Source organism: Typopeltis vanoorti, chromosome 11 (genome assembly GCF_054136105.1).
Source record: "Typopeltis vanoorti isolate ZY-2024b chromosome 11, IOZ_Tvanoo_1.0, whole genome shotgun sequence".
Lineage (NCBI taxonomy): Eukaryota > Metazoa > Arthropoda > Arachnida > Uropygi > Thelyphonidae > Typopeltis > Typopeltis vanoorti.
Genome location: NC_143559.1, coordinates 31,010,798 through 31,154,976, shown reverse-complemented (window position 1 = coordinate 31,154,976; position 144,179 = coordinate 31,010,798). Strand labels below are relative to the sequence as shown.

The window sequence follows — 144,179 nt, the reverse complement described above, 5'->3', positions numbered from 1 at the left end:
CTGTTAAGAAGAGGAAGTGTGCGACTCGAGGTTAAATTTGCTCAACCTCTTCCTGAAAACATCACAGTGGTTCTTTATGCAGAATTTGAGTGTACGTTATCCGTAACAAAGGATCGTTCTGTGTTACTGGACTATGAACACTGAACAATTAGTAAGCATACTAGAGTTAGAACCCACGACGAGAAATGTGGGTTTAGGAGTTTGTGCTCGTGATGAATTGCCACAGTATTCGATCAGAAAACAACAGTCGATGTTCGTCGTGAACACAGATCCGACCTGGTTGCCAGGACAACATTGGCAAGCTATCTATATTAAAGACAAACACGGTGATTTTTTCGATAGCTTCGGTCGTCCACCCGAAAACGATATTGTTAACTTTCTGAATATTAATACTAATAAATGGTATTATAATTCTGTAGCTGTACAAGCTAAGGAATCTGTCGCGTGTGGTTTGCATTGTGTGTATTTTTTAATATTGAGATGTCGTGGTCTTTCTATGCAAAATATTATTAGCAAATGTTATTCTAAGGATTTGTGGTTAAATGATATTGTAGTAACTAATGCTGTTACAGATCATTTACTGAAAATAAAAAATAATTAAAAAAAAATTAATAATAATTGTTTTTTTTTCACTTACCATTTTTTCCAAACCAGTTTCTTATTCCCACGCAGCTTTCGGGGAGATAGAGAGATGAATTTGGTACTCCTTCTTCGAGCTCTCTTGCGGGGAGGGATTGGAGTGGAAGCATTTTCTTCACTGGGACTGGCTGACGTTGATGGTTGATGGGAATGGTTCTGGGTATTTGGTTTGTTCAGTAAAGGTTCTGGACGTGGTATTCTATGTTCCTGTTGCTCTCCTTCTGTGAGAGCCAATTGGTTTTTCAACCCTAAATACTTTTGCAGAACATTTAAATATGCTTTTACTTTCTCATCTGCATGTTTATTTCTTATTTTTAAAATAGCACTCATTTCATCATCAAGTGTATACAATTCACGCTCCTCTGGTGATTGGAGAAGCGTAAATTTTTTAAACATATTCATTTTCTAATAAGTGAAGTCAATAAAGGAACAATGATACTGCCTAATAATGGGAACAGTGCTCCTCCGTGCTGTAAAACCAATTTTCTTCTGGTTATGAAGGGAAGCGATTTGTTACTTTGTGCTCTTATAATTCTTTTTTTCCTTCGTAGGCGTGACTTTTGCTTGTTTTTTAGTGGAATATTTCCACATAATACATTTTTGCAAATTTCACAGAGTGTGGTGATTTGGCTGGAGGTGCAATGTTTTAAAGCATCATTTGCTTGTTTGGGAGAGGAATGAGATAAGTACTTGATGAGATATTCATAGCGTTTGAGTCTATCAGCCATTCAGGGATAAATACTGTATTGGGTTCTTCTCCTGGCAAAATCCGTGACCTCAAGCGTAAAATATCAGGTGTTTCCTGTCTAAAGTCTAAAACTAAATATGAGTGGGGTTCCCGTGTTGCATCTTTATAAATCTGAACTAATCGAAAGAGAATAGTCGAAATTATCGATAATAACTTCGGGATGCCCCATAGGAAATACCTGGTATTTCATTACCCATGGATAAAGGCTATTGAAGTCCAAATAGCGAATAACTTCCCCTTCTGACTGAATTTTGTGATACATTTTGTAGCAGTCGGTTCTGCCACCATGTAGAGCACTACGAGGTAATATGGGATCTGGAATATTAAGAGCAGCAATAAAGGTTTTCAAGGCTGTGTTTTCAGAAATTTCTGCATTAAACTGACATTTCCAAATTGAGATAACGTCGAATCCTTGGCTACGAAAGTAGTTTTCGCGATCCTTTGTTTGCTCAAAAAGGGAAATCATGTCAGTGTTTCTGTATGGTTGGAATGTACTTGGTCTATAACAAAATTGACAACCATGGAAGAAGCACCCGTAATATTCAAAAATTAAGCCTCCACATTTCCCATCGACAAAATAAGGTCCGATGCGGACTTCCCCCCCACAGAACGTGCATGTTGTATGGTTATGTTGTTCTGTTGTTCTTGCCATTTGAGCCAAGCCAAACCCTTTCGACTTTGCACGTTTGCCCCTATGTAACCCCGAGCAGGAAGTATGGCCAATGTGTTAGGTTTCAAAAAGTTTTGGAGAAATACTCTCAAACATACTCCTGCAATTGTAATGTCATGGAGAAAGGGATCAATCTGGGTGAGCTGTATGAAGAGAGTGCGAAAAGTGTTGCAACTGTCTCGCAAAACACGCACGTCATCTTTCGTATAAGCTAAAAGTTCCGCTTTCAGACAGTATTCAGTGTCTAGCCGATTTTCGTACCAAGTCTCGAACTCTGTACGAGTTTCTTTATTCATAAATTCCGGCTGGAAATATGATTTTTCGGGGATGACTCCACGATAATCCAGAGAATCGGATGTGTGAAACTTATGAGGAAAGAAACCCTTACGAACTTCTGGGAGATCGAACATGGCTGGCAGTTTCCTAAGAGCAACACTAATGTAGGAAAAACTGTCAAGAAATATGATGTTTAAAGGGTCATAATAGATAGCAAGTATCTTCGATCCGTCAAACACTACACGGGGTTGGAAATTTTTTGAAAAAAGATATTCCAAAATAAAATACCCGTCAAAACCACGAAAATTGTGTGCAATTACACGAATATTTTCGTATTTTGGTTTGACAGTCCGAAGGATTTTACCATCTCGATCTCTTTTCATAATATTCTTGACAGAAAACAGCTCATCTAGGAATTGACCCACACAGTTTTCACCCCAAAACTCGCGTTCGTGACTACTGAAATCAGCTATACATAATACTGGTACATGACGATGATTTTTAGCTATAGTTTCTGTGTCAAAAAACCATAGAAACTTGTTTATTTGAGACCTCAGATTTTTGCACAAAGCATTTCTGTTTTGGGTGAACTGATTTGCAGTAGTTGCAGAAATTTTCAGGTGGACAGACGTGACTTTTATCTGTAGAGAAAGTAGTCAAACACTGTCCGCAACGATGGAGTTTTGAACAAATATTATTTTTTATGTGCAAATTCAGACATTCGTTGCCGTAGAAAAATCTATTGCACGACTTGCACAAAAGTAGGTCCTGCACACTATGACTGGCGTTTGTGCGGCAGCGGATGCATATATTTTTGCATCTATGCATTTGCAATTTGATAGAAGTGCTCTATATCCGAAAGCAACTGGGGCAATAATAGCTATTCCCAAACAGAGCTGACACACTATGCACAAAATCATAATGAGAGTTGCGGTATAAAAGACAGATCTGTTTATTTGCATTTGGTCCCCGAAATACCACAGAAAAATCAGCATCTGCTGAAAAAATTACGATTTGGTATTCCGGAGTCAAATGCTTTTGAAAGAGATCTGCTTCTGGAATACCGCAAGAAATGAGCGGAACCCCAGCAATTTTGTGGAGAGTTAAAGCCCTCTTTGTTTGTAACTTTTTACAATCTAAACGCACTTGTCTGTATGTTGCAACATCATCAGTGTGTGCAGAAACACCCAGAACAAGTGCTCGGGCCATGCAAAGATTGTCTTTGTTGTTAATTTCCACAATAGCTTTTTTTATTTTCACAAATTCATCCAGGCTAAGCAGCGTTCTTCTTTTAACATTGGTTCTGCCACTCCCATTGTTATTGATATTGATAAGAATGACGTCGATAATCAGATCATTTGCCAAAAGAAACTCACGTTTCGATTGGGCGACAGCATAAAAAGCATCAACTATTCTTTTGATAGTTAGTTCAGAAAGCAACATGAACGGTAAGTTTATGTTGCTTTCTAAACTGGATGCACTAACGCCCAACCGAACGTGAGAAAAAGTTCCAGAACCCGATAAACGCTGAATGATCTCATTAAGCATATCTCGAAAAATATCAAAAAACACTCTGGTGAAAAGAGTTCCAGATCACGAAATCGAACTTGATACTCTAATTGTCGAGTTTGATACTTGATAGATTTACGTGATCGGGCCACCGAAACAGTATAAAAGTCCCTGTAGAGTGAGGGTTCGATAGTAGTAGAAGTAGAGAGTTTAGTTTCACATCCAGTAACTGAATGTGAATCATATAAATTTTGGGGAGGGTCGCGACTTCCTCCAGCCACACCAGCGATTGTTATATTAGAATTAATACCACGTCCTGTGATTTCTTCATTTTCACCAGTCAAATCTACCTCTACAATGGTGGGTTGATGATTGGATATATTCCCATTACCATCAATAAACCGAATAACAGATGATCGCTATTAAAAAAAAAATTAATAAATAAATTACTTTCTAGATTTCAGAAATATCGTTTAGAAATAAAAACTCAAGGTGATTTTAGCAATTTCAATACTACATAAGAGTTTCACTAACACACTTTTACTAAACATCACCACTCAAATATTTTACCCAAAAAAATCCTAATAACCAAAAAATAAATTAAATGTTACTCATCATAATTTATTAGCAATTTCGACACTATGCGATGGTTTCACTAATACAATATTACTAAACAACCACACTCAATATCTTTTCCCAATCAAAAAAAAAAAAAAAATATATATATATATATATATATATATGACTTATGGGATTTCACTTAACACAAAACAGAATGAATATCATGAACATGATTTTTATTTTCCATTGCAAAAACCACCTTATAACTTTATAGACAAAATCGCTAATGTAGTCACTAAAATTCATATGACATTGCTATAAAATGACAAAATTAACTTACCTTTTCTCCAGGAAAACTCATTTTGAAACTATAATAATCTTCTGAATGCATACAACTATTACAAATACTACTAGAAAGTAACTACTAGAAACTCAAATTGGAACCAAAGAGCGACCCTTTAGTCTATTTATAAAAAAAATTAGAACCAATGGAAAACCAAAAATCACATCATGTGACAATGAATAACTTAGTTCTCATCGATCACACAAGGTCAAATTACGAACCTTTGCTACCCATCAGAAAGTTGACTAATACACATCCCTGAGAAAAATTTTACCTTTGAAGTAACCGCTAAGAAAAGAATGATGACCGACTGATCGGAAATGAGTCACTCAGTTATCTACAAACAAACTTAATGAAAATTAACACTGTGGGAAAATAATTCACAAATAAATTCTACTTACAGAAATAGGTTAAGAGCACAAGGAATCGAAGGTAAAATTAATAGTTATATTGGTAATTTCCCAACGGAAACCAAGAGTTCGAAACAAAACACACGATTTCTCACCTACGTGCAACAAAAGGCGACCGGATACCTTAAAGATAACCTTAATGAGAAATATTCAGTGTTGGAAAATAAATTCTCATATACTTTATATATTTATTAATTCTGCTCAGTTATTCTGTTAGAATATAACCTGTAAAAGTAAAATACAGAAAATAACCAATCAATTTGAAAAAAAAAATAAATAAATAAAAATTTCACTTGTCTGAATTCCATACTCTAACAGCAATCGGAATTCGAAACCGGAAATAACACTTACCCTAAACAAAACAGCGCATAGACTTTCCCACTAAGGGCACCCGTGGGAAAGATTAATACAGAGAACCAAACGGATACTAAAGTAAATTAAGTAGTCCACTAGCTTTTCTGGTTATTTACAGAAATATCTATCAACTCCTATGTTTTGTGTGTTTTGTGGTGTGAATATATGTTAGCCACAGTAACCTATAATGAAAAGTCTTTTCAGATTTGTGTTTGTGTTCTGTGAATATATGTTAATCAACAATTTGGAATATTCAGAAAACCTAGATAGTACCACGATGTTCCCATTCAGGAAAGAAATGTAAGTTTTTTTTGTTTTTTTTTCAAAGAAATGTTACGCCAAGAAAAACACCATTTGCATTGGTGATATATGTAAATTCAATTCCTATTTCTTGCATATTGCAATGTAAATAATATCTGTGAAATAAATATGTAAACTTAAAAGAACAAACAGTGTCTTTGATGTGTTATGTATGTTTAAGTAAGAACACTTTTGAAATAACTGTGAATACACACACGATTTGTTTATTTATTTATTTATTGAACTTTAAGATCTTACTTTTAGACAAATCAAAGTATCCGGATGAATTATGAATAAAATATGAACTTGATTAGAATATGAATATAGAAGAAAATACAGATGAGGTATGGAAAAAAAAAAAAAGTATGTGTGTTGAGTGACATCAGTATATAATTAATTATTCAGAAAAGCTCGAAAGACTGCCGCGATCACGACTTACTCTAAGAATTCCCACCCTTTAACAGGAAACAAATACCCCAAATGTATTGGAAAATTAGTACAAACATCTATATAAAAAAAAAAAAAAAAACCCGTATGTTTGAGTGACACTAGTATATAATTAATTATTCAGAAAAATCTAATCACACCCGCCATCACGACATACTTTAAGAATTCCCATAGACGACAATGACGGATGTGTGCCACCCTGGGAAAATTCAAAGATATCTTATCATCACACCATGTGATATTTCTGACAGACAAGGGCCCCAGCGAAATTCCAAACTCAATAACAACAACAAACATTCGCATCATGATTCCTTATCTTATCTTGATCTTGATCTGGTCAGAAGTGTTCCACCAATCACGACACGATTTCTTATCCACTAATATCATCCTTTCCATTCAAAACAACAACGTCACTTATTTACAAATAACAAATGACGACATTTATTTACAAATAACAAATGACGTCACTTATCTACATCTGAAAACAACACACACCCACAACACGAATCCTTATCTCTACCATCACCCATAATTCCATACGCGAACCAAACCACAAGAACTGAAGCCAGTGACCACATATGCTCCCAGGGAAATTCCTGACTCATGGAAGCCACACACACCGGAAGCATTTGGTTTAAACTATCCCACCAATCACAACACGAATCCTTATCTCTAATATATCTCCCTTTTCCATTCAAAACAACAACGTCACTTATTTACAAATGACGACATTTATTTACAAACAAACCAAAACACAAGAACTGAAGCCATTCACACAGTTGCCCACATGGAAATTCCAAACTCATGACGTCACTCACAATGACGTCAGGAAGCCACGCCCACTTTCCTTATCTTATCTTGATCTTGATCTGGTCAGAAGTGACCCCCATACTACTCACGGCATAGTTGCAATTTAATTTTAATGGATCAAAACTTCACCCGCATTCTCCTTTTTATCATGCAATTATCCCCCTCTGCCGTTAATCCATGAACGGCGATTTTAGAGCCGTTAACGGATTAACGTACTGTGTTACTTGGAATTTCCTTTACTGGCCTACGATATTTGATCTTTTTTTTCCTGAACAATTATTGTCTTTTCCCAAAAATAAAAACGAATTTCACAGGTGCGAAAATAATCAGTCCTGAAATGATCACAGATCAGCCTTTGCAATGAATCTATTTAGTAAGAGTAAATTTGCTGTATTTTATTTTTCAAATCAGTGTAACGGAACAAGACAACTTTATGTTCTTTTACTTTACTGATAATATATAGAAAAAAATTTTTTTTTTTTTGCGAATTTTCAAATGTTTGTTTCATTTAAAATATTATGTCAAATATTTACATTTTTTAAATAACATTTATTGAAATAAATATGACATTTTGCTTTCTTTCCTTGCAAAATACCGTTATATGGATCATAACATTTCAATTTTAGGAACGTTTTTTTTTTTTTTTTTTTTTTTTTGTGAACAACAAATTACGTTGAATTGCATTACTCGGGGTTTCCGATTGTGAGTCTTTTTTTTTTTTTAATATCAAAAATTTATATCCAATGATATTATTTTAGCAGGGACTCTTCGCCTTTGTCTTTTGCTTGAAATTAAAATGCATACTACACAAAAGAATATTCAGTGGTGTATTTTTTTTTTTTTTAATTCTAAATATTACTACGTCTTAGAAATACGTGATAATAATCCTCTTGGCTGGAGGAAAAGCTAAACCCTTAGATCTCACTGCTATTGGGAAAGACAAGAGAGACCGTTTCCCCAGAAATCACACTAAATTGTTTCAAGCTGTAGTGCAGAATACATCAAGAATGTCTTGTTTTGATTTCAATTGTTGATTGGCAGACATGCAAACAGAAAAAATTGACTTAAAATAAAATGATAAAAAAAGAAACCTGTGGAGAATTCATGACTAAATAAACACATACTGTGGTTTTACGTGTGTTTATTTAGTCAGAAAAATTGACATTTCTTTTACAGGTTGATACAGTATTTAGCAATGGCGGCCGGTGAAATTTTAAATGGGAGTGCTGCCCATGGGCGCGCCAAGGATATTTGCCGCTAGGGGGCAAACTTTTATCGGCTGCCCCTTAAAAAAATAACTAAAAGAAATTGCATGTAGCATTTATTACAATAAATAAAATAACAATATATGCAAACCAAAAGTTAATGTCTTATTTATTAAAAACACAGAATACATAGTTTCGTATAGTTATTTTTAACATTGTTTCAAAAACAAACAAAAAAAGAACAACAATTATTTCTTAATATAAACAAAGATTAATTGCACATGCCTTTATGTAAAATTTACTTGACGTGATTTTTTTGTAGCAAAATCATTATATCCTCCATATAAAATTAGTTGCAATTTGATGTTCTATGTTAATAAGACTTAAATTGTTGAGTCTATCCTGTTTCATCGTACTGTGGAGATGATTTTTTTTATAATTTTCAGCTTTGAAAAAGATCTTTCGCCAGTTGCAACAGTCACAGGTATTGTTAAATAAATTCTTAGTGCTATTAACAAATTGGGGAAACACTAAGAAGATCATTCGATAATATATACTACCGAAAATGCGTTCATATTCGGATTAAGATAGATTAAAATATTTTCTATTTCCTTGCATAATTCCAAGGAGTTTATATCAGAATCTTTACGATCTGTCAATTTTATCTCCAAATCTTTACAATATTTAAAATTTTAATTTCAAAGTCAATCTTTCATCAAGTTTTGAAATAGCTATATCAATTATAACTAAATGAAAATTGACTTTGAAATTTTGTTCTTGCGATTCAATAACTTCATCTTCCCTTTCATACGAGAATAATATTTTTGTTTTCCGAGGTCTGACTATTGGCATACAAGGAAAAATTGGATCACAATCTACTGTATTTGCAATTTCCGCTGCTTCCCCCTAACATATTTTTAAATGCCTCATCTGTTCTACAATCCTTTAATTTAAGTCTATCAACATTTTCATTATTGTAGACATAATTACGTCCGGTTTTTGCATCAAATTACTTATGACATTAATTTTCGATAAGATTTGGTGCCATATAACAAGAGAACATATGAATTTGAAAGATTTAATTTTTAATAATAATGATTCAGCTTCGTTCCTTGTGTCGCTGATTTTAACAATTTTCTGATATAAAATGTATAAAGCATCGTATATTTTTTCTAAATTATACCTTAAAGCTTTTACAGCGTCTATGCGGCTTGACCATCTCGTATCACAAACTTTTTTAACAGTAAAACTTTGGCATTCCTCTTTTAAAATTTTCCAACGATAGGCTGATTTAGGGGAAAAAAAATTATACTGTATTTCCTAAATTAATGAAAAAAAAAAAAAAAACTGCTATTTCACGCGGAACACTTGCAACATCATTTACAACTAGATTAAGTGTATGAGCGGCACATGGTACGTAAAACGCTCTCGGGTTCATATCTAATATTCTCTTTTGTAGACCTTGATTTTTGTCCTTCATGTTTGCCCCGTTATATGCTTGAGCACGTAAATCGTAAAGATTTATATTTTCTGATTGCAAAAAATCTACAACAAAATTTGTTAAACCTTCGCCTGTTGAGTTAGTAATTGAATAAAATCCTAAAACGTGTTCTCTGATTTCTATTTTCTTGTTGTCATTATCGAGGTAAACAAATCTTACAACAATACTTAATTGATTTTCGTGAGATGCGTCTGCAGTGGTGTCTAAAATGATAGCATAAGATTTATTTAATTTTATGCATTTTAACAATATTAGATTTTATTTTTTCTCCTATTATTGAAATTATTTCATTTTGAATTTTTTTCGCCTAAATAATGTGGCATTTTGATCTTATCGGTTTGTGTTCGACTTATATGATCTGTCATTACATTATCGAATTTTGCTACAATTTCTATTAATTATAAAAAATTACCGTTGCTATCTTCAAAAAGTTTATTACTGTTACCTCTAAAAGCTAAATTTTGTCCTGCTAAAAATTTGAACTGTATAAATAATCCTTTCTATTACCGATTTCCAACGATTTTTTCTAGTTTTATTAATTGTTCATTTACCGCATCTATTGTATTATTATTTATAAATGACATTTTTTAATCGATCCATGACTCGTAACATTTGATATGTGCTTCAATTTTTTCATGGCGCTCTAATGTTCTCGATAAATGTTGCCAATCGCAATAACCAATTGCATCATTGAACGCATTAATTTTATCGTTAAAAAGTTTATAAGGAAAACAATATACCGAATTTTTGCATTTAGAATACAATAACCAATTTCTGCGTATCTTTTCGTTATTACTTAATCGTTTATAGTAATAATCTGCTGAAAATGATCTGTTTTTTTAATCTTTTGGAAAATCACTATCATATTTTTCTTTTGGTCCAACATCTATTAGAATCATTTTGAGATTATCTGTTATTTTTAAAGGCAACTTTCCTGGATCATCAAAATCATGCTAAGGATAGAATTCATAAGAGAGTTTTCGGTTGTTATACTTGTATCGCACACGCTTTTGTCACCTGTATATTCCGGTGAACCGAGAGTTTCAGAAGTGAAAGATAAATTTTCTAAGCATCGTTTTTTAGCAGCTATAGAATCTTCAGTTAAATGTATGGCAGAATAAGAAGAATCTTGAAAATGTTCTCGAGCAACTGAAGATTTGTCAGTACATGAAGATGTAGATGCAAAATAATTGGAAATAGGAGTCATAAATATTTTTACATTTTCTTCTTTCTGTGCTCTTCGTTTTCCATATTCTGCTTCAGAAAATCTTTTTCTTCCGTCTGACATCTAAAAGTAAGGGTTATTAATATTATATTAGTTAAATTTTACAATGTAGGATATACCAAAAATGGATATTATTACTATTAATGATTATACTGCATTGTATAATCCAAATTAGATATTAGCTCCATAAAATAAATATTTGATATTTGTTTCTTGTCGCCCGGGTGCAGGCACCCTCGAGTTGGCGCGGCCCTGGTGCTGTCTATACAAAAAAAAAAAAAAAAAAAAAAAAAAAATCCTAATCAGTAGCCAATTTATTAATAAATAAATCTGTAGATTTATTTATTAATAAATTGGCTACTGATTAGGAAAAAAATATTTTTTTTATTTTTTTTTTTGTATAGGCAGCACCCCCATTTAAAATTTCACCATCCGCCACTGGTATTTAGGCTAAAATGATTTCTTAATTTATAGTGATCAATTTTATAGTGATAAATTTCTTAATTTATAGAATCTTGAAAAAAAGAATTTGAATTATTTAAAAGAAAAGGCACATATGTGTTACATAATCATTTTTTTTTTTTTGGGGGTAGGGTATAGACTAATTCCTTTCTGTTCGCGTAACAGTCTGTAAGCTAACAAAAATTATTGAGAAAGTGAGGAAGGAACAAGTCCAATAGACACACTAAAAAGTGCCTAACAGTAGCCAAATACCCACAGAATTTTTTTTTTGTTCACCTTTCTGACTGATTTAGGGATGTTCGAAACATTTTATTCTGATATTGCTTTTGTAGGATGAAACTCTTTTTTAAACATCAGTTTCCTCAATATCACATAATTTAATGATTTATGATTATCAGGAAATCATATAAATGAGAAAATATACAAAATTTGCTAATTTATAAAATAATCACAATTTAATTTCGTATCAGAATATTAAACATTCTCTGGTGCAATCACTTTGGAAAAATAACGAATTGAAACAAAAAGAAGGCCCTGCTAACCCACTCATTCAATCCGCCCGATAGAACCACTTGTTTTCACATGGTTCATGTTTTCACAATAATACAAGAGTTAGCATAAAATGTTACACGAAGTTTATTAAAAATATGTAAGAGGCAGGGGAGGATTAAGCCAGCTGAGGACCCCTGGCGGTGAAATTTACGGAGCCCTGAAAATTTCTACATTTGGAAAAGTTCACATTTCTCTTGCAGTCTGTATTCTTTTTTTTTTTTTTTTGCTTTCAAACCGATTTTTTTTTATTAACAATTGTCGCAGTTATTTACATCGTAATGAATTATATATTCATCTGTTATATTACAATTATACCTTACTGTTCACTTACGGTATTTTGACTTCTTTTTTTTTTTAAACAGGGAGTCTCATAAATGACAGTTATATATACATTACTTTCTATTACATTAAGTTATGGTATCTTTCAGCTTTGTTAACCCCCCCCCCCCCTTGTTGGATGTAAAACCCTCTGTTCTTTATTTAAGGAATGCATAGTAAATTATATTTACATACTACATATCTCATACTTATTATATATATTTAACAAACTATATACGCTACAGAATAAATTATATATACCTCTGTACAGCGAAATAACATTCGTATACAATAATATGTCCGCTCGGTTAGCCTAGTGGCTGTGCGCTTCGCAACCATATGCCTGGGGAAGGAGTGTCCTAGGTTCGATTCCCGTCTGAGACGTGAGGAGCTTAAGGATCTTCCTGAGCCTTAGCAAAGCTAGCCGGTCTTGGGCGTGGACAGCAGGGTTTTTCCCACCAGTTTATCTGGGGTTTTTCATCCCGCAAGCAGGTAAACCGGACCCTTGAACACACTGGATATAGTACGGCAAGGAAGGCAACGGTAAATCACCTTGCTTATAGTCATTTTCCTAAATGGTGGCTTGTATATAGTGCCCCTAAACCGCCGAAAGGCTTTAACCACCACCACAACAACATACAATAATATATACAGAATTTCTTCTATCCTATTACAGAGTAGCTGTTATATTATAATCATATACATAACATTCATGTATATTACATAAAATTATAGTGTCTTAGTTTTTCTGAAATATTTTTTCTTTTGTTTCAGTTAAATATGAAACAGTGAGTTCGCTGTTTCCGTTGAGGTAGGGGATCACTCTTCTTCCTGGGGGAGGCGATCTGCTTTACATGATTCAGGTGTAGTGCAGTCACTGTTTCCTTCTGATGGAAGTGGAGAGTGAGCGGTTTATTTTTTTATTGTACTTCAGATTTGCCTTATTTCCACTGGCGAGTGATGATGGTGTCGTTCTGTTGTTGGTTGGAGGGTTTGTCTGATGTAAGGTTAGAGGATAAGTGGATTCATTCCTCTATAGTCATTCTTCTAGTTTGGATGACTGAATTAGTCACTTCTTGAATGTAGTGAGGAAGTTTCGATATGGTGCCTACACTGTCTTCTCTTCCATACGCTTGGTCGCACCTGTGAGTCCAAATTTCGTACATCATTAGTATCAGAACGATTGTTTGCATCCCGTTTATATGTTTTCCTTTTAACCAGAAAAATATTACCTCGTTGATTAGCTGGATTTCAGGAAGCCATCTTTTAACGGCTTTCCAAGTTTATTCTGCTTGTTTACAATATATCATTAGGTGGTATAAGGTTTCCGGTTCCAGGCAAAACTGACATGTTGCCCCTTCGAGAGGTATACCTTTAGCTACTATCCGCATCTTTGTTGGTAGGCAGGTACGGTGGACTTTATAGAAGAAGGCTTTATATGTCGGATTTGTTGATAGCTTCAAGACATTGTTTAATACAGGACTGAGTGTGATTTGGCCTCTTCTTAATTCCCTATGTTGTGGTATGGGAAAGGTTGTTCTATTTAGTTTGTAGTATGTTGCTTCTGTTTTTTGACTTATTACGGTTTCGGTGGTGATGTGCTCTGTCACAAATACATATCCCTTCGCCATCTCTGTAAACATCCTGGGAACTCTTCTATGAATCTCTAGCATTGTGTTGATTATTCTGTGCGGGAACATTTCTGTAAGAACGCTATTGAATATCCGAGGCAAGACTTAGTGTTTGCTGTTTCTGCAGTTTTCGCTCTGTTGATAATTGTTTTCAAATGGATATTTGAGTAGACCTAAGCCTCCGGCTTCTAATCTGAGTGTTGTTCTCCTCATCGGTTCGTACTTAGAGCCCCAGATGTAGAAGGGCCTGTGGACCTTGTCTGCTCACTGCCGATGGTACAGAATGTTGCTTACTTTGTACCAGAGGAAAGGGATAATAATGTGTTGCATATTCTTGCTTTTCTTCTTACAGATAGTTGTCTTGGGCGCATGGTATTTATTCTCCTCGCAACAGCTCCGTGGAGTTCTTTCTACTGACCTCATAAGTTTCTGGACCACCTATTTTAACTCCCAGCACCGGTAAGTATCTCTGTATTCTAATGACTTGAGGAATATCGGTGTTCTTTTACCATTTCTCCATTAGCATGCAGTGAGATTTATTCAGGTTTATTTTCAGGGCAGAGCAAAAGCCTCTAGTAATTTTATTGATTCTACTATTGATCATTCCGTCTCTGTCGAAAGCATATGCCAGGATTTTAAAACAAACTGGCACTGTAACGTTTCCCCATTCATCTGGTATTTGTTTTTCTAAAAAACAAATACCAGATGTTATATATTATTTTATTTCTCTTTTGCCGTATTTAACAACTCATTCTGCGTTTAGTTTATTTCGATTGTTTTTGTACTTCTAAGTTTCTTAAAATGTTTTCTGCTCGTTATTTCTAAATCTTCATCATGTTCCAACATTTCACGTAAAGTTATGTTTACTTAATTCTCATGCAATTTAGTAAAACGTTATTCCTTTATTAGCAGAAGTTTTTGATAAATCAAGAGTATGTTTATATACTCATAATTCAACACTTTTCGTTCTATTTCAAACATTTTGCTATTAGTTTCATTACCTAAACTTTTATATCAGTCGTACGTTTCTTCATTAGATTTATCTTGAAGACAGGGCCATCGCCAGATTAGATCGCGCCCCGAGGCAAACAATTAAATATCGCCCGTGATGGATTATAAGACAAAAATATAAAAAAATCTCCAATTGTTATTTTGTTTTTATTGCAAGAGAAACATTAATACAAAACGATTACACAATAATATTAATTAAATGTTTGCTCTACGGGGATATCGCGCAGTAAAACTGTTTATAAGCTCTTCTAAATTTACATTATAAGCTATGTCCGCCTCTATCGATATAGTTGCCAGACCAATCAATCTTTCTTGGGTCATTGCTGCTAGCAAATAATTTTTAATCAGTTTGAGCTTGGAAAAACTTCTTTCCGCACTTGCTACACTAACAGGAATTGCTATCGTAGCGACGGCGCCTACTGCAACATGGCTGAATGAGCGCCCTTATTAAGCAGCGCCGTGAGGCAGGCTGCCTCTGTGCTACACCCTGTCGACGGTACTGCTTGAAGATATGCTAAAAAGAAATTTCATTCTTATTTTGTGCCAATCGTTTACTTTCCTCTGATTAGGAAATACTTCTCTTCATTTTGCTTTCAGCTGTTCTCTCTCTGACTTCATATCCTGCTTGAAAAATATAATTTTTAAAGCAAGTAATGTTTCGATTTCATTCCCAGATTTTATTAAAACTGTTCTCATTAAACCGCTCTTGAGGCCTGTGTGGCTCAGTGGAAGTGGCGCTTGCGTCCTCTGTGCTTGGTCACTCGAAGTTAGACTTAAGTTCAAGTCTAGTCACTGACAGGAGGAACTTTTTCTAAGCCTGTCTTCGACCGGTTCCCGAGATAGTCGATCTCTGGCAAGGGCAAGCGGGTTTTTCCTCCCCGGAAACTCGGGTTTTTAGTCCCGTAAACTCAAGAAAATCGACCGTAGTACACACATTATTTCAGACAAGTAACATATCTTGCTAGGGTTAGGTAGCAAGAGATGGCAGCACTTGTTTGCCAGCATCTTCATCAGTGGCTGTTATAATTAGAGATAGACATGGGCCAGCTACTCCCTATAAGGGAATAAAGGTTTTACACACATGGGTAACAGATGGCAATGCTGTAGCCAATGAAGGTTTTACACACATGGGTAACAGATGGCAATGCTGTAGCCAATGAAGGTTTTAATTGAGGTTCAGCTATTGCCGTTACGCCGCCATGACCAGAACTTATATAACTCAATAATACCCCCATTCGTAGATTTTCTTAATCAAGGACTCAATCCATCTACAGGAAAAAATAATTTAAAAAAAAATAAGGGAATAAAAGGCGTTAGCTCATTTTTTTTTTAAACCGATCTTTTATTCCATGTCGATTTAATGTTTTAATACTTTGCTTTCTTTCTTAATAGTTCAACCCTAAAGTTTTCTGTCTTTAATCTTATTAATCTGTATGTTACATATATTTAAAAATTTCCCCTCAAAATTGCATCTTTTATTAGGTAATGCATAGTCGATTTGAATATCAGTTGATGCTAAAACTAAGATAGTGATTATTTCTTCTGGCACAATATTTACATTTGTTATGCAATTTTGTAGTCTATGGTGTATAAGTTCCTTACAATTTCTTCAACGTATTTTATGATTTACTTTATGTTGGCAGAATACAAGAACATATACAACAGAATATTAAATTCTTGAACCTTTTCAACCAAGTGCCTTAGATTAGAAATTTGATCTCTGTTCTACGTCCTCTTCTAAAATCTGCCTGTTCTACAAGAAGTTGTTGCTCGACATATTGTTTAAATCTTTCTTTAATAATATAGAGAAGAATTTTTCTTGCATACGAGATCAAGGCTATAGTTCTATAATTATTGCACTCAATTGCCATTCCTTTTTTTGTGTGTATTGGGATAAAAATTGATTTTACCCAATCATCAAAATTTATTACAAACTTTCTGACGATTTCAATTTCTACGGGTCCTAGACATGCGAGAAATCCGCTTGGTATTTGGTCGTGGCCCGGGATTTTCTCTTTTCCGAGTTTTTTTTTTTTTATAGTTTCTTCATCCTCTTCTTTCAAAATGCAAGGTTTCTTATGGAAGTCTCCGGTGTTTTCTTTATTGAATGAGACTGTATCTTTGTATAGATTTAAGCAATAGTCATTCCATTTGTTAAGGATGTCCGTTGGATCAGTAAAAATGCGATTGTTGACATGGGCTATACTTGAATACTTTGGTTTAAATTTTATATTCAACAGGCTTTGCTAAATAGGTCTTCGATTTGAGCGATGTTCAATTTCTCTGTTGATAAACTTTTTTTTTTATCTTTAATGGGAAGTTTTTTTTCTCTCTATAACTCGCTATAGATTTGCCTATAATCTCCGTTGAAAGTCCTTTTTACTTCATTTCTCTTCTTTTCTCGACGTGTTTCATTTGATATTCATGTTTGTTGATTCTGGATTTTTTGGACAACGTTGACTTTGCAGTTTCCATTAATATTATTTTGATTTTATTCCAAATCTCTTCTGGGGTCGTTTCGTCAGTGTGATATATAAACCTAAGTTGCAGAAAAAATATATCCACAAACAACAGTGCAAAATGTTTATTTTATTTATGGAATTCGTAATTTTAATATATAAATGGATTTCTAGATCTGGTAAGGACAGTTGCAAAGCTCCGTTCCCTGCTGTACTATGCGGCAGTCTTTCAGAGAACTGCAGTGACCTTGAATGTAGTATTGAGTCAGACATGTGCGTCATGGGATGCGCAAAGAGGAATGACGTAGTTGATAAACTAGACCGTATCATTGCGAACGCTTCACAACAGCTAAGGCTCTAGAGCAGTGTTTCCCAACCTTTTTTGGACCATGCCCAACTTCAACGTCTCAAAGATTTTGATTCCCCCCCCCTCTAGCATAATAGTCAGCCAAATTTTGAAAAAGTATAATATAAATATGTACATGTACATTTTCTAATTACCTCCCTGTGGAGCGTACGCTCCAAGTTGAGAAACACTGCTCTAGAGCCCTTAACAACAGCTATTCAAAACGTTCCGGAAGTAAACGGTCGAAGAAAATATGAAACTTGATTTTTTGAAAATAATAATAATAATAAATAGAATCTGAATGTGTGTGGGTATAAACACATGCAGACATTTAGAGAAGGACTGGTATTACCTTTTCTTGGGGTGGGGAGGGGTGATATTCATGTTTATTAATACTTGTATATTCTGGGGGTAAAGGAATGCTAGATAGAAGAATTTTGATGAGTATGGTAGTATTATAACATGCCAATCAGTAGTCTATCAGTTAGTGATATTTAGAAGGTTACACCATTCAAAATCAACTGTAGGCAACATTGTTACACATCAACCATGGCTGATGTGTATGATGAGCTGTGTAATATTATCATGATGTGCAGTGGCGCACCCAGAGGAGGGGGACTAAGGGGCCCTTCCCCCTACCCCAAAGAAAAAGGAAAAAACACTAGAAAATTTTCCAAAAATCTTTTCCTAATTAATAAAATTAATTTTTTTATTTATGTTGTATCGGGTCTTCTATTTCTATATTATTTGTGAATTAGCGATCCTTGCAGATGCTCAGTCATAGGTCGTATGCGATGCGTAGTGTGTATTTTCAAATCGTCTATTCCAGTGCTTCCCAAACTGGAGGCCGTAAGTTTTGTTGAGAGAGCCGTGAAATAATGAAAACAAATTTAAAATATTTTAAGACTAAGTAGTTATTTTTTTAATCTTAAAAGAGACGTATTTATTTTTTATTATTTCTTTTTTGTTATTTTTTATATTTTAATGGAAAAAATCACACATTGGTGTTGTTTCACAAATTTTGCTTCCTGTGTATTTCGGCGCTTAATGAATATTATTAAATATATGGAAGCTCAAAAAAGCTTACAAACGCAAAATCTTTAATATAAATTGTATTGAATATAAATACAATAAATATTATAATAATATATGTCTGTATTACGATTTTTTTTCGATGGGGGGCGAGAAATATTTTAATTTTTCCAAAGGGGGCTATAAGTTTGGGAAGCACTGGTCTACTCAACTCGCCCCCCCCCCCTCAAACCCTGAGTGCGTTACTGATGATGTGTAACACGGCGAGACGACATTACATGACTAATCAACAGCTGAAAGGCTGAGGGAAGACATTGCCCGCAAAGCAAAGCATATTATATGCATGGACACTGCAGTGACTTGGATCGTTTTGTCTTTAAGCGGTACGTGATTTCATTACCCAGTGTCAGAGACCAACAAATGCATATCTTGGAAGTAGGAGAGACTTAACATACAATTTTATTAATACTGACCATTTTAAAACAAACTTATATTAAAGCCTACCAGTTTCGCCAGCAGACTATCTGGCTTTTTTTAAGGCGTTTACAGAAAGACATAAAAACTAGTCAATGCAAATTGAAAGGAACATAAAAAACGTTGTAAACCAACTAGTAGCTAAGGTTACACGTTCGCGTGACAGAGAGGACTTATTCATCATCATCATCATCATACGTATCAAGGATTTAGGCCTAGTATGGCCTGTTCCGGCCTTAGAAGTCATCGTTTAAGAGGACGTCCTGGTTTTCTTTTTCCTAATGGCTTGTACTTTAAGGCTTGTTTTGGTAATCTTTCTGTTTTCATTCTTTGAACGTGTTCCATCCATTTATGTTTATATTTTTTCAATTACTGGTTCTTGGTTTAATTCTTTCATAATATCTTCGTTTCTTTTCTGGTCAAATAGGGTATACTTTGCAGTTTTTCTCAAAAACTTCATTTCTGCTGTTGTTAATCTTTGTTTGTCTTTTTGTTTTATTGTCCAGATTTCGCTTCCATACATTAAGACCGGTAGGGCTAATGTATTGTATACTTTTAGTCTGGTTTGTTTTTGAACTAGGTTTGGTTTAAATATAGAGTTAATTACTCCTGTTATTTTTAAATATTTTGCAATTTTTATGTTTATATCTTTTTCATTTTCATAAGTGATCATACATCCTAGGTAGTTAAAAGAATTCACCTGTTCTAAGATCTTGTTATCTAATACTATTTTAGTTCTTGCTGGATCTTGTCCTTTAAAGGCCATAGTTTTTGATTTTTCCGTTGATATTATCATACCATAATCTTTGGATATCTCATTTAGATTTAAAATAACTTTCTGTAAGTTATCTTCAGAATTTGTAATTATTATTTGGTCGTCTGCAAAGAGGAGAGTGTTTAAGTTAACTGTAGGTGAAAGTTTAATTCCTTGATGTAAATTTTTATTCCATTGTATTATTATTCCATTTAAGTAGATATTAAAAACGAGTTGCTGAGAGGAGGGCATCCATGTCGGACCCCTTGGTTTATCTCTCTCGTATATGATAGCTCGTGATTTAATCTTATTTGTATTTGATTATTTTCATATATACTTGTGACAGCTTTTAGGATATTATTTGGTATTTGTCTTTCTTTTAATATGTTAAATAATATGTCTTTTAACTTTGTGAAATGCTTTTTCAAAGTCAATAAATGCAATATGTGTTTCTAAATTATATTCTCTTCTTTTCTCTATTATTAATTTTAGGCAGAAGGCTGGGTCTATACATGATCGTCCTTTTCTAAATCCATTTTGTACCTCTAGAATAAAGTTTTCGGAATATTTCATTAGTTTGTTATTTAAGATTCTGCTATACATTTTGTAACATGAATTTAGTATACTGATACCTCTATAGTTTTTAGGGTCATCTCTATTACCTTTCTTAAAGAAAGGAATCACAATTGCTTTTTTCCATTCTATTGGGGGGATACCAGTTGAGTAAATTTTATTTAAAAATAATAAGAGTCTTCCTTTGAATCTTGTTCCTGCGTATTTATATAGTTCTGAACCTAGCTTATCTTCTCCAGGTGATTTTCCGTTTCTTGTTTCTTTGAGGCTGATTTCTAATTCTTCTTCAGTTATTTCCTTTTCATTTTCGTTAATTGTTTGCCAGTTGTCTTTTTTAAAATATTTGTCTGTCCACAGTTCTGTTTAGTAATTTAGAAATTCTTCTAATTTCAATTCAGTGTTTAATTTTATGTTTTCTTTGGTATCTGCATTTAGGTGTTTCAAAATCTTATATACATTGGGTCTTATTTTATATAAATCATGTTCTAAATTAGAAACAAATTTATTCCATGATTTTCTATGTCTTTTTCTGACTTCTCTTTTAGCTATGGCTCTTATTCTTTTATATTCTATTTCATCTTCTAATCTTTTACTGCTTAACCATTTGTGATAGGCTTCTTTTTTCTTTTTGATTATTTCTTTGATTGTATCATCCCAGATCTTCAGTTTTTTTCTTTTATTGAATTTTTTGGTCTTTCCTAAGCTTTCATTTGCTGCTGCATTTAGTATCGTTTTTATATTAAGCCATTCTATTTCTATTTCTTCATTTTGTTTTATTTTATCTAGATACTGGTAAATTCTTTGTTCATATAGCCATTGTACATTTGTGTCTTTCAATAGTCTAGTTTTATAAACAAATGTTTAAATTTTTCTTTCTGTTCTTGTTACTTGTAGCCATTTAGGTGGTAATCTTAATTTTATTTTAACAAGGAAGTGGTCACTGCTTATTTCATATCCTCTGTGAACTCTAACATCTAGTGAAAATTTTGATGTCTTTTCATTTAATATGAAGTAATCTAATATTGATTTCCATCCTCTTGCTGCCCAAGTATATTTATGTATGTCTTTATGTTTATAGAAGGAATTCATTATTTTTAGGTTATTATAAACTACAAAGTCAATCAATTTTTTACCATTTCTGTTTAGAGTGTGTTCTCCATGTATTCCTATATTATTATTAATTTTCGGGTTTCCAATTCTTGCATTTAAGTCTCCAGCTAAAATTATGTAATCATTTTTATTTATTTTATTATATATGTTTTGTAGCTGATTATAATAATCAATATTATCCTGTTCTCTTCCCTCTTCTGGGGCATATAAACCAATTATTGTTAAATAGCCTCTATCTATTTTTATTCCAGCTTCTATTATTCTTTCATTCCATAATTTATAATGTTTTAACTGTGTCGAAAGGGAGTTATGAATCAAAATCATGACTCCTGCTTGTGCTCTTTGGTCTCTGTCGACTCCACTGTATCTCACATTAAAATTTTCAGTTCTCATAGTTCCTTTTAATTTCTTTTTTGTTTCAGTGATTACTGCTATTTTAAAATTTCTTTCATTTAATAACTGGTCTAATTCTATTTCTTCATATGCTATTCCTCTTACATTCCAGTTTGCTATGTGTATTATATTTTGTCGTTTCCATTTTCGTTTTCCCTTTTCCATTCCAGGGTCGTTTCCTATAGATTCAATCCGATTATCATTTTTTCTGTCAGCTTACAAGTATGGTTATTTATTGTTCTTATTTATTATCACGCATGCGTGTTTGTTGTAAACGTGTAATGTGATTACTGGCTAGCTGTAGTTCAGATTGATTAAGAGAGAGGATCAGGTTTTTCCAAGAACTGTTTAGAATTACACCCTGATATCTGTTGAGGTTTCCGCCGGTTATTGACACTATTGTGGCTTCCTTGAATAAACGATATCTGTAGTCGTCATCGAGATATGGCATGGAGCTGTTCTGCCAATCTATCGTGTGGTTAGACGTACAGAAATGATGTGCTAAGCCGGAAGAGATACTTCGGTTGCGGTTTACATTACCAACATGTTCTTTTTGTCTGATTTCTAAACTTCGTGAAGTTTGTCCGATGTAGGCAAGACCACAGGAGCAGAGAATGTAATATACTCCTGGATATTTGTAGAAAGGCACCTTATCTTTTGGGGATCCTAAAACTTGTCTGATGCTGGTGGTTGGTTTGAAGACCACTCTGATGTTGTAGGCTCCTAGTATTCTTGCTATTTGATAAGAAATTGACTCGATGAAAAGGATCACTACAGTAGAAATGTGCTGGGAGTGTGATTCTTCTTGTCTGGGGGGTATCATGGTATAGATATTTTTTGATGATGTTTTGAGGATATCCATTTTGTGATAATGTGTTGGCTATTAGTGAGAGTTCAGTCTGTGTATCCTCCTCTTCTGATATAAACTTTCTGGCTCTATATTTCAACATGTGGATAATGCTCAGTTTGTGTCTTGTGATGGTTTGAAGCATAATGAAGCTATCTTCCAGTATCTGTGGGCTTTCTGTAAATAGATAATTTGACACTGTTTGATTGTTTCTTTATCAAGATGTCTAAAAAATGCAGTTGGTTGTTGTTTTTCACTTCCAGAGTGAATTTTATCTTGTTATGTATTGAGTTGATTTTATCCACAAACGGTTTTAGGTTTTCTAAGCTGTCTTGCCATATAATGAAGATATCGAAAGCATATATCCAACATGTAAATAGTCTGGGGAAGATTGTGGAGAGAATTTTTTTCAAGTTTTTCCATGAAAAGGTCTGCACAAGATGGTGATAGTGGGCTTCCCATTGCTAGGCCTTCTAATTGTTGGTATATGGTGTGACTTCATATAATAGACCGTAACGAAAACAAACAAACAAAAAACTCGCTATTGTGCTTATCTTTCCTGTTTTTTCCCCTTGTTACGTAACTGTGTGGGTGAGTCTCACCATTAGTTATTACAGTTGTCTTAGTACAAGTAACATCACAATTTTAGTATTTGCGGATTCAGCTCGAAAGGAGGAAAAATCAATGTTAAACTTGTAAATTCGGTATGTTCAAAGCATAAACATTTATAATCAGCCGCAGCTCCCGCCCCCTTTTTATATTATTATTATTATCACCATCATCATCAGACCTCCATGGAATCAAGAGACTCATCGTGGGAGGTCCCCACTATCACACACACAGTTCATCATACTATACCTTAAATACATTCACTGTATTTAAGGTATGGTATTCACAAAACTCTCAGGCAAAGCATTCCAACCAATCACCACTTTTCATGAGAAAAATCTGCTCCTGACACCCTCCTTATACGACCCTCCTCGTACAGCTTCAAGGGATGAGCTATTATTTTCTTCCCATTCTATATAAGCCCTCATCCACATTAATCTGGTAATAATCTCTTAATAACTTATATGTCTCAATCATATATCCTCCTCTTCTTCACTAATATCTGCAATTTACCTCTCTTCGGTTTTTCTTTCTACTGAATATTTCAGAGACCAGAAACCACTTTAATCAATCTTTTCTGGACCTTTGAAAACCAGGTGACCAAATTCTCTGAAAAATAATCAATATGTGGCCTAATCAAAGCCTTACAGTGGAACCATAACCTCCTTACTTCTACATGTCAATGTCTACCGTATCATTGCTATAATTCGTTGTGCTGTCTTCACGATTTTAGCAATGCGACCACGAAATTTTAGGTCCTTATGCACAAGCACTTCCAGATCAGCATTTTCAATATGGACCATGAGGAGTAACATGGATTGATATCTTTTATGAAACCACATAAAAGAAAGATTACATAAAATATTCTTTCAAGATACTCCGACCAATTGTATATTCTGCACTCCATATTTGCTTCCCATATTTTACAACTTTACACTTTGCCACATTAAACTGACAATCCTAATAACTTTTCTCATTTAGCCAGCGCATTCAGGTCCTCGTGCAAAGCACGATATTTCCTTCATTCCTCTAGTTCTCCCCAACTTGCATCATCTGCATATCATAATTCAAATCCCTCTCGATATCATTAATATGCAAGTTAAACAGCAACAGTCCGAAAACAGACCATCGGGATACACCACTAATAACATTACTCTTCTGAGATATCGCTCCTGCATACACAACTTCTGTCATAAGATGCTGACTGTCCTAGCAGACAGTCAATCTCTTATCTAAAGTACTAATCTACCATTCAAGCCAATCCTTTCCAGTTTAATCACTATCTTTTTCAAAATCCAAACATACCACTGTGTTATGCATCACCTTTACCAATCTATTGGTCACCTTGTTGTTATAAGTAAGAAGATTAATAAAACACGATCTTTCTTTATTAAACCCAATCTAACCATTGCCAAAACTTTATCATCTTCCTATGAAGTTTATAAAGATGCCTCCATGATGTAATAAAAAGAATTACGCACAATGAATGCTTAAAAACACTTGAGTCGGAATCCATTGGACGATGAAGCTGTATGCAGGGCCGCATTTAACATAAGGTGCAAGCTCGGGCCTCACTCTCTATGGGGGCCACATTTTAAAACCGTACTCCCCACAAACAACAATATAAAAAACAGCCTAGTTACAGTTGCAAAATCAAACACTTATTCTTAAATATTAAATTCGTAATATAAAAATTAGAGGCCGCCGAAATATTTGTGCAGCAAAAACGGGTCAAATATCATAGGACAGTGAAGAAAATTTCAAGTAACATAGTACACCTAAAGACAAGTGACCCATAAGTCGCTCCCTCCACAATTAATCCGTTAGAATAACGGATTAACTGTGGGGGGAGCTCTAAAATAGGCTCTAAAAGAAAGGCTCTAAAATCGCCGTTCAGAGATTAATGGCGGAGGTGGGTAATTGCATGATAAAAGGTAGAATGCCGATGAAGTTTTGATAAATGAAAAAACTGGGGTGGTCTGGCTATTTCATCCACCTCGGCTGGTAGAGTGATTAAGTGTCGTTCGTACCACGCATAACAACTGATAGTTTACTAAAAATAAAAAGCCAAAAGACACCAGTTCGGGGATACAGAATTATATGAGTCAAGTGGATATTAAATCCAGCATTATTTCAAAGCCGAATGTAGAAGCCATGAAAGTTTCGTACGAAATTTGACCAGAGAGCTTAAGGGAATACACTGGCCGGCATTTACGAGTTGCCCTAGCGTGGACTACATATCGGTATTTACGAGTTGCCCAAGTCCGCGCTAGGGAACTCATAAATGCCGGCAAGTGTATTCCCTTGAGCTCTCTGGTAAAATTTCGTACGAATCTTTCATAGTTTCTACATTCGGTTTTGAAATAATGCTGGATTTAATATCCATTTGACTTATATAATTTTGCATCCCAGAACTGAAGTCTTTTGGTTCTTTATTTTTAGTAAACACTTTGCGCACTAACCGAGAGTTCGCTTAAGAAAAATACTCCGACACTTCGAGTTCCTTGGTACTGAATGAGAGTTTTTGCTCTCTTAGGTTTCTTCCGAATCTAGTTCCTGGTGAGGAGTTAGATTTAGGGGAGTTTCCTTGAGAGAGCATTTTAAGTATCTGGGGAGAGTGTTTTCCGGCGTGGCCCCTGAGGGGCTTTGTCGGTGACGCTTTTTTCCTGGAATATGAGCGGTTCTGCTAGTGGTAGGGTGAGTCTGTAATTGAGTGGAACAAATGACAGGCTCGATCTAGTTGGACTCACGTGAGTTGGACGATCTTTCGGTCACTCGTAGGGAGGGGAGTGGTCCAGGTGATTGCCTAATCTTTAGAGAGGTTCTTTACACTAGGATTAGATTCCAGGGGGGGGGTTGCCTTGAGAGAGCACTTTGAGTCTTTGGGGGGGGGGGAAGTGTTTTCCGGCGTGGCCCGTGAGGGGATTTGTCGGTGGATGCTTTTTCCTGGAATATGAGCAGTTCTGCTCAGTGGTAGGGTGAGCCAGTCACTGAGTGGAACCTACGTTGAGTTGGACGATCTTTTGGTCACTAGTAGGAAGGGATCTGGGTGATCGCCTAATTTTTAGAGAGGCCTTTACTTATGTAATGTCTTGTCCTGCTGAGGGGCTTAAGATTTCGGAGGATTTTGCCTTAAGAGAACATTTTGAGTCTCTGGGGAAAGTGCTTTCCGATGTGGTCGTCTGTGAGGGGGCCATTTGGGTGGGTGCTTTTCCCTGGAATATGAGCGTTTCTGCTCAGTGGTGGGATGAGCTCCTTGGATACTCCTTTCACTGAGTACAACCACGCTGAGTTGAGCAATCTTTCGGTCACTCGTAGGGAGTGGTCTGAGGGATCGTCCTAATTTTTAGAGAGGGTTTTACTTAAAAATTGTTCCCGCTGAGGGAATTAAGATTTCAGGGCAGTTTTGCCTTGAGAGAGCAATTTGAGTCTTTGGGGAAAGTGTTTTCCCGTGTGGGGCCTTGTCAGTAGATGCTTTTCCCTGGAATATGAGCGGTTCTGTTCAGTGGTAGGGTGAACCTCTCACTGAGTGGAATCAACGCTGAGTTGGACGATCTTTCGGTCACTCTTAGGGAGTGCTCCGGGGATCGCCTAATTTTTAGAAAAGCCTTTATTTATACAGGTCTTATCCTGTTGAGGGGGGGGGGGGCTTAAGATTTTGGAAAAGTTTTGCCTTGAGAGAGCAATTTGAGTCTCTGAGGACTAGCGTTTTCCGCAGGGTCTCTATCGGGACTGTGTCGGTGGGTGCTTTTTCCTGGAATATGAGCGGTTCTGTTCAGTGGTAGGGTGAACCTGTCACTGAGTGGAACCAACACTAAGCTGGACGATCTTTCGGTCACTCGTAGGGGGTAGTCTAGGGGATCGCCTAATATTCTTAAATAGTTGCCTTGTCGTGACGTCGTTTTCTGCATGTTGTGTTCGAATCCGCCATCTTGTTACAAGTCACTTTCATAAAATAAAACACAACTAATTGTAAATTGATCACTAATCCAAGGGTAGAGAAATTTCTATTATACTGCGCCACTCTATCCTTAGATAAGTCTATATGAAATAGTGGGATCAACTCAAAGTTAGTTAGCAGTCTTTTCATTCATTCAGGCAGAAGTATTTATTTTCTTTCTGGGATTCCCGCTAGATTCGAACTTTTGTGAACGGTGCAGTAAAAAGAAATTCAGGCAAATACAATAGTTAGATTAACAAATGAAGCATTTAATATAGGTCATATAACACATACATAAATTTTACTTCTAATTTTTAATAGTAGAAACAAGTCAAACATTAAGTCAAGTTAATCACATTAGCACAATCTTCCAAGTCTTCACATGCACTTTCTCAGCTTCTGGGTTACAAAATTTCTACACTTAAATAAATATAATAGAACATCCAATCTAATCAGTTTTCACACATTTCTCTGTCATGCTATAAGTTCAAAATATCACAGGCACTAATAGCTGAAAATATCTTACAAACAATTCTTATCTTCAACACTCAATCACGAAGAGTTTCCACAGTTAAAGTTAGGTTAAGCATAGCGTAATTAACACACAATTCTTCAAGCAATGAAATAATACACTATGATAGACCTTACCGGAAATAGTTCTTAGTACATCAATTATGTTGTGAGCAAACTTTTGGAATTTATTTATCTTACTTAAAAAATAAGACATCTACAAGACTTATCCACAGTTATACTTAAAGCAATATCAATCGCTCTTCAGAATTCTAGACATCAATTACAGGGTACTTAAACTATCCTTGTTACCACTCATAAACTAATTAAAACACTGTGAGGTTCTTTTTAGAGCAAATCGGAAATAAGCCGCAATTCTAGACCAGCTGGGTTTATTCAGAATTTTTCCTTAAACGTCCAGCTTTTTATTTTATCCGATTGTAGCATTAATTTCCCTTCTATTATTACTGCTGATTTCACTTTCAGCTAACTATAAAATTCGTTTCGTCCTTGCTCACTTATAAAAATTATTCACTTAACTCCTACCCTTAAGAACCTTTTATTTACTTCTACTTCTCTAGTTTATCCCCTTGCTTCCTTTCACTTCCAAGTTTCTGTCCTCACTCTTTTTACCTCCTATCTATTTTCTCTTCTTTATTTTACCCACGCTCTGTTCCACTCGCGCTCGTTTATTTCACGCGTCTCCATCACAACAGATAAACGTAAACATTCTCGCCAATGTTACATTAGGCTATACTACTACATTGAGTTATTACATGATATTAAGCTTTCACAAAATAGGAATAATTAGAATATTTGCTTTTCAATAAATGCATAGTTAAATTGCAAATATAAGTTCTTATAATATTGACATAACAATAAATAAAATAGCTTAATAATATTTAATACAGAATCTTATTATCATTAACACATTCCTTTGATTAAATAATTAAATATTTGATATAATTAAGGTAGTTATATGATATCAAATTATAATTTATGTTATTTACATTAAATAATATTTACAAATTTAGCTCTTGTGACGGAAAATCATGTTGGATTCTGAATCAAATAACATTTATTCTAATCTGTACATAATCAGAATCCAACAGGCCGATCTCTGAGGAGAACCAACCAAGCAGCTGTCAGGCCAGCGAAACTTTATCAAAATGGACCAACAGAAGGCGAATATATGGACGCTTGAGAGCAAGCGATCATGTCTTCTATAAAGTCCGTACTAGGACAACTCGTAAATGCTGGCGAGTGAATTTCCGTAAGCTCTCTCTGGTCAAATTTCGTTCGAAATTTTCATAGTTTCTACATTCGGCTTTGAAATAATGCTGGATTTAATATCCACTTGATTTATAAAAACTGATAGTTCAGTTACCGTTATTTGGCTAGTACTTGAAATTATATACAAGTGTTTATACCTGATTATATGGTTAAAGTAGATCGCAGTCGATAAGAATATATTTTTCAATGAATTTATTATTCTTATTTTACTGTTACTCGTTTATTTTAACAAAACCAAGATATTGATGCTTATATTTTTCCATTTTTTCAGCTTTTAATGTAATTATTTATTTATATGTTTATTTTGGATTTAATAAATATTTATTTCGCTTTTGATAGTACAATATAATACACATAGTGATGCCAAGGAACTTTGAATCCGGAGTTAGTAAAAGAGAACGACTTAGAGAAAACGAAAAACAGCTTATCGAGCATATTTTAATAATATGCCTCAGAATGTTGGGAAAATTGAAAGTTAAAAAAAAAAAATAATACACAGAATGCAATAGAATATATGTCAAAAATGTAAATGAATCACATTTTCACTGTAAAAAGGAAAATGGAACAAAGGAGAACCGAGAGTGGCTAATTTTTTCAGAAGCCAGCGAAGCAATTTACTGCTTTGTTTGCAAATTGTTTTCTAAGTCAAATAATAGATTAATGAAATGTTTTAATGACTGAAGAAATATAACACGAACCTTATGGGATCACGAGCGTTCTACTGAGCTTTAGAACGATGTGCACATATCGCAAAAGAAAATCAAATTCGGTAAATAGTCGAATTGATTCTGAATCGACGAAACAAATACAATCTGAAGAAAATTATTGGAGAGAGAGAGAGGGGGGGGTTAAAAAGAATAATAGCTACCATTAAGTTATTGTAAACTAGGCTAGCATTTAGAGGCAATACAAATGATATTTTTTCTGACTCTTGCTGAAATTATTTATCGTGTTTATATTGTTTAAGTGAATTTGATGATTTTTTAAAACATCACATGAAAATTTATGGAAGTTTTTTTCACTTGGCTATGCTACCAATTTAATATTTGGTTTAATCCTTTATCCAAGTGTAAGCAAACAAACTTTGCGCCTGAAGCATTTTCAGGACTGGAGCAACTCCTGGCAAAGGTGGTATAACTTTTCATCACTTGCTTTAGTATCCCATTTTGCAAAGCACATCTCCTTGCAGACATGTATAATGCTATACATTAAAGAAAGGTTCACTACCGAGACAGGTTTCGACCTTTATTGAGGTCCCATCAGTGGGAGCCAGACCTAGAGGTAGTGACACTAAGGTGGAAGTAATGGAGAAGTCATATTTCAATATTCCAGTTGCCAAATGGCGTCACACCTTATTATTAAAATTCTCTGGGTTAGAGATAAATTGATGGCAGATTTTTCACTTGGCTATGCTACCAATTATATATTTGGTTTAATCCTTTATCCAAGTGTAAGCAAACAAAGTTTGCGCCTGAAGTATTTTCAGGACTGGGGAAAATTTAGTATACGGAAATATGACTTCTCTATTACTTCCACCTTACTATCACCACCTCTGGGTCTGGCTCCCACTGATGAGACCTCAATAAAGGTCCAAACCGGTCTGGGTAGTGACCCTTCCCTTAATGCTTAGCATTATGCATGTCCGCAAGGAGATGTGCTTTGCATTATGGGATACTAAGGCAAGTGATGAGAAGTTATATCACCTTTACCACGAGTTGCCCTATTCCTGAAAATACCTCAGGCACAAACTTTGTTTGCTTACACTTGGATAAAGGATTAAACCAAATTTATAATTGGTATCACATGAAGATATATGCCAACTGTTGTCCTGGCAGATCAAATTATCTTTCTTGCCACAGTTGTGATGAATTCATAGCGTTAATAGCTAATAAAACAAGAGAAATATAAATATCAGAAATTAAGGAAGATGCTTATTTTGCAATAATACTCGATTCGACACCAGACGTTGCACATAATGACCAACTAGCTATTATATTTAGGTACGTTACCGCAAATTCTGACATTAGAGAAACATTTATCGGGTTCATCAGTATTACACAACATAATTCCTTATATTCAGAGATAGTATTAAAAAAAATTAGAATTATCTTTGGAGATAAAAATGTGCATAGGACAAAGCTATGATAACGCTGGCAATATGAAAGTTGTCTATACAAGTTTACAAGCTAGGTTGTAAAAACACAGTCCTTTGCACATTATATACCATCCTCTAGTCATTCTTTAAATTTAATTGGCAACTGTGCCGCGGTATCTTGTCCGGAAGCAGTGAAATATTTTTGTTTTATTCAAAATGTATATAATTACTTTACATCTTCAACAAGAAAGTGGGGTATACTCCTTAAACATTTAGAAAAAAAAATCTTTAACAATAAAAAGACTAAGTGAAACGAAGTGGTCCTCAAGAGCTGACGCTCTATTGGCTTTGAAACGTGGACATAAACAAATTAAACAGGCATTTTTTGAACTATCCATTTCTCGTCATGAAAAACCTATTTCTAAATTAAAGAGCTCTTCATTGGCTGAACATTTTGACAATTCAGAAACAGCAATTTTATCAGTTGTGTGAGACAAAATTTTACAACGAATAAATGCTACTAGTAAATCTCTACAAAATCCTGATATGGATTTGTTGTTAGCTAGTAATTTGTTACAGTCTATAGTTGGATTTTATTTTAGATATAAGAAATAGTTTTGCTGCTTTAAATGAAGAAGATAATTTATTAACAAATGAGGCAAAATTTAAAGATGAGAAGGAAAGTGAAAAAACGAAAAAAAAAAAGTGTGACGAAATTTCAGAATCCAACGATGAGATTATATTACGTGGGAAAGAAATTTCATTGTTAATACTTTTAGTGTCATTTGCGATAAGCTAATTTTGGAAATTAATGAAAGAGCTATTTAGACATATTAGATATGTTTGACATTTTTTTGAAGAAAGATATAGATCAAGACAAGTACAAGACTAGTATTAACAAAATTTTACAAACTTATGGGACTGATATTGACTCAGAAAAATTTATTCAAGTTAAGCAATTGTTAATAATGATAGAGGAAGAAAATTCTTCAATTAAAAATTTATAAATTTTTATAAATTACAGATTTATAAATGACGGGTTAAGGTCTCCTTTTCCGAACGTAGAAACAAATTTAAAAATATTTTAACGAAGTCTATTTCAAATGTAAGTGCTGAAACGCTCAATTTCAGTGTTGAAACGAATAAAAATTATTTAAGAAACCACTTGCACCAAAATAAAATAAGTGACCTGTCGTTATTATCCATTAAATCATATGTAATGGATTCGATTAATTATGATGACATTATAGATATATTTGCTAAAACCAAAGCCAGAAAAAAAACTTTGTTATTAAATATTTTTTTTTAAATTTAAAGTTGAACTGATTTATTTTTATACTTTTTTTAGATGTAAATATATGTATACCAATGTTGTGTTGTTTTATTTTATTAAAATGAGTTATTATGGAAAGGTCGACATAGACTAACTTTTATTTTTCATGTATGATATCATGCATAAAGAAAAATTCGGTACGCATGAACCCGAATCCTTTATGATTATGATTTCTAGTTGCAAGACTTCAGTTGATATTTAATAATAATTAAATTGGGTTTAATTCTATTTTATGATTAAATTAGTGATAGCTTGGGCCAACTATATCTAATTGGCTACCAGTGGAGATTGATCTGCTCACTTAGTCTCCAAAAGTTAGATAGGCCTACTTCCTATAACGGAATAAAAGGCGTTTGTTGATGACATTTATTTTCTTTTTCTTTTTGTCCTTTTCTTTCTTATTCTCTTTGTCCTTTTCTTTCTTTTTATTAATAGGAAAAAGATATTAACCCGCATCCTTCTCGACTAAATCTTAACTGGGATATATTACAACTAAATTAGTATGAGTTCTATGGTCGATTTTGTTTTGAGCCTTTTCAAAAGAAAAACTACTGCAGTAGTAAAGATCGACTAATTCCGTAAAAGGCTGGAGAAAAAAAAGCCTAGAAAAATATTAATATTTTCTTACCACTAGAATGGAGCCTGTAGCAATCCTTCGTCTGGTAGACTAGTACTATGGAAGAAACGACATTTCCATGGAACTACGCAAGCACCATAAAACACGCATTAATAAATAAAAAAAAAAAAAAAAAAAAAAAAAAAATTGACATAACACTAGTATTATTTTTCCTTTATTATTTTTATGCATATAATCAATGTGTTCACATGATTGGCAAACTACAGCTCTTTCATATAAAAGGCAACGTACGGGTTCTACTTGAACTAAGATTCTCGTTCTTTTACCTATTATGTTTATTTGATAATCCAGAACATGAAGTAGGCTATTTTTAAGTACATTTTGAATGTTTATTCTTCGGCATTAAAACTATCCAGTCAGAGATGTTATCTTCGTTTCTGGCGTTAAATTTCACTATCCTAACTGGCTTCCCTTTACTAATTCCACCGACTAGGCAAAGAGATGCGGAATTATTTCTTGTTTCTTATGAACAATCATCTAAAGCAAATCGTTCAGTCTGAATAAAACAATACAGATTATTTTTTATTTTGTTTTAATGTGAATTCCCGTTACAAAAGATTGCAAAAACATTGTGCATTAGTAGTGGGGTTGATCACAAACTATGGTAGAAACTAAAGTACGTTTTGCAGCCACTACAGGCCTCTAATGGGCAGGATGGTAGTCTTATGCTTTGTGGTGAAAATCGCCTACTACCTACAGACTTTCATAAACAGTTCTGCCACTTTGGGATTCGAACCTACAACCTGTTAGTTACAGGTATGCATTGCACTCGGTCAACCGGGCTGCACCTCTCAATGTATCTTAGATATCAATTTTCCTATTAGTAACTTAGATTTAATTCCTTCCCTTAACTACTAAAAGGCATGCTTTCATTCTTCATCTGTGTGCTAATATACTCCAAAATAATAATAATAGATAATAAAATTAAATTACAAACGGGAAAAAAATAAGCCGTCATATTGTAGATGGCTTCATAAAAATTTCAGCTTTACACTTCGCCTATACGGAAGCTTTCAACTATGAAGAAATCTAAATTAGACTTGAAACGACAAAATACAGTAAATTCATCCACTATTAAAATGGCTGTCATGCTTTCGAGACCACTGGGTGTGACTTCATTTCTTCCATGCTTTCTTCCATACTTTTATTGTAATGTTACAACAGTAACATCACTGAGAGAGATGTTACTATTGTAACATTACCTCCCACCCATACAAAAAAATAAAGCTGATCTAATGGAATTATTCTTCTCCTCTTACTCTTCCAGAAGTTATCAAATCACATTCTATTCTACCAAGCACAGTTACATTGCATTCTCCTCTTCTGAATTTTTCTAATGTTTTGAATAGCTTTAAATTTTTGATACCAAAAATCTCCTGGACTTGATAATATCATCTGCAACTACTGCTCTTGAAAAAACAGCTCTATATAAAAAGAAATAAAATTCAGCTAACTTCTTTTATTCTCTTATAGGGAGTAGGCGAGGACTTATTAATCCTATCTAGCTTTTGGAGATTGAGTGGGAAGTTCAATCTCCACCAGTAGCCAATCAGAGATAGCTTGCCCAAGACTATCACTAAATATAAGCGGGAACCGATGAAGAGACTGGCAAAAACAATGCTGTCATCTATTGGTACCTAACTATAATTGAATATGTTATTGTCTGAAATCGAGTGGTTTCTAGGGTCGATTTTCTTGAGTTTAAGGGATCAAAAACCCTCAGTTGGTGGAAAAAAAGCCCAGAAAATGTTCTTGCAGTTGGCGACTAGACTTGAACTCAAAGTCTATCTTCGGGCAGCCTTGCAAAGAAGATGCAAGTAGCACTTCACTGAGCCACACAGGTTCCAAAAATCAATAGTTACTCTGTTATTATTACCTCTATGATATTTTTAATCTCATTTGGCATTTATTCAAAAATGGAAGAGATTATATCGAGTCCATTACAGAAAAAAGGGAGATTCAGTTGTCAAATTATTATTATTATATTGCTTTCCTCAGTTCTCTTAAAAATAATAATGTAGATCAGCATTCTTCAACCTTTTTTCACCTACGGACTGGGGAAAATAGAAGAAATATTTCGTGGACAGGCTGATGGACCAATGTAGATAGTATTTTATTTATTAAATCCAATGTTATAAAATTACGATTTTTAACTAGTGCGACATCTGCTGCTGCTTAGAGCTTAGAAAATTTGATATACGTGGCTGGAGCGTTGTTTCTGAGAGACAAAGAAATTTTTGGAAATTTTGGCGGACTGCCAGGAAATTTCCGCGGACCGGCACTGGTCCGCGGACCACAGGTTGAAGAACAAGGGTATAGATCACCAACAGCCAACTTCTTTACCAGTGGATAAATAAGCTGGGTGCTGATAGCTTATGAGCTTCATCGAGTAATCATATTTACCAATATGTATAACTGCCACTCTAAATCCGTAGTAGCTTTCCTAGTGAACTTCAACATCCACCTCAAGAATGTGCAGGTGTTGGACATTTGATGGAACAGGTAGAGACCATTTAGCAAGTTATTTACTATTTTAGTATACTTTTTGCTCTTTTTTATCTGGATGTCAGTTACCTTATGGCCACTGTTTTCCATGATGAAAAGCACCTTCTCTTCCACTGTAGTTCTCTGGAATCTGTGCTTTTTATCAACTTCTTATTATTATACACAAACGAACTCTTATCTCTAACTTCAAGCCCCATTCATATCTTTGCTGATAATCATACATTACATTCTCCTCTTAAAGTGAGAAACTTCAGTGCCGACAAAGTTTCGAGCCTCGAGATTTTTCACAAAAAAATGTTATGTTTTTGTTATTCTTAAGCAGGATAAAGATAATCTTGTCTAGTTCAATGCTACTGAAATACAGTACTGTCTTATTTCTCATAAGAACGATCGCAAGAGTAACCTGTTGTTACATCTGACAATATCCAGTTCAGTGACGATCAGACTTCTCCTCCTGAGTGGACTTACAACCCTTTACTGGAACATACATATATACATAGTTTTCTCTTCAGTCTTAAAATAAATAAATAAATAAAAAATCCGATTTTGGTCATGACACTACTCTTTCGACTAATTCTGTACAAATTACAAAACGGTCATGCGTAAGGTTAGTGCACCAGAAATCTTAAAATTTTTGATGCTGTCCAGAAGAGAGCAATTCGAGAAATCAATGACGCTCCTTTCACCAACTTTCTGCAACTGCTTGCTCACAGGCGGTCTTTCTTACATGTTTTCAATAGTATTTCCAACCAAGCTTTAGATTTTTTTAAAAATCTTTAGCCAGTGAAAATTCAGCATGAGAGCAATAATTACAAAAGGAACCACTGATTTTAATTTTAATTATGTTTTGTAATTCATGTAGCAGATATGAAAAAAAAAAAAAACAGACAAAAAGTACAAGTATAAAAAAATACCCCCAAGAACACTTTGTGGGCAATGCCTACAAAGTCACCTAGGATCGGAAATGACTGATAGTGAAAAACCACCACCAATATATATTTGTGGTTTTGAAACTCAGGGGTTTTTGAAAAAAAAAACGTTTCAAAACTGTGGTTTTGAAACGTTTTGAAACTCAGGGGCTACCCTGAGTGTCGAGTCTTCAAAATTTGAGTAATCAGAATTCAAGGAGAACTGGCCTACCAGTCCGGAACTCGGGAAATTGGGCGCCGCAGGCGCCAGGGGGGACGGAATTCCCCTTTCGAGTCTTCAAATATTGAGTCATCAGATTTCAAGGAGAACCGGCCTACCAGTCCAGAACTAGGGGGTGGTTGGGCGTCGTAGGCGCCGGGGGGGGGGATCCCCTTTCTAGTCTTCAAAATTCGAGTCATCAGAATTCAAGGAGAACAGGCCTTCCAGTCCGGAACTCGGAGGGGGAGGGCCGGATCCCCCTAGTATATATATATAAAGGCGTTTGCTGATTTTTTTTTTATATTTATATATTAAGAAGAATTATTATAATAATAATTAAGAGGTATGATTAAGAGAAATTATTATAATAGTAATTCCTCTTAATCATGATACAACTTTAAGCTAAAAAAAATTAAGCTGTCCCCACCTCATGCATTGAAATAAAATATCTAATTCTCATTTCTCGTTGTGTCGATAAAGGTTTACAGTAGAGTGCCTTCCCACAATGAGTTCCTAGACTCCTTGAATGTGTCGCTTAATATAATAATACTAAAAGTTAAGGGACAACTTTTTTCAGTTATAATAGCTGGATTTTATAATGAAATAACAAGAGTAACTGATGATTTGCAATTTTTTCTCGATTTTGCAAAAGACAGGTTGCCATACAAGTTGATATTTAAGTTTGTAACGCAGAGGTTCAGATACCTGGTTAGCGAAGTTGACCGGCTGACACATGGAGCAGTATTAACAGAGAGTTGTCTAAGCTGTTGGGAAGGTATTTACCAAATGATTAACAACGGGACGGGACAAAGACTGTGCACCAGAATTTGTACAAGGAAGTGGTGGATAAGAAAGTGATTTATTTATTACATGGACAGTGGGAGTGAGTGGAGTTCGTTGCCTGAGTGCACTGTGAATGCTAAGAGTGTGAATGAATTTAATGTTCTGAATAATTTACATGTTGCAGGTAGAGTACTCCCGACATGATGTATCTTTGGACTCTGCGATGGTATGATGTTGGCATTATTTGTTGTATTTTTTGTAGGAACTTCTCCCTCGACTAGCCTTTGACTCCAAAATTGTAATAATAATAATAATTTTCTTCTCCGTATCTTTATTAAGATATGGATTGAGTATTGATGATAATATATGCTTTTATGTAACAAATCTTAAATCAAAATTTAGTTTAATAGTAAGTCAGTAAGGTAATGGTTCCTTATATAATTATATTTTTTGTCTTTGTAGTTGATAAAATAAATTCATATGGTGGATCATAAAAGTAGGTAGTCATTTTATGTTTAAAAAAAAAGTACAGGACAGGAAATATTTGAAATGCTTTTCCTTCTTGCATAAAATAAATATTTAGAAATAAATGAATTGTGAGTGACCTCTTTATATTTAAAAGAGAGAGCGAGAATGCAGACGAGATGAATAAGTGAAATAAACTGGCTGTTCGTTTCAACGTACCAGCACACGCAAACAAACGCATTCAAGGTGACCTTAGATTAGCCACGCGCGCAGAAATCGCTGGAAAATACTGGAGTATCTCATACGTACTTCTAGTGTTGCCATGGCAACAGTCAGATAGAACAGATATAACCTTTCAGCAGATATTTGATCCTAAGGGCATCTGATTTTAGAATTACAAGAAAATAAAACTAACATGTTTTTTCATGTGACATACAACTCAAGTGCTGTATTTTGAAAAAAATTACAATTTCTCGGGATTACAAATTAGTTAACAATTTGAAAAATTCCACCGTCGAATTGCAAATTATTTTTTGAAGAAACTGAAGATTCTAAATATTTTTTTTTTAAATTATGGAATTAATCGTTTTTTAAGTATCTGTATAATTAAAAGTATCCGTATATATATAAATAAAATAAATATATAAAAATAAATCTGTCATAGTGAGATTTTATTATTATTATTTCGGGCAACTCCAAGGAATCGGAATCGACAGACTCATCGAAGGAGGCCTTAACATCATGTTAAGAACAACTATTCGACATTCACACAGTATCTATCATACCTCGCCTTGAACTCATTCACGGTCATCGCACCCACAACAGACTCTGGCAACTTTTTCCACTCATTCACACTCTCCAAGTACAAAACCTAGCTCTAATACCCCTGCTAACCACATTCTTGCCCAGCTTTCATGTATGGCCCCTAGTCCTCCCATCACCAGTCCTATTCTCAAAAATATCTTCTGGATTAATCCTATAGAAACCCTTCAGTAATTTGAATGTCTCAATCATATCATCCCTCTTCTGCCTATCAACAAATTTTTGTAACCCACAAATCTTCAACCTGTTCTCATAAGGTTCATTCCACAGAACTGCTATCATCTTGGTCACTCATCTCTGGATCCTCTCCACCTCCTCCCCATCATGAAGAAACCCTGGCACCATATCTGGGCACAGTAGTCTAGATGGGGTCTTATCAAGCCTCGATATAGAGGAACAATAACTTGTTTGTCTCTGCATGTTAAAGTATTTTTCAGAAGCCAAGTGATTTGATGAGCTGATTTAGCCACTTTTGCAATGTGCCCCCTAAACTTCAACTCCCTATCCAACAACACTCCCAAATGCCTGGCCTCATCAATCTCCTGGAGTATGGTTCCACTAATGTGATATACTGCTGCTAATCTTTTCACTCCAAAATGCATAAACTTACACTTTGCCATATTAAATTGATATCCATTTTCCCTAGCCCAGTCCTCCAAACTATTCAAATCATCCTGCAAAATATTGACATCCTGTGCACTCACAATTGCTCTATCCAACGTTGCATCATCAGTAAACAAATGAACAGTTTCTCGGATCCTTTCCTATATCATTAATGAAACCAAATTGAAAAGTAGTGGTCCAAGAACAAAACCCTGCGGCATACCACTAGTCACAAGCCATCTTTTGGACTCCACTGCTGAATAAACCAATCTATGGTATCTCTCCATCAACCACCGTCCTATCCATCTCACCAGCCCTAGATCCATCCCCATCTGCTCCAGTTTACTGATTAGAGTTCCATGTGGTATCCTGTCAAAGGCCTTGGCAAGGTCCAGTAGAATCACTGTAAACCCATTACCCTTATCCAGTTCAGCCGTCACTGTGTTATAAAATGTGAGCAAGTTACTGAGGCATGATCTACCCTTCATAAAATCATGTTGTCCCCCATACAATATCCCATTTTCATCTATCCAATCCTGTATTCTTCTCTTGACTAATTTCTCCAAGACCTTGACAACGATTCCTGAAATGCTAATCGGTCGGTAATTTACAACAGCAGTCTTGGAGCCACCTTTATGCAGTGGAACTATTTTCCCCTCTTTCCACCCCTTTGGGACTAACCCAGACCCAAGACTCAAATTAAACAAAATGGTCAAAGGTACTGACAATTCTTTAGCTGCTTCCCATAAGACCCAAGCTGGTATACCATCCAATCCCACAGATGTATTGACATTGAGGTTTTGCAATAGACTATTCACCTCCACTTTATTCACCACAATTCCCGTATAATCTATTGGTTCATTCATTTCTGCAATGTCACCACCTGGAAGATATATTCTTGCAAAGTGCTCGCTCAGTAATTCAACTATATCAACTGATTCAGTTACCTCCCTACCATCAGCATTCCTTAAAATCATTCTGCCATATACATTTTTTTTTTACTTGCAACATATCGAAAAAACTGTTTAGGATTCTCTTTAGCCTGCATGGCCAATGTTCTTTCGTAATCCTTTTTTGCTTTTCTTACCACACTCGTTACCCTTCTGGCCTGCGCTTTATACCATTGATGTGTCTGTCGGTCACCTTTTTCCTTAAATTCCCTCCATAGTTGTTTCTTTTTTTGCAGTTTAAGCTTAATGGTGTTATTCATCCATTTAACTCCTACTTGATTTATTATTCGGACTCTAGGTATACAGTCAGCCACTGCTTCATGCAAACACTTCTTAACTGCATTCCATGCACTATCAACTTCTAGCCCTTGCAGTTGTACATGCCATGGCACTGAACCAATCAATCTCCTAAGCTTGTCATAGTTACCAGCCCGATAATTCCACATGTACCCTGTCTTAATTGTAAATTCCACACCTTTAGCCACCTCCCAAGTCAAGACCCTATGATCACTCTCACCAATTGGTGGCAACGTGGTCATATTCGTTACAGCCAAATTCTCAGATGCAATTACCAGGTCAAGCGCTCTCTGACCCCTAGTATTTTCCATTACATGCTGTCGCAGATAGTTATCTCTTAATAACCGCATAAAATCCAATTCCTTCCTCCCATGTGTCCTCTCCTCCTTCCAATCAATGTTACCATAGTTGAAATCTCCCATAATAATTACCCTCCTTCCACTCATTTGTTCTATTTGCTTATGCATACTATCTCTACCATTTATTCCATCACCTGGTCTATAGCAGCACCCAACTGTATATTTAGTTCTGCTAGTTTCAATCTCACACCAAATAGCCTCAAATGTGCTCTTTTCTCTATCCTGCAGTTCCACTTCTATTCTTGGCTGTAGCTCATCAGCTATCATCAATAACACACCTCCTCCCATTTTATTCTCCCTGTCGCTCCTGACACACCATACCCCTCTCATTCAATCCCACTAGCTGTGTCATCTTCTGTCAGCCATGTTTAACTAATGCCAATAACCTGTGGTCTGGAAGTGCCAACCAAGGCCAAAAATCCTTCCTTCTTGTTCCTAATACTTCTGGCATTTGTATACATGAATTGCAGAAGCCAATTTGTCCCATCCCTATTTTGATGCCTTATACTAACTATTCCATTCTGATTCGTGGTCTTTCCTACTCGCTTGGGCATATTACACACATTCACATACCCAACTGTCTCCCTAAAATCTGCATATCTACTTCCCCCACAGCAGAGTCACCAACCTAACTCTCTCACTCTTCTCTTTTGCTACCTCAAGCAATTCCTTCACATCCTCACTCATAGCCTTTTTGTTTCCTTTCAAATCATTTGTACCTGCCACCACTATCAATTCTTTCACCTGCTGCTTTTGCATTCTAATTGACTCGTTTACATTCTTAATGTTCGCACCGGGTTGGTACGATTTTGTTAAACTCTCAACTAATCTACATCTCAACTAATCTCAATCTACATCCACAACACTGAGTGTGTTGTGGATGTAGACACATTGAATCAGTTTAAGGCACGGTTGGATGAGCATTGTGTGACTTCCCCATGATGAGTCTCTGACTCCATGGAGGTCGAATGTTAATAATAATAATAATAATAATAATTATTATTATTATTTTTAAAATTTCCTCGTGACTATGACACTGGACGAAATGTCTGAATATAAACTCAATAATACAAAGTAGAAAAATTTTGTTGATTAGTGTTTATTTATTTTTTATTATTACTGTTACCTGAGATCTCCAAGGAGTACAATTTGCTGCAGAGGGATGAAAAAACAACAAACAAGCCACTATAGTATGCCCACACTTTGCAGAGGCTTGGTGCCAAGAATAGTCGATTCATGCTGAAGGACATACAAATTGGTCACCAACATGCGAAATCACGTGCTTTATAGATAAAATTTTCCAAATGTTATACAAGCAAAATAGTTACCACTTTAAAAACTACAATGATCATAAAAGAGAAGTTAATTTTCCGACATGTAATAATAAACAACTCATCCCAGAAGAAGGATCGATTACCCTATTATTGGAATGGATTCTCCTTTTTGTGACATGCGCAGAAGTGTCGAAGGGTCTGAAATCTGTGGGAGTACTATACCACCATTTACTCTGCTCTGCTCTACTCTACTTACTCCTCCATTTACACATGGTATCACTGTCCACCATCCACACATCTGCTCATTAATACTAGTTTGTCTGTTAATTGTGTGCTGTCTGTATGCTGGAGAAAAAAATCCACTTTTCTGGAAGAAAAAATCTTGCTACCTCCATATGAAATTTGTTAACTCATCTTCAAATGAAAACATATGTATAAAGGTTGTTCTCTGCATGACAAGAATCAGACTTTAACATTATTTTAATTAAATTCTTCTTATGAGCAAAATTAATATTATTATTTTAACAAAGATATCAACTGAAAAAAAATATTTCTTCAACAACTTTTCAGCTTATGAAGTGCATAAAACATTAATTATTATTATTATAATTACGGCTATTATAGCCTGTTTTTGTTTAGGAGTGTCCCTTATTTTAAATACATTGGCTATTATTACTCAAAAAAAGGGTTATATATATTTTAGGGCATTATGGGTGAGTATAGGAGGCAATTATAGCAGAATAAAAGAGGTGGAAAAATGAGGTGGATGTGCAAATTTTGTACATACCTTGTTTGAATACTAGGATGTCTTCCAATTTCATGATCCTGCTGAAGGTTGCTTATAACGAGGAGGGAAGGAATAAGGGAACATGGGGAGGGATTTGGAAACCCGGGTTTTGTATTAATAATATATATTATTAATACAAAACCCGGGTTTCCAAATTTATTCCCCCCCATGTCAAAACATCCCCCCACACTCCCTTGTTCCTCCCCCCTCGTTATAAGCAACCTTCAGCAGGATCATGAAATTGGAAGACATCCTGGTATTCAAACAAAGTATGTACAAAATTTTTCCACCTCTTTTATTCTGCTATAATTGCCTCCTGTACTCACCCATAATGCCCTAAAATATATATAACCCTTTTTTGAGTAATAATAGCCAATGTATTTAAAATAAGGGAAACACCTAAACAAAAACAGGCTATAATAGCCATAATTATAATAATAGTGTTTAAGAGGAGTAGCATGGGAATTTTCCCAGAAACTATACCTAATTAAAAATGAGGGCATGAATGTAGAAAGTGTGAATGATGGTATTAATTCAGAGCAAATTAATGGTTTTACAGAGAATAAAAAAGATGAGATAGATGCAATGAGTGAGATTGCGTTGTTGAGTTGAGCGATACAAAGGGCAAAGCGGCAGCTAGAGCGTATGCACAAAAGTCTACTGAGTATACCAGCCAATAATAAAAAGTATGATAGGAAAAATAAGCGTATGAGTGTGAACGTAAACAAAATGAAGGAGAGAGTGCTGTATGGAGACTCGCTACTAACACACCTCATACTAACGTAATTTGACAAAATCGTACCAACCTGGTGCAACCATAAAGGATGTAACTGAGTCTATTAGAGAGCAAAAGGAAAGGGTGAAAGAAATGATTGTTGTGGCAGGTACTAATGATTTGAAAGGAGATGAAATGGAAATGATAGAGGACCTGAGTGAATTGATTGAGGTAGCAAAAGAAAAGAGTGAGAGAGTTAGGATGATTAGTCTTTTGCCGTGGTATGACAGTGAAGTGTTTAAAAGGAGGGCCATAATTGCAAATGACTTTATGCATGGATTATGTATGACGAGCGGTGTGGAATTTGTGGACGTGTGGAGTGAGTTCGATGGGCGAAAGGATCTATATAAGATGGATGGCTTACATTTGAATGGATACGGTGTAAGGAGACTTGAAAAAGTGTTGCTGAATGTAGAGGATGTGCAAAATCAGGGAAACTAGATTTATTAAGGGGGGGGGGTAGATATACAGACCTTAGGGAGGCAGTCGAATGTATGAATGAGTATAATATGCGCGAGCGAATAAGGACAACAAATCAGAATGGGATAGTTAATATAAGGCATCAAGGTAGGGATGGGGCTAATGGGGGGGGGGTCTTAAGTTCATGTACACTAATGCTAGGAGTATTAGGAACAAGAAGGAAAAGTTTTTGGCACTTCCAGACCATGGGTTATTGGCATTAGTGAATCATGGCTAACTGTAGATGATATAGCTATTGGAATTGAATGTGATGGGTATAGTGTGTTCAGGAATGACAGGGAGAATAAAATGGGGGGTGGAGTATTCTTGATGATAGCTGATGAGCTGCAGCCAAGGAGAATAGAAGTTGAATTGCAGGATAGAGAAAAGAGCACATTTGAGGCCATTTGGTGTGAGATTATGGCTAGCAGAACAAAATATACAATTGGGTGCTGCTATAGACCAGGTGATGGAAAAGATGGTGGAGACAGTATGCACAAGCAAATAGAAGAAATGAGTGGAAGGAGGGTAATTATTATGGGAGATTTCAACTATGGTCACATTGATTGGAGTCAGGAGAGGACACACGGGAGGAAGGAATTGGATTTTATGCGGTTATTAAGGGATAACTATCTGCGACAGCATGTAATGGAAAATACTAGGGGTCAGAGAGTGCTTGACCTGGTAACTGCATCTGAGAATTTGGCTGTAATGAATATGACCACGTTGCCACCAATTGGTGAGAGTGATCATAGGGTCTTGACTTGGGAGGTGGCTAAAGGTGTGGAATTTACAATTAAGACAGGGTACATGTGGAATTATCGGGCTGGAAAGTATGGAAAGCTTAGGAGTTTGATTGGTTCGGTGCCATGGCATGTACAACTGCAATGACTAGAAGATGATAGTGCATGGGAGGCAGTTAAGAAGTGTTTGCATGAAGCAATGGCTAACTGTATACCTAGAGTCCGAATAACAAATCAAGTAGGGGTTAAATGGATGAATAACACCATTAAGCTTGAGCTGCAAAAAAAAGAAACAACTATGGAGGGAATTTAAGGAGAAAGGTGACCGACAGGCACATGAAGGGTATAAAGCGCAGGCCAGAAGGGTAACGAGTGTGGTAAGAAAAGCAAAAAAGGATTACGAAAGAACATTGGCCATGCAGGCTAAAGAGAATCCTAAACAGTTTTTTCGATATGTTGCAAGTTTTAAAGGAAAAATGTATATGGCAGAATGATTTTAAAGAATGCCGATAGTAGGGAGGTAACTGAATCAGTTGATATAGTTGAGTTACTGAGTGAGCACTTTGCAAGAATATATCATCCAAGTGGTGACATTGCAGAAATGAATGAACCAGTAGATTATACGGGAATTGTGGTGAATGAAGTGGAGGTGAGTAGTCTATTGCATAACCTCAGTGTCAATACATCTGTGGGATTGGATGGTATACCAGCTTGGGTCTTACGTGAAGCGGCTAAAGAATTGTCAGTACCTTTGACCATTTTGTTTAATTTGAGTATCGGGTCTGGATTAGTCCTGAGGGGGTGGAAAGAGGGGAAAATAGTTCCACTGCATAAAGGTGGTTCCAAGACTGCTGTTGTAAATTACCGACCGATTAGCATTTCAGGAATCGTTGTCAAGGTCTTGGAGAAATTAGTCAAGAGAAGAATACAGGATTGGATAGATGAAAATGGGATATTGTATTGGGGACAACATGGTTTTGTGAAGGGTAGATCATGCATCAGTAACTTGCTCATGTTTTATAACACAGTGACGGCTGAACTGGATAAGGGTAATGAGTTTACAGTGATTCTACTGGACCTTGCCAAGGCCTTTGACAGGATACCACATGGAACCCTAATCAGTAAACTGGAGCAGATGGGGATGGATCTAGGGTTGGTGAGATGGATAGGAGGGTGGTTGATGGAGAGATACCAAAGAGTGGTTTATTCAGGAGTTGAGTCTAAAAGATGGCTTGGGACTAGTGGTGTGCCTCAGGGCTCTGTTCTTGGACCACTACTTCTCAATTTGTTCATTAATGATATAGGAAAGGATCTGAGAGGAAGTGTTCACTTGTTTGCTGATGATGCAAAGTTGGGTAGAGCAATTGTGAATGCACAGGATGTGAAAATTTTACAGGATGATTTGGATAGTTTGGAGGACTGGGCTAGGAAAAACGGATGTCAGTTTAATGTGGCAAAGTGTAAGGTTATGCATTTTGGGGTGAAAAGAATAGCATCAGTATATCACATTGGTGGAACCATACTCCAGGAGATTGATGACGCCAGGGATTTGGCAGTGTTGGTGGATAGGTAATTGAAGTTTAGGGGACACATTGCAAAAGTGGCTAAATCAGCTCATCAAATCACTTGGCTTCTGAAAAATACTTTAACATGCAGAGACAAACAAGTTATTGTTCCTCTGTATCGAGCCTTGATAAGACCCCATCTGGACTACTGTGCCCAGTTATGGGCATCAGGGTTTCTTCATGATGGGGAGGAAGTGGAGAGGATCCAGAGACGAGTGACCAAGATGATAGTAAGTCTGTGGAATGAACCTTATGAGAATAGGTTGAAGGTTTGTGGGTTGCAAAAATTGGTCGATAGGCGGAAAAGGGGTGATATGATTGAGACATTCAAATTACTGAAGGATTACTATAAGATTAATCCAGAAGATATTTTTGAAAATAGGACTGGTGGTGGGAGGACTAGGGGCCATGAATGGAAGCTGGGCAAGAATGTGGTTAACAAGGGTGTTAGAACTAGGTTTTTTACTTGGAGAGTGGTGAATGAGTGGAATAAGCTGCTAGAGTCTGTGGTGGGTTCTACGACCGTGAATGAGTTCAAGGCAAAGTATGGTAGATACTGTGTGAATGTCGAATAGTTGTTCTTGACATGATGTTAGGGCCTCCCTTGATGAGTCTGTCGACTTCTTGGAGTTGCTCAGAATAATAATAATAATAATTATTACTATGATTATTTTTTTAAAAATTTCATTTAACAAGAATTTCCTCTGTCCATATAGGTTAGGGCATGCATTCAGAAATGAGTTGACAGAGAATCTCTACTTTGTGATGAACAGCATGGGTTCTAAGGGAAGGTCATGTGTTTAGCAACTTGCTCATTTTCTATAATAATGTTACCATTGAGCTAGGCAAGGGGAATAGATGCACCATGATACTTTTGAATTTTGCTAAGGTTTTAGTTGATGGAATTTTTCATTTTATGGAGAATGAAGAAAGGGCAAGAGGGCATTCTTAGAAGCTGAGAATGAATGCTGTTAAGAAGGGGAGTGAGGGCTAGATTTTTCTCTTTTGACAGAATATAGCATGGAAGACTGTTGCATAAATTGCAGAATATGGATTTGGATTATCAAATATTAGCATGGATGATTGACTGACAGATATCAAAAAGTGGTATATGGGGGATGTGAGTCTACAAGATTTAAGGTAACTAGTGGTGTACCACAAGGATTAGTGCTGGGCCCACTGTTATTCAATTTGTACATTAACGACATTGGGAAGGATTTGATAGGCGACATACAACTATTTGCTGATGATGCAATGATAGGTAAGGTAATCAGGAATGATGCTGATATACAATGCTTGCAGAATGATTTAAATAGACTGGAATTGTGGGCAGAGGAAAATGGATGACAGTTCAATGTCAGTAAATGTAAAGTAATTCACTTTGGTGTGATTAGATATCTAATGTCATAATATATTGATGGAATTATGCTAGAAGAAACTGATCAGGTTAAGAATCTTGGAATTTTAGTAGATAGAAAGTTGAAGGTCAGGGACCATGTAGCAAATACGACCCAAAAGATAATTGCAATGCTGAGAGATAAGAAATGTCATTTTGTCTCTTTACAAGGCCTTGATAATACCTCACTTGGACTATTGTGTGCAGGTCTGGTCTCCTAGTTTCTGTTGTGATTCTGAGAGAGTGCAAAGTGTTGAAAATTACATCAGGATTGTGGAATACAACTTATGAAGACAGATTGAGAATTTGTAGACTGCAGATACTAGCAAACAGGAGAAAGAGGAGTGGTATAATTGAGACTTAAAAACTTCTGAAAGGGTCATACAGGATTTCAGTTGATGGAATTTTTCATTTTATGGAGAATGAAGAAAGGGCAAGAGGGCATTCTTGGAAACTGAGAATGAATGCTGCTAAGGGCTAGATTTTTCTCTCATAGAGGTGCATGATTGGAATGGATTACCATTGTATGGTGTGTGTATGTGTGTGCAAGCAGCATGAATAAATTCAAGAACAAGTATGATAGCTGGTGCACTGGAGGTCTCTCTTAATAATAATAAATCAATGGACAACATATGGAAGAGATGGCATCTCTTTCCCCCAGTTGCTGAGAGTGACCATGTGGTTTTGACTTGGAAGATGAATTAGACATGCAGGTGTATCAAAGAGAAGGAAATATATGTTGAATTATAAAGCAGGTGATTATAATAGTCTTAGATATCAATTTGGAGCAGTTCCATGGAGGGAGGAATTGGAAGGGCAAGATATCATTAGTGCTTGGGAAATTGTGAAGGAATATTTGTTAGCAGCAATAGTAAGCTCTATTCCACGAGTGAAGATGAGGACACAATTTGGTGTAAAGTAGATGACAAACAATATCAAACAGGAACTGCAAGTGAAAAAGAGGTTATGGAAGAGATACATGGAGAGTGGTGGAGAGCAGATGCATGAAGAATATAAGACTCAAGCCAGGAAAGTGACTAGTATGGTAAAGAAGGCAAAACTGGAATATGAGAAGAGATTGGTCCTAAGATCCAAAGAAAATCCTAGGGAATTTTTTAGCTATGTGGCCAGTAGGAGGAGAAATTGTGGAAGAATGACACTGTGGGATAAAAATGGGAATAGAGTGACTGATGCAGAGGACATAGTGGAGTTGTTCAATGAACAATTTATTGGAGTATTTCATCCTGGAGAAGTAGGTTTTAATACTAGAGGGAATAGGCAGGTTCGATTTTTAGAGGTGCAAGAGGAGAGTGTGTTCCAAATACTGAGTACTCTGAATGTCAGTAAAGCTGTGGGACTGGATGGAATTTTTGCCATGGGTTTTGAGAGAATGTGCTAAAGAACTGACAGCTCTCTTGACCTGGCTTTTCAATGAAAGTCTTGCTACGGGAAAGATACCCAAGGAATGGAAGGAAGATAAGAGAGTGCCATTGCATAAGGGTAGTAGCAGACTGGAAGTGTCAAATTATAGACCGATTTTGTGTTTCATCAGTAGTTGTTAAGATCTGGAGAAATTAGTGGGGGATCATATACAGCATTCGCAGAGCGGGTCCGAGAGTATCTGATGCCCCTAGGCAAAGAAAATTTAGGCACCCCTATACATTGTCTCTCTATATATATTTTGTCATACACAAGCACACCTACACATGTGGATATTTATAAAAATAATATCATTATGAACATTAAAAAAATTTATTAATCAAAACCAATACATTTGTATACATATATGATTACTCCTAATATCTGTATAGCAAGAAAATTATTACATCTTAAATACAAAAATTATGAAAAATTAATCTTTTGGGCTTTTGCTTTGGCAAAGTTTTGAATTAATTCATCTATATCGATTATAGATGCAATTTCATGCTCTATAGATATTATTGCTAGACCAGTGAGTCATTCCTGAGCCATCATAGAGCAAGTATAAGTTTTAATTTCGAGAAACTCCTTTCTGAACTTGCTACCAATACTGGCAATGCCAAAAAAATTCTCAGAGCAATAAACACATTTGGAACACTATTTTCTAAATTATTTTTGCATACGTATGACAGGACATCTAATGAGGAAGTATTTTCTGGAATTCACCTTGCTATTATTTGTAATTCACTACATAAATCTGTTCCATCAATATCTCTATAATTATCATGCGTTAAATAACTTTCCAATATCAAACATATTTTGATGAAGTAATTTTTTGAAATTCATATATATTTAAAAGAAAACCAAACTTTCATCAGCGAGCACCAGGACGGCTTGACTTATTTCAGTTTTTTATTATTAATCAAGGTTTTACTAATTTTTTTCGAAGGTTGCAATTTTTCCCCGAACTATGTAGCAAAATCTGGCACCCCGAAGTCTTAGCGTTCCTAGGCGATTGCTTAGGTTTGCCTAAGATACATAACCCACCCTCATCTGTGAGAGTCAACATGGATTTATTAAGGGGTGCTCTTGCTTTAGTAATATGATTGCCTTTTATAATAACGTGACAAGAGTGGTTGATGGGGGGAAGGCATATTCTGTAATTTTTTTGGATTTTGCAAAGGCATTTGACAGGGTGTCACATGATAAGCTGATATTTAAGTTGCAGAACATTGGTTTAGATGTCAGGTTAGTCAACTGGATTAAAGATTGGCTATCAGATAAGCATCACAGAGTTGTGTATCAAGGAGGCAGAAGGTTATAAGTGGGGTCCCGCAGGGCTCAGTACTGGGACCTGTATTGTTTAACCTTTATATCAATGTTGATTGGATTTTAATGGTATAGGTACGAACACAGATTGATAAGAAAATAACTATTTATTAACTTAAACGCTAATATTTCGCTGGTATTATATCCAGCATCTTCAGAGCATACAAACAAAGTTTGTTACAGCAGTGAGACAACCGCAATCCAGTGTACCAGTGGGACTAGTATGAGTAATTGTAGCATGCGACACAAGGACTAAATCCTAATTAGGCACCATCTAAGTTTAAAAAAAAAAAAAAAAAAAACAGATACTAATTTGGTCTTAGGATGACTGTCTCCCAAATCTTTGGCAGATTTATACAGCCATACTTGTTGAAGTTTGGAGTATGTTTCAGGGCTTCTGTTGATTAAAGGAACAACCTCTCTGACTTGTAAGAGCCTCTGTTTCTTTCCAGTTGATCTTGTGTGCAGAGGTATCCAAAGCATGGTCTGCCCGACCTGACTTGCCATAGCAAAAGTGTCGAATATATTTTTTGTGTTCACTGTGGTAGATGTCCACAAAAAATATATCTGGCACTTTTGCTATGGCCAGTCTGGTCTGGCAGACCATGCTTTGGATACTCCTGCACACAAGATCAATTGGAAAGAAACAAAAGTACTGCACAGAAGCTCTTACAAGTCAGAGAGGTTGTTCCTGGAATCAACAGAAGCCTTGAAACATACTCCAAACCTCAACAAGTATGGCTGTATAAATCTGCCAAAGATTTGGGAGACAATCATCCTAAGACCAAATTAGTATCTGGTTTTTTATTTTTATTTTTTTAACTTAGATGGCACCTGATTAGGACTAGTCTTTGTGTTGCACGCTACAATCACTCATACTATTCCCAATGTCACACTGGATTGCAGTTGTCTCGCTGCTGTAATAAACTTTGTTTGTATGCTCTGAAGATGCTGGATATAATACCAGCAAAATAGTAGCGTTTAAGTTAATAAATAGTTATTTTCTTATCAATCTGTGTTCACATCTATATTGTTAAAATCCAATCAACATGTGTGACGAAAACATAAGCCTTTCCACATGACTTTATATCAATGATATTGTCAATGGGTTGCAGGTGGATATTCAGTTGTTTGCAGATGATGTGAAGCTAGGAAGGGTTATTCCTAGCTTCACATCATCTGTGAAGTGCAGATGTGGCAGCCCTGCAAAAGAATTTGAATAAACTGGACAGATGGGCAAATGAATGGAGTTTTCAGTTTAATGCAGCAAAATCTTGTAAAGTCTTGAAGTTTGGGATAAATCGATGGGAAACTGCATACTGCGTTGGAGTAGCTGTACTGGTACTGGAGGAAGTAGGGGAGAAAAGAGATCTGGGGGGTGATGATTGATAGAAACCTGAAATTCAGGGAACATATTACAAAGGTGGTGCAGGTAACACAGAGGATTGCTGCAATACTGAGAAGGATGCTGACCTGTGGAGATAAAAGAGTTATCATTCTGTTGTATAAGACCCTGATCAGACCACACTTGGACTACTGTTTTAAATTTGGTCCTCAGGATTTGGAGGGAATAAAATTAACTGTGGAAAGGGTACAGAGGCAGACAATAAAGATGGTTTCAGGACTGTACAATGTTAATTGTACAATGTACAATGAGGATTGACTGAGGGAATGCGGACTGCAGAGTATGGTAGATAGAAGAAGGAGCAGGGGCAGCTCGTGCATAGCCACTGCGGAACTGCAGCACCCCTAATTTTTCTCGATATATAAATATATTATTATTATTATTATTATTATTATTTGACACCTCCAGGGAGTCCAAAGACTCATCGAGGGAGAGTGTGCCAACAGCATCGAACGATATTATTAATTTATTTATATTTGCTTGTAATATTTAATTTTATCATCAACAATCCTATACAATTCTCTTATTTTGTATAAAAAATAATAAAAACCCACCTTGTAGCACTTAGGAGAGTGAAGGACGCTAGCAGTGTGTTATTGCTACATATGCACATCATAGTGAGATGCGAGGTATTAATGCGGCACTGTCCGTCACGCGGTTCCACTGTTGTTTATATGCAGTTTGCACCAGTAGTAGAATGTTCGTAGTGCTTATCGTGTTTACTCCATCTCTTTAAATATTTGGACATTACAATTAAAGACATAACATTTGTTATAGATTTTATTTTAGAACATTATTGAGGTTATTGACAATTATGACCTCAGAATTTTTAAGTAATTTTGAATTATACTAAACTGTATAATTTTATCGATAATAAACAATATTTTTTCATGTTTATTTTTAAAAAAATTTTTTTACCATAATTTTGATATTTTATCCAAACACATATATACTGTACTTACAGTGCGTATGTATATTTCGAAAGTTGCAGCACCCCCACGATTTCAAGCCACGAGCCGCCACTGAGAAGGAGAGGTGATACGATTGAGACTTTAAGTATTGAGAGGTAGTTACAGGGTTGACACTGGGGAGTTCTTTTACTTGGTGGAAAAGGGGGAAGGAGCAAGGACAAGGGGGGGCCAACTCTGGAAGTTATGAAAGGAAGCTTGAGTAAGAGGGTAAGGATTGGTTTCTTTGCATGGAGAGTGGTTGAACCGTGGAATGCATTGCCTGATAGAGTGGTGAGGTCACGAAGAGTCAATGAGTTCAAGGAGTGGTATGATAGACTTTGTGTTTTCTAGGAAGGACCTCCCACGACGAGTCTTTTGACTCCATGGAGGCCTGAATCATAATAATAATAATAAATAATAATAATATGCATTGAACATGTTTTCAGTAAACAAAAGAAAATGTGCAATCCCAATTGCAGTGGGTCTTTTCATCATATGCATTTTTTTCCCTTTGCAATGTTATATATGAAATAATCTTATTTATTTAAATTGTTGATAATTCTTATATAATACATAGATATATAAGGATTATATATAAGAACATATATAAATATATGAAAATAAATATAAAACATAACTTTTCAAACACCTTTTATTATTCATAAATCATCCAATACCTTTTTAATATATATTATATACTTTTTATTTTTTTTTACTTCATGTTTCAGGCCCTAAATTGAAATATTATCGAAAAAATATTACCTCACCCAAGTGGGGTGAGGTAATATTTTTAAAATGGACAACATCCATACCATCATTCAATATCTGCTGAAAAAGAATCTAATTACAAAGGCCATTTTCAAGAAAATGGTAGAATCATAAAGAAAGGATGTCCTATTCCTATGAAACAGTTTAGACTTAATGAATATAACCCTTACTAGGACTGGCAATAACTGCCAAAATCTAAGTAATGTCAAAATGATTTAACATTGGATATCCTTACAAGAAAGAGTTCATGATTTAACAAGAAAGAGTAATGTCAAGATGTTGAAAGTTTATTTATCACTTGGTTAGACTATAATAAATTTAGTTTAATCCTTTATCCAAGTGTGAGCAAACAAAGCTTGCGCTTGAAAATATCTTCAGGACTGGGGTAAGGTAGTATAACACCGGGCAGCAAAGGTGGAGCAAGCCAACATCACTCCAATCTCAGTATCTCCCATAATGCAAAACACACCTCCTTATGGATATATATAATGTTATGCATTAAGGGAAGGGCCACTACCCAGACTAGTTTTGACTTTTATTGATGTCTCTTCAGTGGGAGCCAGGCCCAGAGGTGGAGATGCCAGGCAGAAGCAATGGCAGGTCATCTTTCCCTATAGGAGTTGCCAAACGGTGTGCCACCTTTTTATTAAATTACTCTGGATTTAGAGAAAGATGCTGAAAGTTTATTTTTCACTTGGTTAGACTATAATAAATTTATTTAGTTTAATCCTTTATCCAAGTGTGAGCAAACAAAGTTTGCGCCTGAAAATATCTTCAGGACTGGGGTAAGGTAGTACAACACCAGGCAACTCGCAGCAAAGGTGGAGCAAGCCAACATCACTCCTATCTCAGTATCTCCCATAATGCAAAACACATCTCCTTACGGATATGTATAATGTTATGCATTAAGGGAAGGGCCACTATCCAGCTTAGTTTCGGTGGGAGCCAGGTCCAGAGGTGGAGATACCAGGCAGAAGCAATGGCAGGTCATCTTTACCTATAGGAGTTGCCAAACGGTGTGCCACCTTTTTATTAAATTACTCTGGATTTAGAGAAAGATGTCGAAAGTTTATTTTTCACTTGGTTAGACTGTAATAAATTTAGTTTAAATCCTTTATCCAAGTGTGAGCAAACAAAGTTTGTGCCTGAAAATATCGTCAGGACTGGGGTAAGGTAGTACAATATTGGGCTATTTGCAGCAAAGGTGGAGCAAGCCAACATCACTCCTATCTGGGCCTGCCTCCCACTGAAGAGACCTCATTAAAGGTCAAAACTAGTCTGGGTAGTGGCCCTTCCCTTAATGCATAACATTATACATATCCAAGATGAAAAGCCAAACGGCTATTTTTTTTCTGGCGAAGTTGATAAATTAACAATAAGGGATTTTTATCCCCTTAATTTATTATACATATCTGTAAGGAGATGTGTTTTGCATTATGGAAAATACTGAGATAGGAGTGATATTGGCTTGCTCCACCTTTGCTGCGAGTTGCCCAGTGTTATACTACCTCACCCCCAGTGCTGAAGATATTTTCAGGCACAAACTTTGTTTGCTCACACTTGGATAAAGGATTGAACTAAATTTATTATAGTAATGTCAAGATGTTTTAACATTGGATTTAACATATGACACGTTAAACATTGGAGTAAATATGACATTTTTAACACTGATATCTATGCTTACAATCTCCATCCAGATAATTTTTGCCAGCTACTACTACTACCAATTCTTTTGCTTGCTTCTTCATGTCTAGTACTTCACTCACTAGACCAAACCTCTAATAATCAAATCCCCATACATGGCTACTCTTGACTCATTGGATGCCTCTTTCATGCTGTCTTCTTTTACTCCAGTCTTCCTTGCTTTTTTCATGCATATCTTTTATTCTCCTCATTTTCATTCTACAATTGCTTCATCTCTTGCCTCATCTTAACCAATTCTGCTTTCATATCCTGAAGTGATTACTTGAGTGGTGCCCTGCCACATGACGACTTTTTGTGTAAAAGGATATGTAAACTACAAGGCTGGTGATTATGACAAGCTCAGGAGACAACTTACAGCTATATCATGACATGAGGAATTGAAAGGAAAGGAGATCAATGCTTCTTTGGAGACCTGTTCAGGAGCTATGTGGCAAAAGCAATGTATGAATGCATTCCAAAGGTCATGAGATCAAACAAAGTAGGTGTGAAACAGATGAACGAAGAGGTGAACATATGATTTAGAAGAAGAAAGCATTATGGAGGCAGCATAAGATGAGAAGTAATAGTTGCACGAGGAGCACAAAGTGCAAGCAAGAGATGTAATTCACTTTATAAGTGCAACTCCTTATAAACTTATAGTTGTCATTGGTAATACATGACTACAAATGAGCAGCTCATTTGCTCGTTGTCAGTGCTTGCATGCACATATCATAGTTTTATGTTCCTATGAAGATGGCAATGTAACATTGCTGAAATATAGGAAGTATTTATTAAATTTTTTATTTTAATTAATATTTAGTATACATTGTAATTCCCTGAAATAATTTAATAACAAAAGTGCAGTATGAGCAGGAGTTAGCTAATGAAACCAAAAGAAATGCTAGAGAGTTTTTTTAATACGTGATGAGGGAATAATGATTATGGAAGGATAATACTACTCTACAACTGTCTGTCTCCACCACTACAGTGAACCACACCATCTACTGCCCACTGCCACCACTAGTATTTTCACAGACAATCACAAGCATCCATGCCCAGAACAGGATTCGAACCTGCAGCCTTTCGGCTGAAGAGAGGATACGCTAACCACTTGGCCAACCAGGCTGGCTACATATATCCAACTCATAAAAAAGGGAGACAAAAGTTTACCGTCCAACTGGCCAATTGCCATCACTTCAGTCCTCTCCAAAATAATGGAGAGTTATCAATTGTCAACTTCTTCACTATCTAGAAGATCACCAGTTAATCAGAGATCATAAGTATGGATTCAGCCAATCCAGTGACCTTTTGTGTATGGGTCAGATAAAAAAAATTATCATAGGGATTTTCCATTTTTCATCTTTAATGCTATTTAAACCTTCATCAGAACAACTTTCATATTTCCTTTCTCGCTTCTGTTTTTATTCCAGTTCATCTGACCCCTGTTTTTTTATCTATGTTTAACAGATCTCTTTTGTAAAAAGCAAGTTTACAAAACAAAAATGATGACTAACAGCTAAACAATGAATAGGTGCCAGAATCTATCTAGACAAATCATATCCTTCAACAAGAGACAAGACTTAGAAATACAGTCCAGAATAATCACTGGAGATTGGATCAGTGGACAAAGGGTGACTTGCCATTTCTCTTAAAAGAACTAAGCTGGATCTTGACACACACACAGACAGAAATTTAGAAAAAAGAACAATGGAAAAAAGCATTTTGGGAATTAAAACAGCATGGAAGGTAAAAGATGTAGACAATAATTATATGTTATACACACAAAGTAAAATAATTATAGTAAAGCGGAACTTGAATTAGTCATGTAACTAGGATGACAGATGCATAGTCATTATTAGTTCAGATTTTCAGCGAGAGAGAGAGAGAGAGAGAGAGAGAGATCTATAGGAAGACAGAAGAAGAAGAAGAAGGTGAGAGATGAGAGCATAGGAACAGTAGGGAAAAACTGGATAAGAGAACACTTGTGAAAATTGAAAGAACCCGTTGCTCTGCACTGGGATATAACAGACTGATAATAACAATAAAAGATTTATAAAATAATGTTGCATAGCATGTGATTTTCTGTTCCAGCAATCATCAGATTTTCATTTCAATTTAAAAATCCTAATTCCTTCTTCTTCTTCTATTTTTATTAATATGTGTAACATTTTCCTGTTTCCATTAATATTTTTCTTAAATTTATGTACAAGTTCAATCCAGCTTTTTATTTCTTCCCCCTTTGTATTTTTTTTTCCGATTTAAAATAATTTTATTGCCATATTATTATTATTATCCACTAGACTCTGTAAATTGCATCTTCTCAACCTTTCCTCATGTTCGACATTCCAGAGATCAGAAACTACCTTAGTCAGTCACCTCTGGACCCTTTCCGACATCTCTTCATACTTTTGAAAACCAGGTGACCAAAAAAAGTATGGACTGTGCACAACAGTCCATATGTGGCCTAATCAGTCTTATACAGGGGAATGAGAATCTCCTTCCTTCTACAAGTCAGTGTCCTCTGCATCATTCCCAGAATTCTTTGTGTTGTCCTTACAATTTTGGCAATATGTCTCCTAAATTTCAGATCCTTATCCACTATCACCCCAAGATCTCTTATTTTCTCCACCTCCAACAATATATCACCAACAGCGTAAATTCTACATCCCATTTTTGTTTCCAAATTTTAAAACTTTACATTTTGCAACACTGAACTTCCATCTCCATTCACTCAATCTATTCAAGTCTTCTTGTAAGGCCACAACATCTTCTTTACTCTTTATAGATTGTCCCAATTTTGCATAATCTGCAAACAACTGAATATCCCCATCCAATCTTCACCAATATCATTAACATACAGCAATGGACCTAAAACAGACCCCTGAGACACACCACTAGTGACTTTCCTCTTCCAGGATATTGCTCCCCCATACACAACTTGCTGATACCTATCAGATAGCCAGTCTCCAATCCAATGCACTAATTTAATGTCCAACCCCATCCGCTCTAGTTTGACTATCAACTTATCATACTGTAATCTATCAAAAAGCCCAGGGGCGCGCCGGCAATATGTGCGACGCACACATGCGCCAGGATAGTAAAGGCGCCAAAGAGGAGGAAATACTTGAAAAAAAAAAACGTTTTTTAAAGTGATTTTTTATTGGAGGTGGGGGGGATAGGGGAGCCAACTAAAGTTTTGCACACAGGCGCCCCTGCAAAAGCCTTTGCAAAATCTAAGTAGCATACTTAGATTTTGCAAAGTAGGATACATAGTATGCTACTGTGTATCCCTCTCCTCTGTCCAAGGAAGCCGTCACCTTATTGTAATAAGTAAGTAGATAAAGTGTATAATTCAAAAATAGCGTACCAGTCCACGAAATAATGGGAAAAAAAAAAGCCACTTCACCCTATTTATCCCTTATAAATATCAGTTCGTCTTAAAATACGCTGAAGTCCAGATTTACACCAATAGATGGTAGCACTGTTCAATCTCTAATTTTAAGAAACGGTCCCGAAAAAATTTCGCAGATACATTAACTCTCAACAAGTATGATATAACACTTTACACAGATTGGTGATATTATTATACTTTATATATCATAACTGGAAACGTTAGAGCTGATGTTAATACAAAATTATAGTATCTTGTATATAAAAATAATGAATCCTTTCAGTTTTTTATTTCAAACATATAAACAACTTTTAATAGTTATCATAATGTATGAGTTTAAAATATATAACTTGTATACAGTATTTATATATATGTACACATTGATGTGCGTGTGTTTTAAATATGAAATAAATAAATAAATTAACGCCTTTTATTCCCTATAGGCTTGGAAAGAAGTTCACTGATATCTCCATCGGTAAATACATCGTGCCAAGTAACGAGTCACGTGTTAGCGGTATAAATGGGAGGAATATGATTCTCCCAAGTCAGTACTGTGCCCGGGTGAAATGGCTGTGAGAAGGGAACTGATGTCGTTTGAAAGAGGTGTTGTGATAGGATGCCATATTGTTGCAGGACTATCTGTTTGACAAATTGGGCCACCCCAGGTCAACAATCAGTGATACTCTACTGTGATGTAAACGCAGGAAGATTGCAAGTGCTGCCCTCAGTGGACGACCACCCTCACTGAATGTAGCTCTAGGAAGCTACGAAGAATAATACGTAAAAACCACCAATCGTCTGCCGACACGTTGAATGTGGAGTTCCAGGCATCGACTGGAACACGAATCCGCACAAAACATTCAGAACCGAGGCTCACAACATGAATTTCCATGGTAGAACCGCACTCTACAAGCTCCACATCACCCAAACCAACATGCAGCATTGTCTTCGGTGGCGCAAAGAGCGTGTACAGGGGGACGTGAAAGTTTTTTGAAAGCTGTGTTATGAAGCGACGAATCACGCTACACCCTCTGCCAAGCAGATGGTGTTGCGGATGCCTTGTGAACGTCTCTTACCAGAGTGCGTAACCCCAACTATAAAATTCGGAGGTGGCGGTGAGTTGGTATGATCCCTTTTTCCTGGTTTGTTAGTGATGCCACGAACATTGAACTCCGAGAAGTATCTGAACATTATGGGCAATGCAATGCTTCGTACTTTGTGGCATTTCTAAGGAATTGACCATTGTCTCTTTCAAAAAGACAATGCATCATGTCATAAAGTTCTGCTGTAACTGCGTGGTTTGTGGACATAATCGTCACCACACTTGACTGGCCTACACAAAGTCCTGATCTGAACTCTATTGAACATCTGTGAGATGAACTGGAGCGTCTTCCGAGGTGAAGGAACGTCAGCCCCAACAACAGTTCAGGAACTCATTACATGCATACAGGAAGAATGGTCCAAAATTCCCAGTGATCACTATCGTACGCTTGTGGAAATTGGTCCCTTAAGACTGCTGCATTCATCGCAGCAAAAGTGGGGTCTTACATCTTATTAAGGTGGGCACCATAGCTGTTTGTTCATCACACTATGGTGTCTGTTGACTTCTTTCTAAGCAGTGTATATATACTATGCATTATCACCAGAAAGTGGTTGAGAATGAAAAAGCTAAAATACTCTGGGATTTCAAAATCCAGACTGACAAAAGCTTGGAATGTAACACACCCGATATAACAGTGGATGAAAAAAGTGAAAACAAGGGCATTGAGTTTATCGAAATGTCAGTAGCATGAGATAGTAGGATTGATGACAAAGAAAATGAAAAAAATTACAAAGTATCGTGATTTGCAAGTCGAAGTTGAAATCTGGCAAAAGAAAACGAAAGTTGTTCCCATAATAATAGGTGCTTTAGGCGCCATCCCTAAAAATTGAAAAAACATCTAGAAGCACTCGAGTTAGATGGATTAAAAATTGAGCAGCTGCAAAAGGCCGCTTTGTTCGGCACAGCATTCATTTTCAGAAAGTATTTCCACAGTTCATAGGCCTTTAGGTAGGGCTCGAATTAGTGGAATACAGCCAGCCTTTTACTTAAGACTGAGGAAACAAATCAAGCTTTGATGAATATTATATATATATATATATATTGCTACTGCTACTACTAAATTTCCAAAAGTTAGTGTAGAAAGAACCACTTCTCCTGTTTATGTCCTACAACCCAAATCGAGCCTTGGCCTCATGGATTTGTTGCCTCTGACCCTGTCTATCCAAAACTTTACTTCTCCAGCTTGGATATTGTTATATAATGGTGCTATCTTGACTAATGGAGTCTATCCATCTTGTTCTAGGTTTTCCTTTTGTCTTTTCGCAATAATTTTACTATTTATTAATATTAATAAGCATACTGACATTTTCTGTACGAAAAACATGTCCTGCCCACTGCAGTATTTTGAACTTGATTACACTGGATGTTGTGGGTTCATTATAAAGTTGATATAGATCATGGTTGTGTCTGATTCTCTAGATACCATTATCATACACTGGTCCAAATATTTTTCTAAGCAAGGAAGAACTGCGACTACTCCATTTGGAGGTTGAAGAATTTATTTTGTTTGTTTACAAATCTGAAGACGAAGTTCTGTGATGTACAGTATAGATTTAAGATTTTCTGATAACCCCGAGAAATGTAAAGGCATGCGCTTTCTCTCACTATCCTACCTATGCTAGCATATCGAGGAGATGCAGATGAAAGCCGTAATTCTACAAATTGTCTTCATAATCTGCAAAAAAAAAAAAATCGTTCTCTTCTGGTTTCTAATTCAAATACTGCAGTGTCATCTGTAAATGTAATCTAGAGTCCTACCCGATGGTCATTTATATTAAGTACTGGTACCAATTTTTTATTTAATTTATAGCTTGTTTTTTAAGTGTATAAGTTAAAAGAAGTGGAGGGCGGAGTGCATCCCTGCCTGTTATACAAGTATTTTTTGTATTTTGAATACCCTTTAATTGGAAAGGGCTGGGTTCAAATCTAGGAGGTGAAGAACTTTTATCAGGGCTTTTCAATTTGAAGTGAGTTATAGTCTGTCTCATAAGAAGGTGGCAGCGTTTTCCCTACCTGAATCTCGGGAGTTTCATCCCGTAAAAATAGACAAACTAGCTACAAGGAAACACACAACTGACAGCCACAATAACTATGCAGATAGGATTAACCGTCCTTTCAGAGTATTAAGTAGGATTTAAACAAGCCAAGTTACTTACATTGAGGGAAATGAAATCTTTGAAATGAGGGAAACCCTCAAGGGAAAATTATATGGAAAAAAATATAAATCCGCTCAATCCTTTTATTCCTCTATAGGGAGTAGACGAGGCCGTTTAGCCCCATCTAACTTTTGGAGACTGAGGAGGTAGTTCAATAATAATAATATTTTGAATAGTACTAGCATCTGTGAAAATACTTTAATTGTACGATAAGTTTTACAATCTGTAGCGCGGGTTTCCTATGATAGAGGGTTATTGCACTTTAAAATTTCTCATTGTTTCCCGCTTTCTGTAGCGTTTTTATTTATTTATTTTTGATACACTCAAACAACATTTTTTTAAAATATATAATCTGTCTTTATCTGTTCAGTTCTGTTCTTATATAATCTTGACTTGGTGCTTTTTTCCCCTTTTTTTACGTGGAGTTCTCTATTTAACTGTTCTATTAGAATATAAGTCCTTTATCGTCGCTTTCATTATCTATTTTGTCGTTACGTCAATAATAATAATAATAATAAGAAGAAGAAATCCGCTTGAGCCATTTATTCCCTGTAGGGAATAAATAAATAAATAAATAGGGAGTAGGCGAAGTCTTTTTTTTGTCCCTACTGAGAAGGTAGTTCAATTACATTCACTTGTTAATTCTATTTGTTGCACATTTCCGCCTAAAACTATCTCCATATCTTCTGTATATTCTTTTAAATACATCAAATTCTTATTGTTTTAATTCTGCTATGACGGTATCTTTTTTTCTCCCACAGTACTGCATTTCTTTTATTTTACACCGAACTGGCATTGACCTGTATATATGTTAATAAATTACAACGATACCAAGTGTCCATTAATATTAATATCATTTGAATACTATTGGAATAACATCGACACGAAGCTATTTTTGATATGTTTTATCCGGAAACCGATTGAGTGGTTAATCTGTATGAATCTCTTCTTTATGATTAAGAAGTCACTCTGATAGTTTCTTAAATCTTCAGGCATACTTCCATTTATACTTTCTCTTTGTAAACTTCGACTGAAGGTGTACTAATGACCGGAGATTTCTTTGTCTACCAGACGGGACTAATTTTTCACTTTTCATTTCTTGAACTAATTTCAAAACACTCAACCATTTCTATTCTTTTCCTTCTTCAACTACTGGGTAAACTCTTCAATTAATATCAAGTTCTCACAGTTTTTCTAATTTGATCTATCAAGTCATTTATTATCTCGTAGATGTTGGAATATAAACATAATATAATACAGTTTCCAAGTGAATTTAACCATGATCATTTTCTCTATAATGTGTAGAGTTTACTATTCTATTGTTCTATGATTTATTAAGTAATATTTCTTTTCATGTCTTCTATTCTCCATAATATATAACAATATTCATCACTCAAAAATATTTAATTCCTTCTCCATCTGCCTTAAAATAAACCCACTATGTAAATGTCCCCTCTTCTTAGCTCGTTTTTCACTCCGTCTATGCATTTTTGGTCTTAGTAATTTCCTAACTTGGAAATTTTGATGTAAGGTTTGGTTTCTCTTAATGGCAGCCCGTCTGTTTTCTTTGATTCTTTTCATGAAAACTTATATGGAGACAGTTAATGCAGTAGTTTCTCATTGCATTTTATATTGTAGAAAGCAATATTCATCTACCCTCTGCAATGTATTACCTAGAACAAATTGTTATCCTGACACTGCTAAAGGTATTATTCTCTAGCACCATTCCAGTAGAGTTCCACTTATAAGAGATACAGATATTATTACCGTCCTCAGGGATATTTACTGAATTTTTCTATCTACGCCAGGTGTGTAGTGCAAGACAGGGACACCTCACAAAAAATGTGCTTCTTCATCGAGCTCGGAAGTTCGTGGTAAGGAAGAAGCTGGCTCGGGATCCTAGACGAATCGAAATTATCAAATCATGTCATACCGTAGCATTCTGATGGTAGCTGTTTTAGTCAGTCTGCAAGAGGAAACCTTGTGGTGATTTTAAAAAGGATGAATGTGTTGGAATGTATTTAGAGTGGTTTGCAACTGCAGGCATGTTACATTTAGAGTTTCAAAAAATCATCTCAATGAAAATAAATAACATTTGTTAACACCTATTATTCTGTTTATAGGGAGTAGGCAGGACTGTTTTAATCCTATCTAGCATTTGAAGACTGAGTGGACAGTTCAATCTCCATCAGTAGCCAATCCCAGACAGCTGGCCCAAGAATATCACTAATTTTGAGTTGCATCCGGTGAAGAGATGGTAGGTAAGAGTCACCATCTCGTAGTGCATAACCTTGGCACAATAGATTGTTATATGTAACATGTAGATTCTTGGAAGATTTTCTTGAGTTTATGGGACAAAAAATCATCCGAGTTTCTGGGAGTAAAAAAACTGCTTTCCCTTGCCAGAGATAGACTAACTCGGGATCCCATCAAAGAAAGGCTTAGAAAAGTTTAGTTCCTCCAATCGGCGACTAGTATTAAACTTAAGTCTTTCTTTGGACTGTCTAGCACTGATGATGCAAGAGCCACTTCAAGTACTATACAGGTTTCTGAAAATAGGAAGAGATGAGCAAAACAAGTAAAAGCGACCAGAAGTGCTTCGTGTCGTAAACACATGAATATTAATAGAAGGTTTGAGAGGAAAATAAAAAAGCAAATTCAGTGCAGAGTTTGGTGTAGTTAAGAAAACGTATGCAGAAGACATGATTAGGAAAGTTGATAAAAAAATATCAGCTAATGCTTTTTTATTCCTGTATAGGGAGTGGGTGAGGCCGTTTTAGTCCCATCTAACTTTTGGAGGCTGAATGGGCAGTTCTGTCTCCACTGGTAGCCAATCAGAGATAGGTGGCCCAAGGCTATCACTAATTAATTGGTACGCAGTGAAGAAGGCAGCTAGTAAGTACCGCCATCTCGTCGTCCCTAACCCTAACACAATATTTTAATGTCTGAAAGGGTTCAGATATTAAAGAGTTCTTCGGTCGATGCAGAGGTTTACATAGCTATTTTCACCAATCAGTGCCATCCTTCCATAATCATTCTTTTTCTAATGGCCACATATCGAAAAAACTCCCTGGGATTTTTTAAGCTAATTAGCTAACTAACGCTCATGTTGCACTTTTGCTACTCTTATCAAGCGATTTACATTACTTGCCTGCTCTTTGTATTCCTCATGCAACTAGTTGTTGCCACTCATCTTGTGCTTCTAGACTACATGCTTTACCTCATGATTCACCCATTTCACACCTGCTCTATTTAACCTCTTGACGTTTGGAATACATTCTAAATTGCTTCCACCAGATAGTTTTTGAGATAGTCCCAAGCAACATTGATATCCTTTCCATCCAGTTTCTCACTTCAAGTTATTACTGCAATCTATCTCCTGAGCTTTTCATAATTACCAATCCTATGGTTCCACATATATCCCTTCCCAACAGAAGTCCTCATATGACTGGCCACCCTCCAAGTGTTCACCTCATGGTCACTTTCACTAACTGGTGGAAGATTTGACACCCCATTTATTATTATAATCTCATCATCTGATGAGATGATCAAATCCAATACTCTTGATCCTCATGTACCCTCTGTTACATACTGCTTAAGTACTGTCTGTCAAAAACTCCAGATATTCATTTTCTTTGCTCCTCCCCCCCAGATGCTAATAATTAAAGCTACTTATAATGATATACTAGTTTGCGTGTACATTTCCTTCTCATTACTTTTCACATTACTAGATCTGTAGCAACACCGAACTAAATATTTCGTTCTATTCACCTCTACCTCACACCACCACACTGTTTCAAACCACTGGCACTACTGTTGCCCTTTGCAAATTCACCTTAGATGGGTAGAATTCTTATGCTACCATCAGCAGTGCTAATCCTCCCTTTCATTCTCTCTTCAAGAAAACTATCAAATCAGCCCATCTCTATCCATTCAGGATATCATCCTTATGTAACCATGTCTCGTTTATACCAAATATTTTGGGGCAATATATGCTCAATATATGCAATCCTTTCATTACCTTTATTTGGAATATTTCTGGCATTAGTAAATAAACAAAACAAATCATTTCTGGTTCTACAAGTCCTACGGACATTCTCGGTGTAACTTCTCGGATGTGACACCTCAACACCTTCTCCAGTCCCTTCCTCCATATTACCACCGATTCTATAACTTTCCTGAGACTGTCCTCACATCCCAGGCCATCTCGATCCTTTTTTATCCACTCACACATTAACTTCTGAATCCAGCATCCGCACTTTTCATGGAGTGTCTCGCCGTCACCTGACTTCTCCCGTTTCCCCTATTTGTGTTGTTTCCTTCCTCTCATTTACTTTACTCATGATACCTACCTCTCTAATTACAAGTTTCCTTAAACCGTCTCCTTTCTTGCACTTTCATATCACCTTGCACTACTTCAGATCATTACAGTCATTACCTTTCCTTCAACAGCGATCTTTCTGGCTAATTCACACCAAAGCAATTTAAATGCAGCCCATCTATAAATTATACGATTCCATCCGTCCCTCAAATTACATTCACAAAATGCACTCTTTTCTACACACACACACACACACACACACACACACACACACACACACACACACACACACACACACACACACACACACACACACACACACACACACACACACACACACACACACACACACACACACACACACACACACACACACACACACACACACACACAGAATCTTTATTTTTCTATATATATATATATATTTATATATAGAAAGTATTTTACCTTGGGTATAATAAATGTTAAAGATACAAAACCAAGCTATTTTAAGCCTGGTTTTACTCCATTTCCCAAGTAAGCAAACAGACAAACAAGTCAAGTTTGCGTCTGCAAGCGTTGCAAGTCTAGCTGATTCTACACTTAGTGCAAGACCAAGGCAACTCATGGTAAAAGTAGAATAAGCTCTGGTCACTAATCTTAATATTTACCCTTAATGCAAAGCACATCTCCTGGAGGAGATGTATGACGTTTTGTATTAAAGGCAAGGGGGGCCACTACCCAGACCGGTTTCGAGCTTTATTGAGGTGTATTTAAGTAAAGACCTCTCTAAAAATTAGGACGATCCTTAGACCACTCCATAGTGGCCGAAAGACCGTCCAACTCAACGTTGTTTCGCTCAGTCACAGGCTCACCCCGTCACCGAGAAGAACTTCTCAACATTGGCTCTACCCAGTTGCAGGCTCACCCCACCACCAGCCAGAGCCATAATCTCAGCGGTGGCCCTACTCAGAGACAGGCAAAAACCTATCCCCAAGCAGAGCCTCTCAAGGCCATCCCCCACCAGTTCCGACCCCTATCGAGGTCTCATCAATGGGAGCCAGGCTAGAAATACCAAGATTTTAGTAATACAGAGCTTATAAGTATTTTACCAGAACAAGTTACCATAAGGTGTTTTAACCCTATTAAATAAAAATCTCAGAGTAGATATAAATGTAGAAAGTATTTTACCTTGGGTATAATAAATGTTAAAGATACCAAGCTATTTTAAACCTGGTTTTACTCCATTTCCCAAGTAAGCAAACAGACAAACAAGTCAAGTGTTGCAAGTCTAGCTGATCCTACACATAGTACAAGACCAAGGCAACTCATGGTAAAAGTTGAATAAGCTCTGATCACTAATCTTAATATTTACCCTTAATGCAAAGCACATCTCCTGGAAGAGATATATGATGTTTCCCACTGATGTCTCCCACTGATGAAACCCCAATAAAGGTCGCGAACTGGGTAGTGGGCCCCCTTGCCTTTAATAAAAACATCATACATCTCCTCCAGAAGATGTGCTTTGCATTAAGGGTAAATATTAAGATTATATATATATATATATATATATATATATATACAGGGTGTTCGGGATAAATTTGACAGTTTCGTAAGGAAAAAGAAAATCTTCTTTGTATCTATTAAATTTAATGAATTGACAAAAAAACATTACAGGCAGAGTTAATTACAATACTATCAACAAGATTTACTCAAAATAACCACCATTAGCATCGATCACAGCTTCAATTCTGCTTCGGAACCTCGAACAAGCTGATGCTACAGTCTCCCTGGGAAGGGCCGCAAAAACTGTTTTAATTTTATCCATTAACTGGGCTTTTGTATTACTGGAAGTGCGATTGGTGTCTTTTTCAACTGCGCCCCATACAAAATAATCCAAGGGGTTAAGGTCTGGGGAGTTTGGAGGCCAAACATTTGGACTGGTGAAGTCGTAAAAATTTTCAGACAACCATTTTTGACTTTTCCCAGAGGTGTGGCAAGGGGCCGAATCCTGCTGCCATACATACGGCCTACCATTGGCTACCCTTGTTATCCAGGGCTTGACTACAGTTAGCAACTCCACGAACAAAGCCCGAATTCCAATGCCAGGGTTCTTCAACACCTGTTCCTGCAGATTTGCGAGGAATTCTGCTGTACGAACGCAATCAGATCGTCTGCTAGGGATCTTTCTTCTTGCTACATCCTCGTAGTCACCATTGCAAGTCTCTAGTTCATGCCTGATTGTTTTTACTGTATTCAGGGAGCATTGGGCAGCAGTCGTAATATCCTTATTTTGATGGCGGGCACGAATCATCATGATACAAGTTATTCTCTTCCATGATTCAGGTGGGTTCCAGCTATCCATCCTTTCTGACATCTTGTATATGAATGAAGAAGGGTCCAAACTTTTAAATGAAGAGAAGTGTGTGTTAATACATGTAACTTACGGAAAAATATAATTAATTATAAATATGTCAAATTTATCCCGAACACCCTGTATATATATATATATATATATATATATATATATATATATCCACCGTGATTTATGTGAGCGTCGTGGTCGTTTTTCCTCTCGTGGAATCCAATCCAGTACTTCTTTTGGCCATCGTTGATGGAAGGTGGAAGTGATCATCATAGGAAGAGTGAAACATCTGAAGTGGCAATGGGCTGTGCATATTGCTTGAAGACAAGATGTTTCATTCTTCCTATGACGTCAGAGAGTTTGGTTTGATTTCTTATCCTTTTGTGATCTAATCTTGTGATACCAAGCATACTTCTTTCCATATTAAATTGTGTTGTTCTTAATTTTTGAATTTCCTTTGCATTCAATGTTCATGTTTCACAGCCATATGTCAGTATAGGAAGAATACACTGGTTAAAAACTTTTCTCTTCAGGCATAACGGTAGTTGGCTTTTGAATATTGAATGTAATTTTCGAAATGCTTTCCACCCGAGCATCGCGCGGCTTTTAATTTCGTCAATGATATTTTGTTCCATTGATATCTGTTGTCCTAAGTATTTGTAATGATATACTTGTTTAGTTTCCTCATTATTAATTTTTATTATTTCTGGTTGGACATAGCTATTGAACATAACTTGGGTCTTCTTTAGGTTTATCTTTAGACCTGCTGTTTTGCTAGCAATTTGGAGCTCATGGAAACGAGTCTGTAATTCATGCGCAGTTGAAGTAAAGATAACTAAGTCATCTGCAAAGCGTAAATGGCTAAAATATCTTACATTTATCTTCAGGTCTTTCCCTATCCAATCAAGAAGTTTGAATATTTCTTCTAGGCACGCTGTGAATAATTTTGGAGATATTGTGTCACCCTGTCTTATACCTCTCTGTATTCCCACAGTAGAGATGTTTCCATTGAAATAAATTGCTGCTGTGGCATTGGTGTATGCTGATTTGATGGTATTGACGTATGGCTCCTCCCCTTGTTGGTTTCGTAATGCTTTAAGTATTGCACAAGTTTTAAGTGAACCAAAGGCTTTCTCATAGTCAATAAAAACAAGACATAGTAGTAATTGATATTCATTACACCGTTCAATAATCTGCTGTACAGCTTGAATACAGTCCATTGTACTAAAGTCTCTTCGAAAGCCTGCCGGTTCTTTTGGTTGTACCAGGTCTAGAGTCGCACAAAGCCTATGAGCTGACTTTGTAAACACTTTGTTGACCACTGATAGTCGATTGATAGGTCGGTAGTTCGTCAAGTCTTCTATCTCACCTTTTTTATGTATCAGAATTAGGGTAGCCTTTTTTCATGTTGTTGGTTCATTATTTGTCTTATGCCTGAAGAATATATATATATATATATATATATATATATATATATATATATATATATATATATATATATATATATATATATATATATTATGTTTTACTAATTTATGCCACCTTTCGTCATTTGAGTATACACAATACCTATTTTTGAATTAAAGTTGAATTAGCTGCAGACGAACAATAGAATACAAAGGAAGTTGCACGATAAATATTAAATCGTTGGTCTCCAGTCGCAACTGATCAGTGATAATGAGCCAGCAGATTAACTAAATTTCTATGGTGTACGGTAATTCCAGTTTTTTTTTTTGTGTGCTATGTTATGTTTTTGTTTTGTATTATATTATTTCATTATGTTTACATTGAAAGTAATTATGGCTAATACGTTTACTCTTATAAAGTTATATAAGTTATTATTCAGTGAACGACCTACTTAGTTTGGAAATGAATAACAAAGCACAACATTCGCAATCGTTTGTGTATTTTGTTGATAGAATGTATTATATGTTATCTTTTGGTTTGTAAAATGAATCCTGTTTACAGAGTAATGCACAACTATACCTTTTGATTTAAAACAAAAACATAATGTAAGTTAAGTTATCAAAGTGGAAGGAGTAACTGTGAACGATTGAATCGATCATATATAAATTGACGGTATTAAAATAGGAAAATCATGAAAAATTCAAAAAAATCATAAAAAAATAGGAAAATAGGAAAATATAAATTGACGGTATTAAAATAGGAAAAACATCGAATGATCTGAAGGTTCAGTTAGTTTAGAAGAAATGTAGTAGTGATATTACATTTCTTAGAGGAAGCGAGATAATTTTCCAAGACTGCAAGCTAAAAAAGCCCCCACCCCCCTCTTTCCCGGAATTCAGCAAAGCTGAAAATAGTTACTTGAAACTCATAAGATTCAACCGTACTTGATTATTTTATCATTCTGCACATTTCTGTAAATAATATAATACTAATATGATAAATAGCTTATTATTATTATATTTTATCCCCCCGTTTGTTTTCTCAAAAATATTGTCGAAAATGATTAATTTATATAAGTTCGTTTATTTATTTATTATTTTTTTTATTATTATTTTTTTTTGTTCTGGAAACTGGTTTCTTCCATCTCGGAACCAGATAAATCGTCCAGATACACATATAGATATTAGGGGCCATATAGATACATATAGATACCCCCCCCGCCCAAGATTAAATCCTGAGTGGTGCACTCAGGATTTAATCTTGGTGGGGGGGAAGTTGAGTAGACGATTTGAGAACAGACACTACACATTGCATACGACCTACGACTGAGCATCTACAATGATCGCCAATACATGATGCCCGTGATCTCCTTTGGCCGGCTCGGGCAAACGAAGTAGCGCTCGGTTCGCCCGAGCGGGGAACTCAGAAATGCTTACAGGTTTGATTAACGCTTCCTATAGAAGAACGTGAAAATATGCTTGTAAAGAATATTGCGATTATCTTAGAATCAACTGAAGTTCTCGTGATTGGGTCAAACTACTCACTCCCTTAGCTGTCAAGATCCTTTAACAACCGAGTAATGTTCTGTGACTCACCGAATAACGAAGATAATTCTCCATAGTTCTTGCATGGTAGAAAAAACATCTAGCGATTTTTAGGTCCTTTCAAGAACTTCCAGATGATTGAAGGGTTTTTTTCCATTAAAAACACACATCAAAAGTGGAATATATTTATCAAAGAACTATTTATTTTTCGATGTTTGTTATTAAAATGAATGATTGGCCATTAGTTTCTAAACCAGTATTTCTCAAAGTGTGATAGGTGTTCGTTTCGCATGTACAGACAAAAAATACTAGTGATGGTAATAAGCGGTAGATGGCGTTGCATATAGTTGTTGGTGGACTGAGTGGTGGAGACTGTGTTGCAGGATAGAGTGCCTCCCTCGATAATTCCTTGGACTCCTTGGAGGTGTAATAATAATAATATAAATGTTAAAACATTACCGCATTTATAATTTTTCGTTTTGAAATGAAATATTATTATAGATTCTACCAAACTTCTTTCTTTGCTTCGCTGGTGTATACTGAAATTTTAAAATGGGGTACGCGGGTACTGAAAATTTGGAAAACACTGCTGTAAGCAGAATTGGAATTCCATTGTGATTTCGGTACTCTTTTTAAAACTAATATTAAAACACTTGTGGAGCTTTTCCAGCACTTGGCAGAATTTTGCTTTCATGAAGACAACTTCGATCTGATTTACCCAGTTCTGTTCATTCTTTCATGCTGCCTCAGAAATGTCCACAATTTTCTTCTCATAAACTTATTAAATTCTTTTTTTCAAGGAAAATGAAAGATTCCACTTTAGGCGGGCTGGTTTCCTCCTTCCGTAATGGACTTGTTCAAGACAATGAAACCAACGCAGTATGGTAGTTCGTGTGTCTGTAAAGCTGTTAATTGTCATTTTAGAGAAAAAGCTGCTGCATTGTAGGATGAACTTTTCAAATTTGGCTCTTCAGTTTTTTAGGTTGTTACAACATAGCGTTCCCAGGCGACTCATTGAACTATTTGGAATGAATTTGCAATACGCTGATCAGTCACGGTTCAGCTTACGCTGGCGAACTTGTTTCATACTGGCGAATCTTTGTGTTGGTATTTCAAAGACTGTCACTTTCTATTGGGTTCAAAATGATTTATCCACTTTTTGTTTCTGCTGAAAATGTAAATGTTGAAGAAGAATTCGTCTGTGTTGGATACATTGAAAAGCATCCAACAAAGCACATTTACCTCCACTTGAATTATTGGCTCGAAATCTTTGGTCATCAATAATAATAATTTGAGATATCTTTTCTATAGCTCCATCTTCCTCTGCAGTATCTCGATCCGCCAGTGGATCGAGGTAAAATATCGACGGGGTTGATACTTATCGTAGTTATCATAAAACTCATCATCAAATACCATATCCAGATTTAAAAGATGACAATGATTATGAAATTAAACTGAGGAAAAAAATCTATTTGAATGAGAATTAAAAAAAAAATGATGAAATGAGAGGGATAATAATAATGATAAAACAGTTTGGATGTAAATGAATGTTGAGTGGTGGGGAGTAATGAAACTCGGTATGATTTTCGCTTGGCGGCATTCAAAAGGTACCCTAGGAGAGAAACATGTTTCTTAGCATGCCTGTTTGGTTTAGTGTCTGCTCCGCATTCCACTAACTGTGGATCAATGACGTGGACAGGGTTCAACACACTATGACCTCAGTCGTGCTAACTGGAAGCCACTTGATTAGCTTTGTCAAATTTGAGCCAATGAAGCGGCTGTTTTGCTATCACGCCGGAGTTGTTGATTCTAGTGCGTGTACTTTATTAGCTCAAATATGAGATGAACAACTAGATTACGTGTAAGCCTCTGCAATGACGATTAATTACGTGTAAGCCAGTTTAATGGCTTCGTTCGTCCATGATTAACGCTCAGGACAATTTTTTCTTTTGCTTGGGTGATTCTGTTCTTCTTTTTTTGGTTTTCTTGTAGAGGAAGCCAAGTTCTGCTCCGATAAATTTGTCAGACTTATTGAATGTGACTGAACTGAAAGATATAGCAGAACATTATTCAGTTGTTTACGTCGATGTCTAGTGAAGGCGCAGGACATTGCTTTTTCCAAAGCAAAAAAAAAAAAAAATAAATAAATAAAGAATGAAGTGACAAACGGTTATGGTTTTGCTGATACGTATTCGCACGCCCTAGATTGTTGCATAGGGGTTGTGCCCTTCATTTCCCCCGCGAGATCGTATGGTTTGTCACCCATAAATTTGGGCTTGTCATACACTCACATATACTTTATCCTGCGAAGCAGAACATCAGACATTATCAAAGTTCGTGCAATAAACAGAACTATTCTTTACAGAGTTGCACGAGACAATAAAAAGAGTTATGGCTCGACAGCAAGGCGTACATTTCTCAACAGTAAATTTTGTGTATTAGGTTTAGAAACATTGACTGTTTCTAAATCACATGCTTATATACCAGATAGTTATCGTTTTGATATACAATATTTGTAGTGGGGTAAGCTGCATTTCAAAACGATAACTATCTGGTATATAAGCAAAACTAGAGAATATTATATTTGTATTCGCTTGAAATATAATTTTCTAATAGATACCCATTATTTTCTTATGCCTAATATACTTTAGTACAAACCTAAACGAAAATATTTAATATTTTTATTGCTCTTATCTTTTTTTTTTTTGTACAAAGTTCAGTTTTATTTTACACAGTGAAATTTTAAAGATAAGCTTATTAGTCTGTAAGCGGAATGATTGAAATATATATTAGTAGAAGTCTTCTTTCTTCTGATAATTCGATCTTTGAGCTTAGACAAAAACAGCTTTTGGCTTCCGTTTTTTCCTTTTGGCTCCAGCCGTGACTTAATTACAATCTCCGTTCACATGTCTGAATATCAAGGAGAATCTTTCTCTTTCGCATTTTGTGCTTGGGTGATTGAGTAGAATCCCAAGCATTCTTTAATATTTTTTTTCTTCGTTAGTTGTAGTGCCCACTGAGTACTTTAATTATTGGTGTTGAAATGATGTACGACTTGTTCTCCTTTATGACATTTAAATTCACCACTTTGAGTAGATGGTGAAACCTTCGGAGGTGGTCATGAAAATATAACAGATGCAAGAACATTCTTAAAAAAAGTGAACTGTTTTCCTATAAATAATAACTTATTAAGTATCACACAGTGTTGAATTTTTTTTGTCTCTCTTCGTTTTGCCTGTTAGTGAGAAGTTTCTTACCGAACGACGCGCAAAAATGAATGATGTGCAGTTATCGCAGAAACTTTAACAACAAAAGGATTTTTGTTGCTCGACGTGTTAATTCTTCTTTGTATCGCCATATTAGAGTATCTCTAACAAGATGATTACGAAAATCCCGTTTACACGTTTTCTTTAAATCATCAACACAGTCTTTCCTATAATGTTGTGACTGTGCCAAACTCGTGTCGACCGGAAACGAAATGCACTTTCCAAGGCAGTTTATTGGGAAATGGTTCTGAAGCGACACCACTCTACCGATGTTGTAGAAGCTTTTCACGTAATGCCTGGGTTTCGTAAAATTCTTGGATCGATAGACGTGTTGAAGCATATGCAAGTAACGAGGAATGCCAAGTTCATGAGTCTCGTGCTCTAGTTCCCTGCCGTTCTCGACATCATCGAAAAAATATACATTTCGTACGTAATAATTAGCTTGTGGGGTCTTCTGAAGACGAACGATTCTCTTCATCAAGTCACTCCAAGTGTCGTCTTTGAGGGGCAAGATAACCTCGTCTACATCCAACAGGACCAGGTATTCAAAGTTGTACATATTTCTGTACAAACAATCGTTGTACGGTATTAGCTCATTCTGCCGTTTATGGATGAATTTCAGTTTCATGTACAAGTGACGTAGACCAGGAAAATTAGGTTGAAGACCAGGAAGTGTGATTGGTGTCATTTCCACCAATCCTATACTCTGATAATATTTGAGCACTTTTGATATATTTGGATGAATCTCAATTTCATAAAGAAAAACCTTTTTAGCTCCGAGTATTCGAATTAATTCTAACCACTCAACTAACCGAACACTAATGTCATGATATAAGAAATCTAAACCTTTTACACACACTGCAAAGTCTTGTTTCTTAGGTGTGTTCAAAGGATTGTATATCACTCGAAGTAGATTATTTGGAGTTTTGCACTGTTTGGAAGCTAAAGATATGGCCTTAGGCACCAGACCTTTGGACTGCTTTTCGGGAACAGGACAGGAAATAAAATACGGTTGTAGAATACCGTTCTGGTAGTTTCCCCAGGACTTTCTCCATAAAGTAACGTATATTCCTGCGGTGTAAATGGGATTGGTCACGTTCTCGAACCACAGCTGACACGTTACAGGAGGCGGTTTTAATTTGTCTATCATTGTCAGAATTCGTACAAGTGGACCTTGGGCAACTCCACGTCTGTTGTCATAGTACGCGTCATAAAGGTAAAACAACGCTCCAAGATTGGAGAAACGTTGCCAATAGACGTTGTTGAATTCTAGGTCATAAATACTAGGAAGTTTTGCGCATTTTCTGGCATGGTTTTGAAGTCGAGCGCTCATCCAGTACTCCAGGGGAAGGTTGACATGCTTGTTTATCAACAGCTGAAGAATATCTTTCTCTGTAACATGCGAACTGTTGTCTACTTTTGCCACCAGATTCAGAAGTAAATCCGTTGAAACAGAAGAATTGGTCGTCACTGAATCTTCTGCTGTTAAAGCGTCTTGTGGGAAGCTAGCTGTAGTAAGTAATACCGCATTGGAAGGTGCAATACGCGATACCGATGTGGAAAAGATATCAATATTTTGTGGATTAAGCAACCTGAAAACAAAGTAACCGATGCATGTCCAGAGGCCGACTCCACATAATAGTCTCCACAGCATTCGGGCAGGAAGGAAAGAAAGATTTGATATCATCTCCACAGTAAAGGGCAAGTCGAACCTGAAACAAAGGAAAATGGATTATATATAAAAAAAGCTCGTACTGTGTTTTTCGACGTATCAGGATACAAAATTACAGTAAGGGGCATGCCGCCAGTAAATTAACATTGAACATTTAATCCTATCTCCATAGGATTCAATGTTCTGGCTTTGTATGTTTTAGAGATGAAAAACCATGCCTCCATACTGGAAGGGAAAAAAAATTATGATCACATCGTGTTTCTAGATTGAAAGTGATTTACGTAGACGACTATATACATAAATAGACGTCAGTACTTTTCAGTAGTGGACTGTTCATGAAACAAATCTCGAACATGTTTGTCCAAACTTAGAACAGCAGGCAGTGTAGCGAAAGGACACAAAGAGCAACCAACATTGCTAAACTTAATCGCGTTGAAGTAGGTAAAAAAAAATCTTTGCGTGTGACAACAAGAAATAGAGATTCTTTGAGATTTCATCATTTCGACTCGTGAAATTACCTGAGCACTGATGAAAGTGTGTGGACTCAAAACAATAGTGAGAAATAATTTTTTAAAATTGCCGAATAAAGCTCAAAGAAAGTTCCCGTTCTTTATGTAATGAAACATCTACTCTGGTTATAGGAAAAATGCATTCAGTATTTCGTTTTGTATGTCCAGTCCCCCCCCCTCTTTTATTAGCACTTGCAGTGATATGCATGGTGCTTCTGAAAGATTTTCCAGTTTTAATTGTATTTTTTACCCAAAATGCACAATTTACTTCAGATTGTATTTGTCTTTTAATTCACGCATACTTAAGAGAAATATGTACTATCCTTAGCTAGGGTAGTTAGTAACTTGTAAAATCAGCAATCAGAAAGATGACGTAAACAGACAATCCTGTACTTATCAAAAAGATTTTACGGTACAGCTATGGTATTTAAATTCATCATAATTTCGTGAAATATGAGTGCTGGAAAATTCCTATTAGAATAACAGTAAAAATATTCATCCCCAAGTTTGAAGAGACTAGGACCATTTTGCAAGTAAAAAAAAAAAAAAAAACTAGTTAGAAGATGCTAAACATGCATGAACTCAAAGTTCAGGAAAATTTGCAAAGAACCACTTCCTAACGTACAGTAACATTCGAGAAGTATGAAATTCTTTCGATGTAAAATACAAATGCAGCAATTCTTGAGCAGCATTCGTTTTGTAAATCGTAAATCGTTTTGTTAAAATGTTAGAGGAAAATTAAAAGCATTAAAGACGAGCCAAGACGTGGAAAGCTTTCAATAGTGGTTATTGTCAACTGTTTGACGGAAGAAGATCCGCGCCAAACATATGAATGAATCACAAACGAAGCAAATATGTCAATCGCATCTCTTTTCAGCATTTTGACTGACATTTTCATGAAGAGAAAAGTTTTGCTAAGTGAGTCATACACACCCCAAGAGACCAGTAAGCAGTTTCCAAGAAGACTGCAGAACTATTGCTTCGTTTTGAGACCGACAGCGAACAGTTTTTGAACAGAATTGTTGTCATAGGCGAAACACGGATAGAGGTTTTGAAATCAAAACTGTGGGAACAGCCAATCTCTTCTTTTCTAAAAAGCAGGGAAAAAATGTCGGTGCCAACAGTCGAAAGTTATGATGATAATAGCTGACGACCAAAATGAAATGAAGTTTTTGTCATACATTTTGTGTCCGAAAATTTGAAGTAAAGTCCTGACATGTTCGCTGCTCAAGCCCTTATTTTGCATGACTTTGCGAGACCTTATGTTTCCGCTTGAAGAATCCGATCTTATAAAAAAAAAGTATGAATACTAAGTACTTCCTCAATCCCCCCCCCCTTCAGTACAGAGTGACATCAGCCGTTCAGAATTTGATCTCTACTACTCCTGAGTTGAAAGAACTACTCCACAGGAAACCCTTTCGACTTATCAAATACATTAAAAAATGCTTCCAGCTTTGGGCAGCAGTGACAAGGCAAAAAGGAGATTACATTATATTTGACTCCCCCCCCCTAAAGTTTGCTTCTAAACATGGAGCGTTAAGTGAATCTATTATTGGAGGCTATTATGGTGGCCCTCTATTATATTGAGAGTCGATATCGTGTATTAGTATACAAATCGTATATTATTATTTATTGTTTTACTAGTTTCAGTTTGAAACATTTAAGTTACTATAAATGTTAGAAAAGCCTTTGCTTTTCCAATTTTTGTACGTTCTCGTATATTCCGCGATAGACAGCTTTTCTTCTCTATCTCCGAGCAACAAATCGCGAGACCGAATCCCACCGTGTTATAGATGTTTGCGAAAGTCGTTAGGGGACTGCTTTTGTCCAGTATAAGTTAGTGGAGACCTGAAATGACTTAAAAAGTGTCACTTCCGTCTGTAGAGTAAGTACGCTTCCTAGATTATTTAGCCATTAGCGTATTCTTCTGTAGTAGTTTAAATTTTACATTGAGGATATTCTACACGCACGCGTCACTGATGAATATGCAGTAGCCAAACACTGGAGTTTGGCTAGAAATATTTGCCTCTGTTTAAAATTCGAGTCTATCATGAGATGTGCACTTTCGACGATATGACTGCTACACGCATGCATACGATGAAGCAAATGGCAACATGGGAGCAGCCTCAGTTAGGTTGCAACAATTTTCGAATATTAATTACTTGGGATTCTTTTTCGAGGGTAACGATTAATTATGCAAGAGACTTCAGTTAAAGAAATGGCCTAAATTCTGTGTCACATTCGAGTTGCAATGTGAGGGATCGTTGAGAATGTTATTTGCTAATTAGAAAGTCTTTTTATTTTTAAATCTGAATCCGACGCAAGAAATACTTTTGTTTCGGACTATAGTATATTAATGTTAACACCATGGGATGGATAAATGTTAATATAATCTCTATGCCCTTCTCTAGAAACCAACTTTTTCAGGCTACTTGAGGTTTGCGGTAAGCAGGATGGTCTCTCACCAGGGCACCAGGGATGAAATTCAATTGCTACCCAAGGACATTCACAAAACATCCACGTCCACGGCGGGATTTGAACCCACAGCTGTTGGTTAGAGGATGGATAACACGCTATCCATTCGGCTAGCCGAGAAGTGATTCGAATTAAGGCCAGAGCAACTAAGGCTATCAGATGCTAAATTACATCTGTTAATTGTGTCTGTTCTCTGCCCGGTTTGTCTGTTTTGGAGGTTGAAAAACATACGTTTCAGGAAGAGGGCAACCCTTCATCCTTCGTATATGAAACCAGTTAGCTCACTTTCACTTGGAAGTTCTTACATGTTCCTTGCATACCAGACTGATTTGAACTCGGGTCTTTTTCCGATGAGTAAAATGTCACAGCGTTCTCTCTACCGCGCTACGACAGTAATAAAGCGTTCTGTCCTGTGTGGAAATTATCCAAACCGATCATAAAAAAAAAAAAAAAAAAGCGTTTCTCAATAACACGTTTTAGTATTAAAATTTCCTTTCGGGGGACCCTGTAACTCCTAGAGAGCGCATCGCCTGGGTGGCGGATAGGGGAGTCCACCATGTGTGTGTGTGGTGGGGTGGTCCGAATATACTGAATAAGGACTCGTGGACCAACAGGGCCATAAAGGGCAATCATCTTGATTGTAAGGGAAGCGGCACTCCCATGGACCCCTAGCTGGATCTATCCTCTCTCCTTCTACTACTTTGAGGAAGATCCACTTACTTTAATCTTTCCTATAAGGCCTTATCAGCCAACTCTTCTTATTTTATGACCCCTATGCTATTAGAGTACTCGAGGGCCATGGGGTCTTTTCATTTCTGGCCTTACAACTATGCCCTCTCTGTAAATCTTACTATAATTCTTCTATAATCTACTCTTTCCCCCTTTAATATACCCTATTCCTCCTATGGGTTTAAATTAGGAAGAAGGCGAGTTCAGAAGCCTTAAAGTAGAAGCTCTACCACTGAACTATTCCATCGTCAGGCTAGTCCCCTGACATGGAGAACAAAATTCTACTAGTAAGCTGACAGAAAAAGATAATCGGATTGAATCTATAGGAAACGACCTTGGAATGGAAAAGGTAAAACAAAAATGGAAACGACAAAATATAATACACATAGCAAATTGGAATGTAAGAGGAATAGCATATAAAGAAATAGAATTAGACCAATTATTAAATGAAAGAAATTTTAAAATAGCAGTAATCACTGAAACAAAAAAGAAATTAAAAGGAACCATGAGAATGAAAATTTTAATGTGATATACAGTGGAGTTGACAGAGACCAAAGAGCACAAGCAGGAGTCATGATTTGGATTCATAATTCCCTTTCAAAACATTTAAATATTATAAATTATGGAATGAAAAAGAATAATAGGAGCTAGAATAAAAATAGATAGATAGAGGCTGTTTAAGAATAATTGGTTTATATGCCTCAGAAGAGGGAAGAGAACAGGATAATATTGATTTTTATAATCAGCTACAAAACATATATAATAAAATAAATAAAAATGATTACATAATTTTAGCAGGAGACTTAAATGCAAGAATTGGAAACACGAAAATTAATAATAATATAGGAATACAATGGAGAACATACTCTAAACAGGAATGGTAAAAAATTGATTGACTTTGTAGTTTATAATAACCTAAAAATAATGAATTCCTTCTATAAACATAAAGACATACATAAATATACTTGGGCACCAAGAGGATGAAAATCAATATTAGATTACTTTATATGAAAAGACATCAAAATTTTCACTAGATGTTAGAGTTTACAGAGGATATGAAATAAGCAGTGACCACTTCCTTGTTATAATAAAATTAAGATTACCACCTAAATGGCTACAAGTATCAAGAACAGAAAGAAAAATTGAAACATTTGTTTATAAAACTAGACTATTGAATGACACAAATGTACAATGGCTATATGAACAAAGAATTAACTAATATATAGATAAAATAAAACAAAATGAAGAAATAGAAATAGAATGGCTTAATATAAAAACGATACTAAATGCAGCAGCAATTGAAAGCTTAGGAAAGACCAAAAAATTCAATAAAAGGAAAAAACTGAAGATCTGGAATGATACAATGAAAGAAATAATCAAAAAAGAAGAAAGAAGCTTATCACAAATGGTTAAGCAGTAAAAGATTAGAAGATGAAATAGAATATACAAGAATAAGAGCCATAGCTAAAAGAGAAGTCAGAAAAAGACATAGAGAATCATGGAATAAATTTGTTTCTAATTTAGAACATGATTTATATAAAATAAGACCCAATGTGTATAAAATTTTGAAACATTTAAATGCAGATACCAAAGAAAACATAAAATTAAACACTCAATTGAAATTAGAAGAATTTCTAAATTACTACACAGAATTGTGGACAGACAAATATTTTAAAAAAGACAACTGGCAAACAATTAACGAAAATGAAAAGGAAATAACTGAAGAAGAATTAGAAATCAGCCTCAAAGAAACAAGAAACGGAAAATCACCTGGAGAAGATAAGCTAGGTTCAGAACTATATAAATACGCAGGAACAAGATTCAAAGGAAGACTCTTATTATTTTTAAATAAAATTTACTCAACTGGTATCCCCCCAATAGAATGGAAAAAAGCAATTGTGATTCCTTTCATTAAGAAAGGTAATAGAGATGACCCTAAAAACTATAGAGGTATCAGTATACTAAATTCATGTTACAAAATATATAGCAGAATCTTAAATAACAAACTAATGAAATATTCCGAAAACTTTATTTTAGAAGTACAGAATGTATTTAGAAAAGGACGATCATGTATAGACCTGGCCTTTTGCCTAAAATTAATAATTGAGAAAAGAAGAGAATACAATTTAGAAACACATATTGCATTTATTGACTTTGATAAAGCATTTGACAAAGTTAAAAGAAACATATTATTTAACATATTAAAAGAAAGACAAATACCAAATAATATCCTAAAAGCTATCACAAGTATATATGAAAATAATCAAATATAAATAAGATTAAATCACGAGCTATCATATACGAGAGAGATAAACCAAGGGGTTCGACATGGATGCCCCCCCTCTCAGCAACTCGTTTTTAATATCTACTTAAATGAAATAATAATACAATGGAATAAAAATTTACATCAAGGAATTAAACTTTCTCTTACAGCGAACTTAAACATTCTCCTTTTTGCCAATAACCAAATAATAATTACAAATTCTGAAGATAACTTACAGAAAGCTATTTTAGATCTAAATGAGACACCCAAAGATTGGTATGATAATATCAACAGAAAAATCAAAAACTATGGCCTTTAAAGGACAAGATCCAGCAAGAACTAAAATAGTAATAGATAACAAGATCTTAGAACAGGTGAATTCATTTAACTACCTAGGATGTAAGATCACATATGAAAAAGATATAAACGTAAAAATTGCAAAATATTTAAAAATAACAGGTGTAATTAACTCTATATTTAAACCAAACCTAGTTCAAAAACAAACCAGACTAAAAGTATACAATACATTAGCCCTACCAGTCTTAATGTATGGAAGCAAAATCTGGACAATTAATCAAAAAGACAAACAAAGATTAACAACAGCAGAAATGAAGTTTATGAGAAAAACTGCAAAGTATACCCTATTTGATCACAAAAGAAACGAAGATATTATGAAAGAATTAAACCAAGAACCAGTAATAGAAAAAATTAAAAAACATAAACATAAATGGATGGAACACGTTCAAAGAATGAAAACAGAAAGATTACCAAAACAAGCCTTAAAGTACAAGCCATTAGGAAAAAGAAAACCAGGACGTCCTCTTAAACGATTCAACGATGACTTCTAAGGCCGGAATAGGCCATGCTAGGCCTAAATCGTTGATACGCATGATGATGATGATGAGTATTAAAATTTCATTAAATCCCATCTGTTTAAAGCGGAGACATTACTTTCATTTTTTCGAATCGCTTTACAAAATTTCTCCATTGGGATTGTCGTTATAATTTAAAAGAAGCTTAAGATAGTTCAACAAATTATGATTGGGAACCCCAAATATGAAGTTTCAATAAAATCCATTTTGTTAGATTACGGTATAATAAGCAGCATTATGAACAGAGCACGAAACAGATGAATGTAATACGCACCTAAAAAAACAAATGCACGCAAAAACAATAAAACTATTGACATTCTGATAGTTCTCAGATCTTTTTTTAATTAGGTTTTCCTGCGAAATTCGTAGGTCAACAGGACACACGCAATTTACAGACAAAAAAAAAAAAAATACTATTGCTGGTAATGGTGTACGGTAGATGGTAGTAGTGTCGTTGTGTCGGTGGAGAATTAAGTAGGGAAGACAGCGGGTTATGTGTAGTGGAGTAGAGTGCCCTCACACGATGAGAGTACCTGTAACATTAAGCATTGGACTAATTGGATGTGTCACGTAATAATAGTAATAATTTTGTTACATTCTTTATATTAGGTGTCGTTTGGCCGTATATTATAGGTATACGGTTGATGTGGAAATTCATTGAACAGTAATACTGTATAGGGAAAAAAAAAAAATACAAGTATTACTCAACTGAAAGGGTGAATTTAAAAAAGAAAAAAAAAAAAAACAAGGATAAAACAAGAGTGTAATTTCTTGGCAAGAAAACATTTTTCTTTCTTTTTTTTATGAAATGCAGTTAGCGAATCCTATACGAAATAGAATTTAAGGAATCGTTAAATTCCATTATGAAATTTAATATATGGTCTATACATAAATTTTTCGCTACAGACTTAATGAAAGCATAACGAGGAACGCTCCAAATATCTATTCAATCTATTCAACGCATATTTTTCTGAGGTGTATATTAGTTCCGTACATTAGTACTCAGCATATTGACATGCTATTAATACATAATGGAGTAGTACTGAGTTCAAAATACGTTTGTGGATACAATAATTTTCAATAATTTTATATGAACACGATTATAAGTACTGTATTGTACACTGTGTCATAATATGCGAAATTTCTAAAACAGTGCTCCAAAACGATGCAAACCTGAGACGGTCGAATTTTGAAAATTTTAACACTACACTCCTTCCTTTGCGTCGGCTAATCAAATTACTATTCATTTTGGCAGGGCTTTTCCCCCTTTATCGATCGTGGTGAAGGTTCAAACACAAGTATTTTTTAAATAAAATAAAACAGTAAATGATTTTCATTAATTAAATAACCAAGGAATTTGTGATCTGGGTGAGTAATTCTATCGGCGTAGTAGCCTTTCGAAGAAATGCAGTCTGTTGAGTGTCTGATTATGATGGATTCAGCTCGGTGTGAATACTAATATGTTTATTGTGTGTGTGTGTGTGTGTGTGTGTGTGTGTGTGTGTGTGTGAGAGAGAGAGAGAGAGAGAGAGAGAGAGAGAGAGAGAGAGAGAGAGAGAGAATTTAATGTTACTTTTATTTATATGCGATTTATAAATTTCTCATACAAACTGAGGAATAGTGATTTGTAGCTGGTTATGTTGCATGGGACGCTGCTACAGTATTATGGCTCGAAAGTCCCCATTTGCGGATATTGATACCTAAAGCTTAACTGTCTTAAGTACTTTGTCTGTGCTTAACTAGGGAGCGAGAGAGCTCGTTGAACTTTCAGTCTTACGACAATTGTTAAAGACCCACTTAAACGTGTTGCAGGTGAGAAGAATACATACAATTCAACCTGTACCTCTCAAAGCTACTTCACCTCGTGGAACCGGTCCTCTCACGTTTTCCAGAGGGAGTGCTATGAAACAGTCACTCAACATATTTGGTAATCCTTTTCCTGCACAGCATATTATTCTATACCAGAAGTGTTTCATAGGATTATGATCCATGAAGCTCTTCTGAGATTGACTATTATGGACTGTACTGAGCTGTTATGGCATTAATGCAGAACTACGGAGAAGTCTTTCATTACACTGCGAATCATTTCCCCTGTGCCATCTGCCAAAATTGAACGCAACATATGCGTTCAATTTTGGCAGATGTGGAGATTTGACAAATATGGAGCAGACTGAATTGTAATTTATTAGATGATACAACTTCCACTGTTGGTCATTTGTATTACAGAGAGTTTGAATCCTTCAGTGATTGTTAGTACAGGTGGTCGCCAATTATTTTTGTAATTTGTGCCAAATATACACATCTTGTCCTGATGCGTCGGCTTTTGCTTGGAATGTGTTTCTGATTTATATGCGTTTATTTGGTCATTTGAAGTGCCATTGATCATTAAATGCTCAAGTTTCACAGAAAATTAATTTTGGAAGTTCATTTTGTGCTCCTATGGCGAATTTCATGTTCCGGGAAGAAATAATTCCATGGCGAAAAAAGTAAATAGTTTTTTTTTTTTTTTTAGAAAGTTGTAAACCTATGATACATTAGTAACATTGAGTAGTTAGAGAAGTAGAATATCAAATGATTTTTAAATGTTAATCCCCTCCCCTTTCTAATAATTATTTCTCCAATACGAGAGAGAGATTTCGCAAATTTGAAAAGAACTTATATGAAGAAGTTTCATGTCCTATTTAATAGGGCAATTTGTATTCATGCCATGGTCTCCTAATCTGGATACATCAAGTTGGGGAAAATGGATGTAATTCATATGCTTTTCAAACTTCCTCAGCTGAACGATGTGTTTAACTACTGGAGAAAAAAATACTTTGTGTCTTGAAATAGGGAAAAAAAAAAAAAAAAGGAAGAAAGTGTTTGAAGCAGAGAGAAAACTGAAATTTTCTTAGGCATGTGAGCGACTTTTATCAAGAATATTCTTACAGAAATTTAATTATAATAATCTGCTTAACCAGAGAGCTGTTTAGGCAGATATTATTTAATTAAATTCACTTGTTAATATATCCTCATTAGATAACAAGGAGTCTATTTATATATCTTATTTTATTTTATTTACTTATATTTGTATTTATTTAATTTATTATTTTTTTTTAAATTTATATTTGCATTTATTTTATTTTATTTATTTAGTTTTATTTTATTTTTTTTTAGCGATGCCAAACTTCTGGCTAGATAGATACCAGCAGTCTACATGAATATATTTTTGCGGTGAATGAAGGCTTTCTGTAAAACGTGACTTAAGGATCGAACAAGAATACGCACGAAAAAATTCAGATAAGGTTAATAGTTACGATTTTTATTTTGAAATATTTCAATTTTTTTTAATAATAGAAGTCCGCGAGGAAAAAAATCCCGTGACCTCTGTTCTTATGAACAGGCGCGCTTTAACTCATCTTCAAATTATTACATATTAATAAATGATAAATTGCTTTAATCGGGACGCGTCTTTTTGTAACGAAATCCCACCGGATTCAACACTTGAATGCCAGCGCACTAAAACAGATTTTTCGGGCTTAACCAAATCTATTTTTGAGAATCTTTTGCGTTTAATTTTTCCCCTGTAGGGAGTAGGCGAGGGCATCTTAGCTGCTAGAAGATCGAATTGAATAATAGTCAATCTATTCTTAGTCGTCATTGATGGTCCAAGGTCATTATTGATTTCATACGCATCCAGGAGTTAGAGGGGGAACTAACCCAAACCCTGTTTATTATGTTCTGAAACAGAGTAAGTTTTCTGTATGGTAGATGGTAGATTTTCTTGCTGGTTATAATCTTAATTTCCAGGGGAGGAGAACCTACTTGTGTACCCCAAAATCGAATAACTCGGTAACGGATTATTAAAAAAATCAAAAAAAAAAAAAAAAAAAAAAAAACCTAAAGCGATTAGAATTGAATTGATCTAGAATTGATCTAGCACTATGGAAGTAAATGCCATTCCCACAAGGATACACGGATTCTTACCAAAAAAAAAAAAAAACTGATTGCTTGCATCATTGCTTACAAAAGAGGGGGGGGGGGACTTTATTCCTTCAAAATTAAAAATAAAACGTTATTTTTTTTTTTAAAAAGGAAAATTTTGAATTAAAAAAAAATTAGGAAGCAAATACAATTTAACTCGTTGTAGTTTGTTCCACATATCACCGAAGTTTGCAAATTGTATTTTTTTTCCCGCTATAAGTTCAAGTAAATGAATGTGTAAAATTCTAAAACATGTAGTTTTATTATCTGTTAGATGAAATTTCTTGTTAATTGAACAAATTTTTAATGGTAAGCATATAGCGTATTCTTGTTAATTAAACAAACTATTGCCAAGATTGTAAAGATTTCAACTAAATAATGAATAAAAAAAGCGTGCCTGTGTAGCCCTCTAGAAATGGGCATTTGATTCCATGGCACTAGACCAAAAGAAAGATGTTCACTTCTATTTCATTTCTAGTGGAACTAAAATTGAAGTTCAATTCTAGTTGACGACTAAAGGATCATTTTATTTCTTTATCAGCCAGTTATCTAGTTAGTTGCTCTCTGCCACAGGAAAGTAGAGTTTTTCTAAACTGTGGTTTTAAACTTTATAATACAAGAAAACCTAACGTAGAACACACACACTATTTCAGAGAATAATATACACCTGTTAGGTTTAGGACCATGAGATGGCTGCAGCTGTCTACCATATTGTCTTCTCCGTATCTCTAAAATTATTGGTAGCTTTGGTCCATCTGCCAATGACGGCTAAGAGTAGAGATTAGTTGTTCACGATTTTCAAAAAGTTAGGTCAGAGCTAAACGGCCTCGCATGAGTCTCCTTTTGGTGAATAAAACACTAGAAGATTTTTTTATATTTTATGAGTAAAAAAAAGGACAAAATTTGAAAGAATGAAATAAACTTTATTTAATCAGTTCAATAAATTTAAATATTTCCATACTTAAAATTATATATATATATATATATATATATATATATAATTTTAAGTATGGAAATATATATATATATATATATATATATATACCGACTAAATATAATACTATATAATAAAGACTAAAACGCGACGACCATTTAAGATACCTTCAGTTAAAGGCGAATTAGCCGGTCTCAGAAGCAGGCAAATGAATTTTCTTCCCACAAAGCAGGTAACTCGAGAAAGATTATACGCATATAAGAAAGGTAATGGCCTCATAGGCTTACTTGTTTCGGCCATAATTTCAGCTGTCCCCAATCTCAATCCCGTTCAGTATGTAAACATATGAGAGCTCCTTACAGAATATGCCGATTTTATTGAAGTTTAGCATTTAGGACCTTAAATAACATTTGTCCAGCCATCTCAGTGTTCGATTTAAATAAGATCCTTTTAGAGACAAAACGATTTTCGAAGTGAACATTAGTTACATAAAGGCATATAGGTCTAAGTAACATCGATCCGTTTTTAGTTCCAGTTACTCAGTTCATATGATTAGCTCTACTTTTTTTTTTAAATAAGAAAAACCAAAAGTGAATTTGCAATTTTTAATTCCATTTCGTCTGAATATATAGAGTAAAGAGTGATCATTACATTCTAATCAGTTGAGATATAAAACTAGACAGCTATTTGTTTGCTGTCCACTTTTTTTTTTTTTTCCATTGTTATCAACATCATCATGAAATATCGAATGGCGTATCATATTATGCTGGAAGAAACTGACCAGGCTAGGGATCTTGTATATAGCAAAAATTGTAAATTCAACTCAGAGAATAATGGCAATGCTGAAACGAACCTTGACATATAAAGATAAGGAAGTCATTTTGACTCTTTACAAGGGCCTTGATGCGACTTCACTTATTGGGTGGATATGGCCATAGTCCCTTCTTCCAGAACTTGTAGCTCGGTGCGCGTATTAGCTCCTCACTATAACCCCCAACGGCGCCGTACCTATCCCTTTCAAGAATATTCTCGCGATGGTAAGCACCACTTTCACGCCAGATCAAGTGTCGTCTAGAATCGGAGGAAAGACTAAAAGGACTCTCATCTGTAAAGAGTACTTTAGTCCATTGGTGTTATCTTGTATAATTTTTATGCATACAACACCACTGAAAATGTGCTCTACGATGAGTTGTGGATACAGCCCTTCGTGCGTCGATTACGTTTTGCTGTTATGACCAAAAATCTGTCTTCATGCTCCGTGGTAGAGCGAGGGCGACCTCTTAGCAAACGTCTGGAACCCGATCCTTTGGTTTAAAACGCTGCCCAGAGCCTGAATCGAACACTATGTGAGATTCCAACTTTTGCAATATCAGTAATTCTGCAGCCTCTTCAGGCTTTCCAATAATTCTTCCCAGCCTGAAATCATCTAAATGATATCTTTCAGACATTACAATACATCTCAGTTTGCAACTTTATTCATTCAAGAAAAGAGTTTCCATCAAACACCATTCGTTTAGCGCAGCCTTTTTGGTATCTTTTCTTGATATCTTTAACGTATATTACACCCAAGGTAAGAAACTTTCTACATCTTTCTCTCATCCAGAAATTTTTATTAAGAAGATCAAGCACCTTTTGTCTACTTGTATATGAGATATATATATATGACTTCTGCATTACCTTGGTTCCTTTCCGGGATCTGGCTCCCACTGAAGAGACCTCAATAAAGGTCGAAACCGGTCTGGGTAGTGGCCCTTCCCATTATGCATTGCATTGCATTATACACGCCTGAAAGGGGATGTGCTTTGCATTATGGATACATATCAAGTAGCTCAGATGTTTTTTTGCGAGTGAATATATTTCACTCGCAAAACTTTGATTTGCTTACCTGGGAAAAGGATTAAAACCAAGTATAAAATTTCTTGGTATCTTTAACGTATATTACAACCAATATATATATATATGTGACTTTATATATATATGAAGTCATATACCCAAGTTAAAACATTCTACATCTGTCTCTCATCTAGAGATTTTACTTATAAGGTTAAAACACCTTGTGGCAACTTGTTTTAGTAAAATACATAATGAGCTCTGCATTACTTCACTCTTAGCAATTTCAGGTCTGGCTCCCTCTGACGAGACCTCAACAAAGGCGAAACCGTTATGGGTAGTGACCATTGCCTTTAATATTTAGCATCATACATCTCCGCAAAGGGATGTGCTTTACATGAGAAAAATACTAAGAATAGTGATCAGAGCTTTATCCATCTTTACCACGAGTTGCCTCGACTGGCACTACCTTAGGAATCAGTTGCCTCAGACTTGCAGGTGCAAACTTGACTTTCTTGTTTGCTTTCTTGGGGAACAGGATTAAAAACCAAGTTCATATAAAATCACTTGGTATCTTGAATACATAATATATATATATATATATATATATATATATATATATATATATATATATATATATATATATATATATATATATATATATATATATATATGTAGAAAGTTTACAATATATATTTTAATTTATAAATTGTATTGTATATTTTATATATGTTGCGCTTCTGATATACAGTCATCCGAGTTACGTAAGTAATGCGTTTCGTAAACCTTTACGTAACTTGAATTTTAGGTAAGTCAAATGTAGCTTCGTAAGAAACTGCATTTATTATTATTATATGTATGTATATATACAGATATGCAGGGCCGCTGAGAGAAATTTTCGGGCCCGCGACAAGTCTGTGGTCCGGGCCCCACTTAAAAAAATGCATCACTTTTGTTTAATAAAAAAAAGTCATATAAAACATTAAACATTCATTTAAAAAAAGTGTACAATAAATTCAAATTTCGGTACATTGCATACCACACAAAATACAATTATCAAACATTAAATAAAAAGAGAATTTTTAAATTTACATTGCCTCATCCACTTCCTCACTTTATGGTTAGCGAAATTTTTAATCAATTTTCATTGCCAGGTCATGTTCTATTGATAGCAAAGCTAAGCCGTTTATTTTTTCCTGGAGCATTGATGATCTACAGAAGCTCTTTATTGCTGAAAGGTTACTAAACGCTCTTTCACCTTCGGCAACTGTTACTGGTATTGTGCAGAAAATTCTGATTGAAGTACATATTTCGGGAAAAACACTTGAAGTCGAAATTTATAAATCGTATTTAATAAATCTACTCCTGGTATAACATCTTTAAACGTGGCATTATAAATCTTTTTTATGTGATAGATTTCGTCTTTAAGAAATGATGTTAAGTCTTTCGAATATTTATTTATTAAATTATTGCACGAGTCAGAAATTTCTTGATGATTCATTGTTTGAAAATTTAATGTTGGTGAAAATAAATTCTGAATGGTTTTTAACACGTTCATTGCCAATCACGCGATATCGCGCGATGCGAGTTCTCACCAAACGCCGATCACGCGTTATCGCGTGGACGTCATTAACTAAATAAAATAAAAAATAAAATTAAATAAAAAAATAAAAAAAAAGTTGGCCACCACACGAAATTCCAATTTTCAGCTTGGCAATGAACGATATCGCGCGATCACGCGATGCGAGCTCTCACCAAACGGCCGATCACGCGTTATCGCGTGGACGTCGCCAACTAGATAAAAAAAAATAAAAAAAATTTGGCCACCACACGAAATTCCAATTTTCAGCTTGGCAATGAAAGTGTTAAAGATGTGAAACGCATGTGAAGTTGGGAAATAATTGTATCCAGTATAACAAAATATACAGTTCTTTTAAAATGTCCTTGTGTATCATCTCCCCATCTGCACTTTCTTCATCTGCTAGCTTTATTCTCTTCGCTTTCGACCGTTTTTTGACATTTGGGGTTATACCCAATTCAATTGCAACAAGTGCAGCTTCAGAGAGAACATCTTGCCACTTATTTCTAAAATGTTCAAGTACTTTCAGAAGAGACTCAACATTTGCTGTTGCAATATCAATCGATATGGTATGTATTGGATTGCAATATTTTATTTAGACAGACGGCTAAAGAGCGTAGCGTCTGTCTAAAACAAAACACAGTATCATTCCCGATATGCCATTATCCTTTATCATTGTTGTATTATTACGAGAATTAAAACCATGCATTATAAACACAGTTATATGACACGTCGGGGTCCGCCGGTCGGGCCCGTGACAAAAGTCTCAGATGTCACGTCTCAGATGTCACCCCCTCTCGGCGGCCCTGCAGATATGTATATTATTTACAAAGTGTTATTTTATAAATGAAACATCATGCAGCAGTATTTACTTTGATATGAACTATAAAAGTATGAAAAATATATAAAAGAATATAAAAACAAACTGAAATAACACTTTTCAAATAAAAAAATGTCTTGTGATGACAGCTAATTTAGCTTTCTGAAATCGGGCCCATCCTCTTCTTGGTAATGATTGTATCCTTCAACGTTACCGCACCTTTCATGCTTTCCACAATGCGAACTTTACATTCACTATCGTATTCACTGTCGAAATAGGTCGATTTATATCCTGAGCTACTGTTGATATAATTTTCCCGTCTTCATACATATGAATTATTTTCAACTTTTCTTCTAAACTAATTGCAGACCTTTTTTTTTTTTTTTAAGATTTATTACCAACGCATTCGGTTTTGCATTTCGATTCCATTTTAAGGGTAAATAAACAACGAACACTAACGGTGATAAACAAGTGACTAAACTAACCGCGCGAGGCATGGACTACTGACGGGTTGGGGAAAGGAGGAATTGTTTATGGAGTCCTTATTTCTAATTGGTAGGTTTCAGTTTGAATGTTACTGCTGCTCTCGGCGTTTACTGATAACCTGTCACTCCCTGTTACTATTCGTTACATTTGCTGTGAATGCCGAGTCTAGTTAACGTTATGTCGTTGCATACTGTAATGGACGTCAAAGACGCAAAAGCTGCAAACGTGTTCATATGCGCTGGTAGTTGTAATTTTCGAGATTTATTGCGAATTTGCGTAAGTCGCGTATTACGTAAGTCGGGGGATGACTGTACACACACACACACACACACACACACACACACACATATATATATATTAAGGATACCAAGTAATTTTATAAACTTGGTTTTTTTTTACTCCTTCTCCCAAGTAAGCAAAACAGTTAAGTTTGCGCCTGAACGTAGTTCAAGTCTAAAGGTAGTGCAACACCAGGGCAACTCGTTGTAAAGGTGGATAATTATATATATATATATATATATATATATATATATATATATTTATTTATATATTATAATTCATTTTTTACTCGGTGGGAAATATTATTAAAAAGTTTTAATAATATTTCCCACCTGATTGATACCGAGACATAAAGAGATGACATGTATATATATATATATATATACGCACACACACGAGGGGGGGGGGCTGAAAAGTTTTAAATACCTAGAACAAAAATGGTATTAAAGCAACTGATATAACCACAAGGAAGAACATATCTTAAAACACTTTAACCACCATGTTTCATCAAATTGTATTAATTTTTTTCTTTTAGGATATATAAGAAAACATGTCAGACGTCAATTCCTTCATGGTGACTATCACAACTTTTCATCACACCCTCGCGTATATATATATATATATCCTAATTATTGTTGTTATAATTATGCATTATAATACTACCTAGGAAATGATGCCCACGCACGCATTCGTGCATGCAACATTTTGAATGATTTATGATAAAAAAATATATCTAATATACTCAGTTATTGATTTATGTCAGTAATAGTTGTGAATGTAAATGTAAAGAAAATAAAGCCAGTCCTTCCAACGATACCTAAAGCAATAAATTACGCATCAGCTACAGTGATCACGCAAAACTAATACCATTCAAAAAGCGGTGCCTGCATGTGCATTTTGATATGGAAATCTGTCATGAATCTTGAGAGTAATAAATAACGCAAAGAACGTTCAGCTAACAAAAGCTGTATATAAGTAGACACTCAAATGATAAGAAATTTGAACATATTTTAATAACAGTAGAGTATTCATCTTAACGCAGCTATGACTAGGACAGAACCAGAAGGGAAACTCGCTCGTATACGCAGTGAAAAGTCAGAAGCCAACATATATAAAAAATACAATAAAATTATGAATTAAAATATTTATCATTTGACTTATTAATATGTATCAGTCAGTGTTTATGAAAATTTGATTTCTAAATAAAAATTAAAACCCAAACAGACATTCTTCAAGTGGGCGGGGGACGCATAATTAGTACCGCTTGGCAAAAATTTGGAGTTGGGAACATTATTAGAATTTTTTCTCTAATGCAAGATTTCTTTGACGCTTCTCTGATTCTTAAAATATCTTCCTTTTTCATCACTTTCGGAACTGCTTTCCCCACAAAATATCACATCACTTCAGATTCTGTGTTTCTTCCCTGTCAACATGTCAATCTACGCATTGGAAAAATTTCTATACGAATTTATTTGATTTCAATTCTTTCTTTCTTTTTTTTTTTTTTTTAATTTACTCACACTACTTTTGTAGTCAGTCATTAGATAAACTGGACCAAAACAAGTATTACAAAAAATTCAGCATGATGAATAAAAGTGCCTCATAACAACATTCCGTAAAGGCTTTTTACGTAGGCAGGTTACATTCATTACCGATATATAAATGCCAGAAGTCAGCTCAAAAATGCCAGAAGTCAGCTCAAAAATGCCAGACGTTATCGATGTAAATAGGTCAATATATCGCTACTTTCACTGGAACACCAATATGATATTATCTGCTGCTTGTGCCTGTTTTTAAGCAACATTTAACTGTATAATGTTTTATATAGATATGATATAAAATATAAAAATAAACGATAAACAGTATCTGTAAACATATGATATGTTGGATTGGATTCTTTATTGAAAAATTTCAAGTTACTTTCGGTTTAAATCAGACAATTTTCGTCACAAAATTATGGAAAATTCGAAATCAGAAAACAAAACAAAATAAATATTGTTACATACAAGACATAAATTCATTCTATGGTATTTATACCAAAAATGGTTCTAGATTTGAGCTGCTGTAGTAATGAATGGCGTCACTATGGAGTCAGTGGTTTTTAGTGTATTTTCTCAGACCCAGGCGCGTCACACGTACCTTTTTGTGATTTTTTCGGATTACCTGTATCAAAGTCGAGACCTTGACTCTAGTGAGGTTTCAGTTTCTTTCTTTCTTTTTTTTTTTTTTCTTCTCTCATTTTCTACGAAGTAGCAAATATACATGTTTCGTACGAGTACTTTGAATAAGGCGCACCACCATCTAAGATTACACATTAAATTACTTGTCTTGTACTTTGATAAGAAGCTTCCTTAGAAGCAATGTAGGACGATGTTTCAGTATCACCTTTCAAGGACAGTATTACTGACTTACAAGATTTTTTAATTCAATCTCAGCATTTTCGTCAGTAATAAATAATATAGGATATAAGCCAGACCAGTTTTCATCTTTTGTGCATTTTTCAGATAAAAACAAAACAAAACGTTGCTCTTTCAAAAAAAAAAAAAAAAAAAAAAAAATATATATATATATATATATATATATATATATATAAAAATAAAATAAATTAATGTAGATAAAATTGTTCTGTTTCGGTTTCGTATCATGCTAGTCGTCCTGTCTTCCTATTGATTGGACTTTTTTCTATTTTGGCTTGGAGTTAATTTACATGATGAGAGAGAGAGAGAGAGAGAGGCAACCACTCCGCTTTGTCTCAGGTTATTTTTATGAACTGTGCCGTATATTAATGTGAACTTCATGATATGTGATTGTGAAATGATTCAGAGTGAATGACAAACGAATTAATGAAAAAAACACATGACATAGAGCTGACATGGTGCAAGGAACTGTCAAGGAGATCCGGATGATCAACTGAGATGACATTGAATGTGCAGGACCGATAGCTGATACCGCCATACAGCATTGTCTACAGCGGAACGCAACTGATCTGTCGAAAGGTTTCGCACACTATGTGCGATTTTGTTTTTCAATTTTGCCCCAATACGCCATGCTTTTGAGGTAACCCCCAAAGCCAAAAGTCACAGGGATTGAGGTCTGGTAAACGCTGTGACCATTTCATAGAAAATGAGCGACTGATTACTCTATCCTCTGTGAAATATTTACGCAATAATTGTTGAATTTCACGCCCTATGCGGGAAGGTGCTCCATCTTGCATCAACACTATGGTGTTCGGAGACTCTCTTTGTTGCAATTGCTGGATGATGACACTGCTTAACAAGTACCGATAACGCGCAGCCATGACTGTGCAGGCCACAGGTTCGATTGGATGGATTTATTACAAGTAAAACGGCCGGAAACGAAATTTGCCGCAAATCTTATCCATACCTTTAGCGAATGTAAGGGAACTTGTTGAAATTCATGGGTGCGCAGTTTTGAGTGTTTCCTGTTCTACAAACATGAAAAGGCGCTTCATGATCCGTGAGATGTTCCAAGGCCAATCCTTGTCCATCTCCGTGCATGCCAGAAATGTCGACGCAAACGTTTCTCGGACGCTGGCATCTCCCGTTTGCAACTCTTGGCTGTGGCCGAGTTTGTACGGATAGCATTGCAACGATTTACGCAAATTGCTCCGTACTGTTGTGGATGGCATATCTAATTGTCTTGCTACGGCACGTGCACTGAACGAACCCACAGTTATTTGACTGCTTCGAAATGTCTTCAGTCATTTGAGAAATTTCAGATTTACGCCCTCTTCCTAGTTGGACTATCAAACTGCCTGTCTTTTTTCAAATCGACAAATCATGCGTCGCACTGCATTTGGTTTCATTAGGCCTTTTCGCAAAGTCTTTAGGCGTGGTGCTTGCTCGAGAAGTTCTGCTACAGCTTTTTCCCCGTTCCTATAGAAATACTTCACAAGGAAGACGAATTCAGGAAAAGTGAAATCCATCGTGCAAGTCGAATGACTGTAGACTCTGTCTCGCTCTTCCATTTATATTGCCTTAGGGCTCAAGTGGTATGCAGAATTCACGAACTTTTCTCGTTCAGAGTACCATATTTTCCGTATGGATACTTTTTTGAACTTTTTTATTGTCAAAATCTCTTCCCCATGATCTGGTTTGGGTATCTACCTAGTTTGAGGCTATTTCGCCTACTGGTTCTCTCTATAGATTGCCCTATGAGGTAATTTATATTGATCTGACGATCAAATATGAAGCCTTTTCAAATTTCAGGTCTCCAGTAATGGGATGTGGCGTCATACCGGGTGATGAAAAACATAGAGTACCACTTACACTATGTTTTTTGCTATTCCATTCACACATAAAACTTTGCATAACTAAATTGTTTGACTCCCAACCATATAAATGACTTTTTCGTTCTCCACAACGTAGCCATCTGTGTTCATATTTGCTATTAATTACACAGAAGTTTAGACATTATTATTATTATTATTATTAGGTGACATACGCTTAGGTGATAGACGAATACAACCAAAAGAAAACCTGATCCAGAAAATAATCAAAAGGAAACTACGTCTCTTTGGCCATATATGTGTAATGAAATGAGAGAAAAATAAAAATGCTGTTGTTTGGGATGATTGAAGGAATGAACAAAAAAGGAAGACCAAACATAGTATGGGGCGATGACATTGTCAAATGGTGCGGAAACTCCATACACAAACTGAGACATCTTGCACAAAGTAGAATGCAATGGAAGAATCATATCAAGATGGCATCAGACACCTACGGGCGTTGGACCCATGGTTGTTGATGATGATGATGATGACATACTCCTCCTTTAAGTAAACCCAACAAGAAACGGGAAAATGAATGCGTATATAAACTATTATTATGAAATGTATTTCTCGCTTGATATTTGGTATGACATTGCCTCATGTTTGAAAAAATTAAAATGACATTTTGGGAGAAATCTGTACATGATTAGCAACAAACGGATACCATTTTGTGGAATTTACGTTGAGGCCGAAGACAAAAATGCTGCACCCGCCACTCACTTTTTCATTTGTATAATTAGTAGCCCATCCCACTTGTTTAATGTAATCCAAACGCATATAGAAATATCCGCTACGTTCGCATGAAAGAAAAAAAAAACACTTGACACGCTCATTTGAATGTAAAAAAGTTATTAATCTACTCGCATGTACAATATAAATACGAATACATATGCGGAGTGTTATGTTTCAATTTTTGAACTATTTGGAAATTTTTTTTTTCTCCAAGAAGGCCTAAATTCTCGCAAGAAATAAGTGTGAAATCACTGCACCAAATCTGTTATGACCTTGAAATGTGCGAACACAGCACAACTTTGTGGTTACTGCTGTGGCAAAGGATCACCCAAATTTTCATGGCTGTTTTAAATAATTTCGAACATGTGTCTATCTCCGTAATCATCATGACAAATAATCACAGTATTTTTTTTTTTTTCACGAAATAGCACTGATATTTTGCTTTAAAGTATGCTCAATAGAATATTTCACGCCCTCGAGGAGCGATGATCCCTTCCATCTTCGCACATTGAAGTAGAAGAATTGCTAAGGACCTGAGAAATCCACTTAACTCAGAGTAAGTAGCTTCCTCGGTTCCTCGGCAGTCTACTGACACAGTCTGTAATACGGCTGTACTGCGCACTGGTCAACTTGACGTTGACCAGTGCGCATCGCTGACCTCTATAAGTGAACTAATAACAACTCATCTTTTGAAGCTGGAACTGATAGCTTCCCCCAACCCTATCCAGACAGGAGTCCTGAAGACACCAAAAAAAAATAAAAATAAATTAAAAAAAATAAACTTTTAACATAAGCCGATTTCGTGGTCGCATAGTACCCCTTCCTTATGTCTTTGTGAACAAAATAATTTTATTTTCACTAAATAAAATGGAAATTTTCACTCACTTTACATTACGCATGCCGATGCCTAAATGTCATCTTTCACTGCTATTTACCGCTAATGATCGATTTAAGTAACGCTTTCGGACTATAACTCGCAAGTTATAGTCCACAGTGGACCTCCCACGATGAGTCTTTGACTCCATGGAGGTTTTTATAATAATAATAATAATAAAGTTTTTCAGCTGCCAATTCAGCATTTATGGGGTTGGATGTCAGCGTTTCTTCTTATTCTATTATTTATTTATTTATTTATGTGAATACAACCCCAAAGGTTGTAAAGCTGTAGCAGATTAGTATCATTGGCGGACTAAGGGTTAGATAATCTAGAAACCCTGCTTTAGAGACCAAACACGGAACAACTTTTTCAAGCACCACTTCTGGCCTCCAGTAAGCAGATGATGGTTCCACATCGATGAAGTAACTTACCAACATTTATGAACATCTATATCTACAGTGAATTGAGGGGTAGATCCTCAGTGAGGTGTGTGTGTGTGTGTGTGTGTCTGAAGTGACTGATCTTGAGACAATTGAAGCCTCCAGAAGGACATACAACAGGACTGTGGTGGCACATCACCGAGGAACGGAGTGACCATATGACATCTAATGGTGTCCAATGAATACATGGATGGTTGGATGGATGCCTACAGTGAGATTCGAGCTCCACGTATTTGTGAATAGGAGGAGATTCGTTTTCCGCTCGACTAACTGGCAAGGTTCATATTTCTTAATTATTTATTGTAAATAGCCTTGTTTTATTATCTACATAAAAATGAAATTTGCTTCGTTTCGTTTCACCACCCTTTGTCATCGAGGCACGTGTAACTTTTGGTCCGATTGTCCAGCTAACGCTTTAACCTTAAGACGTAGAAGTTCCCAATAGTTAGACTAAGTTTCATTGGATCACCCTGCAGATTCCTAATCATTGTTAGCAATAAGAAATCATTTAGTCATTAGAACATTGACTGCGAAATGATGCTTTTGACAATAAGAAGTGATTCAGCAGAGAGAGAGAGAGAGCAATAAAGCAATTGTAACCAGATTTTACTTGGAACGAATATTATTATCATATAAAAATGATAGAGCCTGTGTAGCTCAGTGGATGTGGCGTTTGCCAACCACCGCGCTTGGCCGCACGAAGGAAGACTTGGTTTCGAGTCTAGTCGGCGACTAGAGGAAATTTTTCTAAGCCTTTTTTCGACCGGTTCCCGAGTTAGTCGATCTCTGGCACGGGCAAGCAGGTTTTTCCTCCCGGAAACTCGGGTTTTTCGTCCTGTAAACTCAAGAAAATCGACCGTAGAACCCACATTATTTCAGACATTAAATATATTGTGTTAGGGTTAGGGACCACGAGATGGCGGCACATTTGAGTCGTCTCTCTTCACTGAGTACCGCTTAATTAGTGATGGCCTTGGGCCATCTATCGCTGATTGATACCAGTGGAGATTGAACTGCCCACTCAGTCTCCAAAAGTTAGATAGGGCTAAATGGCCTCGCCTACTCCCGTATATACGGGAATAAAAAGGCGTTAGCTGATTTTTTTTTTTTTGATTTTATAAAAATGATAATTTAGGTAATAGAGAGAGAGAGAAAGAAAGAAAGCGACATTAAGTTAGAGGAAAAATATGCTAATAGTTTTTATTAAAAAATAATAAATTCCCACTATTCCACTGGGATTCCCCTGAGAACCCAGGGAAAAAAATAAAACAGTAACGACAGACGAGTGCTGCCATCTCGGACACTAAACCCTAACAAGTATATATTATTGTCTGAAACCTCATGAGTTCTATTGTCAATTTTATTGAGTTTCGGTATTAAAAATTCGGGTTTTCAGGAGAAAATCTCCTATGTCCCAGTGTGTATCACAGATCGACTAATTCAGAAACCAAGCAAAAAAAAAGGCCCAAAAAGTTTCTTTAGTCGGCGACTAGAATCGAATTTGTAAAACAGTCTTTTTTTCTGCTTGATCTAGCGCTACTGAAGCAAACTTCACTTCCACAGGGCTACACGGGTAGCCAAGTTTTATTTATTTTTAATTAAGGTAAAGTTTTCATTTAATATTAAGAATAATGTTACACAGATGTCTATGGCATCCCTCCTCAAGAAAAAGAACAACTTAAAAAAAAAAAAAAGAACGGATATAATCCCAGAATAGTCAAAACTACATTTTTTGCTTAATTCCAGTTTACACTGTCGAATATACGCGTAAATGAAAATTTAAATACCGCCAAATTTTTTTAGTAAAGATCAAACAGGGAATTCCAAAATCGTCCAGCAAGAGATGCGCCGTTATGTACGGGGCATAACGGAGCATAATGAAATCTTGCCGATAGCAACGCTATCGGCAAGATTTCTCTTTCTAAGTTGGTACATCTGTCATAAGCATCCATGTGAAATTGCAAGTCATTCTATCAAGTAGTTTGTTTTATACAGCTGTCTGAAGCAAAGTGTTGTCTGTATCCCTTTAAAATGGATAAAATTGAGTATCGTGCTTATAAAATTCTTTGTAAAAGAAGGTTTAACGCCAAAAGAAATTCATTCGAAGTTTATAAAGGTTTATGGGCACTCTCCTCCTTCGTTTTCAACATTTAAGAAATGCGCTGCCGAGTTTAAACGTGACCATACCAGCCTTTAAGATGATCCACGTGAATTACGTCCAAAAAGTGTAACAACACTAGAAATCATTGATCAAGTGCACGATATGGTATTGGATGAAAGGCGAGTCAAAGTGCGTGAAATTGCTGAGACTAAAGGCATTTCAAAAGAAAGTGTAGGATATATTTTGCATGAAGAGTTGCAAATGAAAAAGCTTTGCACAAGATGGGTGCCGCGCTTGCTCACAGCAGATCAAAAACGCACACTTACATGAAAATCTCTGAACAGTGCTTGGAGCGTTTTAACAAGAATAAAACTGATTTTGTGCGTCGATTTATCACTATGGATGAGACTTGGATTCACCATTACACACCAGAATCCAAACAGCAGTCAAAACAGTGGACAGGTTGTTCAGCGCCAAAGAAGTCGGTTCTATCATCAGGACAGGTCATGGCATAGGTGTTTTGGAATGCATTTTATTTATTAATTATCTTGAAAAGGGTAAAACAATAACCGGGGAATATTATTCCGATCTTTTAACCAGACTAGAAGAAAAAATTCGTGAGAAAGACTCGGTTTGTAGAAGAAAAAATCATCTTTCATCAGGACAATGCACCTGCCCACAAAGGTGTTTTGGCAATGGGAAAATTAAGGAATCTGCACTATGAATTGTTGGAATATCCACCCTGTTCTCCAGATATGGCTCCCTCTGACTTCTTTCTCTTCAGCAAACTAAAACTCTCCCTCGCTGGTCAGCGTTTTTCTTCGAATCAAGAGGTGATTGTAGTTATTGAGGGGTATTTAGCAGATCTTAGTGAGAACCACTACAAGGACGGGATAATGGCGCTGGAGCATCGCTGGAATAAATGTATTAGTCCTAAGGGAGATTATGTTGAAAAATAAGAATAATTTCGAAATTATAAATTCGTTTTTTCATTGTAAAGCAGAGAACTTTTCAGACCACCCTCGTAATACATAGATGGGTGGGTAAAGTCACAGTAATCAGGTATATAACTATTCTGCGAAAAGTGGTTAAAAATATAGTTAATAATATACTACAGTTCTCTGCTGATTATAGTGTTATGCCAATATAAACCGCGTCAGTCAGCATACTTGGAATGGCACAAAGTCTGAACAATTAACTGCAAACACTTGACATTTGAGTGAGTGAATTGTTTGTCATATGAAATTTCACCAAAATGTGATATAAAAGCTTTAAAAATAAATTTGTTTATCATTGTGTAGAGAAGAAATGATTGGTGAACCTAACGTATCAGTAATCCTATTGCAAATTCCTTTGATTATAACAAAGTGCAATATTTATTTATGTTTATGAAATTTTAGATTTTTTAAAACGCAACGAACACTTCTTGTTCGTAATATGATCTCTCTTCCTAGATGCTGTAAATAAACTCACCGCCTGCGAGAATCATCTAGTTTTGAGTGTCATCTATTTATACTCTAAAACACAAAGATGTATCCAGCCAGTTTTAAGTTTCCATAAAATCAGAGGCAGATTGAGGATTGAGAATAAGTTAAAGCAAGAGTAGTGCTTTATATATGTGGCTACCTGAAGGACTTTTTCCTATTTGAATTAACTGTAAAGCGCTAACCAATTTCTCTACGTGGGTATGCACTGACATAAGATGTTGGTTAAAAGGGCAGGGTGAAACCTGTAATATTTTAAAATATTTTACGAAGTTTACTGATTTATCGAACTATCCATATCCTATGCGCGCGTGCATTCTTTGAGGTTAGTGTATTGTATTACCGCTATATTTTCACGGATATGAGTGGGTGAATTGATGTATTAGTTGCCTCGTGAAATGGCGTTTCCGTTGGATATTTAATGAGATGTTTCTGTTCTCGTTTTCCCAGGTTAGCTGATTTTTTCTTATCAGAAACAAACACGTATAAAGGAGAACTGAATACAGGTGCTTTGAATAAAACCAGAAATACCAGATCGATTAGATTTTACACACATATATTAGAAGATATGAGGTATCTGTACTGTCTTCTGTTCATTTCATTCATTTACGGTGATTCTGGATACATGTTTCGTAACTTTGAAGCCAGATGTCTAAAGTATTTTGGGAACATCGGTAAAACACCTCTGTGAAACAGTGGTAAGAATGAGAGTGACGAACCTGCTGATGTTCTATTTGAATAGTTTGAAGTGAAGTTGCGCTTATTCATTCCATTTATCTATATTCGCTGGAATAGCCTTCCTCAAAGACCTCCAGCAATTCAAGAACATATCAAAAGGTCCTTCTCTTTTAACCTCGTCTTACACATGGTACAAATGTGCTCTATTCTGGAACTTCCCTCTCGTGAGGGATTGATCGAAGAAATAAATATCTGTTATTATTCACGCTAGTAAAGAATTTTATGGTAAAACTCAGCATGAGCTACATCGGCATCATCATTTATTACTGTGACACCGATTTATAAGTGACATGAATTCAGTCCTAAAGTATCCGCATATCTTTTATTAGTACATATTAATTCGATTTCTGACTGCTATTCGAGGCCACATGAGAATCCAATAGGGACGTTTTATCAATGCACTGATAAACGGTGATATATATGGACGAAGTTCGTGACATTCTATCTGAGACATTCTATCATTAGAATGTCTCAGATTTCTCGTATACTAGCAGTTTCACGTACAACCTTCATTTTCTAACTGGAAGGAAAATAACCGATTTTTCATTACCCTCACCCTACCATTTTTCCTTGCTGCTTGTCTAGAAGTAAAGCTTAATTGATATTTTATGGCCTGTCCCTAATCTCCCCCCCCCCCCCACAGGCTCCTATGGAAATACCTCTAGAGATCCATGATTCATATTTTCCATAAGGTACTTGTTGCAAAAAAAAAAATAATAATAATAATGCAAAGCGATTAAAACCCCTTAACATATTTGCTTCATTTAAAGGATTTACTTGGTACTTGAACGTTGTTTTACTCGTAGTGTTTCCTATAAGTGAACAACGAATAGTTGATGTTCAATTGTTCCCTAGTATAATAAAGAGACACGCCATGCAACTCTTGAACCATGAACTGATCTTTTACTTTTATGAATATTTCAAAAACTTATAAAGACCTTCACTTAAAACGAGAAGGTTAAATTACATTTTGACTTTTATTGTTATTTTCATTTCATTTCATTTCAGTTTTTTTTGTCGTTTCTTGTGTTCGTTTTGTTATTCATGTTTATTATGCTATTCAAATCGGAATTTATATGGATAATTTCACTAAATTTTTTTTTTTTTTTTTCGGACATTTATTTGGTCCTGAAAGTGAGAAACTGTGTGTCGAGATCATCCAAACCATAAGAAGCAGCCGCTACCCAATATAAAAATTCTGGATTCGCTAACCCAGCTAAATGAACACACGCAATTAACAGACACTGGCCTCATAGTGACGTCAGCTGTACTTACCACTCAACTGCAAAAAGTTCTCGTGATAATTATTAACACATTTATCGTGGCAATGTAAGGATTTAATTTCGCTTTTTGTTTTTAAGGAATGATACAACTATCTTTGACTTTTACAGATACTTATTCGTCAGTTACGCTACTTCGTTTCTAAACTGCTCCCACTCAGAAATTATCCAAGCAACTGAAACGACCAAATGGGAAGCGGAAGTTTTAGTTTTCTAAACTTAGTATTTTTATGAAGTTCGTTTTTATGAAGTCAATTTTTTTCCCTGTATTGCAACTACATTGTGTATATCGCGTTAACTGTCCTGGTAATTTATCTATACTACTCTGTTCTGTACTTTACACTGTTTCCTTCACATTCCTCCGACATCGTTCATGCTGATATTGATGTTTCGTTCATCTATAGATGGATTTGTCGTTATCTGATACGTCTGTTGCTCGACTTCTTGTGAAGTTTTTTATTCCCCTTTCCTCCTCTTTTGCCACAATTATGTTTCTGGCTGCAAAATTTTTGCGATGCCATTCATTTTCTACTAATTCAGCAGTTCTATACTAGCCGATTTCCTTAGCGACGGACATATCAAGCTGTTGTTGGTGTATTTGAATTACAGCCAAAAGGTAGACTAAGACTATGACGACAGTGCATTTTTGTCTGTTAATTGCATGGGTTCTTCGAGCTGATTTACATTGAAAATTTTCCAGTCATTTGAATTTTAATCTTGAAAGTGAGAAAGTATGTGCATGTACCCTCAAGGGATGTACAGGATATGATAGTACTACATGAAAAATTTACATCATTACTACAATTTTCCTCCAAATCAATCTTTTACTTGTCAAGACTCCAACATTACCAGATCTTATATTTCTATCTTCTAAGGCAGTGCTTCACAAACTTCTGGATGTGAGGGTCCCCTTTGCAAAAATTAAAGTATTTCACGGACCCCCTCGAAAAAAAATCGTAATAGAGAGATATATTATTATAATATTTATTGTATTTATATTCAATACAAAACATACACAGCGAATATTGCAAAAATCAAATGCATATATTACATTTTTTGCCTCTCACCTTTGGTTCTGAAGACGCAGCAGGCTGTTCTGGTAAAATATGAAATACTGTCCTTTTTTTTTGAGTCTGTTTCTGCTTCTGATTGTTCGCGGGAATTTTTTATATTTTTTTTATCAGCTACTTATCCATCTCAGGGTTAAATTTTTTAACGTAGAATAGATCAAATAATATCACCACTTACCGATACTGGCACACCACAGGCTGATAACATGAAATTAGTGAATATTACCTGAATAAGGGAATCCTCAGACCAGGAACATTTTTCTCTTTTGTGACTTTTCTCCTTTTACGGTAATTAAGCCTAACGCGAAACAGACAGCAAAGACAGTCTGTTTATTAAAACGTGCATATGATTGGTGCGGTATTAACCAAAGATCGCGCAACCGAAAGATAAAAGCATAGCTGACAATTGAGTTGAATTGAGGTGAATTTTTACTCACTTCGTCTATTCTTTCCGAACGGTGGAATAAAAATATTCCTATACCGTGAAAAGCATTCCAATCAACAGACTGCTACTGCAGAAGTAAGAAAAACAAGTTTTATTGTATAGCTAAATACAGCGGAGACATTTCACAGTCTCTCTCTCTCTCTCTCTCTCTCTATATATATATATATATATATATATATATATATATATATATATATATATATATATATATATATATGTATATGATATTGGAACTGATTTGCAATTAGTTCAAATAGCATTTGAGAATTTTGATATCATTAAGACATTTTCGACACATTCGACAGCCGATACAAGCGGCATATACACGATAAAGCTAATTTCTTCCGGTGGTTTACGCACGTTTGGACACTGTCGCGAACGTTTTTCTTAATTTTCGTTTTCATAGAGTCATTTGTATTGGAATTGGAAAATTAAAGCATAACAAAATCATATGTTTATAGTTAATAAAGTATGCGAAAAAATCCTCAAATGAATGGCTTAAGGATTTTTTTTCACATATTCTATTAATTTATATTTATATTTTTGCATAGTCCTGCGCTAGAGACCAAACATGGTACTTTTTAAAGCCACTTCCGGCCTCACATAAGTACAACGGTGGTCTTACACCGATCGATGAAATCCATCTCTCACCCAAAGGCAAACTTTCATGCTAATGGCAAGATTCGAGCATGCAGTCTGTTGGTTGGAGAGCGGATGCTCTGACTACTCGTACAATCAGGCGGGAAACCTCACTGATGAATGCTGAAATTAACCAGATAATATTACCCCGTTTCCCCCTCCTGATGAGGTCCAGCATTTAGATTTTGAAAGTGTGAAAATCAACAGCACAGTCCGATCAAGGAAAGTTTCTAGAGGTTGCATCGTGGAATTTATTTCGTAATCGTATGTTATACTTAAAATAAGAACAGCCATAGCTAAAGATGCATTCTGGAAAAATAAAGATCTGCTCAGAAGTTCTGTGAGTATCGAGACAAAGAAAAGAATGATAAGAACATTAGTGTGTCCAATTTTCACATATGGAAGTGAGACCTGGATATTCAAGAAGAGAGTAAGGCAACAGATAATGGCCTTTGAAATGTGGTGCTATAGGAGAGCTCTGAAAATCCCATGGACAGAACATGTGACAAATACAGATGTCCTACAGAGAATGAGAACACAGAGATCTTTATTACAGGAAATGATCCAAAGAAAGATGAGATTGGCAGGACATGCACTGAGAGGTTCAGCAGGACAGAGGATACTAACAGTTTTAGAAGGAAAAATTATGGGAAAAGGATCAAGAGACAAAAAACGAAGGACATGGCTTGAAGATATAAGATCATGGACAGGATCACATGGCTATGCAGAAACAAAAAGGAAAGCCACCAACAGAGAGAACTGGGAGGACATGGTGCTGCATCCTCTCACTGAGGAAGCTACATGAAGAAGAAGAAGAATGTTATACTTAAGTATTTTTTGAGTCTTACCATAATAGTCAAATTGGCCATGAGAACATACACAATTTACAGACAATATATACTAGCGGTGGTTCTATCTGTTAATGGTAAGAGCGTCTTGCAGGTGGATGAGTAAGTAAGAGAGACGGTGAGTTGTAGTGGAGTAATGTGCCCTCCCACAACGAGTCCGTGGAGGTGTCATATAATAATAACAAAAATAGTAAGGACAAAAATGATGATTTCTCTTTTACGCATATACTTCTACGGCTCGAGTACTTGTTCCATAGGTTTCTTAGGGTTTTCTGCGAATTTCAGAATAAAATCTTTTAACGTTTTTTTTTTTAAGCCTAACTTTTTCGGAAACCAGTAAGCAGCCGGTCTTCTCTCACCATCGCGGAGCTCAGGTATATTCCCACTATTAGTTGCTTGCGAGAGACGGTAACTAGTGTTTAGTTTATTGCACTCATTATATTATATTGTTTTACTCAAGTTAATATTGGAATCGGCTGAAAAAGTGCCTTTAGCAGGTAAACGGAATCGAAACTATAATATCTTTCTTCTGGAAACATTGAAAGTGCACAGTCTTACCATAAACACTGTTACAACTTCCTCACACCACCGCGCTGTCCACAGAATTGCGCGAGTCGATTCCGTTAGTAGTAGCATTGTGCACAGCCAACATTCGCGTGTTTATCAGTAGAGAGAGAGAGAGAGAGAGAGAGAGAGAGAGAGAGAGAGTTGTCTAGCTGTATGAGTTAGCATGCAATGATGGGGAGATTATGAGAATTACACGCGAGTTCAGCATTAAGAACGCAGGTGTATCGCGACACACAGTATGTCACAGTCTGAAAAACTCTGAGAACCACTGGACTAGTCATTGTTTCCACAAACAACATGGCGACTTCCTTTGATCTGCTCTCATAATTCATAATTCAGTGAGAGCAGCTCAGTTCGAAGAATATATTAGGTGACGTCTGTTGAGTATTTATTACTGGTATTATAGTCTTAGTTACTCGAACGTAATTCACATCAAAAATTTACTAACAATCCAACCTTTTAGGATTTTAGATAAATGTTTTGCTATTAACAACAGTTGTTTCGAATTGCTCAGTGGGTTATCTTCGTAACCCTCTGAGCAACTGAAGCCATTGCTAGGAGCGGCGAGGATTGCGACAAAAATCTATAAAATTGTGTCTCTTGTTTTAAATGTTGCATATTTTCTTGAATTGAGGGACGGCAAAATAATGCTTGCCTAGATTCGGCATTATACTCTAATGCTCTGATTATCGATATAACTGCATGTAGTTAATATGAAGATATCACTGCCACTTTTAATGGAAGTTTCTAGATCATGGCGAAATCCATAAATGCGAAGTAAGTGCTTTGGAACTTTTGTTTCTTATCATATAATATCATTTTTGGAGCATGAAAAATATATTAAAAAAGCGTACTTAAATATAAAGAGCCAATAGGCTTCATTTCGGCGATATAAACATTATTTAAATTAAGGGGATATTAAATCCCACATTGTTTTAAAACCGAATAAGAAACTCAAAGATTGGAATCAGAGAGTTTCGTGCCGAATATAGTAAACTATAAAAGTTTCGGCGATTACTAGCGTGAGCTAATGCAAGTAGTCCTAGTACGTAGTCCAAACTCGGGCAACTCGCAGCAAAGGTGGGTAAAGTTCTGATCGCTATTCTTGGTATTTTCCATAATGTAAAAACACATTTCCTAGGAAATGTACGCTGTTATTACATTATGCTGGGAGGTCACTACCCAGACCGGTTTCAGCCTTATGAATAAGTAAAGCCGTCTCTAAAAATTCGGACGATCCCTAGGCCACTCAGTTGTGGGCGAAAGACCGTCCATCTCAGCGTTGGCTCCACTCAGTGATGGCCTTCCACCCACCACCAAGCAGAACCGCTCATATTCCGAAGAAAAGCATTCACCGACAAAGCCCCTCACCGGGCCGTGCCGGAAAACACTTTCCCCGGAGACTCAAATTGCTCCCTTAAGTCGGTTTATAGTTTATTATACTATATTCGGCATGAAACTCTCTGATTCCAATCTTTGAGTTTCTTATTCGGTTTTAAAACAGTATGGGATTTAATATCCCCTTAATTTAAATAATGTTAAAAAAGCGTGATTATATTTAAGTCACTCTCTCTCGATCTCCTCTCGCAAGATTTTCTCTCACTGCTCTTAGAAGAAGTAAATTGCTTGACGACTCATTTATTTGTTGTCAAGCTACTCTGCCTGTAACAACAAAATTAAAGGATATTATGAAAACTTCTTTTTTCTTTTTCACACTATCACAAATTAGACATTGCCGATCCTTCTATAGAGTTGTAAATATAAATCGGAGAGGATTTCTGAGTAGCAGATGATGTCATCTGCTACTTATATATATATATATATTCATTTTTCTAAATTAACTGACTTAAAACCCGAGAATTATTAAGTCAGTTAATTTAGAAAAATGAACATATTCCAACCCCGAGTTAATAGTACTAATCACACACACACACACACACACACACACACACACACACACACACACACACACACACACACACACACATACACACACACACACACACACACACACACACACACACACACATATATATATATATATATATATATAATTAAAATGAATTGAATGACAAAAAACCGAGAAAAAAGGAAAAAGGTTTAATAGTATCACACGACTGGTTTCGGCTTTTTACAGCCTTCTTCAGGTGTTTTTATAAAAGAAAACACCTTAAACATTGAAGATAAAAAAACTGTGAATAGCACAGGAAAGTCACTATACATATTTAACGTGAAAACGTTGTAGTTTACGTATTTGAAGTACTGTAGTTCCTTCGTTGGTCACATTGTTGGGTGAGTGCGTGCGTGCGTATGGCATCTCGTGAGCGCCAGTATTTGATAACAGCAGAATGACAGTCTGGGAGGTTATAGCTTAAATTATTATTTAAATGTACAGGGTTGAGGATGATTTCTCTAGATTCTACACTTTTTCTCTCCAATTCGTCATTGCAACGGAAAATGTTGTTAGATCTATCCCAAAGGATTGTATGACCATGGTTTTTCATCATCAGAATCGGCCGAAACAAGGACATGGCTGGATGAAGCACTAGCACGTGTTCTCTTATAAGCGATGTCCCTCCTGTGTTCCTCCATACGCAATTCAATAGACTTATCCGTCTGGCCAAAGTAAGGAATGTCGCAGTCACACCATATCTTATGCACACCGGGATATTTTAGATTGTGATGGTTAGGCTTTGGATGGCTCACTAGAGAGCGGATCTTAGGAAGCAGAGTAAATAAAGTTCTAATGTTATAGTTTTTGAGAACCTCGGCTAATTTTTGAGAAACTGTGCTTAAGTATGGAATAGATATATTGCTTGCCTTTAACATTATTCATTTCTTGAGTATGGTGACCAGGAGGAATAAAAAGGAACTGTTTAGTAATTTTTTGAGAATAACCATTCAGTCTGAAGGTAGATGTAAGAAAATTGATTTCTTTACGAAGTTCATCAGGGTCGTCAAGAAGAGAGTGAGCTCTATGTGCCAAAGTAGAAATAATTCCACGTTTCTTAGGAGGAAAATTATGGGACTGATTATGGAGATATCTATTGGTGTGTGTAGGATTTCTGTACATCGAAATTTTAAGTTTTTCAGAAGAACGGGTTAGTTTCACGTCCAAGAAAGGCAGGGAACCATTAGTTTCAAAACCAGCAGTGAATTGGATATTCGGGTGTTGACTATTGAGATGTTCAAGGAAATACAGGAGAGAATCACGTCCATGGCTCCAAATGAGGAAAATGTCGTCCTCATATCGTTTTCAAATTCTAGGTGCTAAGGAATAGGAAGAGATAGCTTTGACTTCAAAATCTTCCAGATAAATGTTGACAAGTACAGGAGATAAAGGATTACCCATTGCTAGACCATGATTTTGCTTGTAGATGTGTATTGAAATCTAAAGCGTCCAGACTTGACGCAATGAGTAAGTAAGGCTAACATTTTTTGGATAACTTGTCTTTGAGAAGTGTCAGGACTTCGTCTGTAGGAACATTTGTGAACAAGGATACTATGTCAAAGCTAGCCATGATTTCACTTTCTTTAACAGTAATATCCTTAGTGTACGATACAAAATCCATAGAGTTATTAATAAAAGATGAAGACTTTCCCGAAAAACATTTGGGGTATTTTGCGAGATGTTTCGAAAGGTTGTATGTTGGTGAATCAATGCCTTCAACGATGGGACGAAGTGGAGTATTTTCCTTGTGGATCTTGGGAACTCCATATATGCGTGGCATGAGCTGATGGAGAGAGCGAAGAGAAAGGCGAATGTTTCTAGACATTTAATATAGCATTAGAACTTAACATTAAAAATATAACATTAGAACTTTATTTACTCCGCTTCCCAAGATCCGCCGTTGAGCCGTCCAAAGCCTAGCCATCACAATCTAAAATATCCCGGTGTGTAGAAGATATAGTGTGACTGCCACATCCCTTACTTTGGCCAGACAAAGTAAGGGATGTGGATAAGTCTATTGAATTGCGTATGGAGGAACACAGGAGGGACATCGCTTACAAGAGAACACGTGCCAGCGCTTTATCCAACCATGTCCTTTTTTTTTTCGGCCGATTCTGATGATGAAAACCATGGTCATACAATCCTTTGGGATAGATCTAACAACATTTTCCTTGCCATGACGAATTGGAGAGAAAAATTGTAGAACCTAGAGAAATCATCCTCAACCCTGTACATTTAAATAATAATTTAAGCTATAACCTCCCAGACTGTCATTCTGCTGTTATCAAATACTGGCGCTCACGAGATGCCATACGCACGCACGAACTCACCCAACAATGTGATCAACGAAGGAACTACAGTACTTGTAAACTACAACGTTTTCACGTTAAATATGTATAGTGACTTTCTTGTGCTATTCACAGTTTTTTATCTTCAATGTTTGAGGTGTTTTCTTTTATTAAAAACATCTGAAGAAGGCTGTAAAAAGTCGAAACTAGTCGTGTGGTACTATTAAACTTTTTTCCTTTTTTCTCGGTTTTTGTCATTCAATTCTTTTTAAAAATATGTTTAACAACCGAGTAGATGAACCTCCGCGCGCGCACACACACACACACGCACACACACACACACACACACACACACACACACACACACACACACACACACACACACACACACACACACACACACACACACACACACACACACACACACACACACGCAGCCGGCCGGCCGGCATTTTTATTATGCCAAAACTGTTGAGACTAGAAAAAATCTTTTACTATTTTACGCTGTTAAACCGATGCAGTTATTGACAGTAGAAAACGAAACTAAACGAAATGGAGTGCCATTTTAACATCTATTCAGTCATAAATGAAGGGAACTTTTTCTCATTTTTTTATTGAGTTTCTTTATTATTTTTTTATTAACTTTCTGAAATTTCGCCACTTTTTCACAATTTCTCATTTATAATTGTATACATAATAAGCATATTATATAAAATAACCCAACTCTTGGTCTAATTTCACTGAAAGGTATGACGCCAACAGTTTTGAGTGGAGTGGTACACTCTTAAGTGTTTAGAGAAATCTATTGCAAGTTTCATTTATATTATAACGACCAAGCCAGTTGTTAATGAAATTCAGCTAGCTCAAATTTCTTTCGGCAGCTTTCACTTGAAATCCTATCTGGCATTTTATACTTTGTATTATGATGAGAGCAATGATCATAATAAAAGTGAATTATGCGAAAGCCATTATGTCATCATTACAATACGAAGCGATTTTACATCGCATAATGAAAGTGGATAGTAAGTACCTAGAGAATTACAAGTATCCTACTTCAATCTTCGAAACTATATTGCTATTTGTTATATACAGGAGGCATCTGTAGCTAAAATCAATAAACGGAATGAGACCAAATTTTATATTAAGACTTTTGAAAGCATGGGGGAGATGATTTCCGTGAAAAAAAAGATTTAGTACCCAAAATTACCGATAGGGGAAATTTTGGCGCCGCTGGCGGAATCGTAAATAAGCGGATAATTACATTACAGGCAGATAAAATGGAATAACAACGTTTCGACGGTGTAAGCGACAGCCGCGTCACTCATTCCAGCTGGATATGTGGTGCGTTACAATGATAATAATAATAATAATAATTAAACTAAAATAACAACTTGCGAGAGACACAGAAATTAACGTAGTGATTGAACTCACAGGAAATAATGTTTTATTCATCAGAATCAGGGTCCCCTGGACCACATACACGATTTTCATTGTGCTGACCTTTCTTGCACTGCTTTCCGTCTTCTGCCAGTCTAACTCCTAGTGATCCACTTTCTTCAAACTTCTTAAACAACATGGCTCTCAGTGCTACTGCTTACATAGGACCTGTACGCAGGTTATGAAGCCTTCTAAATTCCCGAAGGGCCGCTACCGCATTGCACTGTTTAAGGTAAAACAACTTAACAGGTAAAGCACGCTGAGGCAAGGTAGGACACATATTGAGCACAATTCGTCACTCATTCGAATAGCTGCCTGAACGTTCCCAATCCCTTTTTAAGTGGAATTTGTGGCGCTGCTCTCACGTATGTACAGTAAAATTCACATAATCCTTTTTACCCTCGTTTACTGCAAATATTTGCGCGCTTTCGGCTCCGCCAGCGCCAAAATTTCCCCCATCGGCGACTTTTGGTACTAAATCTTCTTTTTCGCGGAATTCATCTCCCCATGCCTTCGATAGTCTCAATATAAAATGTGGTCTCATTTCGTTTATTAGTTTTAGCTGCAGATAACTCCAAAGAGGGAAAGTTAATTTATGGCCACCCTGTACTACAAGGATAAATTTAAAATTACAATATTGCAAAAAAAAAAAATAGACTTGGGATGTGTCAGTTTATCAGCCGAAGTTTAATATTTATTCTCCCCGTCCTTTTTATTTACCTCAAGAATAAACTTTATTTTATTAAATAGATATTTTATCAATTTCAAGTAGTTAGATATTTCGAGATGAGCCATGACAAGTTTTCTTGGTTTCAACCAGAACTTAAGAGAATCAAAGGGCTCGAAGTAGCTGTCAGAGAATTTTTTTTATTATTCTTTATATTTTTAAATGCGACTCTCAGCCATGAAAGATTGGGAACCACCTGTTATTCAAACAAAGTATTGCGATGGCCACTGAGAGGTGTTGCTGCCACGTGATCCCTGTTCATTGTTGTGAATGTTTAAGTAAAAGTGAATGATTGTGGGTAATTGGCGGAAGCGAAAGTGAATCTCACTGAAGCACAAATTGCAAGAGATGGTAGACGGAGCTCTGGTTCTGCTGGTCAAATAAGCTAGCCAATTTGAAAACTCCTACTGGAAGGGCAGATCGAACACGCCTGTCATTATAGAAGAGTACGTAGCGAGAAAGTGGAATGCTACTTTTTAGAAACGTGCAGTTGGTAGCCCACCTTGGCGTGCCTGTGTGCCCATCAGAGGCAACTAAGACCACTGCTGATGCCATCGTTATAGTTGGGAGGATATCCCATAAAAGATTTCACTGTGCCTCTACACACACAATTGTAGAGATGAACTCTTCTGACTCTCTAATGATGGCGGACTCGAGGGGAAGACGGACCGCAACAATAGACTGTATCAGTGATACGTTGTGAAATAAGATCCGAATAAGGCTGGTGTAAGATCATAGTATTTAGATATAAGAGAGTTACGTTAGATGTAAGATAGTCCGTAAATTAGAACAAGCTATGTTAAGACGGGGTCAGAGATCATGTGTTTACGTCAAATCCATTATCAGATCAATTGGGCGTACGACTGGCCGAATCCTTCGCAACCCTGACCTGATGTTAGAGAGGTGCCGGACTCCATGGCTGATCCTATTGAGGTTATACGTTGGTCAAATGCATGGCCATCATGCTTCACGTGCAACGGGGACTGAACGCTTCTAAGTCAGAATCCCGTCTAACCACTGCAGCGATACCATTTGTGCCGTTGACACTAAGCGGGCGCTGCTTCCTATGCCTCACCATTCAGGTGTGACGTGCGGGCACCAAATCGTCCGCAAACGATCCAGGTGTACTGGTATGGATATCGTGCTTAGATGAGCAGCCACTATGCCGCTAGGCTGTCTAAATAGAACAACTATAAGAAAAATTAATCTGTACATGCTCGATAAGCCATCACGATGTCATCATCACTTTCAGAAACTTTGGTTTCTTAATGAAATTTTTGAAAAGAAGTTTCTGCGAAAACAAACATTAGTTTGTTTTCGCAGCTAGAAACGGATTGGTTTAATTTTCATTAACAGTTACGCCATGCTGAACATTTTTAAAAGGTATTCTTCAAAATTTATTCTTTGTAGAATTTTATTCAGCCTCGCTCTTTTTTTCAAGACCAAAAATCATGTCGGCATCCTTAAAATTTATGTGCCCAACTAATTTCGAAATTTGTCATAAGTTTGTTTATTAATATTTGGTTATGTGGACAGCAATAATTTGGTATAGAAATTTGTCGAGTTCTCAGCTGACTGACACATTACATTCTTCTCATAGCTTTTCTTTATTGCACATTCCTAAACAACTAGCTAATCTACGTCCATTATCACCTAGAACGTAAACATTACTGAAATATATAGTTTAATTACCTTCTTTTCTTTGCTGACCTGGTCGGCCTAGTGGATAATGCACTTGTACGCTGATCACTAAGCTGTAGGTTTGAAACCTCACTGCGGGCATGGATATTTGTGAATGTCATTTGGTTGCGAATGAATTTCATCAGCCAGGGAGAAACCACTGCCCTGCTTACTGAAGCGGTTTGAAAAAATGTTCCACGTTTGGTTTATACAGCAGAATTTCCAGATTATTTAATCCATAACCCATCCACAGTGCTAAAATTACGATAGGTTTACGACCTTTCGCAGGCGAGATTCACATTAAAATTTTTCATCAGTATTACAAATTTATATGCATTCTGAAAGTGGAACATGTGAAAATTACATTTTAATTTTCAAATGTTTCAAAAGTACAGAAATCAGGAATTCATTAACCGAACTGAAATTATTGTAACATAACGCGTCAGTCTTAACTAACTTATTATAACAAATCAATTTGTGCTGTTGACAAGTCATTTTTTACGTTGCTAAAACGATGTCAGTTATAGATTTTTGTTGTCAGCGTATTCATTTCCATGTACTTTCTCCCCCGTTGTCATTCAGTTTTTCTTTAATGATAGCATGACCATTATGAGCGAGGAATTAAGGATTTCTTTCACGTTATAACCTCAAAAGGAACGAAAAGATATGAAGCATGTCTATCTTTCGGACACTGAACTATCTTGTTAGACCAATTTCTTAGTCGCATTTTCTCGATTCCTTTCGCTATTCAGCTTGTTAAGTTACTGAACAAGATTGTAAAAATCAAATTTTTTCCTGTTAATTCAGATTTACAATTAATTCTTATGCAATCCTATACGTATTACTTATACTTTCTTGCATGTACACGATCTCTTCAGTGTCTTGAATGTTGGTTAATAAATTTCTGATCAGAGAAACCTAAAAGAAGTTTTCACGTAAAACACAGCTGCAGTCACGTGAGGTACACAAGATGAACTCGATGTTCCAAGTTATCGTTTAGTTGGCACAATTCTTTCGGGGAAGGAAATAATGTCGGACATTTATTTTTCGCAAAAATATGATATGTGGAAAACAATAATTTAAAGTTTGACTACTGCAACATTGTATCAATACAACTTGAGAACTGTGCGATAAAATATAATTTGAAAACAAATTTAACCAATCTTTAGTACAAATTAAGTTATCAACAGACAGTGTAATTAACAGCATTGTTATATCAGTTTTCTTATTGTTCGATATTGGAGTGGTATATCATGTCTGTCAATTTCGTGCGCTAATCGGTATGTGTTTTCTCCAATATATCCAAGATATCTAAGTTTAACTCAGTAGCTCTTATACGTGTTCCTTCTTACTACGCTTCGGAAAGTCTTTTATCTCTGCACTGTTGCAATTCGTTTTTCTTACTAAACCATAATACAGCTTTTTCATTTCGCAATTAGCAGTACCAGACTTACTACCACAAAGGTCTAGATTCGAAATGCTATTATAAGATTTTATTTTATTTTATTTATTTTCCTCCCTCGCGAATGCAGTCTTCTAAATTTTCGGTTACATCATTCTCAAACTGTGGATCAGAAGCTGCAGGAATGAATTAAGAAATGAAAAAATATTTTTTTTTTGTTTGACGCAACAAGAAGTTTTTTCATGCTGTCGAATCTTTTCATCGGTTATGCAGCATATTTAAACCTATAACTTTTTTACAGCATTACTGCATATAGGAGAGAATTAATCGGCTACTTTTCACTCTATTACATCCTCTAGGTGTAGCTTGACCCGATTTGAAATGATGACCTCTGAGGGATTCTGTTACCAGTGAGTGAAAGAGTAATTCAGAGCTTACTGACATTCATCCGAATAGAATCTTCATTATGTAGTTAACAAAACCAAATTCATCAGAGTCCCAGTTTCTGTAATATAGATGTATAGAAATACGCAAATGATCCGAAACAATAATAAAAAGGTGACTTCACACACACACACACACACACACACACACACACACACACACACACACACACACACACACACACACACACACACACACACACTACAGTTTTTGTGCATTATTATCAGTCATTGTAGAGTAGTATTTCTCAAAGTGACCACTGATGGCTACGACGACTTGGACAATCCATTTTACACATCGGCCCACTAAGCTTGATGCGCTACCCTTTTCCAATAGGTCATATTTTACGGCCAGAGGTGAAGGTTTATATGTTGCCTAAGTGCAAAATTGTGGAGTAGTTTGCACAGTATAGATAATGTTAAAATTTTGCGAAGCGGAAAATTAAGGCAGAGGAAAATTATGATATGAATGGAATATATTATGAATTATACTAAAAACTGAGATGCTTGTGAAGTATTTAAGTGCTGATTCAACTTCAAGCATTCAAGGAATTACGTGTGATCAAAAATACAAAATATATTAATATATTAGATATAATTAAACTCAGGTAGCGAGGCAGACCGCCCATTTCTCAGCTTACGATGGCGATACAAAACATCTGACGTTTTAAGTAACGTTATACACTCGCGTGTTGTGGAAAAATATTAGGCATATTATTATATTGAAATTAAACGAATTATATAAAATAACTTTTTTGATTAATAGACTTTTTTTATAGAAGTATTTAAGTGCTGATTCAACTTCAAGCATTCAAGGAATTACGTGTGATCAAAAATACAAAATATATTAATATATTAGGTATAATTAAACTCAGGTAGCGAGGCAGACCGCCCATTTCTCAGCTTACGATGGCGATACAAAACATCTGACGTTTTAAGTAACGTTATACACTCGCGTGTTGTGGGAAAATATTAGGCATATTATTATATTGAAATTAAACGAATTATATAAAATAACTTTTTTGATTAATAGACTTTTTGAAATATCGCATTCTAAACTATATCTGAAGATTCACGAACTAAGAGAAAAAAATATTTATTTACTAACAAAATTCTTTCGCGGTGCTCCTTGAAATCCACACGGTCCAGTAGTGGGCTACGGGCCACATTTTGAGAAACGCGACTGCAGAGAGCTAATTTTCATGTTAACGTATAATTTTTATTTCCGATTCGAATATTTTTGTTATTGAAATGATCCTATTTAAGTCAAAATCGAAAGACTTGATAAATGTTGTTAATTAATGATAATAAACAACACGTTTAATTAAATTCCATCAAGCAAGATCGAAGTTATTGCTTTGCCGATAACATTGTTCTGATTGCAGAACTGAAGTAACTCGACAAATTTTCCATAAAGATTCCAGAAACCAAATTTCCATAAAATCTATTCTACTCGAATGGAGAAATAGTGTGAATAAGGACAGGAATACATAGGTATACCTAATAGATTGTTATGCATTTTGCGAAACTCCCCATCTAAAAAAAATATTTTAGATTTATGTTTTAGGTTTAGCTAAAATAAAAGGAGCGTGCACATTGTTGTTGAATATTTAGAGCAATACAATTATTTTTGATTTTTAAGCGGTGTATTTATTGAGTGCAACTAATGTCGATAATTTTGTCATCGAAAGCACTTTCTAAATTCTGTGTTTGCATGCAGAAAACATTGTTTGTCTTAGTATTGAAAAGCCTAATTATGATCTGTAAGGAAGATTCATACATAGTATGGTTTCTGCCATTATTTAGGCGACAACATAAAAAATATATATATATATATATATATATATATATATTCCGAACGTTATTCTAACACTGCTGTGGTCCAAGTAGTTATTTAAGATTAAATAAAGATCAAACGGTTTCTGTTAGTTATATTTTATTTATATATTTCATTTATTCAAATAATAGCTTATTTATTAGTAATTTCAAACATTTAAGCTCTTTCTGACTTTAACAGATTCCGCTATTTGCATATATTATTACATAGGTTAGGTCCATTCACATTTTTTGAACAATATATATATATATATATATATATATATATATATATATATATATATATATATATATATATATATTTACCGTATTTGATATTTTTTGCTGTCATATGAATTATTTTTCTTACCTATTAAGAGGAACCCTTCAAGTTGCATCTGTCGAAAGTAATAAATTATTTACGCAGTTCACATCAGCTCACCTGCATAGTCATCGCTGGTGCAAGCACTAAACCTGGCAATTCACTTTCTACCGAAGTGTATTTTCACCTACAATCTAATCGCGAACTACCCACTATTGAATTACCTTTTGGCTCGTTTTCCATTTCTTGTGCATTCCACAACTTTTGCACTAGTATTATTTCTAGGACTAGTTTATTGCTGTTATGGGCAAATGGATGAAATGAACTGCATCAGGGCGCCCTTTGTCCTCGTATTGAGTAACAGCCATTTACAGGTGTTTGTATACTGGTGAAGTACGTGGTTTAAGCAGCGAACGTCTCAAGGACAATTTTCACCTTATAATTTAAGTCTGAAATATATATTTCTGAAGCTACACTGTGTTTGTATATAAGCATATGTATAGAGAAGTAACAAGAACTCTCCTCCCTCAAAGTTTAGACTAACTTTTGTTAAACGCAGGACTCATCCAGACGAGAATTGAAAGATAAGTACAACCATGGTTGTACTTATCCAGTGTTAATTTAATAAATCTAATGCGCATTTTATGTATATTTAAATGACGCATTTTGCTTTTGTATAATAAGGATCAAGCCATTACTTTGGCATAATATCTCATCATCATGGAGGGACGCTGAGTCCAGAACTGTATCCCTTTTTTATTTTTTTAAGACGGGGAGGATGAATTTCGGCTGGACCTAAAAAATCAAAATTCTTTGGTTGTTTAATTTTAATTTGAATTTAAGTCTTGCGATGAAAATTTTGTTGTAGGAGGATGAATGCCTTTTCTTCCATATTTACTATCTGGTAAAAAAAAGTTTATTATTGAAAACACTTCCACTAAACTGGCAAATCAAAACAGTGAACAAAAAACTATAGGATATTACTAAGGTTAGATAATCTCAGGCGATTACCATGGGTTAGATAATCCGAGAACTCTGCTCTAGAGACTAAGCATGGAACATTCAAACCACTTCAGGCCATCGATAAGCAGAGTGATGGTCTCATTCAGGTAATGAAGATCATCTATCGCCTTAAGACATTAACAAACATTCATAACCACGGTGGGAATTCGAACCCACAGCTGTTGTTGGTTGGAGAACCAGAGACATTAATTGATGGATGTTTTGTACGCATGCGCATCCAATCCATTTTAGCAGTAGACGTCAAATGGCGAGTTCAACAGCAAAAACTATTTGGGTTTGTTTTATGGTACATAAAGTTTGGGACGGTGATTTGTACAACGGGAATTTGGTCCAATGAATCAATTTAAAGATATCGGCGCTGCTGAGAAACATAAATCCACACAATGCTCCCGAAGTCAAGAAACAGCTGTGTACGTTCGTCATTTTTATAAAGTCCGCAGTAGCCAATGATAGTTGGCTACTGTGCCGTGCAAGTTTATAGATGGACAATCCTCTGTCAGCTATTCCAATATACTTAAAAAAATTGCGGTACATACCTTACAAGTTGCTCACTAACAACTTGAAAAGTTGCGGAAGAAGAAGAAGAATCTTCAACAGAGTCGTTTTTCATAGGAAGAAACATTTCGCATTTTAGGGATTCTTAACCCCTTAACATACAAAGACGTCTGTGACACGTCTTTTGTTTATTGCACCAAAATTGATTTTGAATTTTGGTTTCACATATAAATACAACCGAATATAGACGCTAGACAATCTTGTGCCTATTTCCTTTCAGCCGAGAAAAGTTGCCAACGGCGTGTATCGGCTATTTCGTTTTCGTTTGCACAAATTCATCATTATTTTTCAAATAATGATGAATTTGATACAGCAAATCACCATCGCCCAAAACTCGCCCAAAAAATTGGCAGAAAAACGACCGCTTTCTGATTTTTAATTTGTAAAATAAAAAAAATTAGTAAAATTAAAAATTTAATTTGTAAAAGCCATTTGTAAAATTTGAAGCTATCCCGTGATACTTAATATCAAATTCTCTAACCTTTTTCGTTCTCCCTTTCATTAAGAGCTCTTAAATCTTAACTTTTTTGAAATTAGCAGCCAATTTCAACCTCTTACCATCTCCGAGGTCGAGAGCATTCTCACATACATACTAGATAATATTCCCAATTAGTACGTATTTGTATGAAAATCTGCTGAAAAATAAAAAAAAAATATTAAAAAAACATATATATATATATATATATATATATAGAAAATAGTTCGTCTAGTCAGTGGCTACAATAAAACTTATAATCGCCTTTCTTCTGAAGATCTAGTGTTAGAGAAGTGCTCTTTTATATTTAATATATTAGAAAATTTAGCTTTTCTGTAGCTTGAGAGTCCTCCTAATATCATTTTCCCAGGTAGATTGGACATCTGATTTTGAAAACAGTGCGCGATAAAACTTAGGTACCCATTTTCCAAATAGGTAGTTAAGTAGCAAAGGGCCAATTTTCTGGCCACTTTATACAGAATTTTAGACGTGCAGTTTTTTATTTATTTTTTATTTTTAATGGGATTTGCGTAGAGGATAAATATATCCATTAAAATAACTTCACCAAGTTACTTGGTTAAATACATGAATATGTTCACTCCAAATAATATAAATAAAAATTTTATCCTTTCAACCTGTCATTCACAATACTCGTTGCTAATGTTTTTTTTTAATATTATTATTTTTTCCCTAAAAAACAATGTTCTACTTCACATTGGAGCATAATGAGGCGATGACGATTTAGCGAAGGGGGGTCGGAAACTATGGCCAGCGGGCCTGATCCAGCCCTCGCCTATTACTTGTGTGGCCAACGAGCTAAGAATGGTTTTTAAACGAATTTCGTGACAGAATTATGAAACTGATATTTTAGTATCCATAGAGTTAATATGACGCAGCCATGCCCATTTCTCTGCATATTATCTATGGCCGCTTTCACGCTACTTGTGTAGGAGGTGCAACAGTGACCGTATGTTACATTCTCGGCGCCGCCGCGCTCTGCCACCCATGCTTCTCTCACTCGCACCCATAGCACTGTGAATGCGATGCTTCTCACACTCGTAGTGGTATCTTGCAGTGTTTTGAATGCTGCGCGTTTCTTAATTGCATGCATTGCGAGTTTATATAATTGAATATTGGTACATTCAAATTCGGAAAAGACATTTTCTAAGACGAAATACTTAAAATCTGATGGACAATTTTGCAATCGATTCTGATGACTGGGAATACTAAATTTGAACCCCATTTAAGCGTAATTATGTCTCATAAAAAAAGAATTCCATCCTTCTCATTAAATTCCCAAAAATCTGTATACTCAGGTTATCATATTAAAATTAATTTTTTTAAATTAAAAATTGCGTAAAATTTGTTTCCTGTCTTATACATACATATTCTGGATTGTAAAATATTTACTATCCGGCTCTTCTCAGAACAAGTTTGCGGATTCATGGTTTAACATATAGCAAGTAGCAAATAAACTCCCGAAAAGGTGGTTCACGATGTGCATTATTTCAGTAATTTACTTTCCTTTTCAGAACCGTCTATTTACTTAACTATGCCTTGGAATTGTATATGTAAAATATTAAAACAGATCATATATTACTAAAGCGGCTTTAAATTTTAGGCAAAAATTCGATTTTTTATTTTTCGATTAAAAATTCGTACAAGAATTTTTAGATCGCGTTCTAAATAGTCATTTATTTCTGCCTGTCTTGAATGGGTTGGTAAATTTGAAGAATATAGATCACCTATTCTGTTCTGTTTTACGCTGGTGCGTAGACCTACCCACGCAATGCAAGCTTTCGTTCGAAACTAGATTCGACGGTACAGCGTGATTAATCTCTGTTCCTGTGTCGCCTACGTCTGTATGATTTCATGTGTTCTACTGACCGGTTTGCCTGTTTTGCGGAATGAAAAACCCGAGTTTCCGTTAGAACAAACTCTGCCACCACCACTATATGTGACTTGCTCCTTGCGTACTACACGTGCTAGACCTGATCAAAATCAGGTCTTTCCAGCCAAAGGGCTGCAAACACCTGATTTTGATCAGGTCTGATCTGGAAAAACAGGTTTGGCCGGAAAGATCTGATCAAAATCAGGTCTTTCCAACCAAAGTCGGCATCGTTGAAACCGACTGAGCTATGGAGGCTTCCAGATCACATATTGATTTATAAAAAAAAGAATTCTCCAGAACTGATCTTTGAGTCCACCGAACTTCAGTGAAGCTGTAGATCTGAAGGAGCCAAATACTCTGCGTGTACCTTCACACTGCTGAGCCTGCTAGTTGTCATGGACGTATTCCTCAGTCAACAGGATTTGAACCATCAGGTAGGAGAAATCTATTTGGAGTGAGCGAACACAGGAAGCAAGGTTGAGATGTGGCATCTGCATCCCTTAAAAAGAAAGGCGAAACTTCGTTGGTGCTAACCATTACTTTGCCTATTGAAGGCTGAAGGAGTAGACACTATACTAGGATTCTATAAAGTCCCAATTTACTGCTTCCCAAATTATTTCCTGCATGCAGTATGACTGATGTGTTCAACTGCATCCTGAATGGAGAACCTATAGAACAAGTGAAAATATTTCAACTATTTAGGCACAGTTTTTAGTGAAGATGGCAAATGACATATGGAAATAGATAATGGAATGACCAAGGCTGGTACGTTGGACAGACCAGCCGAATAAATTTATATGAAACAAGAAAAATTAATCAGAACACTGAACTGGCTGTAAGAGAAGATGGTGTCCAAATAGATTTGAACTAAATCTGAAAGCTGGATTAGAAGTAAAATATTTGATCAAAGACTAGAAACCACAGATATGAGGTTCTTAGTGCTTCTTGTTGATCTGTGCTGTGTAATCTGTCATAAATTTGTTCCGTGAATTTTAGGTCTTTTATGTATCATGACCACAGTTAGTTTGGGTAAGACCTTGATTTTTATTGCACTATGTTGGAAATGTTATTTCAGAGGCTTTCAAAATTAACTTACGAATATAGCAATTAAATTCCATATACTTGTGCTCAAACCTGAACGTTTGAGCACTAGAACTGACCCCTATCCTATGTCGCCTATATATACACTCTTACTCCACTGGCATCTATCCCACAAACTGGAAATTGGCCTATATTCAGCCCATTCCTAAGAAGGGTGACAAGTCACTGCCGTCCAACTACCGCCCTATCTCGCTTACCTCAGTCTTGTCAAAAGTAATGAAAAAAATCATCTATTTTCAACTCCTACACTACCTTGAAGACGCCCACCTAATAAATGACCGCCAGTATGGATTCCGTCGCTGCCGATCAACAGGAGATCTTACATATGTCACCCATCTCTGGACAAATGCCATGGAGAAGTTTGGCGAATCTCAAGTGGTTGCACTTGATATCTCCAAAGCCTTTGACTAGGTCTGGCACAAAGGCTTACTAAGCAAACTACCATCATTCTGTCTGACCCAGAACTTCTGCAGTTGGATTGCCAGCTTTGTCTGGACGCGTACTGTGTGTGATAGTTTATGGCTCCTCTATTATCCCACCATTCAATTAATGCTAGGGTTCCACAAGGTTCTGTCTTCTCACCAACCCTCTTCCTGTTATATATCAATGACCTACTTCAATTGACCTCCAACCCAATACACAGTTTTGCATACGACAGCACACTACACTCCTCGCTTGCATTTGATAAACCTTACCCTACACAACTCACCTCAACTTACAGAACATCAACAACTACCACTCAATTCCAATCTCCAAGTCATCCTACAATCGGATAACCTCATCAATTTCAATGCTAATAAAACCCAGTTCTACACTATTTCCTATAAAAAAGGACCATTTTCCCTAGTATCCTTTTTGACGATACCCAAATTTCCAGAGACAGTTTGAGATCTCTCTTCTTGGAATTACCCTCACATCAAACCTCTCCTGGCATAAACACATCACAACCATTTCATCCTCAGCTTAAAAAAAAACTAGGATTTCTCCTTTGCTCAAGGCGTTACTTCACCTCTAAACAGCTGTTAACATTATACAAATCACAAATCCGCCCAGCTCTTGAATACTGCTCCCACATATGAGGTAGGGCCCAAAAGTTCTCTCAAAATGCTTGACTCAATACAGAGGTGAGCAGTTAGACTTATAAATGACCCATCCCTTACCAACTCTCTCTCCCCACTTTCACACAGACGTACAGTTTCTGCAGTATGTATATTCTACAAATAGGATTGTAGAAACACGTTGGAACACGTCCATTTGCTGCTCAATATCCCTTCACAGTACACCTAGAAACAAACAGAACAAGTTTCTTTTCCTCCTCCTTCATTCCTGCAACTGCTGCACTGCAGAACAGTCTCCCACCTGTGTTCCCCCAAGGGATACAATTTACAATCATTTAAATACTGCCGGCATTTTTTGTTACTTCCCATTTTAGGGTCTCTGATGTTTTCCCTTCGTAGTATGACAAGATGTGGTTTTTTCACCCAACCTCCTTAATATATTCTTTCATGCGAATTTCTCCAGAAAGCCCCTTTTTGTTTGACATAACACATGCCACTGTGCAGAATATTTTATAAGTACCTGGCTTCTTCAAAGGAGAATAATAATAATAATAATAATAATAATATTATTAATAATAATAATAATAATAATAATAATAATAATAATAATAATAATAATAATAAAATAAAAGCAAGCACTTCTCTAAAAAAATCCATTTATTTTCCTTTTTTATTGCTGCCATTGTGCACGCTTTTATGGTTATAAGGGCTTTTATGACAATTTCTGGGCAGGGTGATGGTAAGAATTACGATGTAAATACCTACTGGTATTCCCTTCTGTATATTGAGAAAGTTAATCTGATTTTTTTTCCCCGTGATTAAGATCTCATCAGGGAAAGGAAGTGTTCTGTTTTCTTCAATTTCTACTGTAAAACGTTCTTTAGGTTCTAAGCTATTCAGGAATTTGTTGAAACTATTAAGTGCTTATTTGGACCCTGGGATAAGGAAAATATCGACATTACGCAGCCATATTACACTTGAGAAGAAATTATATTCTTGTTTACATTTTTCCTTTCTCGCTTGTATATTTTATGCTTTATGGGAATGGTCATTACGTAGACTGGCTGCGACCGTTATTGAGGTCTCATCAGTGCAGGTCATCCAGGAAAATACTAAGGTTAAGTCAGTGCAAAAGATCTTCATGCAGACTTTGCTTATAAAGGAATAGAACAAGAATATAATAATTTCTTGTCAAATAATATACTTTGTAACACCAAGCAAAAAGCTTTCTACTATCATTAATCCAGAGTATTTTAATAATATTGTGATACACCATTTCACTGCTTGTATATAGAATATATCTGACTTTGCATTGATTTAGCTTTAGGACTTCTCAGGTCTAGTTCCCACTGATGAAACCTCTCTCTCTCTCTCCTAATACTATCAGGCTTTCTTGCCATTCTATACTAACTACTCTAAGCTTATGATGAATACCCCTTTACTTTTTCACCTCAATAAAGATCGTACCAGTCTAGGTGCGAGCTTTCCGATAATGCATAGTTATATACACGCCAGAAAGGAAGTGTTTTACATTATGGGGTACTGAAGCAATTGATGTGACAGCAGCCTCTATATCCAAGTAAGCTAGTTGTGAAGATAATTGACATGCAAACTTCGTTTGCTTAGGCATGAAAAACAAGAATATAATTTCGTGTCAAGTATAATATACCTTGTAACCAAGCAAATAAACTTTCTATAACATAGCCATATTGTTGAGTTAGTGTGGTATTTTTCAGCAAAATTTTCAGAAGATTCCATATATGTTAACTAGAAGCTATCAGTGAACCAATGCTTTAGGAAGAGAAAGCATTGGTTCTCGTTGTCTATAATAGTATGGTATGAATTCTATAGCAATTTGTTTTATGGGAAAAAGCTACTTGCCTGTGCAAAAGATCGACTAGCTCGGGAACCGTCCCGAGGAAAGGCTTAGAAAAAGCTCTTCTAGATAGTGACGGATCGAACCAATGGCGGTCTTTCATTGGGCAACCTAACACTGCGGAAACAGACCCCCATTTCGACAAGACTACTTTAGTAAAATTCAGTCCTCTTATTTCTTATATGTGTGTGTGTGTGTGTGTGTGTATATATATATATATATAATATATATACAGGGTGTTCGGGATAAATTTGACATATTTATAATTAATTATATTTTTCCGTAAGTTACATGTATTAACACACACTTCTCTTCATTTAAAAGTTTGGACCCTTCTTCATTCATATACAAGATGTCAGAAAGGATGGATAGCTGGAACCCACCTGAATCATGGAAGAGAATAACTTGTATCATGATGATTCGTGCCCGCCATCAAAATAAGGATATTACGACTGCTGCCCAATGCTCCCTGAATACAGTAAAAACAATCAGGCATGAACTAGAGACTTGCAATGGTGACTACGAGGATGTAGCAAGAAGAAAGATCCCTAGCAGACGATCTGATTGCGTTCGTACAGCAGAATTCCTCGCAAATCTGCAGGAACAGGTGTTGAAGAACCCTGGCATTGGAATTCGGGCTTTGTTCGTGGAGTTGCTAACTGTAGTCAGGCCCTGGATAACAAGGGTAGCCAATGGTAGGCCGTATGTATGGCAGCAGGATTCGGCCCCTTGCCACACCTCTGGGAAAAGTCAAAAATTGTTGTCTGAAAATTTCTACGACTTCACCAGTCCAAATGTTTGGCCTCCAAACTCCCCAGACCTTAACCCCATGGATTATTTTGTATGGGGCGCAGTTGAAAAAGACACCAATCGCACTTCCAGTAATACAAAAGCCCAGTTAATGGATAAAATTAAAACAGTTTTTGCGGCGCTTCCCAGGGAGACTGTAGCATCAGCTTGTTCGAGGTTCCGAAGCAGAATTGAAGCTGTGATCGATGCTAATGGTGGTTATTTTGAGTAAATCTTGTTGATAGTATTGTAATTAACTCTGCCTGTAATGTTTTTTTGTCAATTCATTAAATTTAATAGATACAAAGAAGATTTTCTTTTTCCTTACGAAACTGTCAAATTTATCCCGAACACCCTGTATATATATATAAAAGAATCCTTTTCTTCTCATTTTACTTCTGACAAACATCATACGCATCGCTTCCTTAGGTACATCACTCTATATTCCCCCCCCCGCCCCACGAACTTCCAAACAATCTTGATTCACTACAGAATTGACTAGTTAAATTATTCAGTGACTCTATCACACCAATCTCATTCTCTTTTCCCTACATGCTGTTTCTGTCATGTACTGTCTAGATATATTAATGGTTACTGTTTATCTGATTTGGTATTGGTACAATGCTACCACTCTCCTGTAATTTCCCTACTCTTATGCAGCAGTTATTTAGCATTCCTTGAAACCAACTTCAAAAATTAAATCACAAATATATTTTTTTTGTTTATCCTTCTATAGCCTCTCGTCTAGTGTGTTTCCTAAAAAATGCAATCTCATCTACAAATTTTCAAATCTAATGTTAGCGAGTTCTTGGTTCTCATCTTTATAAGAATTTTCTCAAGCATTTGAAGAACACATTCTCTCAATTTGTTCCTGTATGGAACCCAGGTGATCATGCCTGAGCATAATAAACCAGATGTATTCTTATCAGTCTTATGAATTAAGAGTAAGCTTCCCTATTTCTATAGTATAATGTTCTCTTCATCTCAGTAATGTTGCCCCTAAAATTTAACTACTTTCAGGTTTCTAGTTTTACTGACTAAATGCACCAAATTGTAATTAATATAATACTCTGCTTGAAATGTTGTATGTTCTCAGTCCAAAGCTAGATACTAAGAACTGCATATTACCACCTACAGCATCATTAATATATGTCAAATGAAACAACAATGGGCCTAGTACAGACTCCATAATACACTACTAATCACCCTTCTCTTGGGTAGATAGCACTTTCAGAATCCCTTTTTTAATACGTGTCTGTCACTCACTCTCCTATCGATGTCACAGGCTTGATTTTGCATATTTATCTCTTTAAATTTGTATAACTTCCCATCTCTGTGAAATTCTGTAGAATTACAAAATCTAAGATACAGGCGGACTGCTACAATGAGACCTTCCTTTAATAAAACTATGCTGCTTTCTATGGAAGATTATGGCTCTTATCCATCTCTAGACAGATTCTCATCATCCTCTCCTTAGTGACCACTCTAGAGATAATGACTCCTCTATGATTAGCTGCATCAGTCCTACATTCACCTATGTATACCGGAATTATCTTGCCTTCCACTCAGAAATATTAGGAATTGCATTTGTGCAGAGGCTCAAGTTGAACCACGTTAGGAGCATTGCTAATTTTGTAATAAATCCATGGGGCATGTGCCAGAATCTCATCCTGTTCCATAACTAAAACGATTAATTAACACTTACTTCAAGTGCATCTGGCAATTTTATACCATCTCTGCATTCACGAAGGTTATTCTTTCATGGTTATCCCTTCTTTCTATTTGCTAAATAGTGAAAAATATCTTTCAGATCTTCCTTGGTCTGTTTATCAAACTTCCTTTCATAGTTCACTGGTTTTCTTCACCTACAGGCATAATTCCCCTGGCTTTCTTCTCTAATATTTAATCCACATTTTCATTTTAGGAAAGTAGTATACCGGTCACTTCTGACAAGATCAAGATTAGGAATCGTGACGTGATTGGTTGTTCAGATGATGACGTCTTGTGTGTGTGACGTCATGAGTTTGGAATGCTTGGAATTTTTCTGGGGTGATGTCCCTCACATATGTGTGAGTGACATCACGTTGTTCGTTTGGTTCGCGTATGGAATTGCGGGTGATGGTTAGAGATAAGGATTCGTGTCGTGATTGGTGGGACACTATGAACAAAATAAGGGTAGGATATATGGGGGAAGCGACGTCAGTGTCGTGGATGTGTATTATTATCAGATGAAGCTAAGTGATGTCATTTGTTAGATGTAAATATGTGATGTTATTGTCTGCGCGGTTAGCCTAGTGTCTCTGTGCACTTTGCAACCATATGACTGGGGAAGGAGTGTCCCAGGTTCGATTCCCGTCGAAGACGTGAGGAATTTGAGGATCTTACTCAGCCATAGCCAAGTTAGTCGGTCTTGGGTGCAGGCAGTAGGGTTTATCCCACCAGTTTATCTGGTGTTTTTCATCCTGCAAGCAGGCAAACCGGTCCCATGAACACACACGGATCTACAACCAAAAATACTTAAACCCCCATGAGGGGGACTCAACTCGCCCCAATAGGGATGGGGGAGAAAAAGGGAGGAAACTCCATACGAATAAATAAATAAAATAAAAGTGATGTTATTGTTTTGAATGGAAAAGGAAGATACATTAGTGGATAAGGATTCGTGTCGTGATGGGTGGGACAGTTCAAACCAAATAGGGGTGGGGTGAATGTGGAAAGCGACGTCAGTGTCCTGGATGTGTGTTGTTATCAGATGAAGATTAGTGACGTTATTTTTTAGTTGTAAATAAGTGACGTTATTATTTTGAATGGAAAAGGAAGATATGTTAGTGGATAAGGATTCGTGTCGTGATTGGTGGGACACTTTAAACCAAACAGGGGTAGAGTGAATGGGGGAAGCGACATCACTGTCATGGATGTGTGTTGTTATCAGTTGTAGATAAGTAAATGGTTTGAGTATGGCATTATGGGTGATGGATAGTGATAAGATAGGGTTTGGAATGTTTGGAATTTTGCTGTGGGTCCCCCCTTCTATCAGGGACATCACGTGCTGTGTTTGATTCGCATAAAGAATTGTGGGTGATGTTTAGAGATAAGGATTCGTGACGTTATGTGTTTGGAAATTTCTGGGGAACATATGTCTGTGACATCACGTGGTGTTTTGGTTTGCCAATGGAATTGTGGGTGATGTTTCTGGGATAAGATATCTTGGAATTTTCCCAGGGTAACGCATATCCGTCATTGTCGTCAAGTTTTGTTTTTTGTTGTCTATAGTTGGCAATACTAATTTTCCAATAAGTGCGTATGTGATATTCTTTCCTGTTAAAGACTATGGGAATTCTTCGAGTAGAGTAGAGATTGTGGCAGCATTTCGGGTTATCTGAATAATTAATTATATGCTGGTGTCCCCTCAAACACACACACACACACACACGCGCGCGCGCGTTTTTCTTGTCAATAGATGAGTATGGGTATTCTTAGTCTAGAGCTTAGATGGCGGCAGCCTTTAGACCTTTTCTGAATAATTAATTATATGCTGGTGTCCCTCAACTAGTCATTTAGACAAGCAAAGTCGCTAGTGTATCCATGGTGATACTCTAATATATGTACCCTATGATTATTCTTATGGAAAAAAAAACTATTCTCTGTTAGAACTGCACTTACATGCTACGTTTAAGTTAAACAAAAAAGCTTAACTTACTTTCCAGAATGGGACTTCTTGGAACTAGTGAGGTTTTCTGAATATTCCTAATTGTTGATTTTAGCCATATATTCACAGCACAAAACACACAAACACAAGATCTGAAATGCAGTTGACTCTTTTTTCATTATAGGTTGCTGGGGCGTTTCGTTATTTCCTTCGCTCATGGCTATGTTTTTTTCCCATGCTTCTGGACCTTCTCTGTTTACCGACATACTGGAAGAAAATTAAACTCAGCGCTTGCCTTTTCTATTTATATTTATTTCACAAGGTAGTGCGACATTTGTACTTAGACTTGGTATTTTGACTCGTAATTTTTTTTTTCAATCTGTTTTGTTGTTTTCTCTATTTTACTTTTAAAATTCAGTTCCTGCATATTCGAAAAGAATCTTCTTCTACTACGCGTTATTCCCGCTTCCCATGCAGGGTCCAGTACTACTCCCAACCGACCCGTCGCCTGGTCTGCCGCTGGTGGGGGATATATTTTGGACTGTAGAGGCATATGTTCATGGGGCCGGTTTGCCTGTTTGCGGGATGAAAAAACCCTACTGACCGCGCCCAAGACCAGCTAACTTGGCTATGCCTGAGGAAGATCCTCAAATTCCTCACGTCTACAACGGGAATCGAACCTGGGACACTCCTTCCCCAGGCATATGGTTGCGAAGCACAAAGCCACTAGGCTAACTGCGCGGTTATATTCGAAAAGAATAACTGAGTAAAATAAATAATTAAACTGTGTGTGAATTATTTTCCCACACTGTAATTTTTCATTAGTGTTATCTTGAAGATGACTGAGTCATTTCTGGTCATTTGTTTTCTGTCCTCTTTCAGAGTAGGGAAACTTTAGTTTAGACAGTTTTGTAAATAATTAATCACATCCTATCGTAGATCTATCACAGTGTTCTTCAAAGTATCATTTCCCAGGATTGTCTGTGTTTCCCACACTTACTGAGTGACTAACTGTTTTGCATTCACGTGATTGTGAACATATCCTAAGCTTTATTCATCCCTGATTATGGATTTTATAATTACTTCTTGTTTTCAAGTAGATGGCGTATTTGTTTACATTTGTATCACATCCTATCATAGATGTATCGCGGTGTTCTTCAAAGTACATTTCCCAGGGTTGTCTGTCTGTGTTTCTCACACTTACTGAGTGACTACAATGTCAACCATCAAAAAAAAAAAAATAATAAAATAAAATAAAAAAGAAATAAAGAAAGAAAAATAAAATGTTTACCTTCAAATAAATATTTATGATCACAGCAAGCAAGAAATTCATCAGCTTTTCAAAGTTTTGAAATTCCTACTCATATTGTTTTCATGATTTGGTATCATTTAAATCAAGAACAGGTCTGACTATATGGCGAGCAATATTTGATATTTGCATGTTGATTCACTTGTTATCTGCACACTACGATACCTTTTTATTTTCTACAGCAAACGTTTTGAGAGTTTTAGAAATGTGATGGGCTAAAATATCTGCTATCTGTCTGTAAAATAATCAAATTCTAACAGTCGTATTGTTAGAATTTGGTACGACCGTTTTTTTCTAGTCTGGTGAAGGTATCTACAGATATAGTAACAAAATTGTCACTTTTCAGTTCATTTGTACTTTATTCACAAAACTGCAATTCCATTATTTGCTATGGTCTCTGTTTTTAATTCCCCCAACACTAGAATGTATTGGTGGTAAAGTTGTGAAATAAGTTTTGACTCTTACTCAAGTCACTTGATTTTAACTTTTATCATGTACAGTTGTGTGAAAAGAAAAGAAAAATGTACCTTCTCTTTATTTATGAAAGCAGCATAAACGTTTTCTGCCTATTTTTTCTTCTTTTGACTTTGCTACGAACATTCATTTATCCTGTCTTCTCACTCCCCCAAAATGTGTATTTGGGGAGTTCAGAAGATTTAGTAACGTGATGGGTTAAAATATCAACTGTCTCTCTGTAAAATACTAAATTATAACAGTCTTGCTGTTAGAATTTAGTACGAGTGTTTTCGTCTAGTCTGGTGAAATAAATAAATTGTGTGTGAATTCACTGTAACTTCAAAAAATATATATGTATATACATACATACATACATCTTCAAGGCCCACTCTTCCTAATTGGGTTGTGGGGGCAACAGCTGCAAGAGGAACTTCCAATGGTCACGATCTTCTGCCACCAAGCTCAGGTGTTCTGGTGGGATTCCCAAACATGTCCACCCAAGGTTTTGGATATAATCTATCCAGTGAGTCCTTGGCCTTCCACGTGGCCTCCCACCCTCTGGCTTGGCAAAGAGGGCCTGCTGAGGGAGCCTCTCTTGTGGCATTCTGATCAGGTGCCCATACATATGTATGTATGTATGTATGTATATATATATATATATATATGGTCTTACTTAAATTTGCATAACACATCCATGACACCCAGTCGTTCATTTAAGTTTACACATTTTATTTGACTGAAATATAATTTACAATATTCTTTGTTTGAATCTAACATTCAGAAATTAAATAAAGTGAGAAGTGCATTCTTTTTTAGTTCCTTACTATTATTGTAGCATTATCAGTCATAGGGATTGATTTCCCATGCTTGTGCAAAAGTTTATTCATTTCTGTTCTTGGGAACTTGTTACTGTAGTAAAATAAAGGGTTACATTTTTATTTTTTTTAAACCAATACATATATTTTTGAGCATTATTATAAGCACAGAAACTTTCATTATGTTTCCAAAAGCATTTAAAAGTACACGTTATGTTTTCACGTTTTGGGCATCCAATTTCATTTAAATCAAGAACAGGTCTCCCTATTAACTGTGTTAATGTTTTAGATTTTTCTCTTCCTTTGGCGAGCAATATTTGATATTTGCATGTTGATTGTATTATCCATTCTCTTAGTTTGCCCAGAGATAGTGAACCAATTTCCCACTTCAGCTGATGGTTATATTTTATTAGCCAAGAATTCTGTTTTTTAACTCTTTCAGGTAATTCTTTCCAACTACAAGTTGATTTTGTCAATCCATATCTTACAATAATTCCATCAGAAATACAAATTTCTTTAAGAAATAAATTTGGAGTCTTATTCAAAAGAAATTGTCATCAATTATATGAATGATAACCGAAAATTCGTATTTTTCACCTACTGTAGGTGAAAAATATTTTTCAACATCGTTTTCCTTCATTCCTCTTCTTCTTACATTAATTCATATGGCACCATAAATAAATAGTTATTTATTATTATTATTTCACTGATTATTAGCTCTGATCTTATATTTATGTTAACTTTCTGTTACAAAATTCTAAACAATAGGAAATTTTCACAAAGAAGCTTTCAAAGAATTTTATGGCTCACTCATTATTTTTACTTTACCAGACACAAAACACCACAACACAAAACAATAGCTGCAGTGGATTAACGGTTGCCTTTCGCCCAAAGTCACTTGACTCGCTTGTTTTCCCTTATAGTACTGTTTTCCCTTACCATTTCCTACCCTGACCGTTCCTTCAAAAATGAAACTTTTGTGCAGATGACTCAGACATTGTTTTGCATGCTGGTGGATATGCTGCTGATGTGTTTTCATCTTGCTTTGTGTAGGGAAAGCCAAAATTTGTATTTGTGTTATCTGCAGAGTACAAACCTTTTTTCTATACCAAACGTTTTTAACAGTTTAAGTCACGTTTTTGGGTTAAAGTATTTGCTTTCTCTCTGTAAAAATCATCAAATTCTAACAGGTCAGATTTTCGAGTATGTGAACATAATGTTCACAGATAACTAAAGCAATGTCAAATAGGTAGCATTAGACAATTTTCTAAAATAATTAATTACAAGTTATCAGTTTTCCTCACTTATTTCCCCCCCCCCCACATTCCTGGCATTAATTTCGCAGTAGTGATTTTTTTATAATAATTAAACAGAATTGCATTAAGGTATAAAGTTATGGATTTAAATATCAAATTCTAAACTGAATAACTGAGTAAAAATACACAACACCACCACACATCTTTGTTCATTTAAGTTCTACAAATGCATATTTTATTTTTCTGAAATATTATTATTTACAAAGAAAAAAAAATTCCAAACTTGTAATTACCTAAAAATATTTCACAATATTTAGTTTACACTCTTAACATTTTCGAAAGAGTTCAATAAAGAAAATTTTCGTTACTCACTGTTTCTTGGTTACATCAAAACAGTTGGTCATGCAAAAGAGTTTTTAGAACAGATACCATAGTAAGTACAGCTCCAGACATTTGATATTGCGTCAGTCTTGAAATGAGACCATGCCTCATTAAGCTTACTGTGTATTCTTTTTCAGCAGATATACACAAGCAGTGTTTCTAAAATGTTTGTAAATATTCCAAAATAAAGAATCTTTATTGAATTGAATAAAATCTTGAAGGTCTAATTTTACCATTGATGAATTTAGATGATTAGCGATAATTTTCCCCATGATACCATTGCTGGTAATTCAGTTTCCAAAAATAGTAAATGATTATCAGTGTTGTACATTTTTGGTGAAAATCTCTCAGCTTCTTCACAACGAATGCAGAAAACTTTATATCCACCAGCTCCTGTATCATCAAGCATTAATTCGCCATCTTGGCATTTCAGAATATAACAGTCACCGAGATCCATTTCGTAGTCAACTCTTCTTTGCAAGTAGCTGAGGATATCAGACCACTTCCTGTGTAACTTTTCCCAAGTGGTCCTGGATAAATACATTACAATGTAAGTGTCTTCTAAAATAATAATCAGTTTCCATTCTTTTAGAGCTATGTGAAGAGTTTTGTCTCATGCTATTTTCCTGAAGAAAGAAAATTTCAAAGACTTTTGTGGTTCACTTATTATTTTACTTTACTGGACACAAAACACCACAACACAATATGATAGTTCTGCACTGGATGAACGAATTGCAGTAACTGAAAAGGCATTTGACTCCTTTCTTTTTCCATATAGTAGTTTACCTGACCCTTACTCTGACTGTTCCTTCAAAAATGAAACTCATGCAGATGACTCACAGACATGTTTTCGCATGCTGGTGGATTTTATGTTGATGTGACATCATAGGGAAAAATTTATCTCTGCGGCTCGAATTTATCCAAGGGGAGATGAGCGAGCTCACCATTTGCAGATATCTTTTAGTGATGTCACCTCAAACTGAGGTGACATCACTAAAAGATATCTGCCATTTCCGGATGTCCAAAATTGTTGGGATGGAAAAAAAAGCATTGCATGGTGGAAGTGAAAGGGTAGTCAAGAGGTTGACAGTGGTCTTTCCTGCAAGGCTCCCGCATCCTACACCTCCCTCACCCTCCCTCTTCTCTGCTCATCCATGGGGAGATAAGCAAGCTGAAGGGAAAGGGAGATGTGAAGGAAAGCAAATAGGAAAAATATTTTTCACCTACAGTGGGTGAAATATACGAATTTTCAGTTATCATTGGTATAATTGATGGACATTTTCTTTTGAATAAGACTTCAAATTTATTTCCTAAAGAAATTTGTATTTCTGATGGAATTATTGTAAGATATGGATTGACAAAATCAACTTGTAGTTGGAAAGAATTACCTGAAAGAGTTAAAAAACAGAATTCTTGGTTAATAAAATATAACCATCAGCTGAAGTGGGAAATTGGTTACTATCTCTGGGCAAACTAAGAGAATGGATAATACAATCAACATGCAAATACAGTTATACCCCGATGTGGTGCGGTACGTGAGACCAACAAAAAAGCACGTAAGTCGAATTTGTGTAACTCAGAGTATAATTTATATATACAAACATACAAAATAAATTTAGTTTAATCCTTTATCCAAGTGTGAGCAAACTAAGTTTGCACCTGAAAGTATCTTCAGGACTGGGGTAAGGTGGTACAACACCAGGCAACTTGTTGCAAAGGTGGAGCAAGCTAACATCACTCCTATCTCAGTATCTCCCATAATGCAAAACACTTACGGATATGTCTAATGTTATGCATTAAGGGAAGGGCCACTACCCAGACAAGTTTCGACCTTTATTGAGGTCTCTTCAGTGCCACCTTTTTAATAAATTACTCTGGATTTAGAGAAAGAAGTTGAAAGTTTATTTTTCACTTGGTTAGAGTATAATAAATTTAGTTTAATCCTTTATCCAAGTGTGAGCAAACAAAGTTTGCACCTGAAAGTATCTTCAGGGCTGGGGTAAGGTGGTACAACACTGGGAAACTCGTTGCAAAGGTGGAGCAAGCTAACATCACTCCTGTCTCAGTATCTCCCATAATGAAAAACACTTGTGGATATGTCTAATGTTATGCATTAAGGGAAGGTCCACTACCCAGACTAATTTCGACTTTTTTTGCTCACACTTGGATAAAGCATTAAACTAAATTTATTATAGTCTAACCAATTGAAAAATAAACTTTCAAACATACAAAATATTAGTTAATTGGGACGAAAGGTTTACAAAAAACACCTATATTTTTTATAAATATAATCGTAATTGTAGTTTTTCGTACAAAAAAAAGAAAGTTATTTCGATGTCGATGGTTTCAATGAATCTAATAGATTCATCTGATGGCATAATGTCTTTTTCTTGTCATGCAAAATTTCTTCATAGCAAGCTAACGATTTTTTTAATCCTTGCCTTGTGGCTACAATTCGTTCCTCGTTAGAATCTATGTCCTCCAAAATCTGTAAACCTTTCTTTTATGATAGTTCTTACTGTGGATTCCTGTAGATCAAACTTCTTTGCTAGCTCACAAATTTTCATTCCGCCTTCAAAATCCTTAATAATTTTGAGTTTTGTTTCGAAAGTCAATGTTTTTCTTTTCTTGCTAGCAGTAGAAGAATCGGACTTGCATCTTTTGGATGACATTATTATTTTTTATGTGATAAAATTTTTATCAAGAACATAACATTAAACAATCGCAAGGTGTAGAGTGTAGACTATAAAATTCGTGTATGAATGGAGACTGCGCAAAACATGTCAGTGCTTGTTCACAGCATGTGCAACACTGGTGCATGAGGACAGTGCTGAAAAGATATGACTAGTGATGAGTCGTGAAGAGGGATGGGGATACATACATATAAGAAACCGCATAAGTCAGGGTATGACTGTATTAAATATTGTTCTCCAAAGGAAGAGAAAAATCGAAAACATTAACGTAGTTAATAAGGATACCTGTTCTTGATTTAACTGAAATTGAATGCCCAAAACGTGAAAACATAATGTGTTCTTTTAAATGCTTTTGGAAACATAATGAAAGTTTCTGTGCTTATAATAATGCACAAAAATATATGTATTGGTTTAAAAAATAAAAATGTAACCTTTAATTTTACTACAATGCTATACACGAACCAAACACACCACATAATGTCCCTGACAGAAGGGGGCCCCCAGCGAAATTTCAAAATTTCCAAACTCTATCTTATTACTATCCATCACCCATAATACTATATGCAAACGATTTACTTATCTACAACACACATCCATGACAGTGACGTTACATTCCCCATTCACCCTACCCCTGTTTGGTTTAAACTGTCCCACCAATCACGACACGAATCCTTATCCACTAATATATCTTCCTTTTCCATTCAAAATAATAACATCATTTATTTACATCTAACAAATGACGTCACTTATCTTCATCTGCTTCCCTCATACACCCTACCCCTATTTTGTTCATAGTGTCTCACCAATCATGACACGAATCCTTATCTCTAACTATCATCCACAATTCCATACGAATCAAACGAACAACGTGACGTCACTCACATATATTTTCCCCAGAAAAATTCCAAACTCATGACGTCACACACACACACAATGACGCCATCGTCTGAATAACCAATCACGTCACGATTCCTTATCTTATCTTGATCTGGTCAGAAGTGACCGGTATGCTACTACTTAGGAAGCTCTTGCTTTCAAGTTTCATTCATCCATTTACTTCACTGTGAACTTTTTTTAGTAACTCTGCTGATGCAATCTATTTCATTTGAATACTTCCCATAAGAATTCGATTCCTCTATGACGCAGTTTTCCGTGTCAAGTCAATGCTTCACTCTGCCTTCTCAGTCTGTTATGCTCATTGGCCTTATACTGCTTGGAAAGACGTCAACAGATCATAGTGTGAGCTACAAACAGTAGTGGTCCTGCAAAAAGTCGTAGGACCTCCTTTTGATGCGATGACTGCAGCAATTCTAAGGAGCATACTTCCCAAAAGAGTACGATAGCCTGGGAATTTTGGACCATTCTTCTTGTAGGCATGCAATGAAGTCCTTGACTGTTGTGGTGTGGACATTCCTTCAGCTCATCCAACGCTCGAGTTCACCCCACAGATGTTCGCTGGTTGAGGTCAGGACTCTGTGGAGGCCAGTCAAGTGTGGTGACGTTCATGTTCACAAACCATGCAGTTACTGCAGCAGCCTTATGACACAATGCATTGTCTTGCTGAAAGAGACAAAGTGGGAAGCACTGTGGTATTCAGATACCTCTTGGAGTTCAATGCCATGGCACCAAAAACAAAGGTTCGAGGCCAAACTATGAAAAACATGACCATATCATCACACCGCCACCTCCAAATTTCATAGTTGGGATTACACATTCTGGTAAGAGACTTTCACTGGAAATCCGCCACACCCATCCATATGCTGCGTTGAGGGCATAGCGTTATTCGAAACTCCATAACAGAGCTTTCCAAGTTTCTACGTCCCACTATACACGCTCTTTCCACCACTGAAGACAACGCTGCTTGTTACTTCGAGCAATGTGGGCTTGCATATTGTAGTCCTACTACGGAAACCCATGTTATCAGCCTCGATTCTGAATGGTTTTGTGCAGGTTCGTGTTCCAGTCGATGCCTGGAACACTGCATTCAACGTACCGGCTGACGAATGGCGGATTTTACAAATTATCCGTGGTAGCATCCTACGGTCACGTTCTGTGAGTGTGGTTGGTTATCGTCTACTCCAGTAGCACTTGCAGTTGACTCCATGCGCTCTCATCTCAGTATGGTATCACTGAGATGGGAGCGCATGGAGTCAACTGCAATTGATGTCGTTTGCAAGAGGTGTGATAGGATGCCATGTTGTTGCAGTCTTATCTGTTCGGCAAATTGTTGACAAACAGATAATCCTACAACAACATGGCATCCTATCACACCTCTTTCAAACGATGTCAATTCCCTTCTCGCAGCCATTTCACTTGGACACAGCTGCATTCACTTGAGAGCATCGTGTTCCTCCAATTTATACCGGCTACAAACGCGTTACATGACAGGATGCATCTCGCCCCTGGGAATGTCTGTTGACTTCTTTCCATGGTTCTACACATGCTCCCTTTTAGTGAAAGCTCTCACATCAATTACCACTAGACAGATTCTCATATGCTATTTCTAGATCCAACATTCTTACAAGGTGGGTGCATGGCTGTTCTCACACTTCTTTCCAAGCAGTGTAAATGGCTACAAGAAATGCTATCATTATGAATGATTTCGGTTTTAAGGATACAGCCATGAGGAAGGAGGAAGCATGCTTGATGATAAAAAGAGAATTTATAGCATTACTAAGGGATAACTACTTCATCATCACGTAACAGAAAAGACTCTTAGTACATTCTTGCGGAAATTATATAGGAACAACAAAAACAATTTGTGTATAATCACAACAAATTTATGATTATACACAAATAATAATAATAAAAACTTATAATTCTTAGAACTGACACTACATGTGCATGCTTCCTATCAGTTGCAAGTCTAATTGAAGATCTAAACGTAAAGCATATTTTATGTTAAAACTTTCAATTAAAAGGAAACCACATATCATAGCTTAATTTTTACTGCAGTAGGTTAGTATGCATACTAATGTCTCAGCATGCATACTCACATGCTATATAATTTCAGCAGTTTATTCAATTTTCTTATGAAGCCGACTTTATTAAAGAGAGTGGACATTTTGTTTCCTCCAAATAATACTATTTTTCTGTTATGGTGTGGAAATTCAGTTTTCAACTTGTGAACTCTTGTCCCCCCCTCCCATGTATTACGTTAACGTCATTTCTCCCAGATAGCCCAACATAACTCTGCTACATGTATGTATATCTAGAGTACACTCTCTCATGACTTTTTGAGAGATATGCAATGGCAATCTATGATTGGATGATCTTGTGCAGTGGAATGAATACAACTTTGATGTTAGTTGGGTTTTAAAATGTAACCTCAAGTTCAAGTACAAGATACTATAAAAAATCCTCCGTGATCAAATTGGATGTAGCGGTTTAATTTTGAAATCGTTTCCTCTGACTTAAAATCATCTCGTCAGTTGTCACAACTTCTGGCAAGACCTATACTCTCATATCTGAGTAAACTATTTACTGCACAC

At 35.8% G+C, this 144,179-nt stretch overlaps 1 protein-coding gene across 1 annotated transcript; it reads right to left on the bottom strand.

Annotated features, from left to right (window-relative positions):
• Positions 1-74,774: 74,774 nt before the first annotated feature.
• LOC150101410 (uncharacterized) lies at positions 74,775-121,608 on the bottom strand. The gene is made up of 2 exons (XM_090400379.1): positions 121,410-121,608; positions 74,775-77,085 (listed from the first exon to the last, which is right to left on the bottom strand). The coding sequence occupies exon 2, from the start codon at positions 77,058-77,060 to the stop codon at positions 75,396-75,398; it is 1,665 nt and encodes a 554-aa protein (XP_090256505.1). The 5' UTR covers positions 77,061-77,085; positions 121,410-121,608; the 3' UTR covers positions 74,775-75,395.
• Positions 121,609-144,179: the final 22,571 nt, after the last annotated feature.

Excerpts from the sequence above, each read along its gene's own strand:
- LOC150101410 (XM_090400379.1), bottom strand. The coding sequence starts at position 77,060 with ATGATATCAAATCTTTCTTTCCTTCCTGCCCGAATGCTGTGGAGACTA.